The 120,837-nt window shown below is 38.1% G+C and overlaps 4 protein-coding genes across 32 annotated transcripts; 2 read left to right on the top strand and 2 right to left on the bottom strand.

The window, feature by feature from the left end:
* Positions 1-9,155: 9,155 nt before the first annotated feature.
* Positions 9,156-84,999, bottom strand: SETD5 (SET domain containing 5). 16 transcript variants are annotated; one of them, XM_081072248.1, is made up of 27 exons: positions 84,621-84,969; positions 54,687-54,743; positions 51,742-51,928; positions 50,704-50,928; positions 47,273-47,465; positions 46,885-46,990; positions 46,350-46,501; positions 45,975-46,033; positions 45,285-45,463; positions 44,301-44,339; positions 40,714-40,956; positions 40,005-40,153; positions 39,504-39,621; positions 38,666-38,775; positions 37,465-37,714; positions 37,021-37,101; positions 36,004-36,261; positions 35,006-35,326; positions 34,366-34,608; positions 29,107-29,236; positions 22,617-22,861; positions 19,017-19,073; positions 16,345-16,815; positions 13,687-13,985; positions 12,687-12,820; positions 12,116-12,204; positions 9,156-11,787 (listed from the first exon to the last, which is right to left on the bottom strand). In XM_081072248.1, exons 5-27 carry the CDS (start codon positions 47,362-47,364, stop codon positions 11,179-11,181), a joined length of 4,434 nt encoding a protein of 1,477 aa, XP_080928374.1. In that variant the 5' UTR covers positions 47,365-47,465; positions 50,704-50,928; positions 51,742-51,928; positions 54,687-54,743; positions 84,621-84,969; the 3' UTR covers positions 9,156-11,178. The 16 variants fall into 16 exon arrangements, with proteins under 16 accessions (XP_080928374.1, XP_080928370.1, XP_080928379.1 ...); XM_081072244.1 differs by lacking the exons at positions 44,301-44,339; positions 47,273-47,465 and having other exon boundaries at positions 84,621-84,991; XM_081072253.1 differs by lacking the exons at positions 44,301-44,339; positions 50,704-50,928 and having other exon boundaries at positions 84,621-84,991.
* Positions 85,000-85,155: 156 nt separating this feature from the next.
* Positions 85,156-95,844, top strand: LOC308507369 (protein GVQW3-like). 5 transcript variants are annotated; one of them, XM_081072225.1, is made up of 3 exons: positions 85,161-85,176; positions 91,097-91,220; positions 93,295-95,844. In XM_081072225.1, the coding sequence occupies exon 3, from the start codon at positions 93,484-93,486 to the stop codon at positions 94,528-94,530; it is 1,047 nt and encodes a 348-aa protein (XP_080928351.1). In that variant the 5' UTR covers positions 85,161-85,176; positions 91,097-91,220; positions 93,295-93,483; the 3' UTR covers positions 94,531-95,844. The 5 variants fall into 5 exon arrangements, with proteins under 5 accessions (XP_080928354.1, XP_080928351.1, XP_080928353.1 ...); XM_081072226.1 differs by lacking the exon at positions 85,161-85,176 and adding an exon at positions 85,837-85,935 and having other exon boundaries at positions 93,295-95,843; XM_081072228.1 differs by lacking the exon at positions 91,097-91,220 and having other exon boundaries at positions 85,156-85,176; positions 93,295-95,843.
* On the bottom strand, positions 95,715-115,531 carry THUMPD3 (THUMP domain 3 tRNA guanosine methyltransferase). Of its 3 annotated transcripts, none has more exons than XM_081072221.1 (10): positions 115,445-115,531; positions 113,913-114,198; positions 111,444-111,521; positions 106,670-107,146; positions 104,805-104,935; positions 102,345-102,414; positions 100,662-100,777; positions 97,607-97,717; positions 96,844-96,967; positions 95,715-96,687 (listed from the first exon to the last, which is right to left on the bottom strand). In XM_081072221.1, exons 2-10 carry the CDS (start codon positions 114,165-114,167, stop codon positions 96,538-96,540), a joined length of 1,512 nt encoding a protein of 503 aa, XP_080928347.1. In that variant the 5' UTR covers positions 114,168-114,198; positions 115,445-115,531; the 3' UTR covers positions 95,715-96,537. The 3 variants fall into 3 exon arrangements, with proteins under 3 accessions (XP_080928347.1, XP_080928349.1, XP_080928348.1); XM_081072223.1 differs by having other exon boundaries at positions 115,259-115,477; XM_081072222.1 differs by having other exon boundaries at positions 115,008-115,473.
* On the top strand, positions 115,463-118,754 carry LOC308507371 (small ribosomal subunit protein eS4-like). Of its 8 annotated transcripts, XM_081072235.1 has the most exons (3): positions 115,557-115,622; positions 116,197-116,251; positions 117,855-118,754. In XM_081072235.1, the coding sequence occupies exon 3, from the start codon at positions 117,862-117,864 to the stop codon at positions 118,651-118,653; it is 792 nt and encodes a 263-aa protein (XP_080928361.1). In that variant the 5' UTR covers positions 115,557-115,622; positions 116,197-116,251; positions 117,855-117,861; the 3' UTR covers positions 118,654-118,754. The 8 variants fall into 8 exon arrangements, with proteins under 8 accessions (XP_080928358.1, XP_080928356.1, XP_080928357.1 ...); XM_081072232.1 differs by lacking the exon at positions 116,197-116,251 and having other exon boundaries at positions 115,463-115,622; positions 117,860-118,754; XM_081072230.1 differs by lacking the exon at positions 116,197-116,251 and having other exon boundaries at positions 115,463-115,622.
* Positions 118,755-120,837: the final 2,083 nt, after the last annotated feature.

The raw sequence follows: 120,837 nt of genomic DNA, 5'->3' as shown, positions 1-120,837 counted from the left end.
CTTAGGCAGCGCAAAAGGACGATGCAAAAGGTGATGTGAGCTGCTGGCACCCAAACAGATCCAGAGGTGTTGGAAAGCTTCTCCAGAGACCAACCATGATGGTTTGCTGTGTATCATTAGGATGCATGGACTTAAACGTATTTCATGCATTTGGTTCCATTATGTTTATTATCCTAACTAGTACTTCAGATGTCCCATTGTTGGTCAGCAGAAGTCTCCAAGTTGGTCTGAATCTTTTAAACGGGCCCCTAATTATCTGATAATTACCTTGCTCTCTAGTACAAGATGGTCCAGACTGATGTACACTCCCTCCTTCAGACCCAGCTAGTCATTTCTGAGTCCTGTTTCTCAGCCTCTCCAGTTGACAGAGCTAAGACATGGGTATACGAAGCTTCATCTATCATCTATCTATCATCTATCTATCTATCTATCTATCTATCTATCTATCTATCTATCTATCTATCTATCTATCTATCTATCTATCTATCTCATCTCATCTATCTATCATCTATCTATCTATCTATCTATCTATCTATCTATCTATCTATCATCTATCTATCTGTCTATCATCATCTATCCATCCATCCATCATCTATCTGCGATCTTCTATTTATGTATTTACCTACCTACCTACCTAGTCTATCTATCTTATCTATAATAACAAAATAGTTCACGAGTTAATACTAATACATGGCAGGTTTTGGCTTCACATCTTGTATCTTAACATCTATAACCCCTTCCTCCCCTACGCTGAAAATCCTGATTCTCAAGGATATTGGATTCATTTGCTTTATCCCCGCATCAAAGCCCTCAGATATAGTACCACCAATATGATTACCAAAAACTTATTTTCTGGTTTTTTTTTTGGGGGGGAGGGGAACAGGACTTTATTGGGAAACAGTGTGTACTTCCAGGACTTTTTTTCCCCCCAAGTCAAGTTGTTGTCCTTTTAATCTTAGTTGTGGAGGGCGCAGCTCAGCTCCAGGTTCAGTTGCCGTTGCTAGTTGCAGGGGGTGCTGCCCACCATCCCTTGCGGGAGTCGAAACCGGCAACCTTGTGGTTGAGAGGACACACTCCAACCAACTGAGCCATCCGGGAGCTCAGTAGCAGCTCAGCTCAAGGTGCCGTGCTCAATCTTAGTTGCAGGGGGCGCTGCCCACCATCCCTTGCGCGACTTGAGGAATCGAACTGGCAACCTTGTGGTTGAGAGCCCACTGGCCCATGTGGGAATTGAACCGGCGGCCTTTGGAGTTAGGAGCATGGAGCTCCAAACGCCTGAGACACCGGGCCAGCCCTCTGCTCATTTTTTATAGTTGTACTGTATCTAGTTGCCTAGATCACATAAACTATTTTATACTACACTCTTTCCTTATATCCCTCATTTAGCCTTCGTAGGCATGGCCTAGCCTATTACTCCTAGGCTATACAGCGGTACTGCACAAAACACAAGATTACATCAAGCACAAGAGAAAATGATGCGCGAGGTGCGAGGCTGCTGTCAGCACAACATGGCATAGTTTCACAGCAAGCTTTTTTTCTAAGTAGAAAGGGTACACTCTAATGATAAACATAGTCAATACATGAACCAGCACCACAGTCATACATTACCACTAACAAGTATGCACTGTACATAATTGTACGTGCTGTACGTTTACATGGCTGCCAGTGCAGTTGGGTTTGTGAACATCAGCATCTGCACAAACATGAATAATACGTTGTGTTACAACGTTAGGGTGGCAATGACATCACGAGGCGATAGGAATTTTCCAGCTCCATTATACTCTTATGGGCCCACTGCTGTATATGCAGTCAAATGTCATTCTGCAGTGCTTGACTGTAATTGGAACCATACAGTACACAGCATTTTCAGATTGGCTTCTTTCACTCCTAGTAATATTCATTAGAGGTTCTGCTGTGTTTCTTCATGGCTGGATACCTCATTTCATTTTAGCGCTGAGTAATAGTTCATTTTCTCGTTAATAGTTCATTTTCCCATTTATCCACTCACCTACTGGACGTCTTGGTTGCTTCCAAGTTTTGGCAGTTATCAATCAAGTGCTGTAAATATCCATGTGCAGGTTTTTCAACTTCTGTGGGTAAATGCCAAGACAATGGCCAATCTGTCTTCCAAAGTGGCTGTGCCATTCTGCTTTCCCACCAGCAGTGAATGAGTTCCCGTGGCTCCACATCCTTATCAGCATTTGGTGTTGTCAGTGTTTTGGATATTGGTCACTGTAACAGGTATGCAGTGATATTTCATCACTTTAATTTGTAATTCCCTGATGACGGATGTTGAACATCTTTTCATTTGCTTATTTGTCATCTATGTATGTAGTATTCGTTCAGCTCTTTTGCCCATTAAAGAAAATCAGTTTTTCTTTTTTGCCAATGATAGAATTATGCATATAACCACAAATAAAGCTTTATTTGAAGAGTTCTGGTAGGTTTTATACCTACTGGTGGGTATCAATACCACTGGACCTTAAAATGTAGGCATTACCTTGAAGTAGAGCCTTTAAAAACCAATGTAGTTAATTGATTTACTAAACCTTTTATTAGTAAATTAAATACAACTTCTTTTTCTCACCACTGTTTCCATTTTATAAGTTTAATCAGGTAGAAATTTTCCTTAATTTGTACTTTATGGTCTCAACTTTACTTCTAAAAACTTAGGACAATCTATATTTATTTCTCCATAAGGTTCTGGCTCTCCTTTTCATCTTCTTGCCGCCCTTCTGTCAACTTCTGAAAGAATGAGACATATCCTGTGTGCAAAACTGTGAAAAATAAACATAGTAAAATACTGGTCTTAAGGAAATCATAGCTATATTGGGTGACATAAAAGGTTTAAATAGAGGAAATAAGACTAGAAGTACAGGCTGGACCTAAACAAGGCTATGTATGCTTGCTGTCACACTCTAACCCTTTCTTTCTTCTTCCTTCCTAACTTCCTCCCTCCCTCCCTCCCTCCTTCCCTCCCTTCCTCCCTCCCTTTTCTTTCCTCCCTCCCTCCCTCCCTTCTTTCTTTTTAAAGATATAATTGACATAAAGTTTCAGGTGTACAACATAGTGATTCAATATATTTACCTATTGTGAAATGATCACAATGTCTAGTTAACATCCATCATGTTACAAAATACTTTTGTGATGTAAACTTTTTTAAAAAAAAGATTTTATTGGGGAAGGGGAACAGAACTTTATTGGAAAACAGTGTGTACTTCCAGGCCTTTTTTCCAAGTCAAGTTGTCCTTTCAGTCTTAGTTGTGGAGGGCCCAGCTCAGCTCCAGGTCCAGTTGCCATTTCTAGTTGCAGGGGGCACAGCCCACCATCCCTTGCGGGATTCCAACCAGCAACCTTGTGGTTGAGAGCCCACTGACCCATGTGGGAGAACCGGCAGCCTTCGGAGTTAGGAGCATGGAGCTCTAACCGCCTGAGGCACCGGGCCGGCCCCTGTGATGTAAACTTTTAAGATCTACTCTTTAGCCACTTGCAAATATACAACATATAGTCACCATGCTGTACATTACATCCCTAGAACTTATTTAGATAAATGCCCAGAAGTGGGATTGTTGGATCATATGGTAATTCTACCTTTAATTTTTTGAAGAACAACCAGTTTTCCATAGTGGCTGCATCAATCTACATTCCCACCAACATTGCACAAAGGTTCCCTTTTCACCACATTCTCAACATTTATTTGTCTTTTTGATAATATCCATTCTAACAGGTGCGAGGTGATAGCTCATTATGATTGTGACTTGCATTTCCCAGATTAGTAATGTTGATTGAGCACATTTTTACGTACTTGTTGACCATCTGTATATCTTCTTTGGAAACATGTCTATTCATATCCTTTGCCCATTTTTTAATTGGATTGTTTTTTGCTATTGAATTGTATGAGTTCGTTGTGTATTTTGCATATTAACTCCTAACCAGATATGATTTGTAAATATTTTTTCCCATTCTCTAGGTTGTCTTTTCATTTTATTGGTTTCTTTTGCTATGCAGAAGCCTTTTCGTTTGATGTGGTCTCACTTGATTATTTTTGCTTTTGTTGACTATGCCTTTGGTGTCAAATACAAAAAAATTGTCACCAAGACTGATTGATGTCCTGGAGCTTACCACCTATGTTTTCTTCTATGGTTTCAGATCTTACATTCAAGTCTTTAATCCATTTTAATTTTTGCGTATGGTGTTAGTGGTCCAGTTTCATTCTTTTCCATGTGGCTGCCCAGTTTTCCCCACACCACTTATTGAAGAGACTGTCATTTTCCTTTTGTATACTGTTGGCACCAAAAATTAATTGACCACATATACACAGGTTTATTTCTGAGAGCTCTATTCTGTTCCATTGATCTTTGTTTTTAAGCCAATAGCATACTGTTTTCATTACTATAGCTTTGTAATATAGTTTGAAATCAGGATGTGTGGTGCCTCCAGCTTTGTTATTTCTAAAGATTGCTTTGGTTGCTTTAGGTAGTTTTCTTATTGAGTTTTAAGAGTGCTTTGTACATTTCGGTAACGGTTCTTTATCATATCTTCTGCAAATATTTTCTTCCAGTCTATGGTCTTCTCATTCTCGAGTCTTTTGCAGCAGAAAAATTTAATTTTAATCAGGTCCACCTTACCAATTCTTTCTTTCATGGATGATGGCTTTGATATTTTATTTAAAAAAGTCATTGCCAAACCCAAGGTTTTCTAGATTTTTCTCCTATGTATTGTCTAGATGTTTAATAGTTTATGCTTCCGTCTGTGATCCGTTTTGAGTTAAATTTTGTGTAAGGTACAAGGTCTGTGTCTGGATGGTTTTTTTTTTTTTTCTTACATGTGGATATTCAGTTGTTCCAGCACTATTTGTTGAAAAGACTATCTTTTCTCCACTTTATTACCTTTGCCGATTTGTCAAATACAGTTGACTATGTTTGTGTGGGTCTATTTCTAGACACTTCTATTCCGTTCCATTGACCTACAAGTATTTGTCCATTCCTATTCAAATACTACACTGTCTTGATTACTGTAGCTTTATATTGAGTTTTGGAAGGCAGGTAATATTAGTCCTCTGACTTTGTTCTTCTCTTTCAATATTGTGTTGGCTATTTTGGGTCTTTTGCCTCTGTATAAACTTTAGAATCAGTTTGTAGATGTTCACAAAATAACTTGTTGGGATTTTGATTGGGTTATTGTCAGATCAAGTTAAAAACTGACACCCTGATATTGACCATGGATAAATGACCATGGGATACCCCTATTTATTTAGTTCTTCTTTGATTTCTTTCATCAGTTTTACCCACATAGATCTGGTACACATTTTAAGATTTATTTCATTTTTTGGGTGCTAATGGCAATTTTTCAAATTCCAATTGTTTTAGGTATATAGCAGTGACATTTGTATATTAACCTTGTGTATCCTGCAACCTTGACATAATTGCTTATTAGTTCTGCAATTCTTTTTTGCTTGTTGATTCTTTTGGATTTTTTTTTTACAGGAAATGTCATCTGTGACCAGTTTTATTCCTTCCTTCTCAATAGGTATACTTATTTCCTTTTTTTGTCCAATTGCATTACCTAGGACTTCCAGTGCAATGCTGTAAAAGTGGTGAGTGCAGAACACTTGTTCATCTTAAGTGCCAAAGCTTCTAGTCTCTTTCCACTAAGTATGTTAGCTACAGGCTGCTTATAGCTATTCTTTATCAAGTTGAGGAAGTCCCTCTTTATTCCTAGTTTTGTGAGATATGTCACTTTGTGTATCTGTATGTCTTTAGCATGCTTTTATTGTCTGTGGGGCATTATTCTGCTCCTTTGACATTTCATCCTTTCCACAACCCATATTTGAGTTTGTCTCGTTTCAAGGTTCTACAGTCTCCTTTTGTGTGTTAAGTATTAAAACATGGACTGTTATTAACAATACCTGTTTTAAATTCAGCACAAAAATATGCTTAGAACTTTAGGTCCATTTGTTTCTCTCGAGTTCAAGAACAAGATATTTAATATCCTTATATTGTTCCTAGAAGGACAATATATCCGGCATTTAATGGGACAATCCTAGTTTCACTTATTCAAAATACTTCATTTAATGTGATTATCCCCCTCTCATCTCTATTTTGACTGTCCGGCCACATCTGGATTCTATTAGGAGAATGTTTTAAATGTGCTGTCCTGGGGCTTTTGCTGGTTAGAAGTGTTTTGAGCCCGGACACCCCAGCCCCTTGACTTAACCAAGCATCCTTTGTATTCGTGCTAAATCCCTCTCAGTTTTGGCTGTTCTTAAACTGGCTTGCTGAATTTCCAAGTATTTGTCATTTTGGAGTTCAGAGATCCATCAGGTTCTCCACTGCTTCCTCTGAACTGGTGAGACAATGCAGGTTTTGTGGCTATTGGTTGATTGCTACCCACCTTTTGTTTTGGGGCTCACAGAGACACCTAGTTTTCTCGTAATGTTGCCCAAAGTTGTTTTGCTATCATGACTACTCTGTGCACTTTCATGGGGGATTTGAGAAATAGTCAAAACGATTATCTCAGCATCTCTGCCAGATAAGTTTTGAATGCAGAAACCAGGGAAAATAACAGGGGGACACCATCTCCTGCAATAACTATGCTTTTCTTTAACCTTTTTCCTTTAGCGATTAGCAGAGGGTTTTATAAGAACCTTGGCAAACCCTTTATCTGAGCCTCATAGAAAGTTATGGAGGTGCAGCTCTGGCTAATGAGATTTATGATCAGTGTAGTTGCAGAGCAAATAGCCAACTTCATGAGGACAATCGTGTATTTTTTCAGGGTGACCTCTGCTAAATGGAATCCTGAACTATCAAACTGATGCCTGAGGGCCAAAAAGGCCAGAGTGCTACTTTTAAGATAGAAAAGGGTATGATATGCTTTTTCAGCTAGTTAAATGCTTTCTAGTCACAGTTTCACAGCATTTCCAGGTGTCTCTCTTTTGTTTCCTGGCTAAACTGAAAAATTTCCAAGATTGTCGGTTTGGGTCTGCCATATAAGAGAGAAATCTTGGACAAGTTATGTCCTCTGAAATTCACTTAAAACATTACAAAAAATGGGAATAATACCTACCTTATATATTAAGTGTGAATGAAAAAGCCGATCACATAAATGGAAGTCTGGTAAACTGTAAAGTCACATATAAGGTGGACCATTGCACTACTAGTAATAGAGTAGGTATTTGACAATAATAGCAAATAGACTAATTTCTAATAGGCAGTTGATTGTCATAGTATTACCACCTTACACATATCCCAGTGCACAGTTAGTATTTAATAAACGACATGGAACACAACCTTCCAATTCTGGCAAAAATCAGATGGGCTTATTCATAATCAGAAGCTCTGTGGTACAGCTGGAACACTGTATTAGGCCTCAATTTCTTGTCTTTAAAATCTAACATGATTTGCTTTCACCACATAATTATGAGACCAAATAAAAATTTGTATATGGAAATGCTTTTTAAAGACCACACACCTATTCTCCTCTTACCTCAGGCAGAATTCAGCTGTGGTGGTTGGAAGGTTATCTAGGTATTCCTATAGGCATTTTGGAAAGGTCATCTTAAAAGACAATCATTTTTATGATGTCTCCAACTGGTTACTTTCTAAGCTCCCTAAAGAAATAGCATTTTCTCCATCTTTGAATCCCTTATTTGCTTAGCAAAAAATGCAGTCTATTAGTCTTTTAGTATTTGTCAAACAAATGTTAGAGCAAAATACTGCCACACCAACCCATCAGCAAGCACTGCTGTTTACTTGCAAAACACATCCTGATTCCAAGTACTTCTCCTTATCCTCACTGTTCCCATTTGAATAGAAGCCATCATTGTATTTTTGCTTGCCTGAATTACTGCTATAGTTTCCAAACTGGTTTCCTGGTGTCTATTCATCTCTCCCGCAACAGTATCAAAACAATCAGTCATTTAAAAAACAACCAACAAACCATTAGACCATGTCACTTCTCTGCTTAAAATCCTGAAATGACTTTGCCACCTGTACTTAGAATATAGATTCTTTAAACTGAATCCATAGGCTCTCTACCAGGGACTAGCAAACTGTAGCCTACAGGCCAAACCTGACTTGCCACGTTTCTGTAAATATGGTTTTACTGGAGCACAGCCACAACCGCTTATGGTTGTTCTTATACTGCAGTGGCAGAGTTGAGTAATTGTGACGGAGACCACACGGCTTGCAAAATCTACATATTTATTACCTGGCCCTTCACAAAAAGCTTGCTGACCCCTGCTCTGTATGTCCGACCGGTCTTCCTGCTTTAGTGGACATCTGCCGCCGCCCTTCCCCACCCTCCTCATTCACTATATCCCAACCAGGCCCTTTCTTCCTCAGAGGCTTTGCACCTGCTGCTCTAACTCTCCAGCAATGATCTTTATTCACACGGTCCCATGACTGCCTCCCTATCAATGAGGTCTCAACTTAAATGTCAACTCCTCAGAGACCTTCCCTGATCAACAAAAATAGAGCAGCCCCTTCAACCTCCCTAGTTCATCCGCTATGAAACAAAAACATGACAATTTGAAACTATGGACTCGTCTAGTTCTCACCCTGTGCTACACTGTAAGCTCCACAAGAGCAGAGACCTTGCCTACTACCCCCATGCCCCATTTTCATCAGCATAAACCCACCACCAAAACCGATACCTAGAATTGTTTTTGAATGGAAAAGAAAAAGATCAATAAATAGTTGCTGAATGAATGAGGCCAAGGTCAGGAACTCGTCTGATTCTTAAGTTTGCAATGTTTGCTTTTCCTGTTGCAGGCGGGCCTTATCACTGGCCCGCCCTTAATCACAAAAGGCTGAAGGAAGATCAGTCCATATTCGTCACCCCATTATGGGCAACACAACTCCACCAAGAGTACATTGTCCTGAACGTGGTTCCACCTTGCTCTCTTCAGGTAAGGAAACAAGGCAAAGGTCACAGGACTGGATAAAGTTGTTCTCGGGGATGGCCGGTTGTGGTTAGAGTGTAGGTGCTCTTGGCAACAAGGTTGCCTGTTCCATCCCCACATGGGCCACTGTGAGCTGCGCCCTCAACTAGATTGAAACAACTACTTGACTCGGAGCTGATGGATCCTGGAAAAACACACTTAAATAAATAAAAGTTAAAAGAAAAAAGTTCTCAACTTTATGATTATTATGGTTAAGAATTTTATTATCAAAATTATTACATCTCTTGTGAAAGTTCAAATGTTACAGCAAGGTGTAAACACTCCACTTGAGAAAGAAGTGATACTTCTTCCCTTCCAAGAGTTCCCCCCACCCCCACCCCCATCCCCCCCAGAGGTCTGGTCTTGACAGCACCCTGCCCACACAGAGTAGCTGGGGTCTCTGCACGTGCCAGGCAGGGTGAGGGCCGCCTGCCCGCTGGCCTCTCCCCTTGGTTAACAGCCAAGGAGAGAATGCAAACCCCAGCCCAAATGGAGAGACATTTACATACGTTTTATATAATATACAAAGAAACCAGCATCCCAGGCAACATGATTTCTACTCCCAACGCTCTCCCAGACTGATGGGTTTGTGGGGAAACAAAAAGAAAAGTATTCTGCTGAGGTCTCAGCATTAAGAAAAAAAAAAAAAAAAAATCTCCCCTCATTTGAGCAAACACCTGATTTCAATTTTGAAAAAGTGAAATTTTGTAACAGTCACACACAGAGAGAGAAGACTGTGCATATGATAGTTGTAGGAGGGTAGAAGGGAGGGGATGCACGAGGCCGGGGAAGAAAAGGAGCAAACAAACTGAAGGGAAAGGAGGAGGGAGACTCACAGTATTATCTTGTCCAAAAGAAAAGAAGTAAGGTCCACTGCAGCACCAGGGATTACACCTGTCACAGATCTGCTACCCCTACCATGGTTATAACTGAATACAAAATTAGATAAATAAAAACACACCGGATATTACAGTAAACAAGTGAAAGAAATAAGCTGGCAACCGTATGGAATTTAAAAAGATCGTGTACCCCACCTGGCTGGATCCAGAGCTCCTCCAGGGGCGTACAACAGGCACAATGCACTGATGGGGAGAAGCCCGGCTGCTCTTGTCTCTCATCCAGAACAGTGGAAGGTGTGTGGGTGGCTCCGTAACTCTCACCTGTGCCACTCTCAAAGAAGCATCCCCCAAAGAAATGTGGGGCACACCCACACACAATCACAGTCCTGTCGGTGCCACTCCACACACATCTCTCCACTCTTACCCTGCAGTCACGAGTGCATGCTCCCCAATCATGGAGGCGGTCCTGCTCGTGGGATCGTCAACTCCTGATTAATTGGGAGTAGAGAAAAATAAAATTCAAAGAATTCCCAAACCACTTGGGATCCTTCCTAATCAAATTTATTGCCAACAGCTGATAAGCAGCAATGCAAAATTGGCCCATCTCACTTATCACTTCTCTTTTCTTTGCCTACTTACTTCATGGGTTACTGAGCTGTGAAATAGCTTGGGGCGGGGGAGCGGGATGGTAACAGCGGGGGGCTCAGACAATCTACTAGGATAATCTGCTCCTGAATAATCAAGAGTTGACCACAAACTCTTCTTCAGAGAGCCAGGCACCCCTCTCTCAGAGCACATTCCAAGCTTCACTATCCCTGCCTATTTCTTGGTGATTTTAAGACAAAGGTAGGAGGAGCCTTCTTGGTGGACACACCTTGGCTGGATATCTGCTTTTGGAATGGTTGTCTCAGGTGAACATTTACATACCTACCTTTTTTCTCAAGTGCATAAAACCCTAGTACTACTCAGATGGCTTGGGGCTTTGAGATTGGCTCTTTTCATTTTTTTTTCCTTTGAAAGAAAACTTTGTTTTGGATTTAAAAAGATGTCCTCGCTGCACACGTGACTACAGGCTACAGGCAAGGATGGGAGACCGAGGCTTCAACACAACTCATTGCACTTAGAACCGCTACTAACCGAAACACCGTTTGCTTGTCAACAATGTACCCTTAACAGCAGGGAGAAACTTCTTTATAGTCTCTGCTTCAGACAAGATTTACATCTTTCTCCAAGGCCAGAGCCAGTCGCGACCACAAGTCTTGTTTCTTGTCGACCAGACCCAATCCTCTGGCACCTTGTACCCCCTTCCCCAGCAATCTGCTTGGCCTAGGTTCCAGAGGCAGCTGGAAGGAAGCAGCTATGGGCTCAATCAGTTCTGTTTGCCCAAATCCAGAAGCCCTAGGAAAGTCCCGTCTGAGTCTTGACTCCCGACCCTTGCAGCGGCTGGAGCCGGTACTGGTGCACACCCCCGGCCCCGCGGTGCGGGTAGTGCTGTGAGCTGGAGACCGCAGACACCCTGGAAGCCTGGTAGGCAGCTGACTGCCCGGCACTGGGCAGACTGATAGTCCGTAAGTCTGATGGCAATGACGACCTAGAGTTCTGAGGAAAGGAGGTGGAACTCAGAGTTCCTGTGCTGGACTGGGAAACCGAGTCTGAGGTCGGTGAGTCTGAGGGGCCCTGCGGGGTAGGGCTAGCAGCACTAGAAGGGCAGCTCCTCCTTGGAAGACCGCTGCCCGTGCTGTTTCCAGAATGTGGCTGGCTGCTGTAATACCCTGGTGTCCCCGTAAATGGGGCCAACGAGTCTGTGGACACAGGGTGGGCGGGGCTGGAATAGGATGCAGAGGAGAGAGAGGATTCTGAAGAAGCGTGAGAGGGGGGGTTTCCAGGTCTCAGTGCAGTAGTTCGGTAACTGTATCCTGGAGATTGGGTGGGATGTCCTCGGAAGGGGGAGGAACTTTGCTGAAGGAGGCTTTGTGATTCTGTCCGTGGACTATCACACTGCAGAAGCTGGAAAGAGTTGGGAGAAAAGCATAAAGAAGTGAAAAAGTCCCTATTTAAGCTGTTTGTGAATATTTAAAATACCCTACTTTTTCTTCCTCTTTACCTTCTTAACCATCTGTTCTTTATAGGATACCAAAAACAGTAAAATGGCTGTCTCTGGTCACTTTATTTTTCTGGCATGATTTATTACCCGAAGGTGAGTAGATGATGACATTTCCAAGGCTTCTGAAACTATATGCAAAGACAGCACCTCAACTGCAAGAACGGCCAACATCACAAGACATTTGGAATCTGGAGCAGCCTATGCACAGAGATGAGCAGTTTCTCGTCTCACCTGGTAGCTGTATCTGGAAGGGCTGTAAACGGCTGCTCCTTTAGAGAGTGCTGAGCTCAGTGTCTCTGGGCCTTCTCCATCTGCAGGGTCTGGAAGGTAATACAAAATGAACCTGACTTCTTAGAATAAGTGAGAAATCACCCTTGTTCATTGAAATCACCAATGCCATCACTAACCCATGCTGCTCTCTGTCTGACAAATCAGGGGAGCGCAGCATGCCAGAAGGGCAAGAGGAGTGGTCAACTATAGGCTATGTCTTAAATGCCTCATCTGATTTCCTGTCTCCTCCTTTCTCTTCATCCTTCATTGAGGTGGATTTCCAGGCCTTTGGGGAGATGAGTTACAAAAAGGTATCCCTTGGGAAAGAAGAGCAGACAGAGAACAAGCAATCCTAGATCTTAAGAATGCTGAAGCCCAAAAGACTGGAAGCGAGGCTGAGCTGAACCTCGAATACAGTGGAGCCCAACTACATAAGAAGCCGACTCACCTCCGCCTGCATGTGGTATAACCTGTGTGGAGCCTGGCTCACGTGTCCCTGAACCTGGGTGGCGGCAGCAGGCCGTAAGCTCACCTGAGTCTTTCTCTGTGATGTTACTTTCCCACGTGGGAGAAGGCTCTCCTTTCGGGGCCACCCTCACACTGCTTCGGAGGACTTTGGGGATGCTCCCTCCTTCTCGCAGTCGTTCTACTGATGTGGGAACCATCCTGCGAAAGCAAAAGGGTGCACGTTTATGCCACAGGCTTTAGAGTCAAGAGCCTGAACAACTGAAGCGCTGACAATGGTTGTACAACACATTCTCTAAAAAACATCCTCTCAAACATCATTCGTTTCAGGACCAATTTACAATAAGGTACTTTTCTCTGCTTCAAATTATGTCAGGCACAGAAGAAAAAACACTTTTAAAGAAAAAGCAATCAAAGAGAAAGTAAATTTAAAGATGCCTACTTCTTTTAATCCCCATTTAGAAATGCTAAATTCTGTCTTCTGTGAAGTCATGTGCCTGGCACACAGTAGCAGTTCAACTGATGTTTCATAGATTAATAAAAATTATTCATTTGGCTGTTTCTTCTTTTGCAGACTTTACTTCTTCAGCTCAAGATCCCTGACCTCCCTCACTCTTTACTTCACTCATCTGATACTCAGTACTTGCCACCAGTCTTGTTTATTTGTGGTCTCCCCTAAACCAGACAAGTCCTTTCAGACTGTCGTATCTCTCTGTATGGGCCGGCTGTGTGGAATAGACTTCTGTTGTTAATTTAAGTGGAACTGAGCTGAACTCCTGACTTACCTTTCACATGAAATGAGAAAACAGAAGATGCAGTGTTAGTGCCCAGTAAATACTATAGCTCATCTGTGTCCACACTATATGCAGTCCAAAGTGGTGTTCTACAGGCTTGGCGGCAATTCTTTCTCTCTGTAAGGCTAGGGGGTTATGGCTGATAAACTATTAACTCAGCTGAACACAATAGATGGGCACTGTTGCCTGGCTTTCCCAGGTAAGTGTTCCCATACATTTGAGGTAAAACTGGAATGATACACTTAATTATTGAAGCATCAAACATCAACTTACCACCTACTGCTGATGTTCTCTTGAGGTCTGCAGTGAGATGAAGTGCCTCTGGAATCAGATGGGCTTACCGCTTCCAGATGGGACAGAGAGGAATGAGATGGGGAGAACTTTTTGTGAGGGGAAGATGGGGTTCGGGTTGAGGATCCCTGCACACCATGGGCACCAGGCTCAGAGAGGGAGTTACTGCTGCCCTGCCCATCTCCTGCAGACTTGCTTTTACTCTGTGCAGAGTCACCTCCCCCACCGGCAGAATTCTCCTTGGCTTCTTGTTTCCGTTTGCGGTACTCCAGCAGGGATACCTAGGAAGCAAACAAGAAACAGGACTCCAGCTAGACGTTGTTAGTGGATCAGCAGCAGTGAGGAAAGAAGATGGGACCCTATGAAACCACTAGCAAGTCATGCAAACAAAGCAGGCATCAACACTGGCAACTTTTTTCAGGCATGAGAGAGATCTGAGCACAGCTACATATTTAAATCAATCAGGAGTTGGTAAGAAGACACTAAGAGATGACATTTTGGAAGAATGGTGTTTACCAGTAGAACTCAACCTTTTTCTGCCTTCAGAAAACCCTGTGAGATTAGTCACTGAGTAACAGAAGTGTGCTATCATGTTATCTGCAACAATGGGAGAACCCAGAAAAGGGATGGTGGATGGAGATTTGGGAGCTCCTGTAGTTTGAAAAAGCCTCCTAGGTGATTCTGATAGCTTTTCCTTACTCCCCAGGAATCCCTAAAGTTAGCAGTTATTATTAAAAAAAAAAAAAGAAGCCAATGCTTCAAGGCTTTCCAAGGTGCTCAATTTCCCAAGGTACACCCCAGGATTTATTACTGATTCCGTCTTACACATAGGGAAACTATTATAAAAGGAGAAAGGAAAACATTTCTGGTTTCTATTTAAGCAAGTCAGCTCTACTAAACCTACACATGCTTGGAAGCTGCTTCCCAACTCGCTGATTACCCACCTGGTTCTTTCCTGACCGCCACAGAATCCTCTCCCTGCCCTGCTGGGCACACCTCCTCTACAGGTGCTGCTACAGTACACTGTGCTTGCATTGGGCTTACAATGGCTGTTAACCTGTTAGTTTCCCGCACTAAACTGTATGTTTTATGAGGTCAAAGACAAAGTCTATTTAGCTTTTTATCTTTAACATCCAGCACAGAACTTGGCCTATTGTAGGCACTCAACAATATTTCTGAAATCAATCATGATTTCAATTACTTTTGCACATAATAAATGAAACCAAAATCCAAAGACTGTTTTCATTTTTGTTTCTGATAGTCAATGCTGTTCAGGCAAGTGTTCTAAACCCATTGCTATCATATTCCAAATTATATGCCAGTGTCTCTCCCTTCTTCTATCCCCTTAGGGCTGTCATTTTATTCTAAATGTAAAATATAACAGTAAGACAATTTTGTACATGCACTGGTTATACACAATCTTGGAAGGACTTAAAAATAATAAACTCTGGTAATGCATTTTATTGTAATGCAAATATAAAAAGCCACTAGGCTCTATTTCACCAAGAGCACTACAGGTATTTTGCAATTGTGTGAGATTGCCAGAGAACATTTAGCATCTCTAGTCCCGCCCAATAAATAAAAGTTGCTGCGCCAACCCATAATACTCCCATGCATTTCCAAATGCACCTAGTTGAAAACCACCAACAGAAAAAGCAGATTTTTGGGATTTGTAATTTCTAGAACAAGCATTGCTTACAAGTCAAGTCACAATTCTCGATGGCCTGGCCCTGCACATTTCTCTGTATGCTCCTGACTCTCCCCACCTTTCCCGATACCAAAGCAACATTCAACTGTTTACAATTACATTGCATCCCTGCTGTTCACCCAATGGTGTGTCACTTAGTCATGTTCTGTTCCATTTGCTGCATCATCTTCACCCTTGTCGGCTGACTGATTCCTACTTTTTGAGATCAGGTGACCTGTCACGTCTCACTCCACCACCTCTCAAACTGGCCAAGAGCCTCTTGTTTGTTCTTAAGTACCCGCACATATCTGACGCGGCCAGGTTTCCCTGTTAAGATCTGAACAACTCCTTTGGAGCATCCGTCACGATTGTAACTAATTACTTATGAATACAATTACCTGCTAAGCTCAGTCTCATTTGTTATAAACTCCATTAGGGCAGAACCTAGGAGGCAATATAGCACAGTGGCAAAAAGAGCATGCAATCTGGAATCAGACAGACTTGGGGGGTATCCTGGCTCTTCCATTTACTAGTTGTGTGACACTGGGCAAGTGACTCAATTTGCCTTAGTTTCCTCATCTGCAAAATGGGAAATTACCTATCTTACAGGATTATTGTGAGGATTAAATGCATAAGAAGAGCTTAACAGTGTCTAGAACACGGGAACTGTTACATATTACAAATAATTAACATTATTCTTTTCCATTGCCCTTTGAACTGCCTAGCAAGTGGACAGCACAGTCACAGCAGGCGTTTCATTTGCCAATTACTTACAACACTCATCAAGTTGTATTGAAACAGCCTGTGTTTCACCGGATACGGCAGAGACTGTATCTTATTTATCACTGTTTTCCCCACACTGAGAACAGTGCTGAACACATAGTGGTAACTTAGTAAGTACCTACTGAGTGTTAATACTCTTCAAAACTGTCTCTATAAAGTGAAACACGTACCTTTTTCCTCTGTGGTGGGTTCTGGGGGGCAGAGGGGACTCCTTCACAAGCCCTGTCACCACCAGGTGACATGGATCCACGAGAGAGGTCTTTCATAAAACCATGTTCGTATCTGCTGGGAAACCCTTCTGCCGGGGAACAATATCCCCCATCCAAATGTAAAGGCTTCCTATCCCCTACTAGGGGGGACCCTCGATACAATCCATCTGCTCGAGGCATAGCGTTCAATGGGGAATAGGCATACATTAAGTTAAACTCTGTCCGAAATGCCTGGTCCGAGTTTCTCACAAGGGTCTGATGTCCGTCCCCACTCCTGCTTGGAAAGCCAGTCTCAGAGGTGGGCCCGAGGGAGGGATGAGGAGCCAGGTCAGAATGACCTGAGTTGATCAGGGAAGGTCTGTCAGCACAGCTGTTAGTGTTGGAGTCAAGGTAGCCTACTTTTGTCAAGTCCAAGTCTTTTCGGTGACAAAGCTGAAAGGAACAAAAAAAGAAAGAAAAATCAATGAGACATGGAGTAGAGAGGAAAAGGGAAAAAGTCAAAGGGCAGAAAAGGAAGGCAAGAGGGGCACAGGTGAACAGGAAAGAGCAATGGAAGCAGAAGAGAGAAAGCCATTCACATTGGTAACAGTCCCGTGGAGCGACAGTGCAGAAAGGCCAGATCACTAAAGAATCCTCCTCACCTTTCCCAAATTGCTTTCAAGTCTTACTGGAGGATACTGGGACAACCAGGATTCAATAATTGGTCAAATGTGACGACTTTGCCTGCGTAGCCTTTCATCAGGTTTGCTGAGTCACCTTGCACTACATTAAGGGACTGGCAGTACAACTGGCGATATGCTTGAGCCCTATGTATGTATGCTACAGATCTGAGACTGGTCTTAAGATAACCCACCGGCTTCTGGTGCTATTCATTTCTAAATCAATAATGATGGAAGGTGGAAAGAGGGGAAAAGGTGAAAGAAAGTAAATGGAAAAGTCAAGTATTTAATGTACTGGATTCAGTAATGTAGAATGGTATTAAAGACATCAACCAACCAGTTTTTCACTCACTTCCACTATTAAATGTACCCCAAACAAACCCCATCTACTAACTTGTTATCATGACCTCCTAACACCGAGATTTTCCACCGCTAGGTCAACTAACTCTCTAGAAAGAATGGTTCCAGAAACCCAGCTATCACACCGTCAGCCTACAAATTATGTTGCCTTCGAATCTTAGGCAGCTGAGGAGAAAGCTCTTTCCTTTCAAGATACCACAAAAAGCACCCAGAAGACCTCTAGACACTAGAATACAACCTTCCTTAGTTTGATACTGATCTATAAAATCCTACTGATTCAGAATTTGGTCAATTGTCACTGAGTTTAATACTAATTTTTTATTAGAAGGAGGTGGGGTTAACAGTTCACAGTGAATTTCTAAAAGGTTATCAGAGACTATAACTTTCTCTTTAAGAGGAAAAACGTTCCACATGGATTAATCATTACTACATTTGTCCAAATCTTCTAATAGTTAAGAAATGCTAGCACTAAAGTCTGATTTTAACATCAGAGCAGCAGGATTTCTAAGCAAAGCACTAGATTGATATCCTAGGAGATACTACTTGTGCGGCAACCATATCCCAACCACTGCAGAATGGAGGCCTGTGTCACAGAAACCACAGGCTGACAGTTTGTGAACCCAGTAAGGAGCTATAAACAAAATGTAGAAAGCTGAGAGGTATGCCTCTCCCGTCCTAAAGAAGCTCAATCTGTCAACCAAAGCTCAAAACATCTAGTTAAACAGAGCTCTCAGGTTAACCTGGGAACAAGGCAAAAATCACTGCCTAACTTTTCCAACATAAGTTGCTCCTTTACCAGCCCAAGATAATAAATATCAAAAGACAGCTCCTACCAATTTTTTTTCTCCTCCCCTTCTTCTGCTTCCCCACCCCCTTCCACTCCGTTCCAGCCGCTGTTTCTCAGTCTAGTTGTGTAGGACACAGCTCCCTGGCCCATGCTGGTGTTAGGAGACTTGTGCTCCCACCCGGCTGAGGCAGTCGGTCGCCAGTAGTTGGTTGGTCGCTCACAGCAGTTCACTGCAGCTCTTGCCGGCTGTCGGCCACTCACACTGGCCACCGGCCGCTCATGGCAGCTCACGGTAGCCTACGGCAGCCTGTGGCTGCTCATGGCAGCCCAGCTCCAGGGAGAGCCGTTGTTCACAATCTTAGCTGTAGAGGGCGCAGCTCACTGGCCCATGTGGGAATCGAACCGGTGATCTCGGCATTAGGAGCATGGCACTCCAACCACCTGAGCCACCAGACCAGCCCTCCTACCAACTTTTGATTCAACATTTCTTAATTAACAAACACACATTATTTGTTAGACTTTCTTTAACAAGGCTCTTACCACATCTTCAGCCTCCTTTATCTTTTAAAACAACTCTCTAGCCATTCCTTCCTCCAGACAACAACAAAAACCCCACCACACACACACACAGCTACTTCATTTTCCCCCACCTATACTGAGCGTTCTGAGTAATCAGTCACACACGGGAAGATTAATTCAACTCATAGTGACCAACTGGCCACCCTGCAGCCCATCACCCCACTCAGCGGGATACCCCAGCCCTTCCCACACACTCACGCACACTCACTCAGCGCCCCCACGTGTGATTGAGACGGTGTGATAACTACCTCAGGTGACAGGGGCTCGGGCCTAGTCGCAGGGTAACTCTCAGGGGAGGATATGTTCTAGAGGAGGGAAAAGCATCTTGTTATTCATCTACTTGAAGTCAAGAAGCAAACCAAAACAAAAAATAAAGTAAAAGCAAGCACAGATGGTTAGTTACAACTTTTTTGGGGGGCAGAGGGAGGGATAAGAATGCAAAGGGGAAATGTTAAATTGCAGAACTCATTTCAATGGACAAAATGACTTGTTTAAATGCTTCCTGGCGCCTTTGAAAGCATTTAAGAATAGTTATGTTTCATGCTATAAGTAAACATGTCAAGCAACTATCAGGAAAGAGAGCAGTAAAATTTTACAATATTATAGCTAACACTTGAACACTGGTTTGAACTGTAAGGGTTCACTTATAGTAGTACCTTGGTTTTCAAATGTCTCCGTTGACGAACATTGTGGTTTACGAACACTGTAAATTGTATGGATCTATGGTATCATTAGATAGTAAAATTCATGCTAAATTTGCAGTTTTTAGGGGTTGATTTTAAAGGTATGGAACAGATTAATCCATTTTTGCATTACTTTCTATGGGAAAACTGCACCTCGAATTTCAAACGTTTCAGAACTCGAACGGTCCAGAACTTGAGTGTCTTCTGGAATGGATTATGTTCGAAAACCAAGGTACCACTGTATATGTGAATTTTTTTCAATAAATACATACAGTACTGTAAACGTATTTTCTCTTCCTTATTATTTTCTTAACATTTTCTTTTCTCTAGATTATTATAAGAATACAGTATGTAATACATATAACTTACAAAATATTTATTAATCAACTATGTTATTTGGTAAGACTTCTGGTCCAGCAGGCCATTAGAATTTAAGTTTTTAGAGAGTCAAAAAGTTATATAAGGATTTTTGAGTGGGGGTCAGCACCCCTAACTCCTGCATTGTTCAAGGGTCAACTGTATGTTTCTTTCTAGGTTAGATGAGAATTTAGCAACCTATACTATTTGTTATTGCCAGGCACCCTACCACTTATTCCTCCTAAGGGGAATCTTTTTCCTTCACCCCACATTTCCTTATTCTGAGACTTTAGGCCTGCCACTGTTATCCAGGGAAACGGATTAGCGTGCTGGCGCTGACAGGGCTAGGGACATGGCCAGTTCCCCTTAAATGACAATTACAGAAGATATGATTGATGGACTCTTTGGCTTATAGACTAGATGGTTATTGGCATAATCTAATTGGATCTGAGCACCCCTACAAACATTCTCTACGTTAAAATCCATTGTACTTCGGGGAACAGAGGAAAACAAGAAAAGCAGATGTATACACTTTGAGTCTCTGTGTCCTAGACATGTTTATTCTTATCAGAGCTTTCACCTGAAGCACCCTTCTACGAAACAGAAACTGGGCAATGAACTCTAATGGGAAGATCTGAATGGTAAATGTGTACAGAATGATGGTGGTTATTGTGACAAAGATTCAGGGTACCAGTGTGTGTGTGTGTTTCCTAATGTTGTTGACTATGGACTGTATCTGTGGTGGGGGAAATGAGGCTGTTCAGCAGAGCCAGGTATTGGCTGTTCATTTTATTTAGTGGGATGGGTAGTGTGTGTGAGATGGATAGTGGGGTTTGGATCTCAAGGCAGGGAAAGAAGAAAAGGGTCATTCTGGTGGAAAGGAGGGACTAATTAAGTCTGGCTTCCCAATGTTGTTGCTTTCCTTTTTCTTGATGGTTCCCCCTATGATCTTGTTCTCTTCCACTACATGTCGCCTCAACTCCTTCCCTTAGCATTGGAGATATTTCTCACTTTTCTCCTGGAATGTTTTTTATTTTTCCTTTCAAAAATATTCTTCCCCCAACCAACCTGATCTTTACTTGGGACACCTTTTGGATTATTTATCTGTGTCACATAGTCTTGGATGGATACAAGGCTCCATACCTTCCTATATTATAATAGAAAATAGGAAAGAGCATGGCAATTAACATGGTGGTAAGGATGGTCAAGATGGTGAGGTTTGTTTTTTTATTGATTAGGAAGGCTCAATTGCCTCAGTTAAACCATGAGATTAAAATAGTATAAACATGCATTAAACTTTTCAAAGAGATGGGCTATTTATTGTATTCTGGTATTCTAACATTATGTTTAGACTGCATCACTAAAAGGACCTTTAATTAAAAACAACAACAAAAAACCCAACCAACCTCCCCCCCGACCAAACCCCTTACATTTTCCCGGTATTTCCCAGTTATCCAAAGTGCTACAATGGAAAAGAAATGCAGAAAACGCTAAATTTGATTGGGAAGGCAACTTACCTTCTAATTTCCATAATTTCACATTTAGTAAAACCTGCAATAACAAAGTATGAAACCCTATTCCTATAATATACTGCCCACGGGGGAGAATGCCCTCTCATGAAACTTTACTTACCAAATCCTAACTGAAAAGTCAACAGCACTCTCAACAACCAAACCAGACAGGTAAACTTAGTTAAGGCCTGAATCAGCTGCTTTACTATCTGGCTAAGAAAGAACACCACAGGGAATTTGGTCAAGAGTAAATTCGCTAGGAATCAAATGTCACTAGGAAATTATTTTACCCTCTAGAGGTGGTTTACTCCAAAAGGTCTAGTTTAGGTACAGAACATAGCTTCCCCTTGCTTTCAAGGTTGCTAGCTGCCTCCTTCTGAGTTAGCCATCCAAAGTCCAGGTATTTTCAATCCCCATGCTCTTATAAAAGCTGAACAGGGAGGATGGTATGGGTTAGAACATTCTCCTTTATGAAAAAACACATCTGGAGAACTGCAAGCTAGGGGCAGAGATGAGTGTTTAGTGATCTGAACAGTTTTTTCTGAGAAGAAAAAGAGAGTGTCTGTTTAATGATAAATCAAAGCAACATGCAATAAATGTGTTTGTATACACATGGAATCTACTCAGCAAACCTGCTGTCACCCAAACTTGAATACTAAAGTGATTCAGAGTTAACTTTCTGAAATAGGTGAGACATACATTAATCCAAAGAGTGAATATAATCAATTTATCTTTATAAATGCATACTGCTAGCCTTTTTCTAGGTCTCATTCCTAACACATTATAAAAACAGGGAAAGTAACTTGGACTAGGAAAAAAACCTAGTCCAGTTATTAACTATATTCCAGCGCTTTCAAATCTCTGTTCACCGAGGTCAAGACGAGAACACAAACAACAGGGAAAGACACTTCACTGATTTAAAGGTCTATCACATCAGTATAATCTGAGCTTTCAAGCTGGTGTGATCAATAATTACTAGGCAGCTAGAGGCCTATTTTAATCAAAGTACAGAGTAAAGGTAAACATGGAGGTGTAGTATGTTTACTACCTAAAGTTAAAGAGACTGATGGACTACCTGCAAAAGGCAAATGAATGTCATCTGTTTTGAGAAGTATGGGGACTGCCAAGATGAGAGGCTACCAGGTAATAGTTCACATTGAACCTGAGGTTTCCCGTTCTTTTGCCGAGACAGGCAAGGAACACGGTAAACAGCATTTGAAATGACACTGTATTTGAAATGAGGAGGTGCGAACGAGGACTTCATATTCAGCACTCCCAACAACCAAACCCAAATCACCTCAAACTGCAGAGGAGTACTGCAGCGACTGGCAGTAGTAAGAGACGTGATTGGTGAGAACATGAGGCTGTATCCATTTCGACATTCCTCTTCTGGGTGAGATGGGCCAGATGTGGTCAGCTGGGGGCTCTTTGAGCCTGGATTGGGAGGGGGTGGTGTGACTGGAGAAAGAGGCCGCAGTAACTTGGTGACATTCTGCTCCATCAGATAGCGAGACTTCCATTTCTTTAATGGGCTCAACAAGTCTGTGAAATACAAGGCTTGGATGAGAGGTTGAAACCATAGTTTAAAAGGAGGCTCTGTAGTTAAGCCATTAATCTCTCGCCCCATAATGGCTCTTAACTCCTCTTTTGCCTCATCCCATTGTTATCTCCCACAGTCAAACCAAAACCCAAAGAAACTCTTGAAATGCCACACAAAGTGGAACTGCCAGATGAATCTGACACTTCTGACAGATCCCTGGACCCAATTAATCTCTTCTAGAGGGAAATATAAATTAACTTTTTTACAGTTTCCGAAAATCCCAAATCTGTGTCACTTTGTTGAAATCACCCTCTACTTAATTGACATTCGCCAGCTCAAGCTTCTGGGATGTTAACTACATGCTTCTTTTAGCTTCTCTATTTTTGCCATTTTTCAGCAGCTTTCTGTAACGTTCTGCTTTAGGAGGAAAGAGTTACATATGATCACCTGATCCATATCTAGCCCCTAGTTTTAAGAGTGCTTCAAAGTGTTAAATGATTTCTACAAAAACTTCCAACTATTTTCAAAAACTAGGCTGGTACTTTTTCTCATTAGAATACACTACTTTCTGTATTTCCCAGGTCCACTTAAAAAGGAAGTTACTACTCTGTATATTTTAGTGACCACTTAGGCCAAAATACTTCTTTCTCAGAGGAAAAATCTACTTTTATTCATTTACAATACTTAAAAGTACATTTATTTACTTAATACATATTATATGAAAACCACTGAACTAGGTTATGTGGGGGTAAATGGCCATCATATAGTCTACTTAAAGGGGTTTACAAATTTTTAAGAAAAATAAAACACGTAAAACATGTTTAATATGTTTAAGAATCTCAACAGAGGTGATCACACTATACTCTGTGTTAGTAAAAAATAATTATGCTTTTAAGTGCTTATTATATACCAGGCACTATACTACAGGCTTTATGTGAATTATCAGATTTAACAATTCTACAAATTCAACACTAGTATTATCTCCATTTTAAAGATGAGGAATTTGGTATGGAGATGAAGACAAGATAATCTGGTCCCCATCTACATTCTTAATCACTGGGTTAAAAATTGTATCACCAAGGCTTGGTGGAAAAAGTAACATTCATCCCAGGCCTTTGAGGAAAAGTTTTGGGGCAGTAGGTCATGATCTGAGCTATGCTTCAGGAAAATTATTCTGGCAGTAATGGTTAGGATGAGATTAGACACTGGAAACGATTTGAAGTTAATGGAGTAGTTAACAGAAGTTACGAGGCACTGAACTAAAGTAGATGTTAAAACAGAGAGGGAAGAATAAATGCAAAAAACACTGGAGATGCATATTTTCCTTTCTGATATCTGATAATTTATTTTCCTAGATTGGAAGTATATTCGTATTTTCCTTTTGTTCCAGATACTAAGTTTTCTTTCTTATTTTTCTTTTCTCCTTTTCAAAAGTGCCTAGGTATAAAAAAGACAAACACGTGATTCATGACTTATATTTAGAATAGCTTTTCTATAGTTCAAGAGTCTTAAACAGTGAATCTTTAAAAAGACCGTTATACTGTTAGGTCCAACAGCGTAACTACTAAAGGCAATTATGTAAGCGATGAAGCTCATTGCAGAAAAATTAAAGTACAGATAAACTCTCCCACCCCCAAACCAACTTATAGGTCATTCATTTAAATATATGTTTACTGAATACTTATTATTATATCATATTCAACAAAACAACCCTGATGTCTGCCCTTATGAAATTTATGGGCTGGTCGTCACTGCCTACTTTTTTCTATTAATAGCACTATGTCTATGAAAAACTTTTTTCAAGTTTCATTTTTCTTTTTGCCATAAATAGCTTTCAAGTTTTATATGGATAAACCTATCCCATTGTTTTTGATTTTTCCCCCTTTACTCAAATACTTCCCAAGATTATACACATAAACATCCAGATATTTAAAAACACAACTTGAAATCATTCCCCTAAATTAATGCACTGCTAATATCCTGGTATTATTTTCCTCTAGACCTCTTTTATTAACTCTTATCTAAACCACACTGCTCAATAACTCACTACTTTCGCTCAGAAATACACGGTCAATCTTTCCATGACAACAAACCCAAATCTACAACTAAGTTTTTAATGGTTGTATAGCATTCATATAATCAAAATTTAACCAACTTGTTTTTCTATTTTTGCTATTATAAATGCCTCAGTGACCAATAGTCTTGCTCTTACATACTTCTGCACTTGTTTACTTTTTTAGGACAAACGTCCAGATGTAGAATTGTTAGAAGAATATTTCTATAGGCTCACCAGCTTTATACATATTCTTGTGTGAAGTGGCAGCTCATGTCCTTCAGCCTGCATTCTACAGAGGTGTTGATCCTGTTCTTCATTTCTAAGGGCTCTTTAAACAATAAGGTGTTGACCCTTGTCAAAAATGTTACTATTATATATTTCCAGTTTGCTATCTGCCTTTTAATTTTATTAATAGTCTTTTTTGGCTATACAATGTTTTGTATCTATGTTTAATTTTTTAATTTAACTAAAATAGGCATGAGGTAGTGGTAATCCTTTTACATGCCAAATGGCTAGCACATTCTTCCAAAACCTTTTACAATATAGAATTTCTCCACTAATTTGAAATATTTCAAATATGGTATTAGAGTCTTACATATACTAGGTTTACTTCTGAATGTTACTATGTATATTTGCTATCCAAATGGCAGCAATATTGACGTAAATTGTTTGGGCAATACGAATTATTTTACTCCAGCTCTCTAAAATATTTTGCCTATCTTACCATACTTGTTAATATCACTAAACTGTAGAAATCATTTGTCAACCATAAAAAGTTAGAATTTTGATTGGGGTTGTATTTAAAACAAAGAAATTCATGAGTAATTTGGGGAGCGTTCTCAGCACCATGGCATTTTTTTCAACTACTCATGCCTTCACTTATATCCCTCTACCCATAGATTCGTCACATTTCTAATTATGTTTACTCTTTGGTGTTTTCTACTTTTTGTTACCATTGTGACTTGAACATATTATCATACCCTTTATGTTACCTAAATGTTACTGTTAAATATTAAGAAAATGTTTACACATTTTTGTACTCAGAAAAACCCTACCAGTTTTTCTGTTAATTTTTTCACTATGAAGCATAACTGGAAACTGTTTTTAGATGGATGTTAAAAAAAATCATTAACTGTGCTAACTTATTTATCATTAAATTAGTTTACTGTGCTATTACCCTCCCTCCTCCAATGGGCCTGCTAATAAATTAATTTTATGAATAAATTTTCAAATACTGAATCATCTATAAAGTCCTAGGAGAAATTTTATTTAGTCATAACATACTATTCTATTAATATTCTTAGAGTCAAGATTCAGATCACTACAATCTAATTCAAAAGTAGTACTATGCTTTTTGTGGGGGGGAGGGTAAAGTTAATTTGATAAAATGAATCAAGAGTAAAAATTGTAATGATATGCATAGTACTCCATTAAAAGTATGTGCACACAGCACATAAACAAATTCTATCATTCTGTTATCAACTGAAATCCAAGTTGTTTTTATCCTACATATTTTTGCAATTATTAATAAACCTATGGCTAATGCTTTGTACAAAAATATTGGCCCATACGTATTTCTGTAGAAAAGATGCCTAAAAGAACAATTACTAGGTTAAGGAGTATGAATATTTTTAATGCCTATGATAAATCTTACCAAGTCGCCAGTAAGGATAATACTTTCTTGTCATTTTTGTTGCAAATCCTTTCTCCCAATATATTTGTCCTCTGTTAACTCAGAGACAACATAGAAACAGGCACACTGTCTTTCCAAGTTTGATTTTTAAAAAAATATTTGAATGTGTCTAGAATTTGCTTTGGCAAGTATCTCATTCTTTTCAATCCCCAAGTAAAAATTCCAGAATAATTTATCACATCTTTCATTTATATAAGGCCTGTTTCCAACTATATTCATTCTTGGACCAGCACTGTGATAATTTAATTACTAACTTCCAGCTTCATATTAGAAGCTAGTTTTATACTTCTAGGAAAAGTATGTCTCATCATTATTCTTTCTTTAAATTTTTCTTGGTTATTTTCATGTTCTTTTTTTTTTTTTGGATAAACTTCAGTATCATTTAATCAAATTCCAAAAACAAGCTTGTTTGATGGGGATTATATGAAGTCAGAGAGTGAGATAGTGATTGTCTTTATTCTTTCCATTAAGGAATATGACATTTCTCTTCATTTCCTCAGGACTTCAAAAATATTTCTCAGTAATATTTTTCACATGTCCCACTAACGTTATTCCTAGGCAGTTTCTTAGTTTTGTTAAGTTTGGGAATGAAAAATTTTTCTTCATTAATTTTCTGAGTACATAAATGCTATTATTTTTTGCCTATGTACCTTCTATCCAGCAGTTTTATTAAACTCTTATCAATTCTAATTTTTTCAGTAGATTATTTAAGCTCTCCTAGATATATATCCACATCATTTATAAGTAATGAACATTACACCCTGCCCTAGGCTGAAGAGCCAATACCTTTCATTTCTATACTTTAGCTTTTCAGAATTTATAACCTTTAAGGTACTGTAGTTATCTGATTAATTTCTGTAAATGTTCCATAAAAGTTCAACAAAAAAGAGTGCTCTGTGTGGAATAATGACAGTGAGAACTCAGGTGTGGAGTCTTGCTACTGCACCATTTGTCTCCCTTTCTTGATTAACACCTCCTTGGTCTTTTTGAAGGGAAAAAAACAAAACAAAAACCAAAACAAAACCAACAAATAAACATAATTCCTTGGGATTTACACTAACTTTTGGCAATCTACCAAGTCACCCATTTGACTCCTGCTTGGTTTTAATAAAATATTTTCCTTCTGTTTATGTTGCTCCTTAAGGGCAAGGTGTGTCCACTGCATGTTCCTCCCTGCTCGAGACCAGAGCAGAAATTCAATAAAGGTTGGTGACTAATAGTTCTAATTCTATTCCAAACAAAGCATGCAGTAAGCAAAGGCACTTTCTCTGAGTCTTTGCTGGTCAGGACATGCACTGCCACACAACCTTCCTTTCCCAACCTCAAATACATACACACATCACACACAAATACAAATGTGCATGTACCAGCAATTCTTTGTATTAATCTGGTTTGAGTAAATCTCTCTAATCTTTGATGAAGAAAGTATTTGAAATACATTGTATCATTTATCTTCCAGATATTCCAAACTGGGATTTTATTATCCTGAAGTTACACATGTGATAATTTATAAGGTGCAATCCAATATAAAGATAGAAGAATATTCTAAATCAATAATTTTGAAAAAACATATTTTTAGTAGCCTACTTCCCCCCAAATACATTATACAAAAATTTAACTTAAAGGAGGTATTAGCAGACATAGTATTTAATTCAAGTTCGTATTTACTCAGCAGGTCAATGAATAGAAACAATGAAGTGGTTTTTATGAAAATCTAAAATATTATCATGTTAGCTATAGCTTTACATGACTTTAGGCATCTAATTTATTTTGGTCTTTTGTTTTGATTGCATAATATCCACAAAATTTAGAGATAAACTTAATGGAAATCTCAGAGATCTTCTCAATTAAGCTGATATTGGCAGGAGGAACTTTGGTAAAAAGACTCTCCCAAAATAAGTAAGTTGGTATCACAAGTGCTTTCAGTTGCAATTCAGTTAAAGCCCCATGCAAGAGTCACTGTGAACCAGATGATCTTTCATGACCCGTAGTTTAAAAACTTATGAAGACTTTAGATTCAAGGTTGTGTCTTCTTTAAAAATTTATGCTAATTGTGTGAGCCCCTTTGAAAACAACCAATGTACAATAATTTCTCGTTTACTTCATCCACTGAACCTTCAACTGAGTCAAATCCAACTCAATCACCTACAATTTTGATTCACTCCTGGATAGTGTCCCACCTCTTTCTTGCTTATTTCCCCTCTTATAAATATGGATAAAGATTTCCTAAACTTACTACTTTAAATGTATCTAACCTTTTAATAACCATTTCTGCTGTTATCTGTCCACTGTCTAGCTCCTTCTTTGTTGTCCTGGGAAAACTGATCCCTGACTTGAAATCTCTCTCTTCCTCTGTAAAGACAGATGTAAAGTAACTATATTTAGAGAGCAATGCTATTTCTTTCTTCTATCAGACTTTTTAAGTACTCATACTGAAATTTTTTATGTGGACCTGAAATAATCATTCTCATATATTCACAAAGGTTTGAGATAAATACCTGCATTGTCTTTGTAGATACTAGAGGAGTTACTATTCTCATTACTTTGGTATAGGTGCTGAGTTCTAGTCTCTTGGGGTACAGATGATGTTTGAGTCATCCCTTCTTCCAAGGCTTGCTTTATCCAGCGCTATAATGGGAAAAGAACCAGGGAATTATTAATAATCATTTAAAACAATTTAGCATGCCTATTATAAATGCATTTAAACCACGTTATTACATGTCAACTGGTGAGAGATGCAATCCAACACACTCATTCAGTTCCATAGTCAAGTCTTATTTTTTTTGTCTTGTGTTTCAGCATATTAGTATATTGCCCCACCAATTCCTTCTACTGGGCAAGCTGAGAAAACCTTGATTACACATAATGAGATCCACCAAAGAACCGAAACCAATAAAAAATGATTACTGCTCCACTTTTCATACTGCTTAGAATGGGGCAATGGGAAGAAAAAAGGAAGAAATCTTAGCATTTATTTAAGAGAGACTCTGATCACATAGATAAAACTAGTACATAAAATAAAGTACCCAGAAGGAAGATAAAAGATCTCTTAAGAGCTGCCTGCCCTGTGCTGTGGGCATATGAGGAGGTAATAGAAAAGATTCACAGGTAGACTTCGAATGAGAAAATACAGCTTTCCATTACAAGTACCAAAATATTTCTCTCAGATGGAATATCCTGTGAGTTTTTTCTCCCTATCAAGTAGTTTGGTTAAATTATGCATGAATAATGCAAATCACCATGATAAATGACCTGCAGAAATCCAAAAAGGGAGAAAGTCAAAAAGAGCTCTCTAATTAGTCACATTTTTTATAGTGAATATTGAAACCTAAATGATGAGAAATAAATTTAGGTCAGAAAGTAAGCCTGCAAAGTTTAGGGTATAAAGTTATGCATCCTGTGGAAGAGGGAAAATTTCTTACCTGTAATTGTGTTCTCTTAAGATACACAGTTGTAGGTTGCTCACCACTCTGTGGCTCTCCTGCCCTGACATAAGACAGATCGAATTTTGATAAACATCAATTTCTGAGTCAGACCCTCCCCCAAATAGGAAGAGCAAAGGTGATCATAATTTTACACCTTTAGAGAACAAGCATTACAGGTAAGTAAATATTCTCTTCACCAAAGAGAGCAATTCTAATAGATTTACTCTCTTAGAAACTGAGAAAGATTTCACCAAGAAAAATTTTACATCCTATAAATGGCACTGTGGTCAGCCAAATGAAAGCAAAAATGAGTTGTAAATATGAGGAGGTAAGAGTGAATAAAAATATATAAAAAAAACAGATCTCAATGGTGAATTGAATCACAATATTGTGATTCAATTTTGGGATATGATCAGGATATGATCAGATCTCTGAGAAGTCAAAATAAGACCAAGAATGAACTCTCTTCTTACAGGATATTGCCGTAAAGATGAGCTGTCAGAAACATATCTCCTTACAACTTAAGAGACCTTAGAGGTCACCTTGTCCAAAGTACGCATTGCATAGATGAGAAAAATTAGGCCCAGGGGAAAATGACTGAAAAATCCTTTGTTACAGATATGTTTAGTCCAAGTTTTTCTTTTCAGAACAGATTACAGGACTCACTTAGGGTTACTGTGCTTTCCTCCAAGAGAAGTTAATTTCTAATACTTCCTTGTCAAGTAGATGCATCCATATAAGAATTTACATTCTGGATCTGATGACTATAAAAAGGGAAAATAAAACCAAGACACAGGCATTCTGAGGAATGAGATACTGCTATGGTTAGATATGAGGTCAAACGTAGCAAATACAATCTAACCCACTCCTCCTGGCCCTACTATATGTCTATACAACATTTTAAGGCCCATAAAAAAGAAACACAAACATTTGTTTGTAACTGACAAGTTCCAGTCGCCTTATAGATAATAAATTAACTTTAGACACCCCCACCTCTGAGTTCTAGCTACAGTTATTAAGGTCAAAAGGGTATTTCTTCCTTTCTGAAACTCTGTATTAAAAAGTTATTTAGGTAGCTCGAGATGGGCTAGAGAAATGTTTTAAAGGGTAAAGAGCAAGGAAGTAATTTGGGTTTTGGAGTCCAAAGATCTGGGCTAAAACTTGGCTGTGCCTTTTACTAGCTGCCTAACTCCGGACAAGTTACTGAACCCTTCTGAGCCAAAGCTTCTGATCTGTAAATTGAAGCTAATAATCCCAACTTCACAGAGTTGTCATATAGGCTAAACGAGATAATGTATGTGAAGACAACTTGTAGCACAGAACTGGGCACACATGTTCAGTGAGGACTTGTTCAGCCCAATTTTAATGCTGTGTATAGAGATACACAAAGTAATAACCCTCCAGTGTATACAATGAAATAACAATGCAAAACACAGTGTTTCATTTTCAGTCAGGACGGTACTCTAAGAAATCTGGAAGACCAGATATTCCACACATATTATGCCTACAGGTAAGTTTAGAGAAGGTTTAGAGAGGACGAGGAGCATACCACCGAAAAACTTCTTAGCCACTGATAAATGCTTTCATTCTAAAATAAGAATTGAAGCAAGACTCAACAAAACATATACATACCACAACATGCTTTTTAATAACTACGATTCAATTTTCTTTAGAAACTCCAGGGACATCATAAAATGTTCTGTGAAATACTATATGAATCTGGGCGCAAATATACACATGCAACTTTACACTGTATTTAAACTTATAAGGCCTTTACCTCCTTTATTTAGATAGGAAACAGTAGGCCTATTAAGAATACACACTGTTGTAATTAATTCCATGGAGGGTGGTTTTTCCGCATTTCTTATATTCGTCTCTGAAGGATCTTTAGACACTTAATTACAATTTTGTTTAACATGGAAATCTTCTTAGGTCCTATACTAGAATGAATACTTTCAAACCAATCTACAAATAATAAGTCTCTTCCATCCATTCCCACACAGGATAAAGCTAAGTCCAATTTCTACATGAAAGACCCAATTTCACTAGCTTTGCCCCATAAAAAGCTACATTCTGGTTTTATAATATAACCTTGATATGGTAACAGTAAATCTTAAAGCTGTAATTTAAACTTAAACAATTCAGATCTAAACTCAAACAAGACCAAATTTAAGTCAGATGTTTTTGTTTTGATAATTCAACATACATAGCCTGAACTCCTGGAAGACAGGTAGGACACATACAGATGAAAGTGTCTGAGTAGAGCCCGTGTAAAACAAGACTAAGGACGGTCAGACACATTTGGAGAATATAACATGGACATGAGTTAAACAAAATTTCTATCTGTTGCCAGTGGAGATACAAAGATGAGCTATAGATACATGTTCTAAACAATAACGGTAAAAGGAGCTCTAAGAAGTGATTTTCTATCAGATTTGAAGTCATATTCACACACATTTTTTGTTTTCATAGGACTCTTGCTAGTTGGAAAAGCAAGATGGAAATAGAAAGATCATAATCCAGCATCAGAATGATTAAGACACCTTTCAAGAGGGTAGTCAATATTATTTACAATTCAGACCTCATTATTAATCTGTACTAAATAATTGTCTACCCTTGGTAAAGGACCAAAATAGGAGATTCTATCTGGTTTGATAAGATGCTTCAACGGTTAACATGCTTAGATATCCAATAGTGTGTCCAGCCAAAGTCAGAAAAGTTTCTTTCATATATGTTAAGCCATCTCTTGACTTGCTCCTCCAAACTAAAGACCATATCTACACCTTCTCTAATTGTTCAATACTACTCTGAAAATGCAGTTAAGATTTTGAGCTGTTACTCTTAATAAGGGACTGAGCTAAACACAACAGGAATGTTAGTTTTGCATATCATACCAGAGTTAATATAACTCTCTATTACAGAGTATGGTTAACCATAATGCTCATTAAATGGTAAACATTTTTTTCCTCTTCTCAGATAATCTCTAAGATCCAAGATAAGTGACTTGGTATAAGAAAGTATCCCCAGCGACCCAACCTTCCTTTATCACCTAGGCAGATTTCTAGTCTATATTTTTCTTAAGGAAGTTTTCATTTCTGACACCTGAATGTTTTTTGTATTGCATTATCTACAAACCCTTGTGGCAAAGATCTCAAGGTCAAATTTCTCTTCAGGAGTTCTTCTACTTGTGAATTTCCCACGTGAACGAGTAAGTGATTCAAATATTTAGGTAAGATGTGCAATTAGGAAAGATGTTCTCCACTGGGTGTGGCTCATTCAGTGGTAAGGCCCTTCGGCTGTGCACAGATCCCTGTCGCCCTCCCCTCCATATCCCACACCACTCTGGCTCATCTTTCATGCCCCCCTCCCCCCAAGAAATACTTTCTGCTCTTTGGGGAAAGAGAAAAGCTTTAAGTTTGGAGGAGTCAGGGAAGACCTGCCTGGAGTTGGAGACTTCATCACATCAAATAATCTACATGCAGCATCCTCATGTACGTGATGCCAGTGGAGGAGGGCAATGGCAGACACTGAGGAAGGCAGCCTGAATCCAGATCTGAGGATAAGAGAAAAGGGTGTTCCAGGGAACAGACTCTACCTCAAAGGAAGACCAAATGAAAGGGTGTCCTACACTTAGAGAAACACAAAACAACATTAGTCTGAGGGAGTGATCTATTCCTGAGAGACACCTTTGGAAAATATTCAGGGCTTCTGGAAATTAAGAAAGAACATTCCAAAAACAACCATCAAACACTGCCACTAGATCCAAAAACAGTAACTAGAGAGAGGAGAGACACAGAGAAAGAGAGAGAGAATGACTTTTATAGCTGGTTCCATATTCACTGGGGGATAAATAGTCCAACTTGTCATTTGATCCAGGAACAGGAATTATGCCAATTGTAATAGAACTTCCTCTACTTGTATTCAAATGATAATAGTGACTGAATTAATTTAAAACACAATTTGATCGTTTTTTACTTATGCAACAGTGCTCTAGAGTACCTGGGGCCCAATTTCCCTCAATAATCATGAATGGCCATTTTAACCAATACCACAAGAGTACACACAGAACATCCCTCCCTACCCAGGCATCAAATGCTGTGTGCTCTCAACTCAGTAACCTCCAGGGCTCTCAGAAAAGACAATGGTGAATACTAACAAATGGAGCACCCAAAATGCAGTATACATCCCACCTTAGTCCCTCTGACTCTTGATGCATTGTATTCATGGTTGAACTAACTCATAATAAACTCACATGGGCAGAGTGTGGCTATCTAGAGAATGTTAGATATGTTGTGATTACAGGCACCCTAGGTTAAAAATAAACAGACATACCTTTTTACAGGAGCTGAATGTGCCATCAGGCAGAAGGGGCCTTCGACGCCTCTCAGGGATAAAAGGTGAGCCAAAACGAATGTAGTGTTTGGGGGTGGTGCAAATTAACGGGGAATGGATAAGACCGGGTAACATGTTCAGGGTCGTTGCCAGTACAGTTGGGTCCGTGGTGATACGTAAAGGGCACTCAACAGGGCATTCTTGCTTCTCTGCTTTGTCATTCAACCATTCTGTAACTAGATACTAAGGTAAAAAAGGGCTCATTAGTTGATGCTGCAGATGTAAAGCAGCTCACAAAGACAAACCTCATCTAGAAACTAGGACAAAGGTAGATATTGCAGCTGTACAGAGTATGAATTGGGCATTCAGAATGCAAGGATGTCTTCCTTCACCCTCTCTGTGACCATTAAGTGGAGGAATAATTCCAGATATCAGCAATTTAGCTCTGCCTAAAAACTATGGGAGCAAAAGCATGGTAGTAAAACGGCTTCAGCTCTCTGTGTCAAAGCATTTTATTGAAAACAGTCAATTTAACAAAACTTATAGAGTATTTGTTTTTTTCTGGGGAATTACAGGTCCTCTCACGTTACTAACACAGCCCTTGCCAGACCAGACTTATGAAGATGTACTCGTGACTTACCTTTTTGGTTTTGGGGTATTTAGATGCAGCACGGTTCACATGGGATCCAGCCACTGACGCCACTGTTGGGTCAGACCCTGTTAATTGCCTGTTTTCTCCTGAACTGTCTATACTTCCAGCTTCAGTAGGAGTTACTGAGCTGTTATTTCCTCCCTCTTCCAAGGCAGCTTGTGACAACTCTGCCTGCTGTGCAATGGCCTGCTTTTGACGCTTTAGTCTTTGGGCTGAACTGGTCCGATACCGAGAAATTCGACTCTTCGGTCGGGGCCTAGAAGGCTTTGCTGGAGCTGGTTTGGGGACCGGTTTTTCTGCAGCAATATCCTGTAACAACAGCAGAGTAAAACACTTATCAGAAATTTCTTATCAGCAAACATTCTATCCATTTTCCTATTCACTTTAAGTATTTTGAATGCTTACTCTTGAAAAGAAGTTAGAAAAACTAGTATCAAATGTAATCCTTACAAAAATGTATACATTTAAATTAGCTAAAGAGGCAGTAGGTAGATGATTCAGTTAGTTACTTCTTTTTCTCATAAGTATTTATAAACTAGGTCAAAAGTCAGCTGAAGGTAGCCACCTAATTTTAGGGTTCTTCGCAAGGAAGGTAATTCTTCCTTTTGTTTCTTTCCCGTACACTGAAGTTTTAGAATTCATGGCTAAGGTAGGGAAGGGAAAGATGACTTTATCCTGAAAATTCTATGAAAGATAAGGTGCGTAACTGGGCTAGACAGAAGGGCCAAAAGAGAAACCAAATGAATCTTATGAACTCACCACCACCAATCTATCTGGCAGCAACAGTATGAAATTCCATTCTAATCTAAAAGTGTCTAGTCATTCCAATTTTGTCTCCCTGAATCCCACAATATCAGCAGATGAAAATGGCTTTATTGAAATATAAGGCAAAGATAAAAACGCTGATTTTAACCATTCCAAAAGACGTAACTGAGATTAGCAGAAGCAAGGATGTAAAAGGCCTGAACTCTTTTCAAACCTCTTACCCCAGCTTGGGAAGACCTCCGGGTGTTCACTCCAACACTCTGCGGAGTGCTTGGGATGGCCACGTTTGAAGCAGAGTTGCTAACTTCCGATTCAGGAGCTTCAGTTTTTGTCTCTTCCCCCATAGGCATCTCTGAAGTGGTGGTAGTAACCTCGACGTCAGAGTTGCTTTGCTCCAAGGGCTGATCCCGCCGCTTCTTTCTTTTCTCTAAGTTTTCAAAAGCATGCATGATGGCTTCAACCTTCCTGTCTTCCCGGGTCTAAAAAGAAACAGCGTTAGCATAGAAGGAAGCCTTATCAGGAGGCGGGGACAGCTTTTCAAAAGTATTAATAAAAATTTATAGACATTTATAAAGACTACCAGTAAGATGACACATATCTTGGAGAACAAAAGATAAAAACTAAAAAGAAAATATTTCATTTAAGTTTTAGATTTGTAAAGGAAGGCAAGGTCAAACTTGAACTTTCAAAGAAGACCAACTGTTCTAAAACATGAATACGAAAGAAAAATAGCCATTGAAATGAATATTTCTCTGCTTTTTCAGAGTTCAAAAATACCAAGCAGATTTTCTTGAACTTCTCAGGGACTGAAATAAACATGGATGGTTTTAGCAAAAAAGGAGACTTTCTGAATCCACACGACTGATAGGGATTTTTAAATATGAAAACTCATGCAAACTTTGGAACTTCCTAAGTCAGATTAAACAGCCCCAAAAGAGGCATTTTGTTTTTACCAGGCAGGGTTTTGGAAATGAAATTATTCCTAAGAAGCCTCTTAAGACCATCATCAGATAACAGTGACTATCAGACCACTATGTATGTGTCTGTGAAAACCAAAAAAAGAAATAAAAAAAACATAATGAAATGTACTTTGTAGAAAAAATCCAAATTGTAACCTGCAGGTGACGGTATAGTATGCTGTCAAAGAAATGAGACGATGCAAACGCAGAAGAGAAGGACTTCACATGCTGCAGGTAGCAGGAGTCAGCAGGAACAAAAAGATGTTAGAAGGTACCCACCCTCCTGCTATGAGCTGGGTTCTCCTGGTCATCTGTAACCTCTTCTTTCTCTTCTGCTTTTTCTTCTGGATTGTCTATTTCCTTTAAGATAGAAGCAATATTTAGCTGTGCTATTAAGCTCTACGAAAAATCAATGTTTTTTCCCTCTGGAAGCTTAAAACTCTCTAGAAACAATTTTTAGTGCTGTACAGTGTTACTCATGTGGGGCCACATGGTAAACACAGATGATAAGCCCCATTCTCTCGACTGAGACTGGCAAGTAGCCGAAAGGATGTTCTTGACATTAAAAAGAAGAGAGAATGAATAAACAAGCACCCACCTTGATATGAAGGGCATTAGGTGTTACGATAGATTCCCTACATAAAACACATGTGGCAACCTAGGATCCTCTTCATTTGGAGAGGATTAGTACCATAGCAACAACCTCTGGCCCGGGGAGATTACCTCATGGTCACTGGATACGGTCACTTTCTCAGAAACTTGTTCTGGTGGTGGGTTGCTATCGTCTTCTGGAGCCTCATTCTGCTGCTCCATCTCTAGCTCTTTCCGCCGTGCTTTTCTCCGCCTTGTCTCTGCTCCGATGATGGGTAGGCTTGGAGGGGGTGGGAGTGGCAGTTCTACAGCACTGGGATTCCTTTTCTGTATAGGGCAATTCCGGTTCCCCTTGTGACATGCGCAGTCCACTTTATAATTACTGCTCCCAAGAAACAACCAAAAGGGCCTGTGTCAGTACTCTTGAAGATCAGTTATATTATCCAGCCATTCTCTTGAAATATTAGTACAATAATTTCCTTGGGAATTATCTTTGAAAAACTTAAACAGAAATACACGAAAGTTCTATGAATACTTTCAATATTCTGTGTTTCTCTATATACCCCAATTCTTTCCCTACATACAGTAGGTGGAAAGGAAAGAAAGCCTCCATCTAAATCCCATTCTCCCAACTGTTTTTATGCTATTTAGTGGGCAGTAAATCAGTGACAGAGTCTAAAGTGGCCATACTTTTCTTCTGCTTACCCTCACCATGTGCTCACTTTTACCTACTCATTTCCTACTTATTATTAATATAGTTTCTTCTTGTACCATGGGCCAAACATTGATTTACCACACAATATTTTTAGCCTAAAAGGACCCAGGGAGAAAAAGCATCCATTTTACAAAACCCATTCATCTGTGACTTGCTCTATGTTTTTCTGCATTGTCATATATAACTAGATTACATGGTTTGAATGGATGGGGTGGGTGAATCTTTAAATTCTCATTCTATATGGCCCCTGGCACAAGTGCTGTGTGCATAATAGACGCTACTGCAATTTCTAGGAGTGTCTTTACATGCCCTTTTTGCTATTCTTGCTATAGAGGAGTCAGCAAAAATACCCTTGGTTGGGAGACCGGTGAACAGTGTCATACTATATACTTATGCCTCTAAAACTAAACTAAACAAAAACAAAACAAAACTAAACTAAACAAACACAAAGTGCCCTCAGTCTGTCTTTCCCTCCACAACTTCTAGGCAGGAAATGAAAAGACACTCATGAAAAGACTAGGTAAAAAAAGACAGAAATGGTAAGGAACAGAAGCAGACTCAATAGCTTAACATGTAAGACAAGGCCATTCACGTTAGGAAAGGTTTTAGAGGTCTTACCAGTTGCTGTACTCATAATCAAATGCTATGGTGACCTCAGCATCCTTGGTGATGGCAGACACAGCATAGATACACAGGTGAATCATTCCGTCTGCAATCATATGTCGCACCTGAGGAACAAGGTGTATGCTTTATTCTTACCATAAAGACCAGGAACTCGCCAAAGGAAGGAGAAAGGCTTTTCTCCCAATCATTTCTCCCCACTTATCATTATAATAGTCTGTTATTTAACTCCATCATTTTATTTGAAACTATTATATAGTAATTATTTGAAAATGTATGTGTCTTCAATAAATAAACCTTGAGATGTTAGAAATCAGTGTAAGGTCACTGCTCTACATCTTAAAGCTGTTTTCATATAATTAAAATTCCTTAGCTTGTAAGAAAAGCTCTGTAGTTTTTCTTGCTGCATTTGATATGGTTACACTGATTATGCACTAAGTAATCAATTCTAGAAATGTCTAGAATCTCTCTTACTATTACCTAAAAATCTAAAACTGTAGCTACACAGATAAGTTTGGTCCCAATGGCATATTTTTCTATTATATGGAAACTTCCTTAATATAACCTCATTGACTTTTTATCCAGTCTAGCTCTTTTTAGCGAATGCTAACTTGCTTCCCTCCCCTCAAGTTCTGTATCTCCAAAGAAAATCCATTCCTTGCCCCTAGTCTGTCAGAATATAAGCCATCAAAACTTTTGTTTTTTTTGTCTCTTAGATGAAAGATCATAACCATTATCTACAGACCTTAATCTGAGTGAAATTTTCAGACTGCTTCTTCAGTAGACTTGTTCTTTGGTGGTCCCAGTCAGAGAGAAGTTGCTACAGAAATCTTACCTCTGCATTTGGTGTACATGATCTTCTGATGAACCGAGCATCATTACCGAAAGTACGTGCATCCACACACATCTCTACACCATTGAATTTTGAGTAGAAGAGCACAAAGGGATATGGTCTAGGGATATAATTAAGATTCCTGTAATTCTCAACACAAATAAAAAAGCCACCCCATGACTTCAAATATGAAGCATATGCTGACAGAAGAAGCAGCAATCCTTTGCAATGCCTAAACTTGGAAAACATCACATGCTTGTCTGCTGTTGATTAAAGAATAAGCACAAAGCAAGGAATGCTTGGCTTGGAAAGGAGTCATCACCACTTTATACATTAAACAATTTGCAGATTTATTTGCACTTTTCTAGAAATAGCAGATGGGCGTTAGTTTATTTGAGCTGTAATCTTTCCCAAGAGCATCCTATCAACCAGTGTAGTTTTTATAGTCATACTACTCAGCCAGGCCCATGTTAGCCCTCACTGCTCAATTAATGATGTTCTTACTTTTTGAAGAAATGCCCATTGACCTCAAATTGCTGTCGTAACATGACTTTCCCTCGATATTCTATTATCAGAGTGTCCAAAGCCAAATCTCTTGCAGCTCTCAGGATCTTCCGGTGCTTTTGAACACGGGTGACTCTTCCCAACTGTAGCTGCATAATACCAGAGTATTAACATTAGACAATTGCAACAGCAGCTTAACAAACACTAAAAATACTTCCTAATTGAAGAAAAGACACTAATGTTTTTAGGTCTCATTTATATGTTATTTAGCTCAATGATTAGAAAAATTTAAATTTGATAAAAACTCAGTATTTCTAGGAAACAACCATCTAGGGCACCTGTCACTGCCCTCCTCCACAAGGCAAGAAAAGGTCAAAGAAAAACATATGATTAAGATTTTAGTTGCTCTATGTCTAACATAAGAATGAGAAAAAACAAGTTTAGCTTTCTATTAATCTTAATAATTCCTACTGAGGGTGTATAAATTTCCTATCCTAATTTATCTATTTTTAATTAATATAGTTTAAAAATATGTATCTGGGTAGTTTCCAGTTTTTGTAACCTGCTTTTGGTTTAAGATGCTCAACAGCAAGTAATTTCTTATTCTAAAGCCTTGTACATTTGAAAGAAATGGTAATTCCCGTATATTCTCTCTTCCTGTGTGCTTAAAATCTGAACTACTTAGAGTCATTAACCCTTTGATTCTTACCTGCATTTGGGAACCAATAACTGTATTATTACAGGCCAATTCAGTCTTATTGATAGTGTCTAAAATAGCAGGCTTGCCGACAAACTCCTTGCTAGAATGTAGATGTTGCTCAAGGGCGTTCTGTACATCTGCACTGTACTGATTAGTGAAAGCTTCTTCATACTGATCAGTCCATAGCCGTATCCGATTTTCCCATCCCTCAGTTGTATTCTCATCTAAATTCTGTGCTTCAGAAGGCGAATTCTGTAGAGAACAAAGGTCAGGTAGGTTAGCGGAGTCCATGAATAAAAATGGGAGGGGAAAACAGGCTGAGTTTTCGCGTGGCAGTCGGTGTGGCATAAAAGAGCAATGGCCTGGAGTCAGGGGATCTGGTTTCTGCCATGGTTTCACAACCCATGAGCAGTGAGGCCTTGAACAACTTCTTAGAAAAGCTCAGTTTCCTCATTTATAAAAGGAGAAATTAATCTGGATTGTAGTTCCATCCCATTACTGATTTTATGACTATTTTTAAGTCATAAAAATAAATTCTGTTCTTATCAGATGATACCAAGTTCACAAGAAAATTTTCATAAAAGAGAACAAGAGACCCCTCAAGATATCACATTGCTTTAATTTCAATACTTCTTGAATATCTGCATTTGTGTGTCAGCCCAAACTGGTATTATTTTACTTCTCTCCAGGAGAATGTTTTTGTTTCTATGCGACTTATTTTTTTCATTATACAATTAATACATTTTCATTCTAAATATAACCGTGACCCAAATACACAATAACCCATAATCTCACCTCCCATAGAAAAAGTTATCATTCTGAAGCATATCCTTCTAACACTCTATTTTCGACAGTTTAAATAGCCACACTCTGAAGAGGTGAGGTGGGGGGAGGAAATGGATAGGTGGAGTGCAGAAAATTCTGAAAGGTATTTTGATACACTTCTCTAGGAAAACCACTGCCCTCTATGGTGACAGTACTGAGAAAAGATTATTATAACTCAGAAACGTTTCATCATGCTAAACAGATAGTTCATATCTGCTTGAACTATAGAGACAGAGCTTAAGTCTGACATATGTTCCCCTCCATGGTGCTCAAGACGTAAGGTACCATCAGAAAACAAAACAAACACCCAAAGTGATGTCATACCAGTGATGACTAGAGGGGAAAGACAGTATAGTACCAAAGCCACTTAGAAACCCAAGTCCACACAAACTTGGCAAAAACGGGCATCAGAAAATTACATATCCTCTCCATGAATGATACAGAAAATATTTATGCCTATTATAACAATTTCTTTCTTTCACTTTTGTGTCACTGGTATTGATTGACTATTGTCTACCATCCTTTCCCCAAGAAACAGGAAAGGAAAAAATTAACACCATTGTTGTCTACATTTCTCACTAGAGTCCAAAAGACTGAGCAATAAACAAAGGGATCAAAGAAACACCTAAGGCCAACACACTGAGAACAGAATATCATCTGGCTTGAGATGCCAGTAATAGCTGAGCAAAAGAAACGTGCGAAACTTGAGACTTTAGAGTACTCACGAGACTGAGGATTGGGGGAGCCCAAACAGTATTCCCAAATTTAAGCATCCAGTCATATATAAACAGTATTCCCAAATTTAAGCATCCAATCATATATAAACAGTATTCCCAAATTTAAGCATCCAGTCATAAAGTAGATCCCTAACTTGTATTAAACATAATGTGTATTGGAAGCCTTTGCCACAGTATTAGCTGTTATTAATACAACTGTCTATTCTGCTGTCCCATTCTTCTGTATACTGGAGACCCCATCTCAGTGGGTTAGAGCAGTGGCTCTCAACCACAGGTGATTTGCCCCAAGGAGACATTTGGCAGTAGCTGAAGTCACTTTTTATTATCATACCTGTGTGTCACTGGCACCTAATGGGTAGATGCCAGGGATGCTGCTAAACAGCCTACAATGCCCAGGACAGCTCCCACCAGCTCCCTGCCAGAAATTACTTGGTTCAAAATATCAACAGTGTCGAGGCTGAGAAATGCTGGTTTAGAGTAGTTTTTAGCTGAGAAGCTTTTGACTTTGGGATTAAAAATCCAAATGATAAATTCTTCCCATTCTAATGGCTCTCAACCAAGTCTTTGGTGGAGTTCTTACTGATAAATTCTGAGTACAAAATTTGTAACTCAATCTAAAATTCTAATGAGAATTAAAATAAACCAAATAGTATTTCTTTTATTGTCTAAATTTTAACAAGTCTATGGGGTTATCTGTTAACATTTCAAAACAGCAAGCAATATTTGGGGTTTATGTGTAGTCTTCTGGGAGAACCAGTCAACAGCTTTTAAACATTTCAAACCTCTCGAGGCAAGTTACAATAGCTGATAAAAGAGAAAAGAGCTTTACAGCTGGGATGAGTGCTGTCTGTTCCCTAAGCCTATTTAAGGTCCCATGTAAGTAAAGGAGACAAAAATAAAGGGGCAGTTAAAGCAAATGTGGCCCCTTACAGAAGACAGGTTTAGCAAAAAAAATAAAAAAATAAAAAAAATAAAATTGTGTTCCAAGACCTGTCAGGACTCTGATGCCGTTGGGCTCTAAGACCTCTCCTTCCTCTTTTACAGATACGTACAAGTCTGTTTACAGGTATATGCAAGGTGAGGCCTTCAAATTGTAAAGTGCCACCTGTGATCTTTGTTAACGTCATATGGTGCTCCATATATATATATAAAAACCTAGTAAAGCTTATCCTCACTAAAAGATTTTAATGTTTATGCCATGTAGTTGTATACCGTCAATAGGAAAGAACCTGCTTTTATATCATTTAAACATTTACGAATACGAATACTTATAGAATTAAAATAGATCTTAATTCTAATTAAATACTTTGAAGCCTTAAGTAATAGTTTGGGAGGTATGCTGTTGTCCTACATATACATTGGTAAAGGAAGATACCAAACAGTGTATCAAATCTTGGAGCAAACTCTGTTTTTATCACCCAGTACCTCAAAGTCCACTGCACATAATTTCTCTATTCTCCAAAATCATGCCTCATAAGCTCTTTTATTCGATAAGTGAAGAAAAGAAACACATTAGCACCATCTGAATCTTCTATACCAAAAAGATATGCCAGGAGAAAACAGTTCAAAAGTAAGTAATTCCAATAAGAGTAATTTCTATCGATAAATACTACTACTTTCCTATTGATGAAAATTATCCTTCCAACTGGTGGTTAAAGACTCCATGGCGCTAGGATGGGTACACAAGAGATCCTGTTATCACCACAGAAACCTCAGTCCAGCGGTTGAGGCCAAACGCAATGACAGACCACATCAGCCTCATTTTGTTTGGTAAAATGTCACTTATTCCCCCCAGAAAAGCAGCTAACGAAAAACCAATAAATGAAGGCTGATTACAGAAAGGGAAAATATTTCACAAAATGGCCAAGAAAATCTACTTTGGAGAAAGGCTCTACGAAAACTGAATGGTAACGATTACAAACTAACGAAAAGCAGAGTCCAAGATTCCTAGACCATCAATGTCAGAAAAGAAGCTGACCAAAATGCAAGATCATAGTGAAGTAAAACACAGCATCAGGGAAGAATACCCCTTACCTTCATCCGCAAGGACTTCCGGGATCCCTCTCGAAATGCCTATCCCAAAGAGGAAAACAAGTAGAACAAAACAAAACTTGGTACCAAGAATGACAGTTATACCTATCTGAGACTAAAACTAAGGCAACAACTAGTATTCTCGTCTGTCCCCTTTCCCCTAGGTAACAAATACAATTGGATCCCCCACACTATTGTCAAGAATAGGGGTAGCTCAAAGCCAGTGAACTCAGGCTAATTCCAGTACTTCCCACTGTGGAACTAAGTAATTAATGGGGAAGAGCATGCATCACTTAAATCCTATACGCACCCGACACTAAAAGAAAAAAGTAAACACCAACCCTTAAGTAAGGTTGTAGATTTACCAGTTTTGAAATTAAGAAGGAAACAAAGACCAATCCCCTTAACAAGGGGTGGGCAAGTCACCTAGGAGCAACAAAGTTGCCGTGATGGGGAAGAAAGAACACAAAACAGAAGAGGTTTCTCCTGGAGACTTTTTAATTGAGAATACAGGAAAGTGACCACAACACACTGAGGAAGCCTAGACCATTCAAGAGATGTTTCTTGATTTTTTTGAAACAAGGAAAAAAAATCAACCCCAATGACATGAGGTGGGCACGTACCAGGACAAGGATTTCAGACTGCTTTGGGACTGAGGAGGCAGGGAGATACTGTAAGGATAGTGGAAGCCTATACTGGACGCTGCAGCGTAGATGGGCTTATTCCGGGTGGGGCTGGGATTTCCTACCTGGGATGGGGCTTGGAGGAGAAGAAACTTTGTGCCAGTTGTGATGGTATGGTGTGGCAGAAGAGGTTGGTCTACATGTTCACAACACAGATTAGCCGATTTTTGCAAGTAGAGCAAAAGTGGCCCTTCAAACATCTGGATCAAACTTCTTAAAAGAATTTTGGTGCATTCTTGGTGGTCCAAAATTTGAGCTATTTCATCAGACATATTTCTATTTAAGACACTTTTACCCTCCATACCTTGATTTTCTTTGTCTTTGGTGCTGTACGACCCTTTTCTGGACTCTTTTTCCGCTTCTTGGGTTTGGTTCTTCTAACAGTTAAGGTGATGCTTGTAGGTGTGTGCTGTGTTGCTGTATACAACACAGTGGAAGGAGAAAGCTCCTCATCCCAGCTTTCTGTTGCACTGCTATCCCCACCTGAAAAAAAATTATTTCATAGTTCACATTGTACAAACAGTCTTAACAGTGCATTAAAAACAGCTTATTCCTTCCTTTAGGTCCAGCCCATAGTCAGTAAGTTATGACTTCTATCAATTCTATGATCTGTAGAGCAACCTAAATACCCACCTTCCACATGAAAACAAGATTCTTTCTGGATCACTGGCAATAGCATATAAACCTTGTTCTATATTGTATATATTTCTCTCCACATACCCAGTGCCCAAGCTCCATTGCCTCAATGTGTAACAGAGAAAAAGAACCTACTTTTTTTTCTGCTCACAAGGAATATTTTGATTGCTACAGGCCTAAAATGTTGTTTACGGATACATTTAATTCACAAAAAGAGAATTACAGTGGCCTTGAGAGGATTTCTATCTCCATGAAAAGAGCTAGGGACCATGGGAACTTACAGGGGGGATTCCTGAGACAAATATTTAAAAAACAAACTATTAGGTCAAAATATGGGCCTCACCCATCTTTCGCTCACCTGATATGTTGTCCTGCTTCCGCCGATGAAGTCTAATAACCTTCCCCCTGCTCATTCCCCTAAAGAGGGAAAACAAACTTAAAGTAGCACATCATCACACACAGGAGAAGTGTCTCTGCATACACTACTCCGTTCCTCCCACCTACCCAAAGTTTCCAGGACATTAAATTTCTTATCAAATTCAATAGCTTTAACATCAATCTCTCCTTCCTTGTTGTCAGCAATTCTCACCTAGTGCAGAGAATTCGAGCCAAGGAGCACTAAGGAACATCTACATTAACAAACACAAGAAAGAATACTTTGAGCTTTTCCCTACTAGTAAGAAACCCTAAACCCAGCAACCCAGGCTCGAACTTAGATGGAACGTGATCTTACCTGCACTTGTCACAGTTGAGAAGGAAGCCATCCTGAGAAAGACCACAAGGACACCAGGTAGGAACAGTCTCTCCTTCAGAGTTTGGGCTGTCTCCACAGCGTTCCTCTACGGGCGACGGCAGGCCATTCAGGTCAGAACGAGGGATGATCGTCTGGACAGGGGGAGAAGCAGGAGGTGTCGGAGGAGGAGGGGCTCCGTAATTATGATCCTGAAAATAAGATTTTTTAAATCAACAGTGTCCAAACACTGGCCCCTCTCTCCCCTAAAGTATGGTACATATGGAAAGAAAGAAGAAAGTAGTACCCTTCGTTTTTTGGCTTCAACCAGGAAAGTGATAAAACAAAATGCCAAGGTCAACTGGGACATAAAAACAAGAACAATGATGCAGGGCTAGACGTCCGCTGGAGGCAGGGAAGTGCAAAAGGGGCAACTTCGTCATGCTGCATATAAACATTGCAAGAAAGTCACAATGTATAAGAATGGATTACACTCCAGGAAGATCACTGCTCTGGAGAGAAACAAATGCATACTCACAGCATAAGGCAGTCCTCGACACCCATGCCTCTGAGTGGTCCCATAATTATGAGTGGAATACACGCTCTTCTCATTAACTGCTGGACTAGCCTCCACAGATTCAGGGCTGCACAAAGGCGAAAAGCAAGGCATGATAGCATAACACCTAATCTTCCCTTAAACTGAGACTTAACTTCCCATTCTAACCCCTCCTCTTTCCACAACCACCAGCCACTAGAATAAGAGAAAGAACTCAGTGAAACAATCTGATTAACATAACTAAGCCTATAAATAACATTAGGAGTGTTATTAACTGTGGATTTGTGTGTAACATGAAGCCAGTACAGGCAGAAGTCTCAAGGCAGGCACCTGTGATACAAGGTGTCCCTAATGACAAACACAAACGTACCAGCTGAGCAGGGAGTTTCCCCTAGAGAAGCCACTCTGGGCTGCTTTAGACTCAGAACTATTCTTCTTAATTGGATCTCTTAATACTTCCATGAAACCTCACATGACATTTGCAGTGAGTGAGATGATGAAAGTGCCTTCTGCACTGCCCCAGAGACCAGGCCCTCTTCCATTCACTACCAAGACAGGATACCCTGAAGAAAGTACAGGTAAAAACATGGCATCTTATATTTATCATACCTCTCATCTTGATGAACCCCCAAACACCTTTCAAATATTAGAGTAATAATTTCTCATCCATCAATGACATGCAAGCATATCAAGGACACAATCATTTAACAGCTGCATGGTAATACAACAGAACTTCAAAATAATCAAAACTGTACTCAGTTTTGTTAGTCTAGTGACAAATAACAACAGTAGTAGTAGCTACCATTTTGAATTTCCCATTATTTGTTAGGTCTTTTATATATATTTATAAATTCATTCACTCTGCAACTATTAACCATGGTAAACAGCACCTCACATTTACAGAAGGGTGTAAACTGAGGTGGTGAGATTACGTGACTTCGACAATGTCACACACTGACAGCCAGGATTTGAACCAATGTCTGACTCCAAAGCCTGTGCTCTTTCCACTATGCCTAACTGGTTTGTAAACCAGGATAACATTCCATCTTTAAAGAAAATTACATGAGATTACAAGCGAAAAGCTTGGCTAAGTATCTTTCTGTACCCTCACAGAGTGGAAAGTAAACAGCTCAGGAACAATTCAGTTATATATAAAAAAATTACAAAGTGTTCAAATTTAGAAATTTAATGTAATCCTTTACTTAGCAATAAAAAGGAATAGGTGGCAAAGGATAAAATTCAAGTTTTGGGGAAAAAAACTTTGGTTAAGTTTCGTGGAATTTTGAAAGATAATTATCTTAAGGAATGCAACAATATGACTTTGCAGAACTGAATAATAGACGATCTGTCATTTAATTAATCAGAGCAGAGATTCACAAATTAGAAACTCTAAGAACACCACACCTAACTCAGTCTTAGAGATCAAAGTGTCTCTTATGGAGTCAAATAATGCATACTGTTTGCTTCAGGTAACACACATTTTTCCTGCTTGAAAATACACAATATATAATACTTGGCAGGAATAAAGTGTGAGGTTTAACGTGGTGCAATGTGAGCTGAGAAGTGAGGGATAAAAAAAAATTCTGAAATATGTATCCAACTCACCCAGTTATATGCTCCAAAACTGCGAGAAGGGATATTAATAACAGCAAAGATTAATTTCTAGGTGAAGAACTTTATAGACACAGGAAAGTATTCTGTTAGTGAAGTGCATGCATTTTATTCCTTGAAGAGTGTCTGCAAGATGGGAACTAGGGGGGATGTATCAAGAATGCAGGTCAGTATTCTTGAGAAAAAGATGATCTGACCATGGCTCAATGAGAGGCAATCAACTCTGAGTATTAGGAAAAAGATGGGGTTTCCTAAATGAAACCAAAGGCAAATAATCATTGACAAAATGAAGGCAGAATTTAGTTTCCATGATGGACAGTTACGAGAAAGTAATTTTATAAACATGTTTAATTTACTAGATAAACAAGTATTCCAAAAGCTGTACGTATTTTATAAGAGATTTTGTACCACTGAACACATGGGGTGAAACATGACAGCTGTTTATAGCAATGTCTTTTTTCCCTCTTGGATAGGAAAAAAGAGTGGCATGAAATAAAAGATGGCCATGGAGATGCAGTTATGTTTGTTGTATCTCACTCATCTCCAAACTGGGTAAATATGAACATACGCACTTCATGTGCAAGTCTAGGAAACAAAATCTATATTGTGGAGGTTAAAGGCCATCTGCACAACACCTTCTAGTCAAGTACAGCATTTAATATATTGCTATGCGTGCCAAACATTAAAATTTAAGGTCTTGTCTCTTGATAAGGAACTTTGCAATTTCCATACTGGTTATTGATTCAATATAGTTAAATGTTGACAGGTAAACATATAGGATTTCTTAGGATATTCCTTGACATGTATATCAGCTCTTAACTATATTTTAAGTGGATTAAAAACTTGAAGTGTTAGGACTGCATCTCTTTATTAGTCAACTACTTTATGCAAATGTAATTATAGCCTCCCCCCCAACGTTTGAACCGCTATGACAGATGGGCACAGATACAAAAACCGCATGCGTACAGAGATATTCTCCATCAACGGTCTTCAAAGTATAATAGGCAATCTTGCTGCTATAATGCTACCTCTTGGAAAATCTGAACTTCATTTACAGCAGGATTGCAAATTCAGAAAAATTTTTGCTCCTATTGTTATACCTAGAGGTTTTCCTACAAATATATAAAAAATGCATAATGTATAATGTTGCCATCAGCTTTAAAAATCCCATGAAGTAAAGTCTAGGTCTTTTACTTGGTTGAGTATGTTGCCCTTCATACCAGGTTTAACCTTCGTATCAGTGCTCAGAACAGAATATGCATGGTGAAGCATTAACAAATATCATCGATAATTTAACAGAATGGTACATAATTGTTGATGTACCGAATGAACAACTGTAATTAGTTATAACCACAGTATCAACTGGAGATTATGAATGAAAATGCTTCAGGAAATAGAAACATCGCAGTCGAAGTTTTTAGGCCAGAAGTATTTTTTCTTTCTGCAATTACTTCTGGACCCCCAGCTATAAATATGGGTAGTCATGTCTGTACTCTATCAAAAATATCAGTTTTAAGAATAATCGCTTTAGGTCTTTTTCTTATCTATTTATTCCAAACTCACTGATTTAATCTCTGTTGAAATTTCTCTCAAATATGTTAATGCTATTTACCTACATAGTTTGTTAGTTAATCCATATAGGAGGCTAGTGGCTGACCTCCTAAAAATCTATTAACACTACACAACTAGTCACAGACTAATGTAGGAAGATTTTTAAATACTTTATTTGGAAAATAGCTATAAAATTGTAAACCTCAGCTATTGGCCATAACTAAATCTCTTTGGCATGCAAAAAAATAAAAACAAAAGAGGATAAAAACTCTGGAACACAATCCACCCTTCCCCATCCCCCCACCCTCCGCCTTTGTTTTTAAATGGGAATAAGGCCAAAAATTGCTTTAAATTCTAGACCACCCCAGAATATAATATACTGCTTCTTAGGGTAGTTTCATTTTAAGTCTTCCTCTTTAAGGAAGCCAGTAAACAAATTATCCTAAGTGGCTTTGTGAAGAAATATACATGCTCTTTACTATCATAATATTCTCCGTTTTAAGGAAGAAAACCACTATTAATCAGGGACGCAGTCGAACCCAGAGTTCTGGTACAGTTATTTTGCTTTGCTGAAGGGGGAAGAATCCCCGGGGACTGTGAAAATGGCAAGAGAAACAGGGGAATTAGAGCAACACCCACCTCACTCAAGAAGTGGCTGTGGGATCAAGAGTCTGAACTGGACCTGAACATATTCAAAACACCAGGATTTTTCCAGCCCAGACCCTAATCCCTGGTACTGCCTGGAATAGACTTGGCTTCTGGGGGTGTGCTGCCCCCTAGGCCCCTTGGGTCTCTTTCGCTGGACTTTCACATCCTGGTGTAGTGCCACTTCGTCTTGAAAGGTAGGGGGCTTCCACTTCCTTTCTGTAAGCAAGGAAGATTGGGTACAAGGGAGGTAAAAGGACAAGAGGGGGAATCTGTGAGCAGGGGGAATCTCGGACAACTTAAAAGAGAAGGGATACAAAAGGCTAAATTTTTTAAAACTGTGAATAATATATAAAGTTTTATAATGAAGGCCTACCTTCATTGCCATTTGGCACTTAAATTCTTCAAGAATTGAGAGTCTATTTTAGGGATTGGGCTTTTCGACAAACTCTGAATTCCTAAAGCTGCTCTTAGCTGAAAAAAAAGTTTGGTGCCACTGATTTTGAAGGTCCTCTTTCTAGGCAATGAATATTATAAAAAACAGATGACACTGCTTTCCACATTTTCTACCCCAAAATGTCAGAACACCTAAGTAACCTGCCCATATTCAGTTATAGCCCCTTTACTCTAGAACAATGAGAAATACATAGGAAGAGGCCTTCAAGGAAAATCAGTTGGAGAGAACTCCTTGTTATCTCCATTCATCAGAAAAATCATTAACTCTACCGAAGCAGGTAGTGACACCTATTTTATTTCAATCTTCCCCACCCATTAAAATAAACAAGAATGCAATCACTACTTTGCAAATTTAATTCTATTAATGATTTACTCAGAAATCCTGCCCCCACCCCCAAATTCTTTTCCTCTCTTTTTTCCCTCCAGCTTCTAAGGGAGAAAGGGAAAGGTCTAATGTCATTTACAGTGGGCTAAGTTTGGGTTTAGAAAATATTGTATATTCGTTATGAGATGCCCATAAGAAAATGTCTCCACACAAACTGGTAATTCACCTACGACCTAGGAAGAATCACTTACTCTGATCCAGCAGCCATATCTGAGTAGGATGTATCTGGTGTGGTGACTCCCAGAGGGATTGCAATGCTCATGACGTCCAACACAGCAGAGAGTGGAAATCACGGGGTCCAATTAATGGAGACTGGCCACTCTGAGAGTGGGGGTGAGCTGCAGAGCCTCAACCAACATGTTATGGACATGAGGAATCCTGGCACAGAAAAAGAAAATATCTAGTAACTAGATAGTTCTTTAAATTTATCCTAAATACTACTAAATCGTTTTTCATTTTTGAATAAAGCTTTTAAAAGGGATAAATATAAAACAAGTACAACAAGGGATCTACACATTACCCCATGTTTACTATGTGCTGTATTAATGTTCCACAAAGTAAGGTAGCAAAAATTCTGCTTACTTTTCATTTTTATTTTAATTTTTTTCTTTTTTGATAAAAGGAAAGTAACAGTCTGCCCAGCTTACTAATAAGTACATTTCCCCTATTCTACAACCGCTCATCAAACAAAATTTCCTGGCAGCCTAGGACCTAACAACTAACAATTTTTAAGATATACGATGGTTAATAGAACTATCACAACTTAATTTCTTTTTTAACAATTTAAGATCTTTCATTTAAACTCCCCCTGCCACAAATAAATGCAGTTTACCAGAGCAAATAATGATATTTCTTCCAAATTAAGTATGAGATCGATTTGTTTCTTTTTGATTGGATACAGCTGTTTCTTATTGCCTTCTTTTATCACAGAACACTGTTCCTTTATAAAAACCATTTTTACTTTATAATTTTGGGAGAAGATTATCTTAACTACATTTGTGAGGTAATATCCACTGCTACGTATGAATAAAAACATTAACCACAAAGAATATGGTTTCATGATAAAGATTAGACATCTTTCTATGGAAAAGCAGTGAGGATATCTTGAATTGGTGGCCATATACAGACTGAAATTTAGGAACAGAACGACTCAGCAACTACTGAAGTGTAAAAAAGCAAAAGTAGAGTAAGAGATTTGGAGGTATGGTGCAAAGGGAAAACCGTATACTTTGTAGTTTTACATTAGTTGTATATTGTTTAAAGAAAACACATTGAAAAGATGAAATAAGCATTTCATGTGGGAGGGAAGAAAGTCAATGTGAATGTTAAAGACTCAGCTTAATTTAAAGACTTCAAAAAAAAGACTACAAAGAGTCATGATTCATATACTGATTCATAAGAAATAAGACACTAGAAAAGTGGAGATTATACTAAAAATATTAAATGGAATGAAAAGTATAAGATATTAATTGAGCCAATCTAGGGAATTAATGCAAATTTTAAATGGTAGACGATCTGAGATGTTTGAATCTTATTTTGATATACAAAGCAAATTAATCTGGATACGAAAATCAATTATGAACAGTGAATCAGGCCAAGATTTTTAAGAATGCATAAAGATAATATTACTTTTGTGTGCCATCATTTTAGAATGCTAGAATAACTATACACTGAGCAGTCTTCCCTGGAACCTATACTTTGAAAGAGCTTGATCTCACCAAAGGATCTCTCCAAATATGGGTGAGGCAATACAACTGTTCCTATTCAACTGAAGGTGACATGGGACCGAAATGAAAAGGGCAAATCTTCCTATCCAGTGCTTCCTCACAGGTCAGGAAAGAGAAATGATTAATGTAACTTTCTGCCTTTGCACCCATCTTACATACAATGTTTTCTTTGACCCTAACAATATGTCCAAATAGAGATGTAAGCAGTACATTTCAAAGTCTCTGGGAAACTGAAGCAAAATCTACACATGACAGTGCAACACTTATCAAATAAGCCCAAAAGGCATAAAATTAAATATTAGGGATTGGTGGTTACAACTCTTTCTCTACTTTTAGTATCATTGTATAATCTGAATTAAAAAGAAAAAATTAAAAAAGCCCTAAAACTGCCTGGCTTGATAATCAGTGTGATAATGATCATACCTTCCCTGATTAATACAGGAATCTGAATCATGTACTATATATTTTCAGTAAAGAACCAAAAAAAAGTTACTTAGCACCATTAAAAATCTTTTGTCACTGCTATACTATTATATGACCATAAAAAAAATATAGGCTTCCAGATAGAAGTCAACTTATAAACCTATGCTGACAGTTATTTTTCTGAGTAATTTTTAAAAGATATAATAAAAGGAAAAGACAAAAAAATTACTTCAGATATCTCCTTAATAAATGATGAATACATTCCTTAATACATTCCACCCTCGCTAATTTGGATAGTTGAGAAACACATGTGAGAAACATTAAGTAGCCAACTATAAATTTCCCTCATGAATTTCTCCATTTTTCTTTTATCTAGTTTTACCCTTCCACTCCTCTAATGAAAGCAATCATTATAATAAGCTTCACCATCTTGTTCTAAATAATATTTTCACAATATTGGAGCTTCTTAAATGATAACAGAACCAAATTTCTTATATAACTCTGAGGATAGTTCCTTCCCTAAATAACACTGTGCAAAATGCAGCTATTAAAATGTTAACTAAAGAACTTTGAACAGATCACCTATACGCAGTATTTTCTTAAAACTACTCTAGTTTTATAAGCCAAGACAATAGATTCCTACTAAAGTTTACTAAGCTTAGTAGTTGTAGCAGTTATTAATCTGCTATAGTTTGGAGATATGTCCTAGAGAGATTGATAAGAATTAACTCTGTCTCTAGGTGGAACAATTTCAAGATATCTTTTACTTGTTAATTTGTCTGTCTCTTCCTAACAAAATACAAACTCTATGAGGACAGGTTATTTTTGTTTTATCTTCTGCCGTAGTTCCAACATCCAGAACAGTGCCTAGTACAAAGAGGGTGTTTGAGAAATATTTGCTGAATTTTGATCATTATCTCAATATATGATTTTAACATTCATCAAAATACAAAAACAAATTAAAAGAATTTATCTGGCTCAGTCACCTTTTTATAGACCTCTGAATACGAAGTCCCAAAAATTATGTCAGTAGCTCTGAAGACCTAGAAAAGGTTGAGACACAAATTAGTACAGAAAGAAGTAACATTGATGGACACAAAGAATTCTACAGAAATATTTTTAATGCTAATTTTGTTTCATCTCTGTATACTGTCTTGTTTAACATCCTATGTTCCATCTAGTACTCTATTTTTGTCCTTTAACCTTTACATCCCATTTTCCTATAAAGCCAGACCTAAATAAAGAAAGGGTGGAGAGGAAAATTATCTTTATTTGACTTAAGAAGTGGTAAATAATTTGTCACTGGATAATCCTCTTTCCTTCAAATTAGAATTCTCTCCCATTTCCAAAAGGATTTCGTCTTTTTATCATCTCTCTAAGGGGTACTTCTCTTCTCCACTGACCCCTTCCCAAATCCAGAGGCTTTTCTTTAATCAAATGTCAAATTTATTCTCTAGTCAGACAAGGACCTACCTACCTGTCACCTATTAATGTATAAGTCTACATTACTCCTTTCTTATCCGACACTCCATTCCACCTATAGCCTCTTGTCCTACTGTAGAAAGAGTGACAAAAGGAAGTCATTTCTATTTGTGGTCAACTCCATAACAGAAACATGTGGAAAAATAAGGCCTAATTAACTTTCTACCCTCCAAAAAGGAAAGGAAAATAGGTGATGACCCAGGACTTTCAGGGGAAAAAAGTACAATTTAATTCACACCTGAAATGTTAATATACCATATGTGTGAAAGGAGCTTCTTCTGGTATTTCACTTACCAAGGAGTAGAGAGGAAATGTACTTTACGTTGATATTTTTATGGATTTCCAATTTATTAAAAATTGGAAAATAAACTTTTTTTTTAGGAGGGTGCAGCTCAAAGTGGCTCCTGCAGGGATCGAACCAGCAACCTTGATGTTAGTAATTAGTAACAATGTGCTCTAACCAACTGAGCTAATTGGCAGCACCAAAGAAAATAACCTATGCTTTAGAAACAATTCTAAAAGAGCATACGTGTGGGAAAATAGCTCTAATGCGTCTTTTGGAGCAAAAATTTATATAAGACCTGGTCTTATTTTACTATATATATGTCTTAACATTAAGTTTTGCTCCAAAAGACGCATTAAAGCTGACTGTCTGGCTAGATCTTGTTTTTGGGGAAACATGGTACTAGAAATTATAAAAATAAAAGGTATGAAGATTACAGTAAAGAAAGAAAAAAACGAAATAAACCAAGGACAACAAATAAGAAGGAATATAAGAAACAACAGAGTAAAAAGAGAAATGAGTAGTGGGGGGCAAAAATGAATGCATCAGAATTTCAATTTAACTATATTCAAAAGAATCCATCAGAATCCACAGGAACACTAACTGGTATGTTCTTGGATTCAGAGGCAGAACCAACCAGCCTGTCTCCCACTACTGAGTACTCTTTTGAGAAGTCACCATTTACATAGTTTCTTGGGAAAAGGGTATTAAATAGAACATGCCAGAAAGTTTATAATTATTTCTTTTTAATTAGGTTCAGAAATGGTCAATAGTCTCTGTATTTGTCATTCTGACAGTCTCTTTTCTATATGACTTGCTGAAAGCACAAGACCTGTGTGATTCGTCTGGTCACTCTCAGAAGACAGACAAAAAGTGTTTTAAGAACAATTCCAACAGAGATTTCCGAAAAAGAAATTGCATCAGCCAGGTGAGCCGGAAGCAGCTGGGAGACAAGAGTCCCATAAACAGCCAATCCAATGAAAGAAATCCAGAACAAGTCTGCTTCAGTCATCCTGTGAAGAGGACTGGCAGGAAGAGGAGTGCCGCTTCAGAAAGAGAACAGGCCTCATATGCTTCAGACAGTCTTTGTACTGAGGCTGTGGACCTTGGCCATTCTCCCAGAAATGATGCAATCCTGATGAACAAGATCTGCTGCCAGAGAAACAATTGTTAACAGCCTATGCAGACAGCAACTCGGCCAAGGAGCAAACTGATCAACTCTCCACAAATCACCAGAAAACCAAATCCCATCCTTAATTTGGTCTCTGACAAAACATATAAGTAAATATATATTTAGATATATACGAACAAGCCATTTCCCCAAAATGTCCCTTTGCTTTTAATTTCTTTGGCTTCACAACACCCATCATCCATCATTAAACTTTAACTAGAACACTGAGAGCATTTTCTCTTTTATGAATAGAATTCTCTCTCCAAGCATATTAACAGCAAGGTATTTACATCGAAATTTTACACTTATTTTTCTTTCTCTCAAGGTAGTGGCTCAATTATGAAATTTCAAAGTAAGGACAACTGTGTATACTAATTCAAGGCCAGAAAGGTGTATTTTATAGATATTTTTAAATGATGTGAAACTATATTAAAAATAGGTATGTCTTAAGAGAAACAGAAAATTTCTTCTTGTTTAGGCTGACATTAAATGTGATTACTATCATCACATTTTGCAATGCCCATTTTTCTCAAGGGCAACAATATTACTTCAGGTTTTATAAGAAGGTTAAAAATTATTTTCATCCTGTTGGCCACAATGTACAATTTAAAATCTAGTTAAAAATATCCTCAATTTAGAAATCCTCCTTAGATTCCTCATCTTCTAGGCCTGGTTTCTTGTTCAGAGCTTTGGTATCAGGTTGTTCACACAGTATTGTTATCAAATTAGTAGGAGTTTCTTTTTCTCACTAAATAAAAGACCCTGCACACAACAAAAAATTCTCTAAATTCCACCTAGCCAGCAGCCACAAATACCAAATTTCTTCCCTTAAGCAGTAACCCTTAAACTGGGATTCACTAAAAACACAAGCATCTAAAATATATCCTCACGTCAATATATTCAGCCCAATTTACTATCCCTTTATTTAAATTATTAAATAATGAAAATTAATAGATATACAGAATGAAGCAATGAAAGATCTTTAATGGGTCAATAAATGAATACATTTAACTCAATTAAGGAGATGAGAGAAAACATTTCAGGAAAATTTAAAATTAGGGTTAAAATAGTCATTAAGATTCAATTTGTGAACCTACCGATTATTTAAAATTGTTATACATGTTAAGTTAAACTTCTTAAATACTTCTATGCTTCAATTTCCTTCTTTTGAATAACTTTACAAAATAGTAAAAAGGGGAGATGGAGTAAGATTATTAGAAGGTTTTTTGCATTATTGCTACCCTCACCTTAATTTTTTAATGTCAGAAAAAATGCAATAAATATATACCTGAACTTTATCCACACAACCAACTTGTTAGAGAACTAACATGGCAGCTGATGCATTATATGCTTACTTCCATCTCCAACCCAAATTGAAATATTGAGGGAAAACACTGCTGTTATACTGTAACATGTCGCTTTTTACATTTGGAAAAGAAAAAAGTACTCTATTAGGAGGTAGGAAATTTGAGTTCTAGCCTACAACTTAATTAGTTTGGTGATCTCTGAGAAACCACTTTTTATAGATGAACCTTAAATTCCTCGAAGTCTTCATTAGGTTTTTCCTGCTTTAAATTTCTATGACTCCCGGCATTAGCTTAGGCAAGTAATGCAATGTTTCAAAGTCTCAGTTTTTTCATCTGTACAATGGAAAGAACAGGACCTGTACCTGTTCTGCTGACTCAGGTGCATATGGACTAGTGGTTGTAGCAAATATGAGTTTAAATGGCACTTTGGAATCTTTAAATATATGTGAAGAAAGAGGAGCTGCTACTAATAAGCTGAATGCGGCTAAAAATTACTTTCACTCTTCTCCAACAGCGTGTATTTCAATCTTGCTACAGTAAATAATGTAAGACGACGATATGTGGGAAACCGGGGGAAAAAAGGATAGGAAAGAGAAGTGATAAGCACTAGAAATAAATAAGAATTATTAGAAAATAAGAGATGAACACTTAAAAAGTGCTCAGAGACCCAGTGAGAAGTTCATATAACTGGGACAGTGTAAGTTCTAACTCAGTCTTACCATCTGAAGCAAGTTAATGTAGGCAAAGGATCTAAAAGAAGTTCAAGGTTGAAGAGAAAGAAGAGAGAGAAACATTGGGAGATGGGGTGGTGGTAAAGAATTACAAGAGGCTAAAGAAATGTCATGATATACTAGTTTAGATCCAAGATAGTTTTCCTTTTCTCCCACCTCTTCTCTTGCAGTACTTGTTTACCCCTCCTCAACGTTGTCTACATTTATACTCCCTCTAGGGCCTACTGGGCTTGGCACAAAAACCAATGACTATACAAGCCCAAATAAGTTTATTAGAATAGAAGGTAATTAAAACCCAGGTAAAAAAATCTTATCTTAGTCCATAGTAAGAATTTCTTTCCCTATGAAAAATGTCATTAATGGCTATAATATAGAGGCCAAGACATACTCAGTTGTACTTGGAGGGGAAGTGAAGTGGTGGTTGCATAAGAGTACGTGTCATAAACAATGAAACTAAATACACCTTACCACAATCTTAAATTATTTTAAGTTGCCACTGAAGAAGAATTTTATTTATAACTTATTTAACAATGATAAATACATACTTACTGCTAAACTAATCAAAGATGCACAGACTCTATCCTTAACAAAAATCAGAAGAATTTTAGGATTCTAAATTATATCAAATAAAGATGACACCACCAGGGAACTTTGATTTACCTTGTCATAGAGCTATACTATCAAGACCTTCTGAAGGTTCTGTCCTACTGTGTTTGAAGCCTTCAACGCATGCTTTAGAAACATGTACTACACCACATAGAAAAAGAAGCTCTCATACCTCTATGTTTGCCTCCTCTGTCCAGGCCTTTTTCCTTTTCAAACCCTGACATGGGAACCAGGTTTACTTACTCCACATGAAGTGGGCTATGCAGTTAAGAGGCATTGGTATCTGTTATACTTTCTGTAGCTCAGGCAATATTTCTCCAGTTGGTAAAAAAACTTAGTTTTAAGAATAAAGTGTAATTCATTATTTTGAAGACGAAGAAACAGGGCTACAAATACATTAATTGTAAACTCATACACACACAGTGGTGGAGTTCAGAAGAAAATTTTGATTTTAATGTAGAGCTTCTATTTATTAAAGTAATTTGCCACTTGCTTTAGATAGCAACAGCTGAATTAAAACAAAAAATATTTTTTTAAATTAAGACCAATTATTGGTGCTATGTTAGATAAATACATCCAGATTAAAATTCCTGACTCTCTTGGGATTTATATTATCTAGATTTTCCAGTTTTCATTCATTCGTTCCTTCATTCATTCAACAAACACAGAGTAACTACTCTGTATAAAAGCTACTATGTTAAGTGCTATTTTAAGATGTTTCTATTATCCAAAGTAAGAGAAGGTAGGCAATTTGCAAACTCTTTAGGTTTGCCTGTGTGCCAAGTATTGCATTTTCACAACCATGAAGGAAAAAAATATCCTTAAGTATGCCTCTATAATTAATGAGTCATTCTGAAGAAAAAACAACACCCTCCCCCCAAAGAAAGAAAACCCAAACCACTCCATAGTTTACCAGTGACACAAGAGGAGCTTATGAAAACAGATTCTTTTATAAATCTCTTGAACTGTTCAGACAAAACTTACTGACTGGTCTCATGGAAAATTCTATTAAGAATGAAGGTCAATGGGCAGCAAGAATCCTCAAAACACAGATAAAACAAAACCTGACTACACATGTTCTGATTATTTGGCAGACTAGGTGGCTAAGTATATAGCAGCAAAGGAATTTAAAGCTTAATAATTCTGATATGCAAATAGGAATCCCCATCCCTGACCAATAGCTGTGTCTTTATTATTGTAAAAATGATAAATGCTTGTAAAAATTATGCAAACATTACAAAAGTATAAAAAAGTGAAATTCTTACAATTCTACTTCCTAAAGATATCCCAAAGATAAAATAACCTTACTGTTCTGTAATCTGCTTTGTTCATTTAGCAATTAAGTTTTAGACATCTTTCCGTATGCAAAGCAGATGTACAAATTTACTTCTTCCTCTTAAATGATGGCACACTATTATACGCTATGGATCTACTATAATTTAAATCAATCCTCTGCTGGTGGATGTTTAGATTGTTGCTAATTTTCCATAACATATGCAATGCTGCACTGGACAGTATGTACATATGCCTTTGTCCATACATGTGCACAAACATTTCCTTAGGATACAGTTCCTAGAAGCGAAACTGCTAGAACGGCATGAACATATTTAAATGATACTGAACCACCTTCCAGAAAGTAAAAACCATTTTACACTCCCACAGTGGGAAGGCTACATTTTCTCATAAGGTTTAAAATAATTTCAGTTCTTTCCTCATAGTCTTTTCCTTAGAAAACTCTCTACATTCTAAAAGAAAACCCTAAAATGAAAGTTAACTGTAAATTCTCAACAATTCTGCGATACAATTTTAAGACTACTGATTAGATGTGCTTTTGTTCTCTAAAATTCTGATAATTAAATAGATCTCAGTTGCTTTTTCACTAAATTCGGGTTGGGATATTCAAAATAAAATCTAGAGAAAGCAGTATTCCAAAACCAAAAAGTATTTTCTTACAGTTGTCCCATGAGATAACTTTTAATTCTTTTAATAAGTGCACCAGGCTCTAAATTTCTTTTCCCAGTAATGAAAAAACAAATTATGCTAGCCATCTGTAATCTAGCTGGCATCTGCAGGGTTCTGACTGAAAATGCAAGTAATCTAGAAGATCTAGATTTCGGTTTCAAACAGATTATCAAAACTCTGTTCTAGCAGTTCTGCCTCAGTATAAAATATGAGGCCTTCATTTTTTAATTACCTTTGGAAAGAGAAGAAACTATAAGAGGCCTGTCAATATTGATTCACTAAAAGACAGAGCCAAAATATTGACTAAATTTGTACTGTAGCTACAAATTCATTTGGTTACTCCATTATGACACTAGACAACCACAAGGTCCAAACCCTCTCCTTTTCGCTGCGCTGGCACTAGCGCCTAACCAGAGTCTGGATGCAGAGCTATCCTTTCTCCTTCGAAATGTTTCGCAGACTATATCCATCCATTCACCAACACTACTCTACTCACCTTATGATCCCAAGGTCTCACTAGCTCTGGGCTCTCAACCCTCCAATCTATTCTTCATTCTTCCATGACAGTTAAGCCTCCCGGAGCAGAACTCTGATCTTTATCACTCTATTAGGAATCTACAATGGCTCCCTGCATGCCTACTGAATTAATTCAAACTCCTCTGCCCAAAGGGAAGAAGACCTTCTTTGTTAATTAGCTACTAAACTGTTTCTTCTCCTTTAAAATTTTGTTCAAGTATGAACAAATAGTGATTGATCCTGTATGATATGCTATGTTTTTATATTTTAAAAAAACTATTATGAAAAATGTCAAACAAACACAAAAGCAGAGAAAATCCTGTCATTAACTCATAGCACCTACCCAGCTTTCATCAACAGTCAACTCAAGGCCAATCTTATTTTATCTGTAACCTCTCTTCCACAGCAGTTACAAGTTTTAGAAACATTAGTTATATACATCACATCTGCTTAGTGGAGTTGTCCCTTTTTTATTATAAAAATGGGTGACAGAGGTCTCCTTATAATGATAGGTGGTGATGAGGAAAGAAAGGCCATCATTCTGCAAAAATTAAGATGGATGAAGAGCTTAATGCTGAGTAATGTTTATCTGTTAAAATTATAGTTATGACTATTAAAAATGTCAATCATTTTTTCTTAAGGAAAAATCATTGTAATTATTTTTTTAACATGAGTTTATTGATAAAATTTCTTTTGTTCTTAGTGCAAATTTCTCCTTATAGCAGAGCTAACTGCAAATATACCTATAACTCAGCTGTGACATAGCATTACTATGTATGCTCTATGTCAGTAAATAAAAATGGATAAAACACATAAGAAATACCCCAAAGATGGTAAAGCATAATATTCCATAAACCTGTGTATTAAAGATAAAAACAGATTACATAATAGAACAAATGGCTCATCTGAGGTAGTGACCAGTTGGTCTCCTTATTTTCAGTGAGCAGTTTCTTTGAATACTAGGGGAGTCTTAGATTAATGACAACCTTCGGGTAAAAAGGATCCCTACACGACTGAGGTGAATTTTTCAGTTAAAAACAACTCAGTAATAATGGTGAATGTCACAGAACAAAAACAACTGAGGTGCACACGGATGATTCCTATTTGAACCACAAAGCACACATCTTAAGGTTCAGTTAGTGGAAAATAGACACAAATCACTGTCAATGCAAACATACACCGCTACACATTTTATGACCAACTACTCCTCAGAAACTATACTGATAACAGTAAAATTAAACTTAGAATAATTTGTAATTTAAAAAGTAACAGTGATAGAAGACAACAATCAACTAGTAAAACCCCACAACACACTGATATTCCATAGTTTTGCCTCAGCATAAAATTAGCCTGTATTTACTCATGTAGTAGGTTACTGAGTAAAATGAAATCTTTGGAACGGTGAGTACATTATTTGCCCTCGAAGCCTGAGGATGAACATCTATGGCCATCTAGCTGGTCCATAGAAACTTGATGAGACCCAGAAACTTCAAGAGTTACCATCATGCAAAACATCAAAATACTGTAAAATTTTTCTCTGGCAAGATTAATATTAAAATTTAAAAATCTTGACACAGATGCTCATCTTTGGTCCAGTTTCAGTAAACATTTCAGCCATAATTAGGCCAAAATTCTCATTAATTAATTAATACTTAAATGAATTAGCCCCAAGACACTGACAAAATAGTACTTTTTAGTTAACGAATACAACTGGCATAGTAAGCTGCTCCAAATTCTTATGCAAAATATAATCACAACCATATACTATACTAAAATTGCCCAGTTATTTTATTGTCTCCTTTAATTATCTCTGTTGGTTTTCCTGTCATATCAGAGTTTGACCGTAAGCAAAGCTCAGAATTGTAGCACCAAACAGAGTAACACAAAGAATCTTAGGATTTGCCTATTTTCCCATTTTAAGACATCTTCTATTTACAAATTCATTTTTACCTAAGTAAAACATTTTTAAATACTGAATATTACTGTTTCTGAATACTGTATTTCCTTTTCTGGTACTTGGTTACTAAGCACTTGGTAATCAATATAAAAATTAGGGTACCTTTTTTTAACCCTACACCTCAGATTATGACAAATTTCTTGTAGACCACCTCTAGTAACTTTATAGAGTAGTGGTTCCCAATCTTTTTGGGGAAAAGGATAGTCTTTTAAGAGAGCAAAAATTTTGGGGGGCGGTAGTGGTAGTGATGGAAGAAATGGGTGGAGGGGGTCAAAAGGTAGAAATTTCCAGGTATAAATAAGTCCTGGGGATGAAATGTACAGCACGGTGACAACAGTTAATACTGTATTGCATATTTGAAAGTTGCTAAGAGGGTAGATCTTAAAAGTACTCATCGCAAGAAAAAAAAATTTTTTTTGGTACTATGTAAAATGATGGATGTTAACTAGACTATCGTGATCATTCTGCAATGTATAGAAATACCAAATCATTATGTTGTACACATGAAACTAGTATGTCAATTATACCTACCTTAACATACAGCAATAAACAAAAATTTTTTTTAACAAGACCGTTAGGGTGGGCCCTAATCCAACATGACCAGTGTCCTTATAAAAAGGGGGAACTTGGACATACAAAGAGACAGTAGGGATGCGTGTGCAGAGAAAGATGACCAGCAAGAGGGCAGCCACTTGCAAGCCAAGGAGAGAGGCTTCGGGAGAAACCAATCCTGCTGATATTTTTTTTGGGGGGGAGGGGAACAGGACTTTATTGGGGAACAGTGTGGACTTCCAGGACTTTTTCCAACTCAAGTTGTTGTCCTTTCAATCTTAGCTGTGGAGGGCGCAACCCACCATCCCTTGCAGGAGTTGAACCGGCAACCTTGTGGTTGAGAGGACGCATTCCAACCAACTGAACCATCCGGGAGCTCAGTGGCAGCTCAGCTCAAGGTGCCGTGTTCAATCTTAGTTGCAGGGGGCGGAGCCCACCATCCCTTGCAGGACTCGAGGAGTTGAACTGGCAACCTTGTGTTTGAGAGCCTACTGGCCCATGGGAGAATCGAACCGGTAGCCTTTGGCGTTAGGAGAATGGAGCTCCAGCTGCCTGAGCCATCTGGCCGGCCATCCTGCTGATTATCTTGATCTTGGACTACTGGCTTCCAAAAGTACAAAAAATTTTACCTGTTGATTAGGAAAATGCAGTTTAAAAAAAGGGAAAGAAAACATATACACATATATGTATATATTTAGATCCTTTGCAATTGGGGCTTCTGGCCCACAAAGTACCAGTGTCCTAGAATAATAATTATAGACAACTGACAATAATTCTGTACAAGATCCTTTCCTCTTATTCCCTTAAGAACCATTATCTCTTTAGCCACTACAAGATTACCCAATTTATACCCTGGTAAATTTACCAGATGATACTTATTAAAGATGACAAAAAAAGAGAAACAAAGCAGATTCCTCCCTAAGAAGGTATCACCTTTGACCTATTGGGCCAAACCACCATGAAGCCACTATTTAAGCAATGATATCTTCACACTCATCCCTGAATTCTAAAAATTTACATGACCTATGGGTCTTCAATGAATTTAGGATTTCTTAAGAATCCACTAAGATTCAATGTTGTGTTTCACTTTTTAAATTCCAACTCTTCCACAATCTATAAGAAAGTAGAAAACCCACCAGGCTCTCCAACTGCCCTAGTATCAATCTTCAAAAATTGATCCTTGGTATGGGTGTAACCAGCTTGTTGCTGTTTACCTAGCAGATTTCAAACTTTGAACACTCATACTTGTAAGAATTCCTACCAATTACGCTTTGGTGAATTCAAAGGAAACAATATTTGCCTAATCTTTTCTTTGAGGGCTCTATAAGAAATGTTTATTTGGCTATCAGCCAATTACAATACATAAACACTAATTTACAAAGCAAAAAGTTTTAAAGACCAATGTTTGGGACCACTTATCACCACCATTCCTTATTCTACCAAAATACAAATTCCTTTAGGAAGATGTGTTATTAATCCCTTTCTTTTAAAAAAGTATTTTCTTTTGGAAAACACTGAGTTTACCAAGCACAGTGGAGAGCGCATCTATGCCAAGTTAATACGAGTAAAACTGAGCAGACTTCAATCTTTAGTAGCAACATTATTTGAATTTTCAAAAATAAAAACTAAAATCACAAATCATTTCTTTATAAGCAAACAAGTATGTTCACAGTGGGTTTTGTGGTTTGCAACTTGGCCCAATAGGTCAATGGGAGATACCTTTTCAGCCTAAGAAGAATCAACTGAGTCTAGTATCTTGCTCTCTTAGGAACCAAATCCTAGGGTACCTGTAGTTTGCAACTTTTTTGAAGAGTGATCACAGATTTCTATGAGAACCTGGTAATGACCATGAACCTTTTCCTCAGAAAAACTCAGACAAAACTTGTAGAAATTCTAGGAATTCATGTGTCTCTGGCTCTCTTTATACCCTTTCCCAAACTGCAGACAGTCTGGGATAAAGGAAGCCCGTAACGGACTAACTGGTGAGGTATGGGTGATTGCAAGAGGAACATTAACTTTTTTTTTTTTAATACCAAGGAAGCCAGAATTTATAATTACTCCAGTAGAAGACAATGCTCAATAAAAACCTATCTATTCTGTCTTTCTCTATTCAGATCCAGGAGCCTCATCCAATTCCAGAAAAAGAATCCTGAAGAAAAAAAGGTCAAAACTACAGGAAGGGTTGCAGTACCCAAAGTTAGGAGGAGAGGAAAGGGTAGATTATATTGGTGGAGGTGGGACGCTCTTTTCAGATATGTTAACATGGCATGGAAGAAGATTCTGGAATCATAAGGACTTGACTCACCCTATTACTAGTTGTGTGATTACTCTGATTCATTTTGTTCATTTGTAAATCACTATTTTGAGAATTGAAATAATAGTCATAAGAGAACCTAGCAAGATATTTGGCACATTGCAAGCACCCAGCTTTTGGTATGCAGGGTTCCCATACCATATTAAAGAAGTAAATAGAGCACATAAAGAAGGCAAACAGGAATCACTTTCCTGTTTCCAAGGCAATAATGTGAAGTGGAGGAGAGGAATTTACAGTTTGAGTTCTGTTAGTAATTTGTCAAATCCACTAATATCGTGTTTCCCTGAAAATAACACCTAGCTGGAAAATCAGCTCTAATGTGTCTTCTGGAGCAAAAATTCATATAAGACCCGGTCTTATATTATACATTACATTATATCATTATATTATAGTAAAATAGGACCAGGTCTTATATGAATTTTTGCTCCAAAAGACGCATTAGAGCTGACTGATCGGCTAGGTCTTATTTTTGGGGAAACACGGTACTGACATTTGCTAATAGTCACAGAATAACCTTCACCCTTCATCAAATATCCTATTAATTTTCTTTGAGAAATCTTGACTGTTTGGCATTGATCTGATATTTATTAGATACCTTTTCAGAATTTCAACCATCTCAGAAAATGAAATCTATTGTATCCTGAACATACCGTTAATTTACCCTTTTGATTCCTCAATCTTCATCAGGAATGCTTTCTAGAATCTACAAAGACTTCTTTAAAATGTGAAAATTTAATTTTAGTATAAAGTTATTAGATACCTACACAGTCATTCTATTTTTCTGTTGATTGGAAATATCATATAATAGTCACGAGGAATTGGGCTCAGAGGGCAGGTAGCACCAATTGGGAGACTGTTTACTAGCCTACTTTAACAAGATCCACAACAGCCACATCTATAGATACTTTCAAACTTTAAAACTTTTTATTGTGAAAAATTTCAAATAAGTATAAAAGTAAAAATTTACAAAAAAAGTCATTTACTTATTGTTGTTTGAATAATTACCAACTCATACTCAATCTAGTTTCATCTATTACCTCTCCTCCATTCTAACGTAAACACTAGCAACATATCATTTCATCTATATATATTTCAGCATGTATTTCTAAAAGATAGATTCTTTTGAACAACAGAACCATGTGTGAATTTTAGTTACTCTGTTGTTTTGGGGGATGGGGGAAGATAACATTAGCACATCATTTTGTTCTTTCCTAGAACTCCCTATCTCTAAAATAGTAACAGGGAATATGGTATAATGAAAAAATTCCGGAATCATAAGGATTTGTCATTCAATCTGAACTCATATGAGCATTCCTCAAACTCACTTTAATCTCAAAGTATTAAAAACAAACATAACTTCCAAAACACTGAAGAGGAGGGAACATTTCCAGATTCATTTTATGAGGCTAACAGTAGTACTGATATTAAAGCCACACAAGACTACTACTACTGCTACTACAACAACAAAAAAACCAAAAACCAACCAAACAAACGAAAAGAAACCAGGCCAATATTCCTGGTGAACACAGATACAAAAGTTCTCAACAAAATATTAGCAAACTGAATTCAACAGTACATTGAAAGGATAACACATCATAATCAAGGGATTTTTTTTCCTGGGATGCAAAAATAGTTCAACTACCCAAATCATAAATGCAATATACCACATTAACAAAATGAAGAATAGGGGGGTCGCTGGATGGCTCAGTTGGTTAGAGCGCGACCTCTCAACAAGGTTGCCAGTTCAATTTCTGCATGGGATGGTGGGCTGCGCCCCCTGCAACTAAAGATTGAAAAAGAAAATGGCAACTGGACTTGGAGCTGAGCTGCGCCCTGGAGAAACACACTGCTCCCTAATATTCCCCAATAAAATAAAATAAAATAAAATAAATACTATAAAAAAATAAAATAAAAATCATATGAGCATCTCGAACAGAAAAAACATTTGACATATTGAACATTTTTTTCATGATAAAAACTCTCAAAAAATTAAATACAGAAGTACCTCAATATAATAGAGGCCATATATGACAAACCCACAGTTAACATCATACTCAATGGTGAAAAGTGGAAAACTTGTTTTAAGATCAATAAGAAGACAAAGATGCCTACTCTCGCCATTTTAATTCAAAATAGTACTGGAAGTCCTAACCAGAGCAATTAAGCAAGAACAATAAAAGGCATCCATATCAGAAAGAAGTAAAACCATCTGTTTGCAGATGACAGGGCACTACATCTAGAAAATCCTAAAGATTCCACCAAAAAGTTAGAACAATCAAGTTGCAAGATATAAAAATCAATATACAAAAATCAGTTGCATTTTATACACATGATAGGAAGGAAAGTAAGAAAACATCCCATTTACAATAGCATCAAAAAAATTAAAATACTTACCGTGTTTCCCCAAAAATAAGACCTAGCCGGACCATTCAGCTCTAATGTGTCTTTTGGAGCAAAAATTAATATAAGACCCGGTCTTATTAAAATAAGTATAATTTTTATATATACATATACTTTTAATATATAAGTATAATATAATATAATGAAATATGATAGTGGGTAATATATTAATTTTTGCTCCAAAAGACGCATTAGAGCTGATGGTCTGGCTAGGTCTTATTTTCGAGGCAACATGGTAGGAATATGTTTAAACGAGGAAGTGAAAAATCTGTACACTCAAAATTACCTAAAGCATTAATAAACGAAACTGAAGACACAAATGAATGGAAAGATATTCCACGCTTGTGGACTGGAAAAATTAATATTGCTAAAATGTCCATACTATCCAAAGTGATCTATAAATTCATTGTGATCCCTATCAAAATTCCAATGGCATTTTTCACAAAAATAGAAAAAAATCCTAAAATTCCTTTCATGGAATCATAAGACCTTGAATAGTCAAAGCAATCTTGAGAAAGAACAAAGCTGGAGCATAACACTTTATGATTTGAAACTATATTACAAAGGTATAAGAAGTATGATCAAAATATATGGTGTTTAATCCCCCTCAAAACACTCTCCCTCGCTTCAAACACACTTATCCCATTGTTCTCACCACTTTCTGAAGCAGTTCTGGAAGTTCTCTTTCAGGAGTGTCTTTAGTTGCTGAGCCACCATCGTGGCTGCTTCGATGTCCTGAATCGATTCAAAATGTTTACCTTTCATGGTCATCTTGACTTTGGGGAAAAGCCAGAAGTCACATGGTGCCAGATCCAGTGAATAAAGTGGATGAGGACACACCATAACGTTTTTATTTGACAGAAATTGCCGTACCAGAAGCGATGCGTGACACGGAGTGTTGTCATGATGAAGGATGAAGACACAAAAGAGAACTTCCAAAACTGCTTCAGAAAGTGGCAAAAACAATGGGATAAGTGTGTTTGAAGTGAGGGTGGCTATTTTGAGGAGGGTTACTGGCAATGTGTCTTTTATTGTAATAATTTTTTTAATTTAAACATTCACCGTATCTTTTGATCCCACCTCGTAGTTATCAAAGTAGATGACATATTGGTATAGCAACAGATACATAGATCAATGGAACAGACTAGAGGGCCCAGAAATAAATCCATGCATATATGGTCAATTAATTTTTGACAACAGGGCTAAAAATATACAATAGGGAAACAACAGTCTCCTCAATAAATACTGCCGGGAAAACTAAATATCCACATGCAAAAGAATGAAACTGGATCACTAGCTTATACCATATACAAAAATCAACTCAAAATGGACTTGAATGTAAGAGTTGAAACTGTACAACTCTTACAAGAAAACAATAGGGGGTAAGATCTTTGACAATGATCTTATTAATGATTTTTTTTTTTTTGGATTTTACACCAAAAGCAAGGGCAACAAAAGCAGAAACAGTCAAGTAGGACTACATCAAACTAAAAGCTCCTGCACAGCAAAGGAAAAACCATCAACAAAACACAAAGGCAATGTATCGAATGGGGAAAAAAATTTGCAAACCACATATACACTAAGGGGTTAACATAAAAAATGTATAAGGAACTCATACAACTCAATAGCAAAAAACAAAACAAATTTGAAAAATGGGCAAAGGATCCGAATATTTCCCCAAAGACATAAAAAGGACCAATAAGTCCTTGAAAAGGTGCTCAACATCACCAATCATAAGGGAAATGCAAGTCAAAACCACAATGAGATGTCACTTCACACCTGTTAGGATGGCTATTATTAAAAAGACAAAAGATAACAAATGCCAGTGAGGATGTGGAGAAAAGGGAACCTCTGTACACCGTTGATGGGAATGTAAACTGGTACAGGCACTACAGAAAACAGTATGAAGGTTTCTCAAGAAATTAAAAATAAAACTACCATATGATCCAGCAATCCCATTTTGGGGAATACATACCTACAAAGAAAACAAAATCACTATCTCAAAGGGATTATCTGTACTCTCATGTTCATCGAAACACTATTCACAGTAGCCAAGGTACGGAAACTACGTGTCTGTCAAAGGATGAATGGATTACGAAAATGTGGTATCTACCTACCTACCTACATCGAAATATTCAGCTATAAAAAGATGGAAATCCTGTCATTTGTAACAACATGGATGAGCCCAGAGGGCATTATGCTAAACAAAAGTAAGCCAGAAAAAGACAAACACTGCATGCTATCACTTATATGTAGAATCAATAATAAATAAATAAAAATTGACCTTACAGAAACAGAGCAGAATGGTGGTTGCCAAAGGCTGGGGTGTACAAAAAATGAGGAGAGGTTAGTGAAAAGGTACCAACTTTCAGTTATAAAGATAAATAAGGTCCAGGATCCACTGTACAACACAATGACTACAGGTAATTCTGTATGTATTATGTAATAGAAGTTTGCCAAGAGATTAGAATTTAAGGATTCCCACCCCTCCATGGAAAGTTTTAACTACCTTATGACCCAGCGATTCCTCTCCTGGGTATTTATCCAAAGAAACCCAAAACACTAATTTGAAAAAATATATGCACCCCTATGTTTACTGCAGCGCTATTCACAACAGCCAAGATATGGAAACAACCAAAATGCCCATCAATAGACAACTGGATAAAGAAATTGTGGTACATTTACACAATGGAGTATTACTCTGCCACAAAAAAATGAAAGTTACTTGCAACAACACGGATGGACCTAGAGGGTATTATGCTAAGTGAAATAGTCAGACTGAGAAAGACAAGTATCATATGATCTCACTTATATGTGGCATCTAAAGAACAGAATAAATGAGCAAACGAAACAGAAATACACTTATAGAGAACAAACTGATGGTTGCCAGATCAGAGGGGTGCTGGGGGATGGGTAAGAAAGGTGAAGGAATTAGGAAGTGCAAATTGGTAGTCACAAAATAGTCATGGGGATGTGAAATACAACATGGGGAATATAATCAATAATGCTGTAAAGACTACGTAGGGTGTCAGATGGGTACTGGACTTATAGGGGGGAACCAATTCACAGATTATATATAAATGCCTAACCATTGAGCTATACACCTGAAACTAATATAAAATACTGACTGTCAACTATTAAATATACGTGTATGTATGTACATACATATACATAGTCACAGGATGTAAAGTACAGCATAGGGAATATAGTCAATGGTACTGTAATAGCTATGTACGGTGTCAGATGGACTTGGTGGGTTATCAGTTTGTGAGGGGTGTAAATGTGTAATCATTATGTTGTTGTGTACACCTGAAACTAATAAAAAATTTTACAAAGATTTCATTTAAAACTTACAAAACTCAAATAATTTGAATTTTAAACGACAGTTAAAAAGTAGATGACATTCTTTCTAATATCTAAATTTCAGGTCTAAAGGTGAACCATTCAAGAAAACGTTAACTGATGAGCTTTCTATTACAAGAAGCACCAGTGTCCACAGTGGTAGCCGGGTTTAAATATCTGAAATCACTGCAGACGAATGGAAAATGATCTAGCATTTCAGGAGAGGTAATTCTTACTAGAGAAAGAAAGTTTCTTACCATAAGTGTTTATATTAAGTCAAGAAATTGTGGTTCCCAGAAAAATAGAAAAGTCCATGTTACTCTTCCATGGCCTAAAAATACCAGTCATTGAAAAACCTTGAAGCAGATGAGTTTTAGCAAATAAACTAACTTAAATGCTTCTGTGTTACAAAAGTACCGCAACAAAATATCCCTTTAAATAATCACAATGAATCTGTCAAGTCTTGCATACATGGACAGGGAGAGAATAGGGCGGAAAGGACTAGAAGATAGATTTGTTTGACTAGATGATATTCGTAAATTTCACTTAGTAGCTATATTTTATGTAATTATGAAATGAAAAGTAACCCCTGAAGAATCTGAAAGTGAAATGAAAAAAACTCACCATGTATCAAGTTGGTGGCAAAACTATACAGAAGAACGATTCCAAGTTATTTTTTATTTTAAAAATTTTTTTAAAGAAGGGTACAGCTCACAGTGGCTGAACCGTCAGTCTTGGTGCTACCAGCACCTCGCTCTAACCCAGCTAACCGGCCACCCCCCAAGTTATTTTAAAACATTGTATTAGACTGGTGCAAAAGTAACTGCGGTTTAAAAGGTTAAAAATAATTGCAAAAACCACAATTACTTCTGCATCAACCTAATAATTTGACTGTGTATTTTTTGGAGGGACATATACTAAGGACAAAAACAAACAAACAAACTCACTTTTCAGTAAGCATGCTGCTCTGAGATCCCAAAACTGTTGTGTGTGTGTATTGTGGGACAAAACAAAGAGTAATTAATTACAGTTGGAGTCAGTAGAAATTGGAATTTTGAGTATGGGGAAAAGATTAGGTTTACATAAATATATAGCATTGAACTCGAAATAAAATTTATCAAACACTAACTGATATTTTTTAAAAAAAGAGGAAAACAATCTCTTTTTAGTTGTCCATTTGAGAGACCTAGAAACAGGAACCAACTCAAGAGCAATGAACACTCCTAGAACCCAGACTATGGTCTTTAAATACCATTTCCACTAAAAGAAACCAGGTTTTGCAAAAGTAATTCTAGGTTTGGGACATGAAATGTAAAATACAATCCTGGAACATCTTGTCATATGGAAGGAGGAAAAAAAAGGCAAGCCGGGAAGTGATTGAGAATGAATAAAAAGGACTTAGAAGCCAAGAGTCAAATGTGGGACAATTTGAATGTCAAAAATAACTGCAAGAGACTAAAACACATCAAATATATTTAAAACTACAAGTACACAATAATAACACTTCACTGATCACCTTTGGAGGTTGCTAGATTACCAACCCATTATTCTGAAAACTGGTAAGGGGCAAAAAACAGGTACAGGTCTTGCCTTTTGTATTCAAATTGTATTTTAGGGTAACCAAATAGTACTAAATGAGGAGTTTTACAGAAAATAATGAAGTAGTGATAAAATATCATCACAACCATAAAGGAAATAATGGATCTAGGCCTGTTGCTCTCAAAGTGTGGTTTGAGAACTCCTGAATGTTTCCGAGACTTTCAGGAGTATGTAAGGTCTTTTCCTTTTCAACTACATACCTGTGTTAGGACAGATTTTTTTCATACTCTTCAACCAAACAACTTATCACACAAATTAAATGCAGAAGCAGTTATGAGAAAGCAGTTGTCTTCTATTAAGACAGACACTAAAGAAATTTGCAAAAATGTAAAACAATGCCACTTAAAAATTAGTTGTTTTTCATGAAAATCATATTATTTATTGTTATTTTAAAATTAGTTAATTAAAAAATTTTGTTTTCATTTTTCATCTGGTAAATCTCTATATAACCCATACAAACAAAAACTCTGGGTCCTTCAATTTTTAAGAGTGTCAAGCTTAAGAATGGCTGATCTAGGCAATAAATATCAACAGCTGCTTAACATCACATGGACAGGTAGGTAGATATTATGTAACTCTTAATCCTGGAAGGACACAGTACTCTTATAAAGCATACTTGCAATAGAGCTAATTACTAATTTACATGAAATATGAACAGGGGATCATCTAATAGAATACGTTAAATCACACCATGTAGACGCAACCTCCAAAGTCTAAAGAGTAGCAACTTTAAATGATGATAAATTCCTTTAACTATATTATATGAAAAAGGGAGAGAGAACCTATAAATTAGAAAGAATCAAATTCATAAACCAAGTGCAATGTATGAACCTTATCTTGATCAAATGGAACAGTTTAAATAAAATCCAAGGAGTCCATTTTTCTATTCCCTCTATTTTATTGTATTTGGACTTTTTTATAACAAAAAATTAATTAAATCTCTATCTCCTCCTTCACCACCAATTAAAAGAAAAAGGCATTCTAAAAAACTGCTCATGTGGAAATGGGGATTCAGAGGCCAACAGACAAATCCTAGCAGAGAGGAGAAATCAGAAGAGCTCTGTAAAAGAAAAATGGGTTGCTGTACAGTGACAGAAAGTTCCATGATCCTGTAAAATTAGAGTGAGCATATAATTTATGGTCCAAACTGGGACATTTTGAGAGTGAAAGGGGTACTATTAGTAATTATGCAGTAGGCATAAACCAGGACTGTCACAGGGAAACCAAGACATATGGTCACTCTACCTATAAAAGACTAAATTTTTAAATCATTTTCACAAAAGATACTCAACTCCATCCTTCGGGTAACTATTTTCCATAGAAACACATTCCTAATATTAGTTTTCAGAAAAACTAAGGCATTCTACACAAAAAAATTACTTTTCATCTCTCTTGCCTGGCACATACTTACTTCATAAAGTGGGATATGTCTACTTGTCTTCTTGTTGCTCTCAGTGTACTCTGCAAAATTCCAGCAATTCCTTTTCATGACAAACCATGAGAAGAAAGTTACACCTACCCAGAACCTTGCTTTTCTAAAAATACATGTCTTCCCCTGGGCCTCCACACATGGTCCAATCAGAGTCCTACTCAGCTTATGAACAGATACCGTATTCCTAGCAACACTTCAAATATTAAAAGTCTAGGGGTTAATTAAGGAAGAGTGAGGTAAAAACATCTGTGTCAGGTCAACTAGCATGGGCTCCAAAGAGCAAACCTTGGGGCTGGCATTATTACCTACTTGGTCTAAGTGGAATGTCTACTTAGGCGCTCCATATGTGATATTGGCATAATTTTCATTTCTTGGATTCTAGTAAGTATCTGATTTAAAAAATCTGATTATCGCGTATATAACATGCCGCTAATAAGTTATTTAATTTGTGAATATTTAGTCTGTGACTATCTATTTAATATGTGACTATTTTAGGCCACATCATAAGTTTTTAAATATTTAGTGAACTTCTTCAATACAAGTAGCCTAAATATGTAATATGTAGACTCATCTTAAATGTGCATTGAAACCATGTCAATCTACCATTATTTTGTTCTATTACTAAGCTATGACATTAAAGTTCTAATTGCCATAAATTAGTCTAACAAGAACAAAAATCCTTAAAAGAGGACTTCAAGTTTGGGTTGCTACAATATTTTCCTGAGACGTGTTTTTTTAAAAGATCATTCCCCTAATATTTTTCAGGTTGTAGGCAAACAGACATTTAATTCACATGGCTATCATGGTTTGCACCATAGAAATTGAGAACATAAAAATGTATGCATTCATACAATAATCCGGCGCTGCATTGGGCATGCAATCAATCATACTGCCCAACAGTCCTTCTCTTTGTTCTACATTAAGAGGTTAAACTCTTTTGTCTAGAACTAAAATAAAGTTTTTTTCTTTTAAAGTACCCTAAGATTCTACCCCAAATATTATCATAAACATTTGTTTTTTAAATGGCCGTATGTAACTGTGGCTCTTCCCCTTCTGTCTGGTTTCTCTTATAAAACGCGTCAACTCTCAACAGCCTACGTTAATAAAGGAAAAGGTAACAAAAATGCAGAGGCAGTCTAATTGCCTACAGGTCCTTCCAGGTTCTTCCTCATAAATAAAATCTTCCCTGGATACCAAGAATGCCCAAACAGATGATTATTAGCTGCAGATCACCCTCCTTCATCAAGCTGTGAGAGTACAAATTGTATGTGTTGTGGCATGCACAGAGGTTGGTGGAAGGAAATATAATTTTTCAACACAGGCCAAAGATCGGAACAGAACAGGAATAAAAAACCATGGAGGAGGGGTGGGGAGAAGAATCCTCATATAAAATGACAAACAATGGGTACAAATATAAAACAATGAGACCCACCTGGATATATATTAAAATTAACATGTCAACATTATTAATTACGCTAACATGATAATGGAACATCCTAACCAAATCGTAAGTCATAAGAATTATGAAATAATCCTCTTACTACTGTGTTTCCCCCAAAATAAGACCTAGCCGGATGCATTAGAGCTGACTGTCCGGCTAGGTCTTATTTTTGGGGAAACACGGTATATTCAGCAGTGCACACACTTTGTTACATTTCTGAATTTTGACTCTTCACATTTCAGGAGTGAGGAGGAGAAAATCTCAGCACCAGAAGACAACAATAAAAATGATAAAAATAAAATTTCTTGGTATTTTCGGGGAGGGGAGTGTTGTGGGAAAAAGAAGCTTGAAGAAAAAATTCTGAAGAATGAAAAATTTATATTTGAACTATTAATTTCACCTCCACTAAGATAAAGGGGTAGGCATGAAATAAAGGTTTGATTTTTTTAACCTTACTTTAGTCATAAATCTGAACTACACAGGTTAGTAATTCCCAATACAAAGTGCAAATATTATCTACATAAGAAATTTTCCCTTTCTTTTACCTAATAATGCAGTGGCATCTGGTGGTGTTAATGATTGTGTGAACAGCCAATGAAAAATTAAGTATGCTTAAAAATATTTTTTTTCTGTAAAACTGAGAACATGAAATGGTTTATCAAGAGAGAAAGTAGAAGATACTGAAGTTACAAAATCTCTTTTTCTACCGACTTAAGAATAGGACAAATGAACTTTGTATTTAAGTACATACAAACAAACCCATAACCATAGTAAAAATTGTATTAGCCTGTTTAATTTTCCCCCTTTGTCCTACTTTCTTTTTTGCTGGGGAGAGGCGTTTGTGGGATAATAATAGCAGGAAATAAGGTGGAGCAGCTGCGAAGGCAAGATGAGGTACAGTGCTGCATTTCACCTCCATTCTTGGCTACTGCTGGCTGAGTCTTACTGAAAATGAGATTAGCTGTTGGGGGAGCCAAAGCAGTTATCAAAACCTATGGGATCAAAATGCGCCGCCCCTCTAACACACACATTGTTGCTAGTAACTTTTTAGGGCCTCGGGCAAGATTCAGGTAATAGGAGCAGAAGCCACAATGGAGATTTCTAATTATTTAGGAAGTGTGTGTGTGTTGTGTACGACTGTGCAAAAACGATGTTTACCTTAGAGCTAGCAATGTGGGTCTTAGTACATGTAAACTGTCTGGAATGGAGTCCAGGTTTGGAACTAGATGGCTTCTATTTTAGTCCCACAAATCTATGAAAATAATCCATGTGAATAAATTATAAAGAAATGACTACTCCAAAATTCTATAGTAATATAGAATATAGCCTACTATATTTCCTGTTAATATTATTGCTATTTTACTGATGAAGTTCAAACTAACGGCAATGATATAATTAGTCCAATTTCCCTTTTCAGATCAAAGTATTTCATTACTGACCAAAATTATACACAGACAGTAAATGACACAAAATTTGGTTAGGTTTGCTTAATATTACAATGTGCATTAAAAGCAGTTTTTCAGTTATTCTATTAAAACATCTTGTCTTTGCTGACAGCCACAGCTCTAGACCCACAAACAAACTTTAACATTCCAGTTTCTTTACTGTCTCTTGCAAGTTGGATAGAAGGCTAGTTTAAGGCTAGTTTAATAACTTGAAATATAGGCGGTACCTCAATTCAAGCAACAGATGTACACTTGGAAAACTGAGTTCTAACTAATTATGTCTAAAAACCAAATTCTCTTAAAATACATTAAGGCTTGTAAAGAACCTCAGCATAATACTCCTTTATTAAGGAGGAATCCTTTTGCAATCCAAATTACGACCTAATCTGTGAATGCAATTCTTTAATAGTAGGTTTTTTAAAAAAAACTAGCACACGTTTTACTTGACATTTATGAAAAGTAACAAAAAATACTGTTCAGGACACTGATCCTTTTAACATTTTAATGAAAACTTCCATAGGGGAGCAAACTTTGAAATACTTCATTATGATTTTGCTTAAAGGACCAGATACCTCTTCCAACTCTGTGATTCATATTAATTCTAATAATATGGATGCAACTGCCCCACTTTCATTTGGGAGCTGAGCACAAGTGTAACAAACAAGGTTGCCCCAACCCTAAAATGTGGGGGAGGGAGTAATCTCCAGGGAATATCAGGTTCTCCAGGAACTAGGGATGAGACTGAAACAATAAGTAGCCTTTTTCAGTTAGCATTTTACCTGATGGCAAACCAACACATGAATGCTAGAGGGTGCTCTCTGCTACTGATACAAAATCTGGACCTAACAATATCCAACTATTTCACAAAGGGAAATAAATTATTCTACCTAATCTGGTCTAATCCCAACCCAAATAAAGACAACGTATGTGTTAAAATGTTTTATTCAGATAGAATATTCTTTTCAATTTCTTAATGAGAAATGTGCTGTTAGATGCTCTAGAACTGGTCTACTCAAAGGGTGACTTGTATTTAGGAGTGTGGAGAGCATGGAATTTATTTTCTTTTAACCTATATAAAGCTTCAGTGTTTTATTTTTTCTTGGAGGAATGGATGCGTCCCTACCAGATATTCAGGGATATACAAAATTTCAGGTTAACGGTATATGGTTGACACAAATTCAATGCTTCAGTGAGAACTACAAATGATATCTTTAATTGTATGCCAAAGTGAATAATCTCCCAGGGAAAAGAACCTTCCCCTCCTGTTCTTTCCTACCTCCTGCCCCTCCCCCACCAACATTGCCTCCCTGCTGCGCAAAGAGCCCTTTGTCCTGCCCTGCACTTATCTAGCTGTTTGGCCATATTGACAGGCCAACTAGAGGCATAATAAGGGAGTCAGTCTGACATAAGCAGCTGGCAATTTGAAACAAAAATCTTCCTTTTCTACTCAGATCAAATCCTGCTGCAAAGGTCTCAGGCTCCTCCCATGCTTCCATTTATTTTTCAAACAGAACAGCAAGGAATTCGGCATTTTCCCTCAATTAGGTAGTACATCAAAAACTTGATTCCTCAGATAGAAACAAATTCTGTATAAATCCTATATCCTCCACTTTTTTTGTGATTCATAACATAGGCCAAGGAGTATTCCCAGCTCTGGGTATATACACATAACTAACATGGCTAAGGAAATGACTATTACTTTAGTTTGCCATCAAAACTCTGAGAATTCTCATAGTACAAAGACAGAAGACCACAGAAGAGAAGGCAGTCAGACCAAACCAACAGTTGAATACACTAGGTAAAACTGGCCAATAATCTTAAGTATTTTAAAAATACTAAGGCATTATTCCAATAAGCAGAAAATTCCTTTTCTGCCTTTACATCAAAGATACTTAATGTGACCCTTACATTTCTCCCTGAGGTATTCAGCAAACAAAATCAGTATGATGGAAAAACTGAGGAAGGGTGGGATTATAAATTCCTTGCTCAGTGAGGGCTCCTATAAAGTAGACGGAGATTTAGTTTCATTGTTCCTTTATTATGTCTCATAGCTCCCTTCATAAAGTGTTAAGAGTTTGAATATGTTTTGTCAGAATAAGAGAATTCTCTAAAATGGTGCTTTCCAACAGCCCCCAGGTTCTTGAATATCTTTTACTCAATTTAGACTTGACTATACAACAGGAAAGTTTTCATAAAACTCTACCTGACTTAACAAAATATGTGTTAATAAGTGAAAGAAATTATATTCTCTCACCTTTCATGAACTTCCCTGAAGCTTTACCACAAATCAATCATTGCATCAAATGAAAGGTTAAAAATACCATTTTTACCAAATATTTTGGAATTTTTGGCAGTAAGGAATGGTACCAATCACTTTCTCAAAGGTACGTTACACTTTTTTTTTTAAGGAGTGCCCCTGAAAGGATGTTTTAATTAAATTACAAATAACTACCAGTTGTATTAAAATATACACTATTATACATTTTGCAGTCAAAGTAAGTTTTGTTGTAAGATGTCCCTATCAAGAGTTTTAGTTTTCAATACCTGAAACAATTTTAAGTAAAATTCACTGCTAGGCCTTTTAGTTTCAAATTAAACTGACAAATCACAAGAATAGAACTGGAAGTTCTAAGAAAATTTTACTCTATTCATGATCCAATTCCTCAGTAAGATGTATCCAACAATCATTGACTGTTGTTGACTATGGCCTAATGTTTCCTAAGTTATTTCAACAGGAAGAGGATAAAGTAAAAGTGTTTGTCTGCACATCTGCATTTTGCCCTATATTATCTTCCTGTCCAAAGGCAAAAATTAAATAGCCACTCTCCCCCAGGAAGGCCAGAATAACTTCAGAAAGTACTGAATTTCCTGGGCACAAAACAGTATCAGAAGATAAATTTTCGAGCATACTGGTTAAATAAATTCTATGAAAAGGACCTCTATGATCTTTCAGAAAAGGATTACATCAAGATGACAAGGGGTTCCGAACAGCAAATACAAGTGAAAAAGCAATTATTTTATAAGGTAAATTGCGTATTATAAAATAACTTAAACTAAAAAACATTCATATCTAAAATGTGAAACAGCCACTCTGAGTGAAACCATTATTTACCTGGTTTCTTTTATGGCATCTTTTATATATGACAATAATGAGAGTTAGAACCACCTAAAATATTATCCACGAAAGGTTATTTCATTAGTCAGCGTGTATCGCTGAGACACAATGCAAGCCACATTTGTGAATGACAAAACTCATTTCCATTCTTTCTGGTTACCTGCTACAAATACCAGAGTCATGCTACACTGTATCACAGATGATTGTGGGATTTAAGTACATTTACACAAAACTGAACACATGAAAATTTTGAGGGAAAAAAAAATAGGATTCAAGAGTCTTGGGGGAGGGGGAAAATGTATCTTTTAAATATTGCATGTAATCGGTGGTGTATTTGGACAGTGGTTCTCCTTCAAGTACTTCCATACTCAAACTGTTCTGCTTAATCAGAGAGCTTCCCAATGTGCAGGAGCTGTGGGGGGAGGGGACACCACATAAGGGCTCAGGGACCATCTTCTCAAGTATCCTGTACACTAGACTTACTCAATTTCTGAATATTCCTTCTGGTCTGTCCTATATTTCAGATGGATCACGGTCAAACATACATCCTTGTGATCTTATAAGACTATATCCAACATATAATGAATCCATTTTATAGGTCAAACACCAAATAAATAATCTAACCTGGAGAAGTCTATTACCAATATAGAAATTAAGAAAATACTTGAAATTCATATTTACAAATCATTCTGAAAGGGCAGTCCTCTTTAGTTTAAGATTCCAAATTTAGTAAAATGTTTAACAAAAACAGTAAGGTAAATGTGGCCTAACAACTGAAAGGAAAGAGACAACAAAATGTTAAAATTGAATCAAAGATTAAAGAGTTGGAGGAAAAGACGTCAGTTGCAGAAAAAAAGAACTGATATTTTCCCCCTTTTGATTGTCAGGAAGATTCTTAAATTCTTTATTATTTTGGTTTTAAATGGATTGAAAAATGGATTGAAAAATTTCAGTCCTATCCAAGCACAAATCTGCATATAAAAACCAAAAATCTGCCCAAAAAACAAAACCAAAAAAGAAGAAAGTCTTTAACTATAATCCAGTTTCCAGATGCTGATATCCATAAATGGGTAGAAGGTTGTGAATTGCTAATTCTCATCTCCCCACCAATAAAATGCAAACCAGCTCAGCAGTGAAAATTCCCAGGAAAGCAAGGTTTCTTCTCAGTCCTGAAGCAGCCATTGCCTAAGTGCAGCTCCCTGCAGCCAACAGCATTAATGGACGCTGCACTGCTGTCCTTCCCTGGAGACAGCAGCCAGCACTACTCAAGCTTCTCACGTAGCAACCAGGGCTCCAGAGCCAGCAGCTGCTGCTGCCTTGTATACTCACCCCTGTGATCCAACCCAAAGGAACAACCTTCTCCTTACCCCACCCCCACACTCTTCACACAGTGGTTTTTTTTTTTTGACCAATGCTCCATGCCAGAAGGGCTTGAATTATGCTTTTAGAAAAAAACAATCCTAAGGTCACCTGTTTGTTTTAAACCAAGGGCTTTTTATTAGAAAAATCAATATTTACCAAATTTCAGATATCCATTTTAATTAAACCAGCAATTTAGGAGTGAAGATTAAGCTTTAGTCTTTAAAAGGCCAATTTTCCAAGCACTCTTTATAGTCAAATTTAAATTTGCAGCTAGAGACAGAGCCTTGTCTTGTCCTACCAAAGGACATAATTCATTTTTTCTATCTTAATGACAGTCTGAGTAAACCTTAAAGACTCTAATCCCATAACGGGCCAGAATTTTTGGCTATAGAAGAAAACTAATGATCCTCCTGAGAAAACTGGAAGAAATCCAATAAAAAATTTTTCCTGTGTCCTCCAAGAGGCCCAGAAACCTCTGTGCAAATATTCTCTGCTTTAATCCTAGGTCAGATTCCACACATCTAAAATTTCAACTTGCAACTTTTTTCTGAGGGACCTAAAAACATTAATAATATAAAATTAACCAGCAAGAAATCTTCCCAAATCGGGGGTACACAAACATTCTCCTGAAAAGCGTTAACACTCAACTCAGCTGGACCCTCCTCAATCAAAAGTATAGCTATGTAACATCTGCCCAACAAAAATGTAAGTATGACCTTGGTTACAAATAAGTCATTTAAAAGCAACTTGTTTAGTCAAGGGATGAAGGAAATTCGCAGAGAATATGGGGATTCTTTCAGTACCATGAGCACGGGGAAAATTGGAGAAATGAACTAAAGTGTAGACAAAGCCCCATGGAACCCCAGAGATCTGGGCAAGAAATGAATTACTGGTGAACACATTGCACAAGTAACATGAGAAAGCAGAAAATGCAGGTCATACACGCACTCCTGACCCAGACCAGCAGAGCTGGCTGCAGCATCAGTATCCAAGGGAAAGACCACTTATTCCTAAGAAGTGAGACGAGCAGAAGAGCTCTATAGAATAAATTAGCATAGAAGGGGCTTTCCCAACAGTTAAAACTTTCCCTCTCACGCGATTCACCTACTTAAAAACCAGGGCTTTTTCTCACCGCCATTCACTTCGCATCCCTGGCTTCCACGCAGAGAGAATGCATAAAGGGTAAAATTTTCTGCCTTTAAAGACGTTCTCAAACGATCGCTTTCCACGCCCAAGGCAGGGAGAACGACACAATCTGGCGCAACTCCAAGCTCAAACCCTACAAATTCAATAGGGCTATTTTAGAGATACTGGGGCAGACGCCACTGAGAACCCAAGAATGTGAAGTAGGGGTGGCGAAGGTAATGTCCCTAGTGTGGGAAACGTAGCCATCCTGTGAGATGGGGACCCGAGAACGAGAGGAAAGGCGTCCAGGAACGTGACGGAGGGGAGATCGAGGCCCCCAGAGCCAGCAGAGTTGTCACCAGGCCGCGCGCAGGAGGGTGGGGGTGCGGGGAGGGGAGAAAAGTATGCCTGTGTATTTTGAGAGCAGAGCAGCGAGGCGCCTATCCTCAAGTCAAAGGTAAACGTGGAGTAGGCAGTTCCCAGCAAAGGAGGCGAAGAGACGTGGGGGGAGGGGAAGCGTCCTGACCCAGGAAAGACATGAAAAGGGTCGTGGGGTCGACTAGATTACGGACGGGGCCTCTCTTCCTGGGAAAGAGAAATGTAACGGTGTCTGGGGAGTGGCGAGGGGGGCGAGAAGGGGCAGCATCCTCCTGCTAGGAGCCTGGGAAGAGCCAGGCCCACGTCCCAAGAACGAGCGCGGGGAGACGGAGGAGGTGACCCTTCCCTCCCCCGGGGCCCGGTCATGAGGGTAGGTCCCTCTTTTCTGTCGGACCCTTACCTTGTCCCAGGCGCTGCCGGGGCCTAGGCCCGGGCTGCGGCGCACGGCACTCCCGGGAGGCAGCAGGACTCGAGTTAGGCCCAACGCGGCGCCACGGCGTTTCCTGGCCGGGAATGGCCCGTGCCCGTGAAGTGGGGGTGGGGGCAGAAAGGCGGAGCGACCAAAGGCGGGGAGGGGGAAGGGCCAGGGGAGGAGGGGGGCCGGCACTACTGTGTTGGCCGACTGGCGGGACTGGGGCTGCGTGAGTCTCTGAGCGCAGGCGGGCGGCGGCCGCCCCTCCCCCGACGGCGGCGGCGGCAGCGGCGGCGGCGGAGGCAGCGGCAGCAGCAGCTCACTCAGCCCGCTGCCCGAGCGGAAACGCCACTGACCGCACGGGGATTCCCAGCGCCGGCGCCAGGGGCACTCGGGACACGCCCCCTCTCGCCGCGCCATTGGCCTCTCCGCCCACCGCCCCGCACCCATTGGCCAGCTCGCCGCCAATCAGCGGAAGCCGCCGGGGCCTCCTAGAGAAGAGGCTGTGCTCTGGGGCTCCGGCTCCTCAGAGAGCCTCGGCTAGGTAGGGGAGCGGAACTCTGGTGGGGGGAGGTCCTCTGGATCCGGCGGGAGAATGGTGACCCAGGTGGTGTGACCGGTTACTGGGGATCGCCTCCCGCGGGAAGTCGGGAGTATAACGTTTGTTACGCTGGAAGGGAAAGAAGAGGTCAGAGGAAGGCGGGAATGCCGCCCACCCGGCGGCAACCGGAGGGGGAGGGAGAAGGAGCGGAAAGGGCTCGAATCCGGACGGAGCCATTGCTCCTGCAGAGGGAGGACCGCTTCCGGCTTAGGTCTTGTCACTGATTGGCCGCTTCTCCTCCCGCCGTGTGTGAAAACACAAATGGCGTATTCTGGTTGGAGTAAAGGGCCTGTCAGTTACAGCCTCGGGAGTGCGCAGCCGCTTAGGGATTCGCTTTGCTCCCTGGGTGGGGTGGGTAAGTAGGTGGGGAGAGCTGGATCGGCGGGCGCGGTCGGCCTCCCGCGGGGGGAGGTAAGGGGGAGAGGAGGGTCAGTGAAAGTGGCTCCTGCTTTGGCGTCCCGCCACCCTCCCCTTTGGGGGAGTCGGTTTACCCGCCGCCTCCTCGGTTTCGGCATTTGATTGGTTGCTGAGACCCGGGGAACAGCCCCTTGCTATTGGCTCGGGTCCCAAAAGAGCCAAACCACTGCGCAGGTCGGCGGGGGTGGCGGAGAGGCGGTCGTTGGTACGATCCTCCCCGAGGCCCAGCGCCGCAGTGTCTGGCCCTGCGCCCCTGCGCAACGTGGCAGGAAGCGCGCGCTGGAGGTGGGGGCGGGCTGCTAGGCCGAGGCTTCTGGGTGGTGGTGACCGCGGCTCCGCCCCAGGCGCCCGCCGCCTGAACAGCTAGACAGGCCCGACCTGCTCCCGGACCCGTGGGGGTGGGGAAAGAAGCGGGGGTCGGTCCTGCTGGTTTGCGGGTGGGAGGCGCGTGTTCTCCGAAAACCAGCGCGAGGTCCTATCCTGAAGGAGCCGCAGTGGAGGAGGCGGAGAGAAGGCCGCACCCTTCTGGGCAGGGGGAGGGGAGTGCCGCAATACCTTTATGGGAGTTCTCTGTGGCCTCCTGTTTCCTAAGGACCGCCCTGGGCCTAGAAGAATCCCTCCCTCCCCCGCGATCGCGTCATTGCCTCCTTGTCGTGTCGCTCCTTCTAGATGATGGGCCGGATTCTTGGCCAGGTTTCACTTGGTGCCAGGGCGTTGTCCTGCAAGGGTTTGAGCAGGTGTGAGGGTTTGAGGGTGAGCCTAATTTCTCTCTTCCCACAGACTTGAGTTTGTGTCACTAAGTAATTATAATAGGAGTGGAGGAGGGAAATGGAGTCCAGGCATTCACCTTGGCGTGATTTTTGTACAGCGAGATTGCGTGTTATTGCTACTTACGATCCTTTCTGTAACATTTTTCCTGGAGATAAAGTGAGATAGACTGAAGGCTGACTGAGTTTTATACTCACCCCATTTGAGACCCTTGCTAAAAATAACCCCCCCCCCAAAGAATAGCATCCCAGATTAAACCTTAATCTTAACATTTTTAGGCTCCCTTCCTTGCATTCCCAAGGTCAGGCATCTTAGCAACTGTCATACATTGGAGCCCATTTTGTTGTACTTGCTCATCCAGTTCCCAGACGTGCCGTTGGCGCGCTCTCCTGTTTTTGGTAGGCCGGTGAGTCATGAAACCAGACAGTTTGGTTCCACCACCTATTATGGATACCCAACCTGAGCAGAGGCCTCACTTTTATCTTTTTCTCCTTACCTGGGCGTCTGCCCCTGACGCTCTTCACAGTCCAGGTGATCTTGACTACTGTTACTGAAAATTAGCCCTGAGGTTCAGCAACATCTCCTTTTACCTCCTTTGAAACACCTCTCAATCCATCCCATTATTTCTGTTCTCATCAGTTAGTAATGCTCAGTTGCCATAGTGCGAACAGCCTCCAAATCAGTGTGTCTTCCCCTGGTATCCTTTTCTGATGCATCATGTATTGCCAGGACAGTTGCCGTAACATGATAGAGCATGAAAATGACTGATGGAACTCCTTTACTGGCTCCTAACTACTTACAGGATGAATTACATCATCACTAATGTGATTCACAAGGTCCGGAACAGGCTAATCTCATCTGTTTTAAACTTTTTTATTTGCCACAGTTTTCCACATATACACATCAACACTACCTCTACTCAAGTCACACTGCACTGGTTACTGTCTACCCAAATGGTAGTGACAGTGTCATACCTCTTTGTAAGGTGTTTACTTCTGGAATGTTACCCTTGATGCTCCTTACCCTTCAAGACTTCAGACTCAAATATCTCTGTGATGATACTGTCCTGGAAGCCAGAATCCCCTGTAAAAAAGTTAGCAGTGCTTTCTCCTGATCCCATAGCACGTTGAATCACAGCACTTCTCCAGGTCCTTGTCATTGCTTGTTTAAATTCTCCTAACTATTCTGAGCACAGGCTCTTGTTGAGTCTTGTACCACTAAGCTAGTGTATTCCTTGATGTCTAGCCAATCCTAAATAAAATGGAGTGAATGACATGTAGATGTCTTTGTAAAGGATGATTGTTGGTCTTAGACAGTTCTTTGTATGCTTGCTAGTGCTCTAGATTAGTACTATCCATTAGAACCTTCTGCAACAATGGAAATGTTCTATATCTTTGCTGTCCAGTATGGTAGCCATTAACCATATATTACTGTTGAGCACCGGAAATGTGGCTAAAGAACTGAATTTCTAATTTTATTTAATTTAAAATGTCACTATGGGCAGTGTAGCTGTAGCCACAAACTTACGGATTGCAGAACACTTAATGTGGACATTGATAATTTTCATATTGAGCAGTAAGGAAATAAAAATTGAACCTCTCTGGCCCATTTAGTTCTTTTTCCTGCTTGTTTTATTTTACCGATTTCAATACTTCAGCTGTACTTATCTGAGAGCTAAATCCAACTATCCCTTACTAAAGATAAACCTGCCTTGGACAACTATGTTGAGAAGGCAAGTATTAACTAGTTTGGATTTTAAGAATGCATAATGAATTTTAGGAAAGTGAGATTTCATTAAACCATAACAGTGACAGAAGTTTAGTGAGCAATAGGACTATATCTGATGTTAATGAAACCAGCCCTAAATTGCAGTCCTGCAAGTTTTCATTTTTGGAAAAACTTACCAGAGGAGGCCCCAAGTATCTTAAGTTATAGAAACCATCACAAAGTAAGTTTCATCCTGATAAAGTATAAATTATTTGAACACTAAATACTTTTTATGTGCTTATATATATAGCATCTTATAAATTTCATCTTTCAAAGCTGTTTTACTTAAAATTTCTCCTTAGACTATGAAACCTTTAGGATAGTATTCTTCTAACCTTCAGTGCACACAAATGGCTTGCTATATAACGCAGACTCCCAGTCTCACCCAGAGATTTCTGAATTCAGTTAAATTCTGTATCTTTTTTCAAATTCCTTATTTGCTTCTGATTTTGGCAGCCCAGAAACAACACTGCAGAAACAGCGTTGGGGGGATAGTGTGCCTATTTGACAAAATGATCACAACTTGAGGACCTGTCTGGTAGATATGTCCCCTCTATTTTGTACCTAATATTTTCCTCAACTGAGCTGTCCCCCCCCCCAAAAAAAAAAAACGGAATGGGAAATCATTTTGAAAGGCAAAGAGTAGTAATATTTAATAGTTTTGGAGACTTGCAGGTCAGATTATGGATAAACTAGGGTCGTACTTAACCGAAATCTAATATTCTATTCATAAAGGAAACTGATGCCTCATGGTCTCTGAATATATCTGTCCACTGTTCAGCTCTTCCTTGGGTTTCCTGTATGAACCACTGCACTTATCTTCTTCCTGTGCTTTACTTCCTTGGGCTTTAATATTTTTTAATAAACCAGCAACCTTTCTCCTGTAGAGACATATTTCTATTAATAGGACAAAAATTAAGTACATTGCAACACTTGTACTTACATAAAAGAGCTGAACTTTTGTAAGAGCTCTTAATTTTTTAGATTTGTAAAATTTGAATTACACACTTTCATATATTTTTTTATGCATGCTTTGGTATAATTATGGTTTGCAACTGGTAGTCCAGAATCTGATAGGGATCAGCATTACAAGGTTAAGACTGGTTTGACTGTTTTAGGCCAGTCTTAATTGTGGAGTACTTTGTTAGGTTACATCCGAGAGTGTGGCACTTTGCAGACTAAGAATTCTTGATTTTGTTACTTTACCTAGTGACATACTACTTTATATTGGAGGACGTATTTCTCCAGAAGTATATAAAATATTTTTTCCTTATCTATGACTCCCCAATTCTTGACAGGGGTCAGAAACTGGATTGTTACATAACTATTAGTAGTGTGGAATCAAATATTTAGATTTATTTTATGTAGGCTAGGGTTGAACCTGATGAATTATTACTGGTATATGTACTCTATCTTCATGGTGAATAGCGAGACTGTTTCTGCTTCTGATTATACATCTCAAAGTCATGGTTGCATTTAATAATCCTGCTTTCCAGCTTTTTTCCTGGAGTTCACAGTTGTTACTAACCTTTAGTTTGTTGTGGTACTTAGTCACCCTTTGTTTTCTAGGTTTTTTTTGTTTGTTTTTTAACATGTTTAAGATTGGCTCTTCCTGATGACAGCTGTGACACTTTCAGATCATGTTAATAGAATGAGTTATTTTACTAGCTAACTAACCCCACATCTAGTTGTATGAATTCTCGTCAACTCAGTCACACCTTTGACAGCCTTTTTTTACTGACCTTGGCTTAAAATGTCATCCCATACTTTTTACTATACTAAATAATGGCAACATATTCTAATGCATACTATAGGCAAAAATTAATGGAAATATAGTTAAGTTGAAGAAATGAGCTAATAATATTTATTGAGTCCCAATTGTATACCAGATAGCGGGCCAAACTCTTTGCCAATGTACTTAGTTCTGATACGTAAAACCCCATTATACAGAGTAGGAAGCTAAAGCTCAGTAAGGTTGAACAATTGCCCTGTAAACAAACCAACAAATTCAGGGATTCAAACTGGTCTGACTTACATAAATCAACTTATGGTACTATCTTTCTCTGAGGAACACAGTCTTTTAGGAAGTTGAACATGGCTGCAGGATACAGGACGAGTTGTAGGAATGGAGAAATTTGAAGGCAGAGAGACCATTTAGGAGGTTCTTTTGCAGTAGTCCAGACACGAAGTGATGAGGTCTGGTACAGTGAGGGCAGTCAAAATAGAAAAGAAGTTAAAGGACTCGATAACTGACTGTCAGTCACCGAGGAGGACAGTCTCAACATAATCACTTTGCAAGGAAATCTTTCTTGATGCCTTCAACTCTGCTACATTGGATCCCACAACTTGAGTTTGTCATAGAATTTCTCACAGTTGTAGTTAAATTAGTAATTGTAATTTTTTTTCCTTTAACTTTTTCAGGTTGTTCCTTGAGGGCAGGACAGTACTTGTTTATGGCGTATCCTTGTTGTCTAAGCATAGAGGTCTTCAATGTCAAACTATTTTCATAGTACAAAACTGTACTTACCCTTTGAATTCATTCTCACAAGTGTGCAGAGCTACATGATGTATGATGAGATTACTGTGTTAAATCAAATGGTGCTCTGCATATTTTTGAATTTTCTAGAATTTCCTAAGGTGTTAGGTTTAGGATATGAATATTTGTTCTTAATAATTAACTCACTTTTAGGTTATATGTTCTGTAATCCCAACAAGCCTTAATATTATGCAGTTGTTATAAAATCTTGTTTTCTTTGTGCCAAAGTATAAACATAACTACATTATATTGTGTTATGCAGTCAGTAATGATTCCAAAATTTTCTTAAAACTTTCTAAATTTTTGAATTTAACTACAACTTATTTTAGAATTTAATAACTTCTAAAATAAACCAATTTGTATTTTTCTCATTAGAGAATTGATCACTGGCTTAAAAGAGGTTATAAGATCACTTGTTCAACCCACACTATGTCTATAAGTGTTAAAAAGATGAAAGGAAGAATCAACTCCAAAGAAACTATAAGAAAAAGCTACTGAAGTAAGTTATTGTATTGGCTGGAGAAACAATAGCTGAGAAACTTTACAAAAAGCCATACACATCTGACACTGCTGAATGTCTGCCCGATGAAAAGTAAAAAAATCACGATAGTGTCACAACTTGTCATATTTAAGATTTGTGTGCAGACATGAAGTCTGCATTAATATCTCATCTGTAAAAGTGTACTTATGCCTTATAAATGGATGAACCAACAAACGTGGCTGGGCTTGTTATTTTCGTATTTGTCCATCATCAATGTGAACTAATTAAAGAGACTCTTAAGTGAAAGTTTGGCAACAAAACATGTCCCAAAACTCAAAATGTTGATAAATTTAAAAATCTTATGGTTTTTCCTGATGTTTTCACTAATAGTGAAAAAGCACAGGCGGGTAAAATTGCTGGCATCTTGGCATAAATCAAGGCAGTGCAACCAGACTGTAGTAGTCCTTCACTGCCATGCTTTTGCAGTATACACCCGGGGTGAGGGGGAGCAGTTTCACTTCATGTCCTTGTGAAAATAGTAAAATTATTATATCTGAACCCTGGGTAGATAACAAGTTATGAAATGGAAAATTTGCATGTGTCTAACTACAATGTGAGGCACTATTTTCTTAAAACACCATTTCTATTTGAGTGACTCAAATTTTCTCAGAGTTGGCTATTTGGCAGATAACTTTTTCAGATATAAAGGAAGTGAGCCTTTCAAGGAAGACAATTGATAGCAATGTTGTCAGTGATAAAATTCAAACTTTGAAGTAAAAATTAGAATTTCTGGAAAACTTGTTATCTACTGTTAGGTGCTGGACATCTTTCCAGAACTTAAGATTTTGTTTTATGAGATAGGTAGTGACATTAATATGATTTTTAGATGTTATATAATGAACTGGGTCAACATTTGGTAGATTTATGTAACTAAGTGAACAAACATTTTCCAAATGGCTAATACATGAATTACAAAAAATTCCAAGTAAGTAACATCTCAACCAATTGAATGCAGAAAGATAAACAGAAATCCAGCTGCCTTCTATTAAGGGAGACATTTGAGAGAACTAAATTGCAGAAATGTGAAACAGTCCACTCTGTTGAAAATAGTTACTTCATTGAAAATGTTAAAGTAATGCATTTGTTACTAATTTAATTTTTTCCCCTCAGTTTTAACTTCTAATGTGGTAAAAATAGGTCAGCAAAGCTATTTGGGGTCCTCAATTTTTATGTGAAGGGGTCCTGAGACCAAGAAGTTTGAGAAACAGCTGCTTTAGCACATTGTATATAGTAAACACTCAAATGCTGGTTGAATAACTGGATGGAATTTTAAAAAAATGACTCCCAGTATTAAGCCTGGATGACTGGGAGAATGGGTACGCTAGGTTTTAGTGAAGAAAGGTACATTCATGTTGAGTCTGAGGTGGGATACAGGGTAACTATTAGCAGGTAGTTGGAAATTTAGAATTTGGGTTTGAGAAAAACTAAAATACTATTCTCCTTTCCAGTGAAAATTGCTTTTATCATAAAATATATCATTGAATAGCTACACTGGTTAGCAGAAATGTTAGCATTGGGGCAAAAGTATAAGGGTCACAGAATAGGCCTGTTTAGACAATGATGCATTTTTTTTCACATTGTGCACATTTTAGAAGTTTAGCATAGGAGACCTGTATGTACGTGATGTTTCTCCTGAACCTTTTAAAAAAAATGTACCAAGGTACAATAATTAAATTCGATTTTTTTCTCAGAATTTTCAACCTTTTTCCATGTCTCCACTAAAATTCCCACATAACACCTCACCTGAAATTTTTGGAAAAGGCTTTGCTGAGAATAAGGATGTTTTACTTTTTCAATGCCTATCTCACTAATATTAGGCTTTATTGTGCTTTATTATATTTTAGGTATTTTACAGGAAATATTTTAAAATATTTCCCTGTTTTGTCTTTAGCTTATCATTTAGTCCTTGCAGTGAAGACATGAGTCATATCTGACACTGATAAGTCAGAATGTACAGTTTGGCAGTTTCCAGAAAGTCTTACTACTGTTTTAAAAGAAATGTTTAACAAATGTTTCCCTTTCTTGCCACTAGTATGAGGTGTGATCAAAAAATACGGTAAATGCTGCTGCTGAGTGCCATCCAACGGAAAGGCAGGGATCTTCAATACTGGAAGTGGCGCATCGAACTTTAGTAACTGTGTGACAAGTTTCAACTTATTTGGTACAGTCAGTTGGGTGTGAGCTACGGTTGAGAGGTGTGTTTACAAGTGTGCTGTAAATCATGGATTACGAGCAACGCATCAACATGAAATTTTGTTTCAAACTGCACAAAAGTGCTAAAGAAACACATGAAATGTTAAAATTGGTTTATGGTGATGCTGCAGTGACCATGAAGACAGTTTACAAGTGGTTTGAGCGATTTCGTAATGGTTGTGAATCGATTAAAGACGAAGAGAGATCAGGACGCCCTTCAACATCAAAAACTCAAGCAAATGTTGAAAGAGTAAGTGAAATGATGCGATCAAACAGGCGATTGACTATTAGGGAAATTTCTGAAGATCTCAACATCTCTTATGGTTCCGTTCAAAGCATTTTAACAACAGATTTGAACATGAGGCGAGCGAGTGCGAATTTTGTTCCACATGTTTTAACTGCGGAACAAAAGCAACAGCGTTTGGCAATTTCGTTGGAGTTGCGTGACCGTGTTGCTTCAGATTCCAGCTTTTTAAGACATGTCATCACAGGAGGTGAGACTTGGGTCTGTGGGTATGGTCCTGAGACCAAGGTTCAGATTTCTCAATGGAAATCATTCAGTTCTCCTCGTGCGAAAAAAGTGCGTCAATCAAGATCTAACATCAAGGTGATGTTAATTGTGTTTTTTGACCTTGGTGGAATTGTGCGAGCTGAGTTTGTATCCAGGAACACTATGGTGAACTCTGAATATTATAAGGGCTTATTGGAGCGTTTAAGAAATGATGTGCGTAGAAAACGGCCTGAGAAATGGGCGAATGGTTTCATCCTCCATCATGACAGTGATCCGTGTCACACATCGCTTTTGGTACGGCAATTTCTGTCAAATGAAAACATTACGGTGTGTCCTCATCCACCTTATTCACGGGATCTGGCACCGTGCGACTTCTGGCTCTTCCCCAAAGTCAAAATGACCGTGAAAGGTAAATGTTTTGAATCGATTCAAGACATGGAGGCAGCCACGATAGCTCAACTAGAAACACTAACGAAAGAGGACTTCCAGAACTGCTTCAGAAAATGGCAAGAACGATGGGATAAATGTATTCAAAGCGAGGGGGAGTATTTTGAGGGGGATTAATGGCATGTCTTTTACTGTATTTCTTTTTTTAATTTATACATTCACCGTATTTTTTGATCACATTGTCAGTCTCTGGACGATAACTATCTTCCTTTTATTGAATTTATAAAATCTGTTTCAATGTTTATGTTGTTTTCCCCCCTCTAAAATATATTGATTTTCCCAGTAACAGAATGTCTGGATCATTAACTCACTCATTTTGTGTTCAGATATTAAGATTACTTTCCCGTCTTTTCATATTCCCATGGTGTCTGAGGCCCGCTTCAGAGGTTAAAAACCAAGGTCACAGAACTAACAGGTGGCAATGTCATATATAACTCAAACCCAGTCTTTCTGAATCCTCAGCCCATTTCTTGTTCCTGTTATCAGATTACAAAACAATACTAGAGAGGAAGATAGCAAACAATTGCAGACAATGCTCCGCACGTTTGCAACATCTTAAATCAATTTGGTCATGTTTTTATGGCGGTATTAAATAAGATTAAAGCTATGATGGATCATGTACAAATTTGATATACTTAAAAACTAAGCCAAAATGCAAAAGTATTAATTCATTTGTTTAACATTAATATCCACTGTGTCAGGTATTGTGCCAAGCATTTGGTAAACAGTGGTTGAAAACAGACATGGTCCTTGTACTTTCTAGTTCTGTGAACTGCTGACTAACACTTAAAGCTTTAAATGGTTTATTTTGTCAGAGGTGAAAAGTTTTATATTGAACCCATAACAATGCTGTTGCATTCTGATGATGGTAAAAACTTGAGGCTAGGATATAAAACACTGATTCTCAAGTATGAGGTAGTATATCAGAGAATCCAGACTAGGAATGTTGACTGTCCTGCTAAATGTGAACTCTATTTTTTCAAAGAAAAGATTAAATAGTTATGTCCATTTATTCTAAAGTGACACATAAAAGTTTTAACATTACTAATACAACACTGAAAATCTAAGCTGAATACAGCCAGAAATTCCAAAATAAACTCTGAAAACTATAAAGATTTCCACATAAAATCCCAAGTACTCTTTGTCCCAGGGAAGCACTGTTTTCATGAAGACTTACTATTGAGGTCATTCATTTTCCACTGTCTCAGGAAGGATTTTTTTTGCAACTGGAAAAGCAACTAAATATGAACAGTGACTCGAGAAAACAACCAAGAACTTAGATGAAGTTTTTTTTTTTTTTTAATTCAAAAGTACATCAATTTGTTCTCTAGTCCTTGTAAGAAACCAAACAAAAATATTTAGACAGGTTTGTGTTTGAAAAGCAACACCACCGTTGTGTACTGAAAGAAAAATAAAATTTCTTTAAATTTGACTTGGTCCCATACTTCATCTAACAATGTATTTGCTATTTACAAATAGAAATGTCCTATATATACTGCTAACAGTAAAGTACTCTTGCAATTCCTTTGATAAATCCTAGTCCTCTACTTTAGTTCTATGTATTAATCTGAATAACATGCATATTTTAATCTTTAAGGCAATAGTAAACTTTCCTATAGGTCTTGTGAGACTTCATCTCATTGTGGGGCAAAACCTTATTTCACAAAACATAATAATGCTTCATTTTTTAAGGATGAAGTAAAGAGAACTTGAATAACTAGCAAAGCAGCACAGGCAATGAGACGTTGCCTTAGATGCTCTGATTATGTTCTCTGCCTTTCCATTAGGCCAGAGTCGCTAGAGTAGAAAAGAGGAACTATTATAAAGCTGGAAAATGTTCTAAACTCAATTCCCAGAGCATTTTAGTAGACTAGTATCTTTAAAGCATTTTAAGAAAAGTACTAATTGCCCAGCTACCCCTTCAAAATAGCTCCACAGAAAAGTTATCAACTTTTTAAATTCCGTAACATTACATTCTTATCTTTGGCTAACCAGGATGAAGAGCTTTAGACCAGTTTAAACAGTGCGAACTGCTCTTTTGTTAATACTATTTTTCTCTCAAAGCCAGTTCATGTTAACGTTTCCAGTGTCAGGAAGCACAAATACTGTTAATCATTCTTTGCATTACCAAGGAGTTCTTTCACCATCTTGTTCTGAAGAATGAACAAAAGCTTGAGGCGTACGTTTCAGAAGATAAACTGCAGCATGAAGACCCCCTATGTTCACCCAGACAGTATGCACCTTCCGCCATAAGTGTCCCATTCCAGATAATGCCTGTGTATACACAAAAGGCATAAAAGTGATTAGCATCTAGACCAACCCAGGGTCTTTGTTGCCAATAAGAAACGTTGGGGGAGGGAAACAAATCCTACTCAAACTATTATCCCCAAGATTCTAAAGTTGCCACAGGCTGAGTGAGCTGTACAGCACCTTGGAAAAGCATTTCTTATCCTGAGTAAGTAGTACAGCTCGGCCTGTCCCTGGTCTACAGACACGACTCATCTCCCGTAGGCAAGCTGGATAAAGGTTCCAGTTTCTCTTCTTGGAGCCCATCCTGTAAGAGAAGGTCCAATGAATCAAACACTTGCAAAAAATAAATATCTAGAACTATATGACATGAGAAGTTATTAAAACTCACTGCAATAAAATCCTGAGGTATGAAAAATAGTTGTCTTCTGGAACCTAGAGCTTTGCCATTATGTCAGTGAAATGAGCAATCAGACAATAAATTGCATACACATTTTGAATCGGATGAATTGGTTGGTTGGTTGGTTACAGAAAAAAACTGAAAATATGACAGTTACGTAAAGTATCCTCTTAATGAGCCTAATAGCAGATAAATTATATAAACCAAACAAGTGATTAAAAATCATTTATACTGAGAAATAGAGCCAAGTTTTTCTCAACCTTTCTGTGTGAAATGTTATGCAATTCAACATTGGACTAGAAAGGGGATGAATCTCCTGTGATGGTCAGGATCAAAATGTAGTTAATACATTCCTGAGTTCTCAGAAGAAAAAAATGGGTGAATGCATGTTATAATTCCTAAGTGAAAAACTGCTTTGCTGACAGTCTGCTAAAAGGAATTAAAGATTTCTGACATCATCTCAAAGAAATTACAAAAGATTCAGAAGTGGATACAGGGAACAAGGGAAAGTAAAATTCATTTTTAAAAAAAAAACTTAAGTTGTACCTTTTTCCAAATGGCATGTCAGTTACAATAATGTCCACAGAGCCAGTTCTCAATGGCAGATTGCAGACATCCCACTGTACAGCATCTATGGGCAAGCCCCAGGACAGTTTGCTGTGGGGACAAAGGAACGGTAACTTCAACGTATTTTGAAGTATGAAATTAAAAACAATTTTTTTCTAAAGACTGCTATAAAGTACAAAATACTACTAAAATATTGGTGGCAATATCAACAACTTAAGCAAAAATTTAAAAGAATGTAGGAAGAAAGCGTAAGTTCATAAAACTTACAATGACAAAATATAAGAATGACAAGTTTTTTAAATGGTTAAGATTGGTTTTCAAACGATGTCTACATCTGCCTTATCTACAATTTAAGAATGGATTAAGGGGGAAAAGAAGATTGCAATACAAAGAACTGCAATAGACTACTTTGAAAATGGTGTTGAGGTAGTAAATTATGTCACTGATGATGCAAAACACTGATGAAACAGACGCACTTGTAACAATGCTAAAGAGAAAAAAAAAGATTGAGTTAACACATCTGAAAGATAAAGTTTGGTAAATCTATGTAGTAATAACAGACCTAAAGACACAGATAGTGCAAAATTAGTAAATACAGAGGTACTTATTTTAAGATTAAAAAACATGTATCATACTATTAATAAACAAGAAAGCAAAGAAAAAGATAAATATAGGTGACAGAAGACATAATAAAACATTTAAATCCTCTCCATTAAGACAACTGGTTTAAAAAAATCAAACAGGCAGTAATGCACAGGCTAAGAATTAAAGGCAAATCAAAGATTATGAACAAATGAAGGTTATACTGTTGATATTTGATAAAGAAAAATTTAAGAAAAAGTAAAATGCAGTGAAGGCAATCATAATAAGGTGAAGCAGAAACTGAAAATAGAGTATTATAATCACAAGCACCAATAACTGCAACAAAACAACATAAGCCAAAAAATATTAAAAATCTAGGTAAGATTTATAGAACTAGTACAGGTTGAACAGACAAAAAGTGAAAGTGCAGAGGGTCAGAAAATAGAAAAATAATGTTTTAAAGTGTTTATCAGGTTTCAAAAAAAAACCTGGTCATGTACTAACCCTCAAGAAAATCTCAAATACGAAATAAAATATACCATAATTCATCGTAATAAAATATAAATTAACATAAAAATAAAACTTTTCAGGGGTGGCTAGATGGCTCAATTGGTTAGAGTGCGAGCTTAAGGTTGCCGGTTCGATTCCGGCATGGGATGGGGGCTGTGTCCCCTGCAACTAAAGACTGAAAATGGCGACTGGACTTGGAGCTGAGCTGTGTCCTCCACAACTAGATTGAAGGACAACGACTTGACACTGATGGGCTCTGGAAAAACCGTTCCCCAATAAAAGTAAATAAAAGTTTTCAATTTTATGTATACAAATGATGTAAACCCTTGCTACTCAAAGGAGCAAGAAGCCACAGACCAGAAGCTTACTAGGAAATGCAGACCCCCAGGGCCCATCCTAAATCTACTGAATCACAATCGGTATGTTAATAGGATCCCAGGTGACTCATAGGCACATTAAAGTTTGAAAAGCATTGTCCTAAACAACTGATCAGAGAAACAATCAAGTATACAAGCAACAATGTAGAAAATAATCAAAAGATAATTATCAAAATCTATAGGATATGGTCAACAAGAGTACTTAGCATAAGTCAGCTCTAATAAAAACTTTTATCATTAAAAAGAACACATTTACAGCATATAACTTAAGATTTTAGATGACAAAGTTTAAAGCCTCAATAGGAAATAAAAACAAGACAGAGCAGAAAACTACAGAACAAATAGTATAATGAAAGAACAAAACAAAGCACTGGCGATTTTAATCAAAAGGGAAAAAAAATTAACAGGATAACCAATATACAGACATAAAATATTACCAGGTGTACCATGTAAAAGTAATGAGTATTTGCATAAGATACATATATTTAAAAATAATTGTTTTCTACTTACACATATAAGCCTCACAGTAAGGCTTATGGAGGCAGGTCTTTCTAAATCTGTTAAGGTTAATCATGAGATTTAATGACTTCCTGGGCTATGTATTCAGGAAATGGAGCACCTGTACAACCTAACAAATCTGACCTCTACCTATACTCCTGCCACTGTAAGAAAATGAAGGACACCAGCAGAGACCAGAGAAACAATTTTATGAGGCCTCTGGTAAGACATTGCAGACTAAGTGACATTTTAACCAATTCTTTCCAAAGACTGCTGAGACTTGAACGAATGGTGAAAGGCTGGCACAGATGTTGTCATCGAATGTAATTTGGGGTAGTGGGCCAGGGCTTAATACTATAATTACATATATCTCAGATGAAAAATAAAATTTCCCGGAGGCTAATGGACTTCCAATGTACAGATATCAAAACGATAGGGCTAAAGGACTTAGAATATTTTGCTTGGACAAGAGGATTTGGAGGAGTGAGATGGAGGAAGGCGGGGGGAGGGGGTTGGTATCCCGTTAAATGTCTGATGTCAATCATCATGTAACATAGAGATAAAAGACTTTTCTTTATAGACCCAAGGGGAAAAAACAAATCTGTAGGAGGTTCACGGAGAGATTCAGTTCACTAAAAGATATGACTAGTTGTATAAAGATGGAATCAGCCTTCAGAGATAGTTGTTAGAAGTGTTTACACGAGTTGTAAGGCCAATGGCTAAGATCTATACGCTATTTAGGCACCATGGGGATGGCTTTCAGGTCTCTTTCAACTCTGAGATGTTTTTTAAGTGCCAAATAATAAAGGAAAGGCTAAATTACAGTATTTCTATAGAATGGAATATTATGCAGTCATTAGAAATGAACTATAAAAACAAAGTATTCAAACATTTATGAAATTAAAATAAATCTATACAATATTCTTCCACTATGTAGGAAAATATATATTTATGTATATGTATGTGTGTGTGTGTATATATATATATATACTGGGGATATTAATCATAAAGTCAATATGAAAAGTGATTAAGTTTAAGAGATGCCACAAAATCCTTAAAGTTTTTACCCTTCTTTAATTTGGTTCTTGGTCAGTAAAGATGAGATGTTATTTGCTGCTCTATTTACAGCCAATGGATTATTATCACCAGCAATATGATAACAGTTAGTCCATTCAGTAGCCCCCTAAAAGACAAGTGTATATTAAATCAGAAGAAGTAGCAAACTGCAAAAAGATGATTAAAGAGAAAATCATTTCAATTGTCAATAAACAAGACATCCAATCCAATAAAATCCAATGCTTTTCTAAAGTGGCAAAACACTGCATGCTGTCAACTTTGTTATTCCCCCTGCTTGAAATGCCTTCCGGTTCTTTCTGCACTTGTTGAACTCCTACTCATTTTTCAAGACCCAACTCAAGTGTCGGGCCGTGTGACAAAAACTCCAACTCTCCAAGCTGTCTCATTTGCCCCCATCCCGAAAGTACTTTGTACATATCTCTGCCACTATACTTGTTCCCTTTTTAATTATTACAATAGGCTGTCTGCCTCAACAAATCTGGGAACTCAGGTCTGGTATTCTGTTCAATCTCTCACCGAGCAGTGTCTGGCACACAGTAGGCATTACATACCTTAAATACAAATGTGGTTTGAAAAACTTAACCAAATCAAACTGACCAACCAATACCCTCCTTTACTGATTATGGGATTTCATATAATCTGATATGTTGGAGTACTTGAGAATTTCTAAGTAAAACGTAACCTCTATTATATAGGCTTTTGAATAATAACTACGATATCCCTGAAAGGATTTTGTAATTTTAAGTCAAAATCATGTCAGCAGAACATTAAATAACAAGTTGTCACATATCATTTGTGGAATGAGATGACATACTACACGAGGTCTGAACAATGTTCTATGTAGACTAACAACTTTCTGACATAAAGGCAGATGTCATTTTCTAACTGCAGTCTAGATTATTTTTCCCTTTGTGGGTTGCTTTGGACTTGCTCATTTGTCCAATTCTGCCCACTCAAAGAATCTGTGGTATCTCCTATTGGCTTTAGGAGTACTGTATGTAAAAACTTACTGTTTCACAAATGTAAACAATTTTACTGTGAGTGCCCTCTTCTAAATTATTTATAAAAGTATAGATAATACTGATTCAAGGAGACTCCTATTAAATGTTCTCCACTTAGAAAATGCCTTTCCATTTCTTGCTTTTCTTTAGGCAGTTTCTGAGTCCTCTCAATGTCACAATAATTTTGAAAACTACTTAAGAGCATTTGGTATGTAATCTTGTTAGACTTCCTTAAAAAATCCAAATATTGTTCATAGGTTTCCCCTTTTTATAACTAGACTTACTCTCTCCAAGAACCTAAGTGGATTAAGAACAATAATCTTTCTTTAAACAGATGAAACACTTTCCTCCAGTTTATGCTTTCAATTATTTTTTCCGTTCAAGTCTACCAGCTTGTCTATTACAGAAAAGGGACTCACCAGTTTGTAATTCTCAGCGTCCTCTGTAATCCACTGAATAAGTACCATTTATTATCTACCTAGTCCTTGGCTACTTGTAATAAGTAGTTACATCTTTTACACAAAAGTTCCAGCTCTACTAGAGTAATTCTTTCAAAATTCTTGGGTCCATTGACTTGAACTTTGCGATTTCATTACATCTAATTTACCCATTAATTCAAGAACATTCTAGATGTATCACTGGCTTATCTCAAAGCTAATAAAAAGTTATTACCTCTATTGGTATTGCTCCTGTTCCACACATGGGATCAACTATTATATCAGTAGGTTGAGGAGCACAGAGCCTAGAGAAAAGAAAACAGCCTATGTGAAGAGATTTCAACCAAAAGCTGAGCCTTCCACAATGACTATTTCTGAAACTATAAGATCAAGGACCTGTTATGTTAGCATGAAGAAACACCAATCAATATTCATTTTAAAAATCAATTTGTAATTACATGTTGACTCAATATCCTAGTGTTTAAAAAACAAAACAATACATACGTAAGGGTGTGTATAACTAAAAGTACTCCTTAACTATTACCCGAAATCCCATTTCATTCTCAGATGGAATTTAGCTTTTAGATCTTTTCATGTACGAGTATATGTATGCCTTTAGAAAACATGCTATTTTGTATATAACCCTGTATTATTATATTAGAAAAACCCTGAAATATGTTTCAAGTAGAACATGTATTAATATAAATTTACTGGCAATTAGACATTCAATATTCCTTTCCTTATGAATTTTAAAGATAATAAATAACCTTGCCACAAACTAATTGTTTACTTTGAGAACTTAGTACAGTAATTCCTCACTCAATGTCTTCAATAGCTTCTGTGTGACTTTAAACGAAACGACATCTAAAGGAACCAATTTTACCACAGGCTAATTGACATAAACAAGAGGTAAGTTCCTACAGCACCACTGGCATCTCATGAACCTTATAACAAAACAAGGCTATTTGAGGACCTACTGTATTTTCCAGGAGTGGATTTAACTCTGCATGCATTACCTCATATAATCCTTTTAACAACCCTAAGAGGTAGGTCACTATTATTATTGTCATTTTACAGATGAGCTGATGCAAAATCACCTGTTAGTTAGACAAAAAACTAACAGGTGACAGAGTCAGGATTAGAGACATTACTGTTAGTGCCTTAAATGTTACCCTCCTCTGTAAGGCATCCCCTCCTTACATAGGTCACTAGGTTTCTTTCCTCCTTTTGTCCTAATCTTTTTACATTCTATTATGGTATTTATTACACAGGGGGTAATTATTTATCTTCTTCGTAAGACTGGGATTCATGGGGACTAACACTGGATTCTTATCGTAATACTGTCCAGTTCTACCTCCCTGTTCCTGCACCTCAACACATGGCAACAGAATCGTTGGCAACAATGTTGGTAGTAAGCAACCCTGTATTCCCAGCCACTGCTGCTGGGGGTCTGGGTGAACATTTAACTGAGACTATGTCAATCAGATTCTCTCCTCCAAGAACTGGGGATAAAGAGCTAGAAGCCCAGACAGCCTGGACAGTATGGAGCTGGTCATTTGAAACTAGAAATATATCAATTTTGATGAGGGGCAGCCATTTGCACAGATGAGCAGAGACAAGAGCCCATAGACTTCCAGGGGAGGTAAAAGTGACTGTCTAGGTTTAAAAAGTGGTTTTTTAAGATCTGGTTCCTACCCTTCTTGAAACATGGCTTTCGTTTTTTTTTGTGGATTCCGCAAGATTTCTCAGTATCTTTCTAATAAATCCCCTTCCCAGACCATCATCACTTTTTTATCTTAAACTAGCTTACTTAGGTTTCTAATAGTTGCACCCAAAATAACTCTTCATATTCCTGGCTCCTACCATAATGCCTGAAAATAGATAATAAATGTTTGTTAAATGAATGAAGATGAGGAGCTCTTCCTTTATCACATGTTCCCAGTTTCTATTATTGTTATTGAATTGATAGTTTTCAATTGTGTTGAACTGTGACTCCATGGATGAGCAGGTAACAGACTACCAGGATATACCAGGCACTGTATACAGCAGCTATTGTGCATATATTTCTGCATTTACTCCTCACTAATAATTCTTTTAGTCTCACAGCAAACCCATTGTGCACTCTGAAAAACAGAAACCTAGAAAAGACAACTTGTCTGAGTGGTGGAAAAAAGCACCCAATAAAAACAACAAAGAAGAAAAGAAGCTAGGTTTTGCACTTGGAAAAGTGGAAAATGCCAGAACAATTCCTAGGTTGTAGTGAATATAAAATTTAAAAATATAAGTAGAAACTGTGTGTTCATTTACACATTGTACACATTTTTTAAAACCTCTCCTTTCATCTGCTTCACTGCTTCACTGACAGAAATGTAGAAAAAGCAAAATTTGCCTTATTTCCCAATATACAGTGCATCCTTTCCCAACAGAAATGTGGCAACCCCATTCAAGAGGCAGATGAAAAGTATCATTCCCATTTTAAAAGCCAGAAAACTGAGATAGAAATTAAGTGATATTTTCAGGATCACAAGGAATCAACACTGGATAAGTAAGGGGAAAAAAATGATTAATAGCTTTTTAGCCTATTCTTTATTCACTAAATTCCAACACAGTCCACCTCACAAGAAATTAAAGCGTTATGAAGGGAAACTTCCAACCAAGGTGTCACCTTAATCTGGAGGGCAAACCATTCTCTTACCTGAGCATTCCATAGGCAAGCGTAGACCTAAGAGTTGTAGGGCCAAAATGTGTGATATTTCTTCGGTGGAGACTCTCTTCTGTCAATGCAATGCCCACAACGATTTCATTATCATGGATATTCAAAAGCACCTATGGTAAAACAAGACAGAATACAATAACTTTAGAATTATTTAAACTATATTTATTACTAGGATTTTTAAATTTCAGGTTTTATTGATTTTTTTATTATTGAGGTATACTTTGCATACAATAAAATACACAACGCTTAAGTGTGCAGTGCAGTGAATCTTTTCCTATATATACCGTGTAACTGCTACACAGATAAAGATATACAATATTTCTAGCTTGCCAGAAGGCTCCCCTTCCCCCTCCCAGTCATTACCTACCCAAAGGAATCATTAATCTGGCCATTACCACCATATATTAGTTTTGTCTTTTTTGGAACTTTATATAAATAAAATCATATAGTATATACTACTTTTAAATTTTAACATCTATTTTTTTCTTTTCCTTCACTATATTTATACATTAGCTATAACCATATTTCCTCTGAATTTTAATAATATAAACATATTTTTAAGGTCTATGGGTTTTTTAATATACATTTTAAAAAATTTTAACTTTTAACCAACTGTTAATACTGTATCACATTTGCTTTATCACTTATTTTCTTAGTTTTTTCTTTTTAATTTCACTCAATGTCTGTGAAATGTTTTGTGCCCTAGTTATACTTTTTCTAACCCCAATATAAACTATTCAAATAAAAAACTATGTTCTCCAATCTTCCACCTAAAATTTCCTCCTAATGGTCTTAGCAGCAGCAGCGGACACTTATCTAGCTATATGCAAGCCAATATTCTACACACTTTACATTCATTCCCTCATTCATATTCACACCCTCTGGACTAGGTATTATTATCGTCCTTTTATAGATGAGGAAACTGAGGCACAAAGATGTCAGCTTACTTGCCCAACGTCACACAGCTCATAAATTGGGATTTGAACCCAGGCAGTATGGCTCTAGAATCTGTCCTCTGAGCCCCACTGTTAACTTTTGGACATTACTGTTCTTGTTAGCGTTTTCATTCTCATAACAGCTGTTATGAGGGGAAAAAAGGGGGAACTTGATACGCAAAACAAAAAAAAGTTAGAGAGACAATAAGTGACTTGCCCCAGATTCAAGTGTCCCAAAAGCAACAGAAGATGACTTCTTGGTACAAGCATCAGCTGCTAGGAGCCTTTTAAGTTGTCCGTGATTTAAAGATGACTTAGTATGGGCCATATGTGAATCACCTGTATAGAATATTGAGCCCAAAGAGACTAAGAATGCTAAAAAGAGGTATCTAGGTTTAGGAATCTAGCAGAATTTAAGAAAGAGGATTGTTGGCTCTAGGAATAGTATTAGCAATGATGTCCTGATTTTAGGAGGTAGATGTTTGTTTTCAAAATGTACTCCATTTTCTTTTTTTAGTGACAAAACTCTACAACCAAGATACAACCAAGAAAACGAAATAATTGTTTTAAGTCTGGTTGAATTTTAGTTCCCATCTATTGAGCACTTAGTATATGCCAGGTATTGCGCCAAATACTTAAAATGTATTATCTCATTTAACCTTCAGGATACACTTAGAGGCATATACTACTACTGGCTCTAACACAGGCTCAGAGAGAATAGCCTGTCCGAAGTTACACAGTAGTGGTATCAAAATTTGGGTCTAGATCTGTCTCCACAGCCTATGCTCGTTAGCCACACCTATTAGCTCTGTGGCCTCAGTTTAACTGTCCATAAGATCGGGTTAGTCTGAAAATTCTACAAATCTACGACGGCCTTCTTAAATCATCACAACCAGAGCCTGTACCTACCTCCACATCAAAGTTGGTCATGTCAGCTTTCCACTTAAAATAATCTTGAACAGCACCCCCAAAATCTCTTGCGGCCTCGTTTGAAGAAAAGCAATGTTTCTCTCCTGCCCTATTGCATGTGACTCTAAACTTGAGCACTTCAGGATCAGTTTCTTCTCTTGAGCTTTCATCAGTCTCATCTTTGCAAGATGCCAAATCATCACCTACTAATGTTGATATCTCTTCTTTGATGGCCGGATTTTCATAATAGTCTAAGATATGTGACTCCAAGGCATTGTCAGTCAACTCTTTTTTAACATCTTTCTTGTCTCTTTTGTCTCCTTGTCCATTATCAATCTTCTCCTTACTTGAATTCTCATTTATCTTTTTGCGCTTTGTTTTTTTTTTTTTGAAACTGGTATTAATTTTCCATACTTTTAAAGGGTCTGACCATGGAAGCTTCCCGGCCAATTCTTCAAAATCCTTTAGAACTTCTTCCTATAAGAGACAGAGAATGAAATCTATTCATTTCTCATCACTTTAATTGAACAAATAAAATCTTACTTTGCCTATAGATAACATTAATCGTTACGTTGGGGATGGTAGGAGTATAAAACGAGTCAATAAAATGGCTGCAATTAAGGAAGTAAAAATCTCATTGAAAATTAAGATATGTACAAATTAAGCCACTAAAGAATACAGGGCAGAATGGGAGATCGGAAGTTGGGCTTCCGGGAGTAGTTTCCTTTAGGGAGAAGAAGTCGGTGGATGAAAAGACAGAGGAAGGAAGGCAACTTAACCTCTCACTGACTTCCTTTTGAATTTTGTGTCGTGTATACATATTAACTATTTTTTAAAGTAATATTTTTTTAAAAAGCCGTAAGCAGTTGAACATGAATCTATCCAGTTTCTAAATACTGTCTAGAGTCATCTTTAATAAAAATAAATCTGATCATCCCCCTCCCCCTTCAATAACTTCCCATTACACATAAAAAAATATATATAAATTCCTTAAAAAGCCCAACATAATCTGACTCCTGTCTACTTCTCAAACATCACTTCAGGATCATTCTCTCCCTCATTTCCTCTGCTTGGAGATATTTAGTTTACATGGTCTCTTTGCACTGCTGGATCTCTTCTCATTATTTAATAGGAATGTAAAAGGCATATTCTACGAGACCAGCTCTACTTACAGTAATCCTCTCAAGTCATCTCTTCCCATTTTATTTTCTTCACAGAGCTTAGCATTACTTAAAGTTACTAGGTTTATGTATTGTTCACTACCAAGGTTCCTCCCAGAAGGTAAGTGCAGAGTGGGAAGGACCTTACATGTCTTGACCACAGCTCTAATGCGTCTTTCGGAGCAAAAATTAATATTAATAATTATAATAAAATTAACATATAATATAATACTGGGTCTTATATTAATTTTTGCTCTGAAAGGTGCATTAGAGCTGATTGTCCAGCTGGGTCTTATTTTCGGGGAAACACAGTATAAGCCACCTGTCTAGGCCTAGAACAGTGCCTGGCATACAAAAGATACTCAATAAACAGCTGTTGGGTAGTATGTGATGAAATATTAAAATGGGTGTGCAGAGCTGTGCTGTCCAATTCAGCAGCCATCAGCCACATGCAGCTATTGAAATTTAAATCATTTAAAATTGAAAACTCAGTTATCAGTCACATTAGCAACATTTCGCACAGTGATGGTTAGTGGCTACCACGATGGACAATGCAGACACAGAATATTTCCATTAGAAAACTCTACTGCAGAGTGCTGTTATATGGATAGTATACGTTACTGAGGATCAAAGCAGAACAAAATCAATGCTGACTGAAGGAATAGAGACTTGAAACGGAAGTGAGTGAAGGCTTTGATACTACTTGAAACTTGGTGAAATGGTAAATTTTGGGTTTGGCAAATCTAATTCTATTTAAAAACAATTTTCCCATAAAGGGGATCTATAGGACTTTTAGGTTTAAAGTGGTAGAATAACACTGGTACTATCCCTTCCTTTTAGAAACCACGCTAAAAGAAAAAGGAAACAGAAATGGCAACTCTATCTTAATAGAATCTACATTATATCTGTAACCTGAAACCATAACAAGAGAATTCTAACAAAAATTCCCAAGTGCAGTGAAGGTCAAACAGATATAGGAAGACAGGAGAGGGAGAATGTCCACAGATCTCAGATAAAAGGTAGAGCAGTCTGCAAAGCAGTAGGAAACAAACTCTTCTTTGAACATTAGGGAAGAAGTATGTGCACTGGACTTTGTACCAAGAAAAACCAGGGAGAGAGAAATGGAGTCTGAACAAGGAATCCCAGACATGCTCTCTGTGCTGGAAACAGTTTGTTGGTGAAATAGAATTGGGGAGACATACTCTACATAGTGTGTAACGCTGAAGCTGCTGATCCCTTCAGGCTAGGGAGAAGTGATGATTAAAAGAACTCATTTAATGGTATGTAAATTATATCTCAGTAAAAGTATTTAAAAAAAAAAGAAGGAAGAGACGAACTCATTCATTCATAGCCCTTTGTCAGAAGAAACTTCACAGTGAACCAGGAGGATTTCTTGCTGGCCTGGAACAGTTCTTGGCTTCTCTCAGGAGAACCCCCTATAAATAGCAGGTCCAAAAGGAACTTTGTCACTCGAAGATGAGCAATTATTAAAAATTATCAGCACAAGATTTATAGGGACATAAAAACATGGAAAAAGGAAGAAAGGAACAGAAAAACAGACAAAAAACTCACCAGAAAGACACTGCCACAGAGCGGTTGAAAACTATGATCAAAGATATTCACATGCCATCAAAAAATGTAATGAGGACTTATATCCCTTTGTAAAATAAGAACTCAAGTTAGAGATATAAAACCAGAAAGATGAGGTGAGCCAACATAAGGAGAAGAAACAGGAGCTTGCAGAGTTCAAAGAAAAATAAATCATAGATGCTAACTTTTAAAAAAGGACTATAAATTCATGATATTGTCTGAATACTTAAAAATAAGAACCCACTAAAATGCTTAAACTAACAGGCTTTTTATATAACGGGGAAAGTACAATGCTACAAAAAATAAAATTGATGGTCAACAGAATGAAAGCTAGAAACAAGTGTTTAAAAACAAGGTTTTCCTGGGGCATGTTGCAATGTAAGTCCACAAGTGAAGGGCTTAATAATTTTTCATGGTCACACACAATAGAAATTGCCCTTGCACAGACCTATAAATCAACCTTAATCCTTGCTGCTCTTCTTTTAGGACTTCTACCAGCAACCTCTTTTGCAGTTATTTTACAAAGCAACTCTGAAAAGCTGGCTCACATAAAACCACTCCATATATTAAATTCACCTCCAATTAGAGATCAAAAGCACCAAAATAATGCAGAAACTCTAAGATGGCAAAAATGTAGGAATTGAAGAAAATATTAATGGAGCCCTAGTAAGTGAGAAGCAAGAATTGAAGACAATGCCTGTTAACATTTACTTATGGCTATTAAAATTTTGAAATACTCAGCAGCAAAAATTTTCAGTAGCCTGCCTATTATTTACTAGTTTCACAGATATGATTCAGTTGACAATGACCAACAGAAAGAAGTCTGAAGGGTTATAATACTAGTGTTGAAAGTTACATTTTTGGTTAATAAATTTTTTTAATCTATTTTCAGTTTGAATTCTTTTAGGTCTGGTTTTATTTTTTTTTAGGCTGTGGGCTCATATTACTTTGGTTTTTGAATTATGTTTTAGAAATCAACCTGTTGCCAATAAATAAAAATTAGAGACTTGAGCAGCATATCATAGTTTTTAAAAACAGATTATTTCTCACATAGGCAATAAAACTGATAGAAAAAAGTTTTCAAACATTTGACTCTGGAAACCTGACCAAAAAGCAATGTGGAAAAATACTAACGCCTTATTGAGATCTATTTCCAACCTTCAGCTTAGGCAGCATCTCAATATTTAGGAATCAGACGCTAAATACAAGTTGGAGACAAAGCTGTTGTCCTAACAACTGAAGAAGCACTTAGATATTACTTTGGCTTTATTTCAAAAAAATAAAGTTAGAGAAGAAAGCCAGGCAAGAGCAAGATGGTGAAAGTGTTATTTGTAGATGCTACAAACTGTCACTTGCTCTTTGGTTCACAAAATAGAATTTGGAAGCAATTCTATTTTGAAACCATACGTATGAGAAAAGCTAATCTAAGGTATCTTTTGTAAGAAAGTCAAACAATTTCTTTTATTTTTTTATAAATTTTGATTCTTTTTCAATATTGATTTTTAAATTTTCTTATTCTTTCATCTTTAAAAAAATAAGGTATAAATGACATATAGTTTTTCAGGTATACATCATAGTGGTTCGATATTTGTATATATTGCGAAATGATCACCAAAATAAATCTAGTTAACATGTTACCATAGTTACAAAACATTTTTTTTCCTGTGATAACTTTTAAGATCTACTCTCAGCAACTTGCAAATATGCAATACAGTGTTATTAACTAACTATAGTTGTCATGCTGTACATTGCATCCCCATGACTTACTTATTTTGTAACTAGAAGTTTGTATCTTTTTACCCCCTCCACCCATTTTGCCCACTCTTCACTACTCACAATACTGATTTTTAAAGACAATTTTTGGGATGGACTGTCAACAAATCTCTGGACTGGACTGTAAAACCCTCCCAGTATTTTATATTACAAAAGCAGCAGTAATGCTAAATGATAGAATGTGAAAAGTAGAAATTAATCTCTTTGAAGAAGATGGCTAAAAATCAGCTACCATGTTTCGAATAGCTCACCTTAGTTTCTTTGAACTGGTAATCTTGAAGCTCCTGGACAACCACAAATAAATTATCAACTGATCTCAGACAATGAACCTGGGGGGGAGGGGAAATGTTAGAAACAAATTTCTGAGAAACCTTTTGAATCATACAAACCATTGATATTTAAACATAAAAATTAGGCATAAAGACTTTAAAGCGGCTAATACAGTAGTCCCTTCTTATCTGTGGTTTCAGGTACCCATGGCCAACCACTGTCCAAATATAAAATTCTAGAAATAAATTTTCTGGAAAAATCCAGAAATAAAGAATTCGTAAGTTTTAAATTGCACGCTGTTCTGAGTAGCATGATGGAATCTCACACCATCCCATCTGAGACATGAATCAGCCCTTTGTCCAGTGTATCCACACTGTATAGGACACCCGCCCATTAGTCACATAGTAGCCGTGTTGTGGTATCACAGTGTTTGTGTTCAAGTAACTACTATATTATTTAAGAATGGCCCGAAAGTACAAGAGTGGTGATTCTGGCAATTTTGAAATGCCCCTGAGAAGCCATAAAGGGCTTTGTTTAGAAAGTGAAAAGGGGGCGGCCCGGTGGCTCAGGCGGTTAGAGCTCCATGAGCCTGACTCTGAAGGCTGCCGGTTAGATTGGGCCAATAGGCTCACATGGGCCAATGGGCTCTCAACCACAAGGTGGCCAGTTCAATTCCTCGAGTCCCGCAAGGGATTATGGGCTGTGCCTTCTGCAACTAAGATGGAACACAGCATCTTGAGCTGAGCTCCCGGATGGCTCAGTTGGTTGGAGCGCGCGGGCTCTCAACCACAAGGTTGCCAGTTCAATTCCTCAACTCCCACAAGGGATGGTGGGCAGCGCCCCCTGCAACTAAAATTGAAGATGGCACCTTGAGCTGAGCTGCCGCTCCCGGATGGCCCAATTGGTTGGAGCACATCCTCTCAACTACAGGGTTGCCGGTTCGACTCCCACAAAGGATGGTAGGCTACACCCCCTGCAACTAGAAACGGCAACTGGACCTGGAGCTGAGCTGCGCCCTCCACAATTAAGACTGAAAGGACAACAACTTGAAGCTGAACGGCACCCTCCACAACTAAGACTGAAAGGACACAACTTGACTTGGAAAAAAGTCCTGGAAGTACACACTGTTCCCCAATAAAGTCCTGTTCCCCTTCCCCAATAAAATCTTTAAAAAAAAAAAGTGAAAAGGTCAGTTCTTGATTAATAAGGAAAATGGAAAGTAAAAAAAAAAAAGGTTTGCTGAGCTTGCTAATCTATACAGCAAGTATGAATCTATCTGTGAAATTTATAAATCAAACTTTATCATAGGTATATGTCTAGGAAAAAACATATTAGGGTTTGGTACTACCTGCAATTTCAGGCCTCAACTAGGGGTCTTGGAACATGTGCCCTGTGGTCATGGATGGGGGGAGGTCTACTGTACCTATACTTTGTATATAAATTTTTTCCTATTTCCCCAGTCTCTCATCTTTTTGGTTAACTATCATTTTAGATTCCTCTAGAGAAAAGAAAGGAAAAATGGAAGGATAGAAGCTTAGAGTGTTATGTGGGTAACACAGTTTTAAGGGAGAAGGGAAGGACAAAGACAGTCAGTGGGGCTTTATCATATTTCTCTCATGGCTCTCTGGGGTACACTACATTGCAGTGGTTAAGAGAATAAAGTTTGAGCTCCAGCTCTCTGATTACTAGCTAAGAAACTCTGGGCAGATTACTTATTCCTACGCTTAATGATCAATGAGGATAACACTGCCTATCTTCACAAAACTACTGAGGTCATTAACTAAAATACAGGATGGACAATACTTGCTTACCAATTCATCCCACAAATATTTACTGGGTGTCTACTATATGCCAGACACTAAAAGCCTGGGAAATATCAGAAAGAGAGACACACAGACACACACAGACACATAGAAACACACACACACACACACACACACACACACACACACACACACCAATCCCTGCCCTCATGTGGCTTAAGTGGTAATGAGATATAGCTTAGCTTTTTTATTCTTGTGGGATGGCAATTTGCTGACCTTCACTTCTCACCTTCAGTGATTCCTAATTACTTTTGAGCAAGTATTTCTTGACACAGATTTAAAGAAAAAGCTCTCCTTTTATGCTTTACCACCAAAGTCTAAATTTCAGCTAGATGCTGAAGTTAATAAATTCAAAGATGTGTGTGAAACAGATACCCAGAATTTCTTCATAAGTCACACATTCTGGTGAATTTATCCTCAGGAAATAATTGGAATCACTTCTAAAAACATAGCAAACCCACTAGTCAAACTTACAAATCAGTATCCAATAGAAAATGCAGTAAAAATTTTAAATCACCTGATTTGGGACAGAGAAAGCAAAAAGGACTCCAGAGTGATCTGTAAACTAGAAAGTAACCATAAAATGACCTATATAGAAAACTATTTTAAATATTGCTTCATTCAAACCTGAGCCAGACTTTCCACTGAAATGTCAAAATATATTTTGCCCCGGTCTTTGCTGATTTTGCATGATGACCTCAATTTCTCTCTCACTTCATCTGCAGCTGTTTGCTCAAAACCAGTAGGTACAGTGGCTCCAATAGTGACTTGGAGATTCTCGGACTCACTTCCGGGGCCACTTTCCATCACCTGTAGAGACCTCTGATTCTCATGAAGGTTCACATCCAGAAGTTGGTTAGTGGCTTCTTGAACATCAGACATATTGGCAGTGCTTCAAGATCCTTAATATAGTCTTTTAACAGGAAAGAAAAAATGTCCACACATTATCACCTCATATTTCAACTATATTTAAAAACACCTGCTTTGGAGGGCTAGAAAAACGAGGCAACACAACTGACACAGCCATATTCAGTTAACACACCTGAATCAGTGTTCACCAAAGATAAAAGAATTGAATAACATGGGCATAGAGTATAGGATGTGAATATATTATTAAACAAGCAATATAGACACTATGGAGAAAAGGAGACAGACATAAACACGCTACGTTTGGTTTGGGATCATCTATGTTAACAGTCATCTCATAATTACAAGTTAACAATCTTAAAACAGAGACTACTAAAGCACATCGAAATACATTTCTACATCTAGTCCTTTGTAAGCTAGCAGTGGCTTTGGAACTTCAGACATGGGTTTGAATTCTTGCCCTCACCATTCATAGGTTGAATGACCTAAAACAAGTGTATTCTCCTGTGCCTCAATTTCCTCCCCTGCAAAGCGGTCATTTAATAAGACCTCTTTCCTAGAGTTGTTGGGAGCTTAAATGAGAATAGCATATTGCCAGGCCCACGATTAAAATTTGCTAATGAAGTATCCATCTTTCTCCTGTGAAGGGGATAGTGATTGACGCATTTAAAAATGATTAACTGAACATCTGACTACAAATACTTGAATGACTACTACCAGTCAGGCTCTGGGATCCACGGGTGGGCAAGAGAAATCTGTGAAATTATCTGAAAGAGTAAGCCAAATTTCCTGTATCTGAGCGTGAAGGGGTGGAGTTAGAGAGGTGGGTGGGAAGTGGGGATTAACAGCTCTCACCAGATTTTCAGAGGTTTTGTGACCTAAAACGACTTAAGCAGGCACCGAGTACCTAATCCAGCCTTATGCTGTAACCGGAACAGGCGACAATGTCTAATATTAATAAAAGTCAGTTCTCTCCCTTGAGCTCACAATAACTGTGAATAAGACCTCCAGCTTCTAAATAAGGAGGCTGAAGCCCGCGAAAGGACGCATCCTGCCCAAGGTCAGAGAGCCAGCCAATACGGGGCGCACAGTGGAAGGAAACCCACGTCTGCAGACTCCCCCCCGCAGGGCCCTCGTCACAGGAATCCTGGGTAGCGGGTGAGGGCCAGGGAGAGGCAGCGATGTCCGCAATGACACCAGGCTGCTGGCCTGGGTAGCAAGACGAAGGTTACTCCTCCCTCCCGAGAGTTTGCGGCTCCACAACCGGCCACTCCCACCCGCTGCCCGGTTACCGGCCGCAAGCGTTGACCCTTCCCGCGCCGCACGCCGCCAACGGAGCGCGCGCAGGTCACGCCGCCGGAAGTCGCGTCCACCGCCCCGGAAACGGAAGTTAGGAGGCGCGGTCACAGCGGCTCCGAGCGACGGGTGGTGCGGACGCAAGGTCTTGGAAAGAGGAACAAACGTAGAAAGGTTTGTGTCCGGTGGCGGCCAGTATAGAGTGGTCCGCTCCTGCGGTTGGGGGACAGTATCTGCAAGCTGAAACAGGAGAGCCGGGAGCCTCGTGGCTTGTCGTTCTAATGGCTGACATTTATAAAGTGCTTACCGGAGCCAGGCCCTGAGTAAGCGCTTCGCATCGTCATTTCATGTGTTCCACAAATCTTTGATGTGGTGTGGGCCATCCCCTTTGTAAAGCAGGAGAAACTGAGGCTCAAAGAGGTTAAATATCGTGGCCCAAAAGTCACACAGTATTTTCCAGGCAGAGCTGGGATTTGAATCTGGATGGTGTGACTCTGGAATGCTAGCTCTTAAAATTGGAGCCGGTGTTGCTCGATCTAGTCCCTGAGTTCTATATGGTAGTTCCCCCTCCCGGCCACCCATACTTACCGGTGAGTTTGGTTTCCAAGGTTTCAGTTACCCTGGGGCAACTTTGGTCTGAAAATATTAGATAGAAAGTTCCAGAAATAAACAGTTCATAAGTTTTCAGTTGCGCGCTGTTTTAAGTAGCATGATGAAACCTTGCACTGTCCTGCGCCCACTTATTTAGGATGTGAACCATCCTCTCGGCCAACGGGTCCACCCTGTCCATTCAGAACAATAAGGTAGTGTGAGAGGGACCACTTTCACATAACTTTTATTACAGCGTATTGTTATCATTGTTCTGGGTATGTTATTATTGGTTATTGTTACTCTCTTATTGTGCCTATTTTAAAAATTAAATTTTGTAGTAGGTATGTACGTAGAGGGAAAAGCATAGTATATGTAGAGTTTGGTGCTATTGGTGGTTTCAGGCATTCACTGGGGTCTTGGAACATACTTTTTCCAGAAGAGGAGGGACTACTATGTCACCTTCACTGTTCTTGCCCAATAATGCTATTGTTAACGTACTATTTTTTTAAGTATATGTATTTTAACTTGTTATTTTAGAAGGAAACCTTAAAACTCAACAACAAAAAGGTAACCCAATATAAAAATGGGTAAAGGCTCAACTATTTCTCCAAAGAAGATACATGTATGCCCAATAGTCACATGAAAAGATGCTCAATATAGCTAGTCATTAGGGAAATGCAAATTAAAACCACAATGAAATACCCATTTGAGTGGCTAAATTTTTTGAAAAATGGACAGTTCCAAGTTCCAGGGAGGATATGGAGCTATGAAATATTTAAATATTGCTGGTGGGACTGCTTTTAAAGTGCTACAGCCACTTTGGAAAACAGTTTGACTTTTCTCAAAAAGTTAAACATGGAATTATCATATTACCTAGCAATTCTACTCATAGGTGTATATAATACGCAAAGGAATTGAAAACATGTTATAAACTTGTACATGAATATGCCTAGCAGCATCATTCATAATAGCCCAAAAGTGGAAATAACCTTAATGTCCATCAGCAGATTAGTTGGTAAGTAAATGTAGTCTATCCACATAGTGGGATGTTATTCAGTCATAAAAAGGAATTGAGGTACTGATACATGTTACAACGTGGATGAACCTCGAACATGTTATGCTAAGTGAAAAAAAGCCAGACCCAAAAGACCACATATATGGTTCCATTTATATGAAATATCCAGAATAGGCAACTCTGTAGAGATAGGAAGTAGATTAGTGGTTGCTTAGGTCTGGGAAGAATGAGGAGATTGGGGATGATTGCTAAGGGGTTTGGGGTTTCTTTTTGGTGTGGTGAGAATATTCTGGAATTAGATATTAGTGATGGTTCCAGAACATTGTGAATAGACTAAGAAACACTGAATTGTGCACTTTAAAATATTTAAAATAGTGAATTTTCTCTCAAAGGAAACTCATCTGCAGTTTCCTCATATGTAAACTGCTACTTCTCTCAAGAGTTGTTGTGTGATTTAAGTGAAATTAGAATGTTTGAAATAGGTAGTACCCTTAAAAATAACTACAATGAAAACAAAGTAAGGTGTTTAAATTCTAGCCAGACACTGTTCCCTACTGAAGGCTCTTAGTAGGCTCTAAATGTAAGGCTCTTTTTCTGTTCTTGAAAGGGATAAATTATCAAGTGTCAGGGACAAACTAACACTAAATGAGGCCTTCCTGATAAAGTGAAAAGATCCTCTCCACCTGATTGAGTGTTATTTAATGCATACCTTTATGCTATTTAAAATCATCTCCATAAACAGGTCTCACACCTGAGGAAACATTGCTCTAAAGACACATTGCCTCTCTTTCTGTGCCCAGCGTAGCCATGGCGCGTGGCCCCAAGAAGCATCTGAAGCGCGTAGCGGCTCCAAAGCACTGGATGCTGGATAAACTGACCGGTGTGTTTGCTCCTCGTCCATCTACCGGTCCCCACAAGCTGAGGGAATGTCTCCCTCTCATCATCTTCCTAAGGAACAGACTGAAGTATGCCCTGACAGGAGATGAAGTCAAGAAGATCTGCATGCAGCGGTTCATTAAGATCGATGGCAAGGTCCGAACTGATGTCACCTACCCGGCTGGGTTTATGGATGTCATCAGCATCGACAAGACCGGAGAGAACTTCCGTCTGATCTACGACACCAAGGGTCGCTTTGCTGTTCATCGCATTACACCTGAGGAGGCCAAGTACAAGTTGTGCAAAGTGAGGAAGATCTTTGTGGGCACAAAAGGAATCCCGCATCTCGTGACCCACGATGCTCGCACCATTCGCTACCCTGACCCCCTCATCAAGGTGAACGACACCATTCAGATTGATTTGGAGACCGGCAAAATTACTGATTTCATCAAGTTTGACACCGGTAACCTGTGTATGGTGACCGGAGGTGCCAACCTGGGAAGAATTGGTGTGATCACCAACAGAGAGAGACATCCTGGTTCTTTTGATGTGGTTCACGTGAAAGATGCCAATGGCCACAGCTTTGCCACCCGGCTCTCCAACATTTTTGTTATTGGCAAAGGCAACAAACCGTGGATTTCTCTTCCCCGTGGAAAGGGTATCCGCCTCACCATTGCTGAAGAGAGAGATAAGAGACTGGCAGCCAAACAGAGCAGTGGGTAAAGTGATGTCTAGGTGACAAGTTTGGAAGAGCCTTCGTCTCTAATTAAAGAGAATATAGCATAGTGATAAAAAAAATTAATAAAGGCACATTACCTACCAGTAGCATCGCGTTAAGTCTTTTATTTAACAGAATTTATTGAGCATCTGTTGTGTGTCAGGCACTCTGAGGCACTAGAGATACAGCAGTGAGAAAAAAGTCTGTAAGATTCTGACCTGTTCAGAGCTAATGGAAAAGACAGACAATACAGAAAATATATACATACATGCGTGACAATCAGTATTATAGAGAAAAACCAAGCAAGGGGGGATGGAGATTTCCTCTCTAGGAAAGACCTCATTGATAAGGTGACAAAGCGGAGCCTGAAAGAAATGAGAGAGCAATCCAGTGGATATCTGGGAGAAGAGCATTACGGGCGGAGGGCAGGAACATCCTCAACTGGGTCTAGGAAGAGCCTAGAGGCCAGTGTGGCTGGGGAGGAGTGAATGAGGGGGAGAGAGAGAAAAGAGAAAGATGGGGTGGATATATCATAGACCAGTGTTTTAAAATTATCACCACGACTTTTAGCATGTTTCCCTGAAAATAAGACCTAGCCAGAGAATCGGCTCTAATGTGTCTTTTGGAGAAAAAAATTAATATAAGACCCGGTCTTATGTTGGATAAGACCGGGTCTTATAGTAAAATAAGACCAGGTCTTAATTAATTTTTGCTCCAAAAGACGAATTAGAACTGATTGTCTAGCTAGGTCTTATTTTCCAGGAACCACAGTTAAAAAGGATCACTCTGGCTGCCGTGTGGAGAATGGTAGTGGGCAGGAATGGAAGCACCTACCAGACTATCAGTGGTCCAAATGAGAGATGATGATGGCTCAAACTAGGATGTTAAGGGTGGGTGTGGTGAGAATTGTCAAATTCTGTCGTATTTTGAAGGATGACCTATCAGTGATGGATTGGCTATAGGTTGGAAAAGAAGGCAAAGAACGGAGTTTCAGGGTCAGACCTGGCAAATTTGCTGGTCTAGAGTGCTCTGTTCTATTGATGCGTGCTCAAGAACTTAAGCTAAAGTGCTACAAGGGAAGAACTCTTTAGAGTTCTGTTTTATTGCAGAGTGATAGTATTTTAGTTTACATCCGAAAAACCCTGATGATCTGTGAAAATGCTGACTAACGTGGATTTGCTCAAAAATGCCAGTTTTGGGTAAGTAACATACACACGTGGAAATTAAAGCCTCTAATTTCTTTCTAATTGGCTGTACGGTTAAACTGAAGTGACCTGACGTAAACGAGATTAAATTTGATTAATTCCTATAAGTATAGTGACAAAAACTAGGAACTCAGTCCCTACGAACCCACATATCTATTTTACCCTAATCACTGTCTTTGCCTAGTCTTAAGGGAAAACAAAGTCATGGTGAGAAAGTCCAACAGTACAGCCATTCCCCAGCCTTACCCCTTCCTCTGCTCTTCTGTACAGGTAAGGACTGTTGACCACTTCTGCTTTTAGTTCAAATGGTGATTTTCTCTATGTCTCTTAAATAATGTGCCTGTAGTGCTATTTCTTCCTTTTCAGTTTTAGGGATTATCTACCGACTGTATGGTATTTGAGCCTATTAACACCCCCACCATCCTATTTCCCTCTCCCTTATCCCCTTAAAGTTATAACCCAAAATAGTTCTTTCCTCTTTGTTAAATTTACCCAGGTAAATTCAAGAGATACATTAAATATCTTCTTGTTCTATCAGCTCTGGACAGCATCTCTTGATCCCCCACACTGTAAGATGAGGGTTTTATCAGCACTCCTGGCCTTTCCTCTACCTCTCCTCCCTTCTTTGTCCCTCCCAATCTATTTTGTTAAAAGAGCATTCCCCTTGGCAGGCTGGATTCCTGTGGGGATGTAATTCAAAGAAGGGATGCCCCTATACCTGCTTTTCACTCAAGAAGCTACTGAAATTCCATCCCCCCAAGAAAGCCTTTTGGGACCTCACTGGGACAGGAGAGATTTGTCTACAATCCTATTAACGAAATGATAGCCTATGAATCCATGAACTTTTAACCTAGTGGACCTTTGGCCTATCAGGTGTTAACAACTAGAGGGGAAAACCATCAGCTTTGGCCATGCCCTAAACAAGTTGAGGTTTATTTACCTTTCCCAGGCCTTTTCGAGCCAAAGGCTATACAAAACTGCTTT

The sequence above is a fragment of the Rhinolophus hipposideros genome (assembly GCF_964194185.1).
Source record: "Rhinolophus hipposideros genome assembly, chromosome: 14".
Lineage (NCBI taxonomy): Eukaryota > Metazoa > Chordata > Mammalia > Chiroptera > Rhinolophidae > Rhinolophus > Rhinolophus hipposideros.
Note: the sequence above shows the minus strand (reverse complement) of the source record. Positions and strands in the feature narration are given on the sequence as shown.

Bases quoted from the DNA above. Each gene is read 5' to 3' on its own strand.
- SETD5 (XM_081072238.1), bottom strand. From the start codon at position 47,364: ATGGAAGTATTAAGAGATCCAATTAAGAAGAATAGTTCTGAGTCTAAA. The intron at 37,102-37,464 runs GTAATCTCCCCG...TCTATCTTAAAG, and splicing joins CCGTATCCAGTGACCATGAG to GAAATAGACAATCCAGAAGA. The intron at 29,237-34,365 runs GTATGTCTGTTT...TTCCCATTATAG, and splicing joins CATTCAGCTCCTGTAAAAAG to CGCTGGATAAAGCAAGCCTT.
- LOC308507369 (XM_081072225.1), top strand. From the start codon at position 93,484: ATGGATTACGAGCAACGCATCAACATGAAATTTTGTTTCAAACTGCAC.
- THUMPD3 (XM_081072221.1), bottom strand. From the start codon at position 114,167: ATGTCTGATGTTCAAGAAGCCACTAACCAACTTCTGGATGTGAACCTT. The intron at 107,147-111,443 runs GTGAGCTATTCG...TGTCTCTTATAG, and splicing joins ACCAGTTCAAAGAAACTAAG to GAAGAAGTTCTAAAGGATTT. The intron at 97,718-100,661 runs GTAAAAACTTTA...TTGTCCCCACAG, and splicing joins AAGAACCAAATTAAAGAAGG to CAAACTGTCCTGGGGCTTGC.
- LOC308507371 (XM_081072232.1), top strand. From the start codon at position 117,862: ATGGCGCGTGGCCCCAAGAAGCATCTGAAGCGCGTAGCGGCTCCAAAG.